The sequence below is a fragment of the Anopheles coustani genome, chromosome X (genome assembly GCF_943734705.1).
Source record: "Anopheles coustani chromosome X, idAnoCousDA_361_x.2, whole genome shotgun sequence".
Classification (NCBI taxonomy): Eukaryota; Metazoa; Arthropoda; class Insecta; order Diptera; family Culicidae; genus Anopheles; species Anopheles coustani.
In genome coordinates, this window is record NC_071290.1 from 14,462,146 (window position 1) to 14,604,953 (window position 142,808).

General features: G+C 46.8%; 7 protein-coding genes across 13 annotated transcripts; 5 read left to right on the plus strand and 2 right to left on the minus strand.

Moving 5' to 3' along the window:
- Positions 1-2,571: 2,571 nt before the first annotated feature.
- On the plus strand, positions 2,572-17,593 carry LOC131269280 (cyclic AMP response element-binding protein B). Of its 4 annotated transcripts, XM_058271628.1 has the most exons (8): positions 2,572-2,678; positions 3,618-4,137; positions 9,094-9,168; positions 9,240-10,483; positions 10,565-10,708; positions 11,654-11,822; positions 13,362-13,460; positions 15,703-17,593. In XM_058271628.1, the coding sequence occupies exons 4-8, from the start codon at positions 10,067-10,069 to the stop codon at positions 15,933-15,935; spliced, it is 1,062 nt and encodes a 353-aa protein (XP_058127611.1). In that variant the 5' UTR covers positions 2,572-2,678; positions 3,618-4,137; positions 9,094-9,168; positions 9,240-10,066; the 3' UTR covers positions 15,936-17,593. The 4 variants fall into 4 exon arrangements, with proteins under 4 accessions (XP_058127611.1, XP_058127612.1, XP_058127613.1 ...); XM_058271629.1 differs by lacking the exon at positions 13,362-13,460; XM_058271630.1 differs by lacking the exon at positions 13,362-13,460 and having other exon boundaries at positions 15,721-17,593.
- Positions 17,594-20,344: 2,751 nt separating this feature from the next.
- On the minus strand, positions 20,345-36,501 carry LOC131269326 (cAMP-specific 3',5'-cyclic phosphodiesterase, isoforms N/G-like). The gene is given in 10 exon segments (XM_058271677.1): positions 20,345-24,237; positions 25,040-25,763; positions 25,834-25,948; positions 26,063-26,327; positions 26,388-26,728; positions 26,797-26,890; positions 26,964-27,363; positions 27,451-27,951; positions 34,948-36,345; positions 36,494-36,501. Coding segments are annotated over 10 exon segments (3,918 nt in total). The 3' UTR covers positions 20,345-24,165.
- A 9,067-nt stretch (positions 36,502-45,568) lies between these two features.
- LOC131269666 (thymosin beta) lies at positions 45,569-58,432 on the minus strand. Of its 2 annotated transcripts, none has more exons than XM_058272148.1 (4): positions 58,332-58,432; positions 58,038-58,133; positions 49,632-50,030; positions 45,569-48,022 (listed from the first exon to the last, which is right to left on the minus strand). In XM_058272148.1, exons 3-4 carry the CDS (start codon positions 49,885-49,887, stop codon positions 47,883-47,885), a joined length of 396 nt encoding a protein of 131 aa, XP_058128131.1. In that variant the 5' UTR covers positions 49,888-50,030; positions 58,038-58,133; positions 58,332-58,432; the 3' UTR covers positions 45,569-47,882. The 2 variants fall into 2 exon arrangements, with proteins under 2 accessions (XP_058128131.1, XP_058128132.1); XM_058272149.1 differs by having other exon boundaries at positions 58,038-58,128; positions 58,332-58,408.
- A 3,219-nt stretch (positions 58,433-61,651) lies between these two features.
- Positions 61,652-78,619, plus strand: LOC131268612 (serine/threonine-protein kinase S6KL). Of its 3 annotated transcripts, XM_058270837.1 has the most exons (11): positions 61,652-61,796; positions 61,925-62,052; positions 62,973-63,297; positions 63,422-63,657; positions 63,741-63,984; positions 64,056-64,179; positions 64,998-65,096; positions 65,176-65,334; positions 69,617-69,705; positions 78,144-78,404; positions 78,485-78,619. In XM_058270837.1, exons 3-11 carry the CDS (start codon positions 63,085-63,087, stop codon positions 78,560-78,562), a joined length of 1,503 nt encoding a protein of 500 aa, XP_058126820.1. In that variant the 5' UTR covers positions 61,652-61,796; positions 61,925-62,052; positions 62,973-63,084; the 3' UTR covers positions 78,563-78,619. The 3 variants fall into 3 exon arrangements, with proteins under 3 accessions (XP_058126820.1, XP_058126819.1, XP_058126822.1); XM_058270836.1 differs by lacking the exon at positions 61,925-62,052; XM_058270839.1 differs by lacking the exons at positions 61,652-61,796; positions 61,925-62,052 and adding an exon at positions 62,205-62,261.
- LOC131268613 (autophagy-related protein 101) lies at positions 65,386-68,173 on the plus strand. The gene has a single exon (XM_058270840.1). It carries the CDS (start codon positions 65,834-65,836, stop codon positions 66,488-66,490), a length of 657 nt encoding a protein of 218 aa, XP_058126823.1. The 5' UTR covers positions 65,386-65,833; the 3' UTR covers positions 66,491-68,173.
- Positions 78,620-81,679: 3,060 nt separating the features above from the next.
- On the plus strand, positions 81,680-88,806 carry LOC131269198 (uncharacterized). The gene is made up of 10 exons (XM_058271535.1): positions 81,680-82,323; positions 82,407-82,456; positions 82,544-82,994; positions 83,724-84,567; positions 84,636-84,770; positions 84,842-85,617; positions 86,104-86,163; positions 86,240-86,823; positions 88,171-88,495; positions 88,597-88,806. The coding sequence occupies exons 1-10, from the start codon at positions 82,282-82,284 to the stop codon at positions 88,765-88,767; spliced, it is 3,438 nt and encodes a 1,145-aa protein (XP_058127518.1). The 5' UTR covers positions 81,680-82,281; the 3' UTR covers positions 88,768-88,806.
- A 43,052-nt stretch (positions 88,807-131,858) lies between these two features.
- LOC131269327 (uncharacterized) lies at positions 131,859-141,708 on the plus strand. The gene is given in 10 exon segments (XM_058271678.1): positions 131,859-132,266; positions 135,184-135,286; positions 135,289-136,261; positions 136,500-136,967; positions 137,278-137,364; positions 139,096-139,284; positions 139,405-139,590; positions 139,663-140,759; positions 140,874-141,030; positions 141,443-141,708. Coding segments are annotated over 10 exon segments (3,732 nt in total). The 3' UTR covers positions 141,507-141,708.
- The last annotated feature ends 1,100 nt before the right edge of the window (positions 141,709-142,808 follow it).

The following is a 142,808-nucleotide window of genomic DNA, read 5'->3' on the forward strand; positions in this document are numbered from 1 at the left end:
GAACAAACATCGTATAAACGTCTCGATAAAGATTCGATAAGTATCTTCCTTATTTGCCCTAACCGGAGTAGATGATGCTTAAAACCTCGCCCTTCCTCGGCGGGACCCCCATGCGACTCTGTTTTAATTGGCTGAAATGGAGCGCAACCGACGATTGAATTTCGAAACCATATGGAAACAACATTGCGAACATTGCCAGGGATCGGGTGGAACCGGTATCCAAGCAGCTACAGCAGAACACGGCCACATTCTGCTGCTCGCGTCTGAGAGAGCGCGAAGGGCGACCGAAATGCTATAATATTGTTTAAAAATAACACAAACATTACGTCATGCTCTGTTGTGGATCGCTAATCAAGTGACCAATAGCGGTGATGTTTTCTTGTTTGACCCGCCGTGGTATGTGTGCTTGGCGTACAGGTGTGCACGGTCACAATGCTGTTCGCTCATCGGTAGTACCATGCGAGTAAGAAAAAATGTGTGCTTGTACTCCAGCTCCTACCATCACGTTCGCACGTGGGCCACATTTGTTGGCCCCCAAGAAAATAAAATAATCTTCATTGAATCTGTTTTATTTTATTTTTCTTGCATTTTAATTCAACTGATGAAAACATATTACCTTCCGCAGCATTCTTCCATTTAAATCCCCAAACCGAGAAGGATGACACATCCGCCGCTGAAATTCCCCACGCTGCACAGTGGGAAAAGGAGGCGCCCACAAGGCCTTCCCCTAAAATAAAATGATCATCTCGCACAACGTGCGCTTTCCTGAAAACCATCCCTCCACAAGCCAAGTGGGAAAACACGCTTGTTTTGTTTATTTTTATTTATTGGTTTTTCTCTTCAACCTAGACCGACCTCCGCCCATAGTGCAAGGTTGTGATAAGCTAAGTCTTGCACTGTCGATGGAGAGCGTACAGCGGTCGGTGGGGCCACCACTGCCTCCGTTGTGGCAAGCGCGCTTCCAGAAGATTCCGACCGAGCCGCGATACATCAACATCGCGTCCCTCAATCCCCAAACCCCATCCGGCCACCCACCGTTCCGAGTGCCGTCCCCATGCAACAGGCCGAAAACCGCAGGACGTGTATGAACACACCGATGATTAAAGGAACGTCTGATGTGTCTTGGAGGAGGAGAAGGAGGAGGGATAGAAACAGAAGAGGGAGAAGAAAAAGCATAATAACAATAAGCAGAAAAGAAAACAGCAAACCCGCTGCCAAGAAAACGCGGCCCGGAAAGCGAATGATCGGTACCGCTGGTGACGTAAGCCGTCGCCGGAGCTTTCACAGGCTTTCGCGGAAGGCACAGATGAAAATAAAGGATGACGTGATCCGCGGTATGCAACGCATGTGTTAATTTGTGCCTCAGACCCGACGCCGGGACCACAGTGTCGGATGGGATGTTTGAAACCATTTGGTAAAGCGATGGTGCGTCTTTGGGTGGCATCGGTTTGTTTGCTCCCATGTTCGACTTGTTGCAGATGTTTGCAGTCTTTGGGCGAGAACGACGCTGGTCACCGCATGTATGCGTTCCAGGGGGGGGTGAGCGGGGAGGGAATTTTGCTGAGGACGCGCATAAGTTGAGGGCGAAGGCTACAAAGGCAGGGATTGTTGAAGCGTTTTGCTAGCATGAAACACTGCTTTTTGCTGCATAAAACACAGCCACCACCGTCGGACGGGTGACTGGAAAGGTCGCTGGTGACGTCATCGGTGATTACGTTTAAACCACCATCCCAACACCACCACCACCACCACTGCCGTCATCGGTGCGGCTGCGTCACCGGGCTTCTCTATATGTTGATTGCCATTTTTTCATCGTCGTCGTCGACGACGATTTCTCAACCTTCGGAACGCGGCGTCGCGCTGCTGCTTCGCGAGCAATCGAAAACGTAGGCATTTTTCACCCCCGGGGTACGTAACGCCCTACTACGTACGCATATGTATGCCTACAGCGTCATGCGGTGCGAGAACCAATGGTAGGTGCCAAACCGGGAGGCGCTGCGTTTCCAGCGTTCCATCGTAAAACCCGTAGCGGGGCTTCCGTGCCAAACAACCGAGGGGTGTGCCGATTGGGCACCGCTGGAGAAAAGCCATGGCATGGCGCATCCGATCGCTGAAGCATTGCGGTGTCCCCCAGCGCTGCTGATGCTGCTGCTGCTGCTTGTAATGCTGCTGCTGCTGCTGCTGGTGATGTAAACGGTATCGATGGGACGTAGATGTACGCGTCAGCTTCGTATGCCGTATCTCGCGCCCGTGATTCCCATCGTGCGCACTCGCTCGCACTAGACAAGCCTGCCAGGGAATGTGCTGGCCACGGGTTTGCTTGCGGGTACGGAGCGAACGTGACGGAAGGTCGTGCGCTGCTGAGTCAAAATGCTGAGCCATCGAGAACACCGAACGCGGTGCGGGTAGAGCGAAACCGGTGGTTGTCTCGGTCGCACGCACGGTACCTGAGCCGACCAGCGGACCGTTCGGCGAGCGAAACGTCTCACTCGTGCGCTTGCTCGGCGCCATAGGCTCGCCGCGATGACGTTCGAGCGTACTGTCAAAAACAACGCCACTGTAGTTCCGTTTCGGTGTTCGCAACGAATATGACGAATTCTCCGGTTTCCTGCAAGCGTGAACCGTCGTCGTCGTCGTCGTCGTCGTCCGTCGTCAGCGTTGCCTGCAGCGTCGCCGTCGTAAGCATTCTCCCCGCAGCTCCTGTTGCTGTGTGTGTTTTATTGTTTTTTTTTGTGCTGCTGCTCCTCTCCTCGCTGCATTATTTGTATTATTATTGCAGCTGTTGGTGTGGTGGCGCCCGTCCCGTGGTACTAAAATCGCCGCGCACACTGCTTTTTTCCTTCCATTCCTGCCCTTTTTTTTATCAGTGCCCTTTCCCACCACAAACAGTGACCCTGTCCGTTCCGCACACTCCACACCCTTGTGTGGCACATACGAACGTACACACACACACATACACACGCGCAAACACTTGGTCGCACACGTACACGTACACACACACACATACAACCGTCCCGATTAAGTGCGCGCTCGCTCGCCACCCACCCAGCCATTTTGCCATTTGTGTGCGTGAACACGTGAAATCCCGCCCAACCACACCAAACTCGCGCGACCTGTCAGAGTTTGTGGTGGATTTTCGTTAACAGTTTGCTTTCGTTCAGGACACCTCCGAGAGGATCCCAAAACGGATCCCCACCCCGGTGCTGCCTTCCTACCTTCCTTCCGTTCCAGTCGTTCGCGTTCGGATGGGCTTTTCCTGTGTCGGTGAGGTTGTTGTCGTGCTTTGCACATCCTTGCCTGCTATGCGTCGGTCCAGCGGGAGGTCCTTTTGGGCTCCTTTTGGGTTGGAAATCAGTTCCGGCCTCGTGTGCGTGTGTGTGTGTGTGTAGTTCCGTCATGTGTTTATGTACCCTTTCGATGGTTCGATTTGTTGGCCCTGTGTCCTGAAGCCAAACAAAAGGACAACGTTGCTTACGAGCACGTGCAAATGTGTCCGTAACAAACAATTACCATTTGAATACCGCCGGAATCAACTACACTGGTGGAACATCAAATGAATTCTTTAACCTTATTCTCCTAGTTTATTTATCTCTTCTTTTTGTTGTTGTAATCCTCAGGTAGCGCACCGAGATCGCATCATCGTGTCGTGAAGTGAAGAATCGGTGAGAGCGAGCCGATAGGTGAGACAGTGACACGGCTCTAGTAGTTGGCAGTGAGGTGCTTACGCTTGCGTGCCCTTCGCAGGACGAACTGTGCACAACGATCCTTGACGTGAAGGTGGTGGTGGTGGTGTTGGTGCGTGACTATCGAAGCGATTAACGCACGCTAGCCGCGTGCAGTGCTAGGTGAATAGGTGTGCTCAATAAAAGGCGGGATTCAATGTCAGCCCCGTAAGCAGGACTTCCATCTATGAAGGATTGATCGAAAACAGCACGGGCAGAAGGGAAGCAACACAAAACACAGACCGTAACCAAGCGTGGTGCAGCTCGACATTCCGATGGCATGAGCCCGGAATCGCCTCCTGCAGTGAGTGTCCTGTGAGTGAGGTTGGTGCTGTTTATCGTGACCCAGTGAGCCTAAAACTTTGTGCTCACTGTATATCCCCGTGTTCCGTGTCAGCGATTTGTCTTTTCCTCGGTGAGTGTGTGTATGTGCATGTGTGTATGCGTGTGTGGCAATATTGTCGAAAATACACGCTCATGTTTATTAAATATACAACCATTTGATAAGATAGCAATGTTATCTGGCAGCAAGAAAAAAAAGGGTGGAACGTCGTGCGGCGAATGGCACAAAAAGGGTCCTCTTGTTTAAACAACTTTTGGCGACCACCGGGTGTCTTCGGACAGCAGAAAAGTCCATCCTGGCTGGACAGAGATACCTTCGAGGCGACTACAATCTACCGTTCAATCAGCCATCAAAGCCGTAATCAGCTAATCAAACACGCTATGTCAAACAATGTCCATCAACGAACGGAATCTAGAAGGGCACCCAACGTTTACTTCTAGCACCGAAAAATGCACATATATCACCATTCCATTGCCTCGTCCACGCAAAGGCGGAAAGGAGAATGAATGCGCTAGAATCGGGCGGTCTTCGTCTAGAACCGAAGCCTCGAAGGAACTTCCGTTAAAAATCATCCCCCACGGTCGACACGTAGCCAGATTCTCACCCCCCGGAGGCGGCTGTGTAGTGGTGTTGGATTGGACATTCCTTCCCAGTGAGATAAGGTTCCCTTAGTGGAGATAGAGACGAGATATGTATCCTCCGTGATTTCTCACGCAGTGCCGCTCAGCTCGCTCTGGTCCTTTTCTTGGTTCCTCACTATACATTGGCAGGACTTTTGGATCAACTTTCACCAGTCGGGTGTATCATTTGCTGCTTCAAACCATGGATCCCTGGGTTTATCATCTTCCAGGAAACCCCTTCAAGCACGGAGTGGAAATTGTCAATCCTATCTTTTTTCTATTTACACCAAACGTACCCCGTAACCCTCCCTAGGGAACAATCGGGAAATGTCAAATGGCTTTCGTTTGTATTTTGTTTGTAAACAAAACGTTAGGCAATAACAAAAAAACGTGTAGCTGCTTGCTGATTATAAGTCGATAAACTTTAATACAAACTAGTTTGGGTACATGGTGTTATGGTGTGTTCGCTAAAAAAAGTGCACCATACCATAAAATGTCCACTTAATTTGAGAGTAAACAAAAAAGTTATAAGAGGCTGTTGGTTTTTGCCTTCTTTTAACTAGTGTGGCATGTTGTGATAAGCAGGCACGTTGAAAATGAATTATGGTTGCACAATTAAGTGTCATACGCTCATAAGAACAAAGTGCATTACTCCTATTGACTGGTGAAAATTTTCCTGTCTTGTACCAAATACCAATTATACGCATGCCTTCCATATCGGCATATTCAAAATTTGGCGATGTAGAAACTAAAAAGAAAAATAGATTCCCAACTAGTAAAATAGTGAAACTATTATTCATCAAACATAATTTCGAGTAAATTTTAACACACTGAGTATGAGTTATGAGTATGTTTCGTGAGGACTACAAAAATGTATAGCGGATTCACTTAAACATTGTGCACTGAGTTTTTAATAATCATCAAAAAATGAACCTTTTAGTTGAAGTTAAACAATACAAGCATAGGTGAAATAGAATCATCTAAATTTGAAAGGTGTTACTGAGCAAATAGTGATGTTGCATGCCAGTTTACTGTGCTACCAGAAAAGCACAGTTGTGATGCTATCCACTTTATTTCAATGAAACGCGTGCGGCTTTCGAAACCCAAGATGCACGCCGCTGCGGTGGACCTATTTTTATTTGAGATCATCACTCCGTGAAGTTCAAGTAACATATTGCGAAGAAGAAAGGAAAAGTATGAATCATTTGAAAACAGACGGATACACACCAACACTTTCAGCTCCTGGCGCATACCGTTGCCGACTTTGTTTTCTTTGGCCGCCCTGGCTACCCTTTTCGGACATTATCCTGGCAGGCTGTAACTGGTGTCGGTTTGAAAGGGATGTTTCCATTGCACCTGAGTCATTCGGTTAAAAATCACCGCGTTTGGTCCAGCGATGGAAGTAAAAGTAAAACAAAAATCCCAAATGGTAACCGTGAGCTGATGAGATTGTCTTGTTTCCAAACCTGCTCTCACTGCTCATACAACTCATGACTCATCACGGTACCAGCACGGGGATTTCGTGCGTGTGTATGTGTGCACCGTGCCCTTGTCAGCTGGTCGGGGCGTGTGTGTGTGTACGAAATTCCACCATCACCGCGCACGGTGACGGAAGGCGGCCGTTGTTGTCGGTATTGGTTCGCTTCGCCCCGCTCGGGCAACTTTTCGAGCCACCACACCATGGGTTCCGGTTGAGGAGGAACGGAGGGCGGAAAAGGGCGAGCGCGGGAAGGTCCGCGCGCACGAGAAAAGCAAAATCTATTTTTCCGCGGTTGATGACGGTCGCAAGCGACCGCTAACTACGTAATAAGTGACTCCCGCGAAACGAAATTTACGAACCACGTATTTTAACGATCATGACCATGCGCTAAGTGGTGCTTCTTCTTTCGTCGGTGCGTTGGTTTTCTTCTTTTCCCCTCTCCTCTGACCTGTGTTACAACTAGATTTTTTTCTTCTTGGTTTCATTGGCATTTTCGTCGGTCGAAGTGCGTTTAGCTGAGTCTTAGTTGTGCCTGACTCGGAAAGGAAACATTTCGCGCTACAATTTCGCTTACCATAGCCAGCTTGGATGTTGTTAGCGAAGATGAAAACCTCTGCCAGGTCTGCTTGTACAGGAAACAGTTTTCTCCTCTCCATATGTCAGCGCAAATGTATCCTGCAATGTAGCTTGTTTTTGGAACTTAAGCTCAATCTGCCAACGTCTGGTTGAAAGGTTGCCCACGGTGTAATGTACTACATCGCACCATCAACGCCATTAGGCGCACCCATAGGGGAGGCTAGCCTACCGTGTGACGTTTCTTTCTGCCCGAGCTGGACTGGATTTTTCAAGGTTATCATCGGCAGGCTCTAACGGGGCGCCTCCGACATACGACGTACTCACAGCCGTACCGCGGATGTTCTCGCGGGTAGCGAGATGAGAGCCGACCAGGGCGCCGACGGCACCATATAGCCAAACCCCCCGTGTAACGCGTACTGCAATGCCAAATCATCTCACTTTCTCACTGGGATGGATTGTATTGTTTCTCCAACACCCAGCAGCAACCCACGTGTGGTGAGCATGGTGTAAATAACGTTGCGCCTCACAGTGGCTCGCATCGTGGACAAGCTTGCCAAGAACAATATGTGAATAATGTAGAACTATAAAGTCGTACCTGGAGCGAACTGTTTAATCCAAACCCTCTAGGGAGCTGTTCGGTTCGATTTGTAATTTTATTATAATTTGCTCGTCTTGCTGCATACTTAAGGATTGATCGTAAATAGGGAATATTTACTTGATGCGGGAGTGAATGAGATTTAAATATTATTTACAAATCTAGACTGCATGGAGTTCCAGGTTTAACTGGACGCTCCATACAGTATCGAATCCCTGGATTGGTTGGGAATTGACAGTCATTCGATCTGGGATCGCACAATTACCTTTTTAAAGCGCCCACTCTCTTCAATTCCCATCAGTGGTATAATACTTCGGATGTTCCTTTCTTCGTACTACTGAAATGAAATAATTCAGAGTCACGTTATTAATTTTAATTTTTTTTCTCAGCAATCAATCAAGCAGAAACATAACTTAAAAGACCTAATCTGATTCTGGTAGCCGATACTGTTGGTCACCCTATTCTGGCAGGGGTGGCTTCAATTTGCGATTGGCTTGTACCTCGATAAAGGGCCCGCATCCAGGAGTAATAGCTCACAGATATGGCCACATGTTTTACTCTCAGGACGAGAGTACCCACCGATAATCCAACCGAATACTCTGAGTTGAATATGGTTCATGGCTCTACAGCTTCCAATCGGGTTTCAGCTAGTGTTATGCCTTATGAATCTTTAATCTTTCACCTAAGATTTAAAACATTGCTGAATATCTCATTAAAAGATTAATGAACCTCGAAAACGAAGCAAAGAATTTGAATCGGAATTGCACAACTCTAGTTTCAGCGTATGCATGCATTCTTTGCTTTCATAGCAGCCAGCACATCCAAATGAAACTCCATCGTTTTATCACCAAAAGATAATACACGTTGCTGCACCATTTTTGATCTCTTTAGTTTTTCACGGGGATATCGGGAAGACAGATTAAACGGATGCCAAATGTGGTTAACTCAAATCGTTTTCCCCATGGAAGCGAAGGAGTATGGTTTATGGTGGTTTTTGCCATGGTAACCGTAATCCTCACCTTAGTACAATACCGCCCGATGCATCAGTCGTAGAGCTGTGCTGTCTTTTCCAAGTAAGGAAATAAAGGTGTTCATTCGGCGCTTACGAAACAAAATTTAATTACACCAGATATCCACTGTGATTTAACAAAACACATCTTTCACACTGGGATTAAATCTTGCACGTGTAGTCAAACCTGCTGTTCACCTATATTATAGGTGAGGTGCAATGTTTCTTTATTAGAAGGATTTTTTTTTCATTTCAATTTTCAAAAAAAGTTACCAATATGAGCCACTGTGCCGCCCGGTTCTAGCAAGATGTGTACTGTGCACAGAGAAATGCTCTGGTGTAGGTGAGAGCTCGAGCTACTGCTTAACGTCCGCGTGAGCTGCGCTCAAGGTCAGGCCCTCCGGTTTCCCCAGCGTCGGCGTGTGTACACAAGAGGCGGAAAATGCCGAGGGAAAGTTTGGGAAAAGCGAGCTGATCCTGACCTTCCCACTGGGCGTTCGGTTTTCTCGATAGTTTTTTTTTATTATGGTTTTCGCTAAGCAGTAAGACCTTGTCCAAGCGCATTGGAAAAGTGTCTTTTCTTATATGGCACCTGTAGCATTTGTGGGAGTAACAAGGCTGCAGGTTTATGTTTTGATGAGTTCATGAGTTTAATGTACTTGCTCCTTGCTGCTTTGACAATCATATTAATTCGTTTCCTTTTCTTTCTTTCATGTTGCCGGTTGCTGATCGTGATGATGATGATAAGGTGTAGCTGGTGCGGCAACCTCAACGACTGGAAAGGGAGCCACACTCCCCTACCAAGGAATTCGTAGCTTAAACCGTAAGCAATACAATCGTACTTTGCCCGAGAAATGGCGCCATTAACACCCGTCTTTGGTCGTATCTTTCCAGATTCGATTGCATCGCCACTCGTCGAACCAGGTGACCAGGGAATGCGCAGACTAGCGAGCAGGCCGGGCAGCACACGGAATGGAAAGCATTCCACCAACCGTCCACGCCAGATGCGCCAGTGTGCGGTGCTGCTGTAGCTGTGCCCGGGGGTAACGCGTATGCCATAGAGAGGACGGAACATCGCTGGACCGGGTTGGCCAGTTGACTGTTATTTTCTTTTCGTTTTTTAACCTCTTCCGTTTTTGGTCCGGTTACCTTTGTTTTTGTGTTTTTGTGTTTTTTTTTTTTGACTTGTGATGTGCCTGACGAGCCACCCTCACTTGCTTCCGTCCGCAGACGATCCGATTTGAAACAAATTTGCCTTAACACCGGGCTCAGTCCCGCTGATTGTGCCCCCTTCCCCTGGCCAGTGGAAGTGAGATGCGGGGGCATGTTGGCTCATAGTGCGTGGTAACCAATCGAGTAGTGGACGAATTATCGGTCCTTCCAGTAGAAGGTGAGAGAAAAAAACGAACAATTACAAACGTGATACAAGACTGTCTACATCAAAGGTTTTGGACAAGGAGTGCGTAAAAGTGCGTGGAAAATCATAAACGCGAGTGTGAGTGTGTGTAGTGGTTTTATTTTTTCTTGCGTTGGCGAACCGCGAAAGTAGTAGGAGAGGCTTTTCGCGAGCAAGCCCCCAAAAAAATACGATAGACTCATTCTCCATTCGTTACTTCAAAGTCGAAGGTGACCAGTTTAAAAACTATCGAAACACAAACGAAACAAACACGAAACGGCAACGAGGACGCCGCTCCAGCGCAGCCGCTACGGATAGGCGGAGTATGGACAGTAGTATGGTCGAGGAGAACGGTTCCTCGGCGATAGGCGATCCGCTAGGTGGTGCTGGTGGTGGTGGTGGTGGTACCGGTCCATCGGCTGGTGGTGAGGCGACCGGCGGCAGTGCTGGACGCGGCCCAGCTACGGGAGCGACGCAGCTGAACGAAAACAGCGGCACCTCCAGCAACGGTAACGGTAGCGGTGGTGCAGCGGTGGCGGCACCGACAGCAGGAGCAGCAGCCGGTGGTGGTGGAGGCGGTGGAGGTGGATCCGGTGGCACCGGATCGGCAGTGACAGCGCTGGGCGCACTTACCGGAGCAGCCGGTACGGCCCACTCCGAAGCGGTCCTAGTATCCGCGGCAACGGCTGGGGCGGGACCAAACATTGTTCAACTCATACCGGCATCGCAAACGGCCGGACAGGTTTGTTCTCGTGTCGTATGGCATCCTATCTGTGTACTTTGTTTTGCTAACGGTTCCCAATTTTCCGTCTGTTTCCCGTAGGCTCAATCCGTTATACAGCAGAACCAGCAGTCAGTTATACAAACGGCGGCTGGCAACGTGCCCATCACGCGGGGCGTCCTATTAGTCTGCAACAAACCGAACTCGGTGATTCACACGACGACGGGCAACTTGCAAACGATACACGTAAGTGTGGTCAGGTTACGCTGGACGCTGGCTAACCGGTTTACTAAGAGTGGCCAAGATAACATATATCCCACCGATTTCTTCTACCATACTAATAAGCAATGCAATACGAAAGCGGCAAACACAATTGTTGGAAATGTTATTGATGTGCAATTTCTTGCAATGTCATGCAAAGCATAGTTTAGGAATAGCATTTGGAGTGAGGATGTTTGGGTTTGCTTTTCCTCCGGCTGTCCGGAAACGTATGTTTACTTTAAATTTAGGTCTTGAAGCTGTTTAAAAAACTTTAGTTACCATGTAAAAGTAGCTACGGTTGTTTACATCTTACATGTACAGGTTCATGATTCCAAGTTTTTACAATTTTACATTACAAACCTAAAGAAAGTCGTATGGATTTGATCTGCGTATGGACGCTATAAAAATGTATAATGATGTATTTTTTAGATTCATTATATTTGAACACGGTTTTGCTGAATTGAAAAATCAAACTTGTTTAACAAACATGCACTAGTTCTAATGTGAGATACAAACCTAATGTTTCTGAACCTGAAATTACAACAATTTCCATAAATAACGTACGTGGATACCATGGGGATTAAGCAACTCTTTACGGAATACTTTCCTATATTGTAGCGCCTGTATATGCAATGAGTAATTGTTGTTTTTTGTAAATCTAGTTTTAATGAAAAGCGCGAAGTCATATGACTTCTCAATATTGCTTGACTTGTCACAAAACATACTGCATACTGCATTCTTCAACATGCTTCTCGAATTGAAGGCTGGCATTTGTTTGGTTTGCCTCTTATTGCAAAGAGTTGGTAACGAATGTTTATTTTTCGACCACGTCAAATTCCACAAATCCATGTTGTAACGATAACTTAAAATATTGATCGGAATACTAATGGTTTGTTTTCCTTTTTCGTGCACCGCAAATCGGGACTGCAGATCAAACCAGAACCGCACATCGGAACCGGATCCAGCGGTATCATGACCGACACGAACAGTGATGACACACTCTCGGACGAGGAGGCGTCCCCGAAGAAGCGGAGAGACCTGCTGACCAGGCGACCATCCTATCGTAAGATATTAAGCGATCTCGGCGGAGCGGAAATCGGTACGTTTCGTGCTCGTCTTTGTTCCACTCTCCGGGCGCGGGTGTGTTTGTGTTCTTCTGAGCCCCGACTCCGTTCACCTCACCGCGCACCAGTCCATATCCATCATCCTGTGTGTGTGTGTGAGAGTGTGTGTACCTGCGCGCTCGTCCTGTCATTTCACCTCGCCCTAGACTTTCTCTAGCCGCCACACTGTTCTTTCCATTTTTGAAATGCCCATACGTTTCCAGCGCCCACAATCGGCGCCCGACTGAAGCAACACGATCGATCACCACCGATTACTAAACCTCAAACACCCTTCCTCTCGTTACTCACACCAACTTCCCATCACTAGCCATCGGCTGTGCCCTGGCATATCTTACTAACACGGACCTCCGGTACGAATCACCACGTAGTCACTGTTAACATCTCATCCTATTTCAATGCAACGCTTCGGGAAGCGAAAAATGAAACTGTTGGTCTCTAGCCACACGCAGAAAACAATGTATATTCGTTTAAACATACGTCGATGGCCTCGACTCCTTGTATACTTCTTTACAACAGTCTGCCACTTCCTCAAAGTGTCGTTTAAATGAAATATTTTTTGTTATCGATTAATCTCGTATTCCATACTATTATTATTAATACTATTTTGTTCCTTTCGTCAAAACTACCTAAGTCCTGTAAGTTTGTTCCGCCTTTAGCAATGGCGATTTCGTATTTTGGTTCGTGCCTTGAGTAGTTTTTGATCTGTGACCTTTAACCATTGCATGCCTTTCTAGTAACTTACTTGGTTGTTCCAATTAGATACTTATTTTTCCATAGCCGTAGCTCGTAGTAGATTGGTTTTGAAAGTCGAACCTTTGCGGTATTCATTTCGATTTATTAGCAGTAGTAGATTCAATAGAAAATAATCTTCCTTATTGCATAACGGCAGAGTTGCATATTAGCGTCGTGCAGAGGTATTTTGACTGTTTTCCGTTTCCGGTCGTAGCAGTGTTGCAAGTATTGTGCCCTGCTGTAATCAATCACCTCATTCGAAAAACGCCTCGCCTCGAAGGACAACTCCAGCAGGCGATCGAAGCGTCGAAGTCATACTAAACCATCCCCTTCAGCATCATACTTTAGAAAATCAGCTAGGGTTCATAAAAATGGAACCATCGGTACGGATACAAGACATTGCCAAGTACAGTAACCGCACGGGGACGCGCGCATCCTCACCAAGGAGTGGACCATTATCCAGCACATCCTAACCTGCGCACCACCAACCGAAATCTGTGCAAGCAATTGCATCGTACGACATGCAGCACACATCGGTTCACATCTCATCCGGCATCTTTGATTTTTTTTCTTCTCCCGTTTTGTTTGTTTTTTTGGTATGCCCCCGGACGATCCTGAAATGCCTAAAAACCATCCCGCCTTGAAACACATCCCGTTACAATAATTGCCTGAAATTTCTATTACCACAAACTGCGATCCGCTACTACTACCACTACTACTTCTACTGCCCCAAACAACAACAACAACTACAACAACATCAACAACGACAACTACAACCACAGCCAACAACCCGAGCGATGGTCCCGGACTGCATACGATAACGACCCCCGGCGGCGGGGTCGTCCAATATTCCCAGCCCCAGGAGGGCATATACGTACCTCGTAAGTATGATGCCATAGCGTTAATTCGCCGACCCTCTGTTCCGCTTTTCCCCAACGTCAAACACACCCCTTTCCTTGCCACCACTCCTCGACCGAGTTTTGTCAGTCGTTGTTTTTTTTTCGGGCCAGTGCTTTAAGCCGGCACGGCCTCCGACCTCCCGAACCTGTTTGTGTTTGGTAGTTTGTCATCTTGTTAATAAAACGTTCTTGGTGTGCATCTGACGTTCCAGCTTTGACGATTACACATGGTACTGTACCGTATTTTAGCGAATTAGTTTCTATCAGTAACTTAGTGTGTAGCGCCTGTTGATAATTTATCTTAGCTATTACTACACTTTTACTTTAGACACGTCCGATTGGAAGGACGCTGAATGCACTTTATTACGTTAATCAAGCACTAGAATACAAAGGCGGATAATTTAAGTGGATAACATTTTCTTTTATGAATATTTCGAAAACAGGTGAATAATTTTTCAAACAAAAATTAGGCATTAGTTGGAATCCAAAACTCTCTACTCGTACGCCATAGATCGGCAAGTTTAACATATAATTTTCAAAACGCTATGACTTCATCCTTTTGATTAATTTAATAATTGAACATATTTATTTCTACGATTTTTCAGGTCTTTAAATAGACGTTGTTTCGTACACCAATTGGCATTACTATTTGTTTTTTGTTTTTACTACAACTCTGAATCACCCGCTGCTCGGAGTATAGGAAAAAAATATCGCACCGAATATAAGGTTTACCTTTATCCTCGAACTTAAAACCACAAACCGCGTAACGGAATAGACAAGCAGTACATAAAATGGAAAAGAACCCAACTAAACTGTTAAAGTTTAAAGATACATAACTTTAAGGACAAACTGTGGTTTTATTTTCCTTCGAAAAATATTATGTTATAATTTTTGCAACTTGTTTTTGCATACTTTTTGTCACAAGCATTATGTTATTTCGCAAGTTATTTATATTTTTTATATTCATTTGATTTGATATGACGAACGTTTTGGACTCAGTGCGTTATTTAAGTTAAAAAAAAATACGCTACTAAAAAAAATGAACACTAAATGCTAAAAGTAAGACAAGAAGTGTACGAAACAGCAGTCATTTAAAGGTTTGACAAATCTCCAAACAAGTCGATGTTTTAATGGTTCGAAAATGATCAGCCAAATTATGGTTCAAAGTAGTGTGTTCTAGTGCTAAGTGCAAGGTATTGCAATGTTTGTTTCTTCTTTGCACCGTTCAAACGATGTCCTTAGTTTACAAGTTGTTCGTATCAACTGAACAGTTTATAGTTTTCCTGTTGCAGTAGTTAGAGTTCTTTTGATAGTTCGTTTCCGAGGAATAAAAGAGCGAGGCAAACCTTGCTCTTCGATGTGGGCTTAAAACGTCCCAAAGCAGGATCAGTGATGGTGGCCCTACTACCTTCTGCTCCCCGACACACTCTCCCCAACCAACGGTCCTGCTTTAACACAGCGGAACTCATAGTCTGCTCCACGAGTTGTTTTTACTAGATGTTACGTATAATGCTGAGTTTGTTTTCTTTTCTTTTCTTTCTTTTTATTGTATTTTTTCTTTCTTTGAACCTTGTTTTTCCTTTAAACCATTCTGCATCTTCTACCTCCCGCCTCATGCACTTTTGTTATGGTGTCTACGCGCTTCTTCAAACCCTTCCCCGACTAATCGTACGCCCCTAACACACACGACACACTATCTACAAACACTGCACCCACCTTCTCGCCCCTTCCCCAACACTTCTACTTGGTGGTGACTTCGTCTCGTGCGGAAACCTTGTTGTTGCAAACATCCGCTGGGCTACACACTGGAACACAACTCGCGCCATCCATACCACAAACACGATGTGTCAATGTTGCTACCGCGCTCCACATCATCCGATCTGTCCGAAACCGCTCCACCGACGACCGCAATCGTACTGTTTCGTTTTCTATACATGCATATCATATACTCCGGTCCTTAACCTCCGATCCTTTCTCTCCTCGCAAAACTAATCCCCAACCGAATCTCATCGTCTTTCGGTTGCGTTTTCGTTTGTTGCATTTCCGTAAATCCGGCAAACAATCGAACGTCGTAACCATTGGGCGTGGTGAATGCGGTTTCCATCTGCACCTCATTCCGTTCTCGCGCTGCTTCTCCCCTCCCCCCCCCTTAACCTCCCCGTCCCCGTATCGCAATGCGCGATTTCGTGCTACCTCCGCTCGGCTCGGTTGTTGTCCTGAGAAGATATTTTTCCCAACACAGTCATGGGAGGTAACGTGCAGCTGGAGGACCAGTCCCGCAAGCGCGAGATGCGGTTGCAGAAGAACCGGGAGGCGGCCCGCGAGTGTCGGCGCAAGAAGAAGGAGTACATCAAGTGCCTAGAGAACCGGGTGGCTGTGCTGGAGAACCAGAACAAGGCCCTGATCGAGGAGCTGAAGTCGCTGAAGGAGCTGTACTGCCAGCAGAAGAGCGACTGAGCGGCGTCCGGCGGTACAGGGCGCCACCATGGCTAGCAGCAGCAGCAGCGGCAGCAGTAGCATTACCAGTAGTGAGGGCACCAGGCGCACCATCGGCTTAGATGGTACCGCGCCGGTGTCGGAGGTGCAAGGACATGGCGTTTCAACAGCGGCAGAGGAAAGGAAACCAAACCGGAGAAGCATGGGCGGTAGAATCGGTGGCGGGGCGTCGACGTTGAGTGAGCGGAACATACCCAGCGGAACCATCTCTTCCATTGACCATGGGACGGGACACGCCATGCGTCCTCCCGTGCCCGCCATACTTCGATACTAGTCAGTTCTGCAGCGACCAGCGAGAGTCTAAGTGACGGAACTCAGAGCCGACATCAAGTAGCGCGCGCAATGATCATGATTTTCGGATGGACCGTTTGCGGATAGGTTGGCTTCACAACAACACAACGACGACCCCTCCGGCATTTGCCAAAAGCCACATTAGTACAACGTCCAACACTTGAGATGTACAGTTGAGATACCCTCGATATAGTAGTACCGACGCTGCCCCCGAACTCTGCGGCGGTGCGGAATGGAATTGAGCGAACTGCTTTCCCAATTCTGGAACCATTTTGATTGACCTAATCACAGCACATATATACACACACACATGTCGATGTTTGTTCCGTTTCATTCGTCTCGGGCGGGGGATCAAAACGGATCATTTTCATCCTCCACAACCCGCGCCAGCGCGTAGGAAGAGAAGCGACGGTCGACGAAAGGCCCGAAAGGAATGGTACAGTTTTCACTCATTGTTGTGTCGTGCTCGTTGTTGTTAAAGAAGAAAAAAAAAGCAAAAACAAAACCCCGGATCTTCCTCTCGGTTGGGATCCACCCCCTGTTTTGCGACGTGTTTTTATATGTCCGATGTTTTATGTGTACATAGGTGATAAATCAAATGTTAAAAACAAAATGATAAACAAACAAACAAACAAAGCACCTGCGTGTGGTGGTGGTTTCGAGCTCGTCCAACCAGGATATGGCGAGTTATTGAAATTAAAGCGTCATTTAAGTTGTAGTTAAGCAGGAAAAAGGAGAATGAAAAACATACAAACAAAATCTTGAATTAACGAGGGAGGAAAATGATTCAACCATTCGGACAAGGTGAAGACTTTTACGTACAATTACCAATGACAGCTCCGCGAGCATGTTTCTTATCCGGTTTGCGTTCGAGCTGTGGTTTAACGCTGTTTGTTGGAAAAAGAAAACAAGGAAGGTCAATCGCTACTGCACGATGTACGCGCGTACTGCCGAGCTAATATTGTATATCGAGGGCTTATTTAATTACGTATTTTAGCGTACCACATCCAGAAGATGTTGCTTACCACTATGCTTACAAAGATCACTATGTTAATTTTTTACATTATAGTCTAGCTCTATATGATTACGACGATAAATTACTGTTCTTGTTAGTTTAGCCTCATGTCTAACGTTTATGGCGAGAGTTTTCTTTCCGTTCTTAATTTCTTATCTTTACCCGGTTCGCCCGAACAATCGTCCTGTGGGAAGGCAGTGTGCAGTGCGAGTAAAATTAGCTTACAAAAAAAAAAAAACAAAAAACAAACAAAGGGAACGAGGCAAAACAAGGTGTACAGCTTCACGTGGTTTTTGATATCAAACACTTTACCTTCTACACTTTCGTAGATCCTGGATTGTTGCCTTACGTTGTTTGCATTTTGGGTTTTCACCGAACGCATGTTGTGGAGGGAGGTCCCTTGGCGCTTTAGGGATCGTTTGACGCTAGTTTCTTGCGCCCTCTGCGTGAGACGATTTCGGCATTATTTAGGTAACGTTCTCTTGCATATAGAAAAGTATGGATTCGTTATTACCGTTGCGCCGGACGCGCACAGAGAAGGCACCTCATTACTTCGTTCATTGTACCAGGAACATGGGGCATAGCTCCACAGTGTGTACTGTGCGAGTGTGTGTGTGTCCTGAGTGTACCTCTCTACGCAATAAAGCACACTAACGCCGGCACTAATCCGAGGCCACAAGTGCGTACATTTTATCAGCAGCACCAGAACGTAAACGCTCGAGAATGGATGTATAGGAAAGTTTTCTACCGGAAGCGCCGTACTAGGAGAAAACCCGTGAGCACGTGTGAGAAGCAAAACGGAAAACAAACAAAAACAAAATCAAAAACTAAGCCCGTCAAGCGAGGTGGCGAGATATGAGGGTTAAGGTCCTTACGAATTGTAACGATAGAAACACTGCACCACGGGGAGAGTTGGTGGTGGGGGGGGGGGGGGTTCACATGGGTACCGGAAGCAGATAAAACCGCCCCATAGTACCCAATCCACCCCGCCTCCCACCCGTTCCTTTGTTGAATGGTAACTGGAAGGGTGTGTAAAACGTGTATAAAGTTAAGCAAAAGTTGTGTAACGACCGACGACGACCGACGCAAGAGCGGCGTTTGCCGTCTTGTTTGTTTGAGCTTAGGTGTCTCGTTGGCGAATCGCTGGCCGTGTAGCTGGAGCAGGAATATATTAGTAGGCCAAGGTCACGCGAATGTCCTCGTTCGGTGTGGTGGTAGTTTGCTCCATGCAGTTACCCTAGTATGTAACGAATGAAACGAAAATAATAAAAAAGAAGCAGCGATTTGATGGACAGCATAGCCATGGAAGCGGGATGAGCACACGAGGGCGAAGGAGTTGTTGTTTGATGGCAAGGTTAGGATCCCTCCCCCCAAAAAAGAGCCCCACTGTCAGTTTCTTCTTATTAATCTGCATGTGGTGTATGCAATCTTTGTTATCTTCTGTGTGTTTGTGTGTGGATGTGTGAAGTGTGTGTGTGCGTGCGTGCGTGTGTGTGCGCGTGTGTGTGTGGGTGTTTGTGCATCGTCCTTGAAGTAATGAAGGCGCACACCGTTTGTCTCAATCCTTTGCAAAGATGTAACGATAGTATCGTGGCGGTTACTTTAGACAGCCGATCCGATTTAGGGGTGTTTGAGTAGTCGAAGCCGACGTCGGACGATATTTGATTGGAGATGTATATTTATTTGCTATTGGCTGAGCAAGCAACCACAGACAACGGCACACAACAGCACATCTGCTGCGAACCCGGGCCCGGGCAGCACGAGTGTCGGAAGCAAGAGAATCAAACCAACCAACACTACTACAAGTACTGGCAAGCGCCCTATATTGTCACAGAGTTTTTTTGAACGCTTGGCGATGAACATGTCATATAATGTTTTCAGTGTTTCTGATATGTAGAAAAAATAAAAGAAAGGGATAAAAAGTACCACTTAAACAATAAAGAATAAACCAACTAACGAACGAACAGAGAAAACCCTATTTTGAAACGTTGGTAGCAGGTGACGGTTTAGAAATCAACTAAACTTCTAGCGCAGCGGTTCCGGCGATGGCCCCTTACCGCTGTGAGAAGCTAAAAGCGTCGTAGTAAACGGAGTCAAGAGGAGGTGTGCGTAATGCGTTTTTACACCATGTTTTAGCGAGGAATGCAAAAATCGAACCACAGCCCGTAAAGGGCGGAGATGAATGGGAAAACCAAAACAAAAACAAACTGAAACTCCCGCAACCACGCAACGGGCAAGGGGAGGACGAAGAAAATTAAACACAATTTGTACATCAGTTAATCTTGGTGTGGTGTCCACTTGGTGGGCGGTTCAAGTAAAAGATGCAAACATTAACAAACACAAAACTACCGTTTGGCGTCCTCCACAACACTTTTTAAGGTGGAAAACTGTACGTTTGCGATGGACGAGAAGTTAAGATATGAAAGCAAAAGAAGAAAAAAACCACGAGCTGAAAAATAGGGCACCACCCCCCCAGTAAAAGGAAAAATTGCTAGAGGAAATCGAGTCGGCGGAGGGGGGGGGCGATTGGAACTCGAAGCCCAGGAGTGCGTAAGCTGAAAATCACGAATTACCTTTATCTTTATTGCAGAAGCTAAAGTCTGGAATAAATAACGAAAGAAGCATTCAAATGTACTTACGCGTGTGTGGTTTTCACTAAATCCAGCGACCGGTCCGAAACCGTTGACCCGATTGTGTCAACGGATAGTGCTTTAAATCGTACATTTCTCAATGTAATTATTTGTTTCGTGTTGTCTTAATCGACTCGGCTTTAAAAGTAGATAAAAGGTACAACCTTTGACTTCTCGAAGAATGCTACGCTTGATTTACGCACATATTTTCTCATTTCATTGTGGTTTGTTTGATGTTTTACACAGAGTTTTTTTCTCATTTTAATAGAAATTCATGCTCTGTTCCATTTTTGACAGCGAAATGTTTCATGCACCTCCACTCGACGGTGCGAAATCATAAGCCGTTGGTGTGGTTGTGTTTTGTTTTCACCTGATCTTTATTTAGCTCAATTATGTAGTTTTATAGATCTCTCGTCGCGCTGTCCGCAGAGTAATGTTTCGATTTCATTTCTTCATGGATTATTTTATGCTCAGCACAACTTCTATTTCCTTTGTTATGGTGTCGTGTTTTTTTTTTCTTCATGTTTCAGCTAATGCTTCTTTTTCTTTCTTTCTTTTTTTTGGGGGATTCCTCCGCCAATCTCCATGTATATTCTTTGGTTCTTCGCGCGAAGATGACAGAAAAGGACTTGCAAACGGTAGGGCCGTGGCTCCAATACCAGGGATATACAGTGGAGTTAAGCGCGAATTGTTCAAAGGTCCTCGTTCGTTTAGTTTTTTTTTCTGTTTGCCTTTTTCGTTCTTATTAGGTTTACCCGGCCGTGCCTAAACGTTGTATTTCGCCTTGCGTGGCAATTCCAGTGTTCAACTGTGAGTATACGCGCGAGTTGGAAGGTGAGCCCCTCGGTCAAACTTCCGGCGATTTGCGATTTCGAGTTGGGTGGTTTTAGTTTGTCAAGTTCGAAGGGAAGGATAATGTGCATGAAACAGAGGAGGCCGAGACAGGGATGTAGTAGGTGCGGAGAGGATATTTGTCTTTCACATGTGTGTATGTGTGTATGTGTGTGTGTTTGTGTGTGTTTATGTGTTCGTGTACGTATGGTTCTGAGCTTTCGCTAACTCCCGGTTATTAGGACCTGCCTGATGGTGGGAGATCTTATAAATATTTTTATTTGAATAATTAACTTCTATGAATTTTCTTTTTTCACCATTCGCACACTCTCGGTTGTTTTCTCTCTCTTTCTCTCTCTCTCTCTCTCTCTCTATCTTTCTCTTCTCAGCAGCCTTCCCTCTGGGCCGTACTTAGATGTATTGATATTGTTTCCTTTTCTCTCACTCGGTCGCCTTTTCCAGCCGCGATTTGCGCTCCAACAAGTATACATTTACCCAACATCAGCTTCCAGTATTCCCTTTTTGCTTTATTGCCTCTCAACGTTCAGTGCAGCGAAAAGGACTTTTCTTCCGCTCTTGTGCTATGCTACTATTATGCAATGTTTGTATGTTTCTTTTTTTCGTCTTCCTCTTTTTTATGTTAGTCTCGATAATTGTTTCAATTTTCTTTTTCCATAGCATGTATATTTGTATATATATATATATATATAATATGTATATATATCGCCACAACCTCTGCTGCTCCATGTTGCTAGCTCTTTGTTTCTATGAGTGAGTGGGTAGATATGCCTTTAACAGCTTCTCATATATCCTTTTGTGTGTCAGGGTGTGTGTATGTGTGTGTAAGTGTGTATATATACATAAAAAAACACAAAACAAAACTCCGGCGTGTAACCTAGTCGCTTTCGGTAATACTTTGAATAACATGCTTAACTGAACCACCACTTTAACACAAACAACGGGTGATACAAACTGCTTTTTTTTATGCCTCTTTTCCATCTTGTGTTTTCTTGTTTCCGGTTTCGTAACGGTTTTCCCTCATCTTCTTCTTCTTCGCCTTCTCCTTCCACGTCTTAAAAAAACATAATTACACAAATCACAAATCTGGCGGTCGTCAGAAACGCGCCCTAGAAGGAAAGGTTTTCCTCTTCAAAATAGTATATTTTACATTTCCCTATTCTCTGCGTTCGTCTGCGTGTTTGCCTTCATTTTCCTTCACTGTGAATGTGTGGGGGGAAGGGGGAAGAAAGGATTTTGTATCAATCACGCTCTTTCCCAGCCCTGTTTCATTTCGTTTTTCCCAGCGACCGATTGTTTTAGCATAAGATTTTCCTTTTATTGTAGTGTTTCGTCTTAACGCGCCACTATTCCTCGTTTTCTCGTTATCGAAGCCTGTTTGTTTAAATGTTCTTTTTTTTATGTGTAGTATTCCGTTCTACCCAACTAACGTCCTGCATTGTCCCACTCTAGGGTCTATGATACAATGCTTCGCGCTAGACAACAATTGTGTTAGATATTTTCACCACACCGGACTTTTGGATTTACATTTATGTTTGGTATGGGGGGGTTTTCCCCACCCTCCCGTTCAGTGTTCGCTCCAATTTCACTAAGTATAGCTGCTCGCATGCATGTCGGAAGAATCGTAAGACAACCAACATTGATTTCCTGGAACTAGATGCAGATGTTTTGTTCTATACACATGTACCTATATACTATAGTCGACTCTGTGTAGAAGCGCTCGAACCTGCATGATTTGCGTCGTACTCAAGTAATATCCTGCGTCGGTACATAATCGGCTAGGGCTTGTTTGTTATTATTACTATTATTTTACTTTATTTACTTATTTGTTTTTTTGGTTTGTTTTGTATTTTGTTGTTTGTTTTATGGCTTTAGTTTCAGCTATGTTCTTTCCAGAAGAAGCAGCATGTTGTCGATTCTATTAAATATTTCTATTGACACAAATATAATGACCACTGTGTATAGCTTTGTCTGCTATCTGCCTGTTCCTACAGAATGTTCCTCAACGCCTAGTCTCAGCTAATGTGTTTGCTGCAGCTATCCACTTCCAAGTTAAATATCTCTGTTCCTCTGGCACAGTTCTGCTCTGTATGTTCCTGTTATTTGTTGGTTTTGTTTACTTGCTTTAACAAGTGAGGGTATTATAATTGGGAGCGCGGAAACGATACACTTCTCGACACTGCCCCATACAAAAGGTAAACAACACTTTGAAAAAAGCGAAAAAATGGCTGGCCGTCTCGACGATCCAAAACGACGCCACCTACGTGTCGAGACGATGCGCGGAAACGAAACGACGCGGCTAGCCATTTTTTCGCTTTTTTCAAAGGTGTTGTTTACCTTTTGTATGGGACCGCGACGAGAAATCTGACAGTTCGTATCGTTTCCGCGCTCCCAATTAAAATACCCTCAAAGGTTTACTAGAGTACGGTTTAACACCCATAGGAGCCTTCTTCTTTCCCGCAGAAGAAGGCTGTTTTGTATAACGATCTGTCAATTGCTCTTAGCCGCCGTACCCCGCGTCCTGTGTGCATCCGAATCTTTCCGTCGCGCTTTCTCCTTCGTCCGTACTCCATCATCGCCGCAGGGCCCACGCACTCAAGGTAAGCGTGTTGAAGGATTCAAAACCCAACGTTGTAATGTCCGAGTGGACGACAACCGCACATGCTCTTACCGTCCGGACTTCGCTCGCGTCTTACCAGCACATCTCCTTTTCCTTTTTTTTTTTTTGGTTTTTGGACGTTAACGTTCTTCTATCCAGCAGAAGACATCTTGAACTACATTAGTGATCTGTGATAGTGTATATGTGGATGTGTTTTTGTGTTTGTGTAGGTGTGTGTGTTTCCCTTTTTCTTTTCTTCTAAAGTAACTATAGTGCCTTGGTAACGGTAGTCGACCCTTCAAGGGCGCTGAGCATCACGGAGCTTCCTTCGGTTGTACTGTTTCTTTTACATGCCCTTGGCATTGTTTTGGTGGTGTTTCCGTCACCATCCTCATCTGTCACAGCTGCTGGGCCTCCAGTGCCAGCTCGATAGACCGTGGTCAGTACGACGGCAGGAGAAAAAAACCCTGTAACCAATAAGGGAGAGGGGGGGACCGATGCTGCACAGTTGGGAGTTTGGGGTTCGAGTACTACGAGGTATCGGAAAGCTAATCCTTAATCGAATAACAACAACGTAACGTAAAGTCGACAGCGCAGGGCCTCCTCTATTAGTTTGTCTGTCGAGTATCCCTGTACACTCTCCTCAGCCGTACCGCGAGCCGTCTGCCCGGCTGCAAGGATCGGACGAAGCGGCTGAGATGTTCAAGGTTGCATTCCATTCCTGGTGCATAAATTCGTATCGTTTTCGCTACGCAACAAACCATCAGGTGTGTGTGTGTGTGTTTTGTGTATGTGTAGGTGTGCTTGTTACTGAAGCTCCTGCTCCGAACCGGCGTTGTCGAATTCCATCTCGTCTTCATCGTTCTCTGCTAATGTCATCTGTGTAATCGAAAAGAGAATAAGAAAGTGAGTAATTGAAGTCAGTGAGTTGTACAGACCTTATCTAACTAGAGTTTAACATACATTGATAGTTAGCTTTGCACCTAGGTTGTGCCTTATGAATCTCCTGGCGAGATTAGTTCCTTCATTAGAGATTCAGCCGAATTGAATCAGGAATGTTTAAAGATTCGAATCACGAATCTCCAGATATCAAGCTCTAACTCAAAGATTCAGATTCATTTAATCTATGTAAGTGTAGTTCAACTTCATAAATCTGAATTAGAGTAAGGATCTTTGGATCAGATTCATTTCTGTGAATCTTTAACGAAATAATCTTTGAGGATTCATGATTCGTTGGGGATTCATAAACTGATGAATTCACGAAGATACCTATGTCGCCATGCTCCGAAGGTTTGCTCGCATTATAAATGACTAGGTTTAAGTTGTTTGTAGCATTTTGTATGAGATTTTGACAAATCGCGTCGAAGCAGGATTTATGATTCGCAGAAGATTCATTAACCTCTAAGGAATTATGAATCTCGTAAGATTAATGAATCCGGATGAATGCCGCAAAATTCATGAATATTTTAGACAAACATTCAAATGAATTTGGATTTGTCGAGAGATTTATTCTGATTCAGGAATCTGAATCTGTTTTACACAACTCTAATCGGAATCTGAATAACCGATACAATGTGCACACATTTAACCTGCCCTCTCGACTCTCTACCGGTTTGTACCTGACGTCCAGAGGATGTGAGCCGTGCTAATCTCTACGACATGACGGTGTCGGTGAACTCACCTGAAAGCGTAACCTTGCGGCGAGTGCCTGCGGATCGATAGGCATTGGTTCCTGCTCGGTCCTGACGTTGGCCTGTCCGCCGTCACCGTCGTCACCGCTGTTAGCGGCATCACCACTGTCCCCGCTTCCTCCCTGGTTGCCCGAGTGGGCCGCCGGTGCGTCTCCCGGTTCCGGGTCGGATTTTTCCTGCGATGGCGGCGACGGTGGTGGTATGAGCGCCTGGTAGTACGCCCGGTTCTCCTCCAGCCGGTCCAGAATGTCCTGCGCGTCCGGACGCACCAGCTCCGCCCAGGCCTCCCACAGCGGGTGCACGATGTAGTCGATGAAGCCGACCTGCGAGCTCTCGACGGTTGCGGAGCGGCGGTCGCACATCGGCGACACGTCCATGCCGGCCGCCCGCTCCCGGTCGCCCTGGCGGAAGAACTCCTCCATCAGGCGGCGCACCCAGCGCCGGTAGAGCGGCAGTGGCTTGGTGGGGTTGCTCAGGTCCGCACAGTGCACCAGGTTCTGCAGCACCTGGATGCGGTCGGTGTAGCTGTCCAGCAGGCGCAGCAGCACGCCGCCGCCACTGCCGCGCGACTCCGTCGGGCCCTGGTTGCCCGAGATGGCCACCTTCTTCGTCTCGACCATCGTCTTCAGGTCCGCCAGTAGCGTCATGTGCTTGGACATGTCGGTCGACAGCACCATGTCGATCACCATCTTGCGGAACGTGGCGCGCTGCTTCCTACGAGCAACCACAAAAGCGGGGGTTTAGGATTTTGGGGGGAAAGCAACCCTAGTTCCGGTCTACTTACTTCGGCAGGTTACGTAGGATGTTGCAGTCATCGTTCTGCATGAGCTTGAAGGCAACCGCCAGATGGTGATTCTCCAATACTGATTCATCGTTATACATAAGGGCCAGCTCGGAGCCTACGAGAGGAGGGTGAGAGACGAATAAGAATATACCAGGAAGGTGTATCTCCACCAAACACCCAAATCTCTGCCTCCGGACTGGACATAGAGGACTAAGACGCAAATACTCACTAGAGTTGATGAGAAACTGGTTCGTCAAGCCGGGATGGTCGACGTCGTGGATGCAGGCCGCAACGAGGGCGGCGCACACCTCCAGCGGTGTAAACACACCATCCAGCGCAGGACTGTGCAGCAGCGCGTGGGTGCTCTGCGTGACGTCGGCCGCGTGCAGCGAGTTGTGGAACGGGTTGTCGGCCACGTAGTGGTCCTCGACCGTGCTGACGAACGCCAGCAGCACCGTCGGTGGTATGGTGAGTGTGCGCGGTATGTTGCGATCCTAATCATCAAGGTACTCAGGTTAGTAGAGGTCGTAAGGCAATCCGCAGATCGAACCTACCTGAAACACCGTGTAGGCCACTGCGGTAAGCGGACGATTGCCGCTGAGCGTGCCGATGCGGAAGATGTCCACGCCCCACTGGTCCACCTGGCTGAGCAGGGCGCCCAGCTCGGCCTCGTCGGCCGCCGTTGCCGTCGGTACGCCGTACGGGGGCAGCCGCTCGGCCAGACTGCTCGCCCCAACGCCTCCGGCGGCCGCGCCCGAGAACGAGTTCGTGTGCTGCAGCGGGCGCTTGAAGCCGCTGATCTCCGACATCCGGCCGGCGACCCCTGCCTGGCGCCCAATCAAGGCACTTCCCATCGACATCGGGGCGGACGGCACATCCGGCTCCTGTTGCTTATCTGCAACAATCGAGGTGATAACGATAAGATTATGCCAGTGTTGTTCGCTTCCCGTGGTTCGAACCTACCTAAGAACGTTGTGCAGATGTACTCGCTGATCTGGTTGCCCGACTTGCTCGATTCGCTTAGATGTGACAGCTCCTTGTTTAGCAGTCGCTTGAACTGCAAACACACACACAGAAAACAAACCGCTTAGTGAGACCCTTGGATTAGGTAAGGAGTGAGCTGCGTGTACCTTTAGCGAGGCCATATCGGAGACGCTGCGGTGCGTCTGAACCGTTTCCAGCTGCTCCAGCGACCACTCGAGCTCGTCTATCGTCTCCGAGGTGAGCTGCCGCAGGTCGCTCTCTGCCTCCGTCTGATCCTCGCCGCCATTGCTGCAAAAAAAGGATCGTCCAACAAACAGTCCAGTGAAGGTATCTGTCTCCTGAGCTGACCGCACGGGAACTTACCCATCGGATGAGGTGCGTGGCGGTTGGTCGCTCTCAGCCTCAGCTGAATCTGGCAGCGCGGACGAGAGGGCGTACAGGTTGGCCCGCACCGTCCGCAGGCTGGCGAGAATTTGGGCGAACGGGGTGACGATCAGATCGTCGTGGTGTCCTCCCGAGCCTCCACCGCCCGATCCACTCATGACCCTATGGTAAGTGTAATAGGTGGACACACCGTGAGACGTCACTAGTGGAACAAGTGTGTGTGTGTGTGTGTGTTTGTGCTGGACTTACGTGGTTCGCTCGGTGCTGGTAGCTGTCACCATGGTGGTGGCGGACCCGATCACCGTGGTCGCACCGCTGGACGGAGACGAAGTAATCGACGTCTGGACGACGGACGGTTCCTCCAGCGTCGGTTCCTTCAGCTGCAACGAGCTGTCGCGTCCCATGTGCGCCCCGGAACCGCCGGACGCCCCAGTGTTGGTGTTAGCTCCCCCGCTGCCAGCACCGCTCGCTGCACTGGCGGCGTTCGAGGACGAGGCTCCGGATGTACAGCGCGCCGCCAGCAGCGACACCGACGACACCTTCGGCGAAATCTCGAAGTCCGAGTCCGAGCGGTACAGGAAAGACTCGCGCCGTTGGGGCAGGGCGGCGGACAGGAGCGATCCCGGACCGCCGGGACCACCATCGCCGGACGGCAGGAGCAGGGGCGAGCGGCGATTCGTGAACCCGCCCGCCACGCTCATCACCCCACTTGCCGGTCCACTGCCCGATCCGTCCGCATTGTCCATGAAGCTTCGGAGCGTAGGAGAAGAGCGAAGGAACGTTTATGTAACGCACGTAACATATCCCTTGCTTGCCCTCAAGAACCACAACCCACAAGAACTAACAAACAAGCATAACATCTCGGGTCAGGGAACATGCCCCGTATGCGCGACGGGTGTTTGTGTATGAGCGCGTTCCACCCAGTGAACCCGTCCCCCGATGCGAACCAAAGTTTATTTTAATAGATTTCGCTGTCGGATGCCCCCACTAGCCCCCCCCTCCTCCTCTTCCCTTCCCAAGAGTCATGGACGCCAAGGGCCGCGCGGGCTGGATTCATTCATTTATTTATATATATATACATGCATCATAGGACTCAGGCGCAGTACGTATGTGGCAGGGTGCAAAACAATGGCCGCAACCCGTCGCACAACGTATCAATTACCGAACGCGACGGAACGACGCAATAGGCGCCGCAGCCGCAGTGAGCGCAAACAAACATCGCCCCAGCGTCGACAACCGTCGGCGTGTGTCGACGACTGGCGATCCGCGACTCAGAAGATGCGGCAGGCCAATTCTGTTCTGTTTTTGGCGGCACGGAATACTTCAAAGATTTCAATTGTTGTCGTTCACCGGCCAGCAGCCGAGGAGCTTGAGCGCTCTTACATACCGTGGCTATATGGCTGATGATGATGATGCTGATGATTATTATTATGCCTGGTATTTGATGTAACTCGCTTGCTAAGAAGTTCTCAACTTCCCAGAATACCCAAAGGGGGTCGTCTAGTGTTGTGCCGTAAGTTTTTGACTTCTTCTCTGTAACTTCCAACCTCGAAACTTCAAAAGAAACCCTACGTCAGACGTTAGTACGGTTGGAGGTTCCTCAAAGTTTTGTTTCAAAAGTGTCGCGCAATCATATACCGCAAAGCGGGACGGTCGGCGACGACACAGTTATTCTTGCGCTTGCCATTTGGACGTAGTCCTCGCTGCAAGCGCGATACAGCTGTGCACAGAAACTGGGCAGCGTCCCCCCTTCCCTCCCTAGAAATAGCCTCAAGTTTTGACGAACAGTGCTAGAGGAACGCCCAGCAAGCGAACTATAATGATGCGAAACCTGTACGAAGGTAATTACGCTCGTTCCGAGCCGCACTCGAGTTTGCTCAAGCGGTCCAGACCGTGTTTAGGACGCTCGCTCGTTCGCTCGCCTGCTAGATTGCCTCGATAGAGAGCGGGCCACCGGATGCGGGCGTTTGATTGCCGGTTGTGCCCCGTAGCCGTAGCTTCCATTAAATGGCAATCAGCGTATCAATGAATTTTTCGACGCCGAACGAGGTTCCCGCCGGCACACGAAATTTGAAAATTAACTGGCACCGGCCCGACCGGCAATCGGTGTAGATGGGAATCGGTGTGAAGCGGAGACGCGTTCTACACAGTGTATAAGGCATCAGCTCGGCAGCTATTCTCGCCGAGCTGCGCTGGCTGTTTGATGGTTTTCACTCAACACAACTGTGCCCTCCCGTCCCTCCCACGGGCTGAGTGTGGCAACACTCCACACCCTGCCTTGGTCCCTGCCCCTCGCTCCCTCATCCCGGGTAGTAATTCTCACAGTTTAAACCGCTGATGGCCGGTAGGAACATGTCCAAGGAGCATAGCCGGCCCGGACCGGATCGACGACGATGTCGCCGCAATCATTCTTGACGCGCGCGCTGATGAGCTAAATTGCGCCACGCACGGTTGGTGCTGCTGATGACGCTGGTGTAGCTGCTGCTGCTGCTGCACCTGCTCCTCGAGCGTGGCGACACTGTCGCCGATAAAGCTGCATTCGTTGCGTGCTCTTGACATTGCGTTGCTCGCCGCCGTCGTGATGGACGACGAGGTCGACGACGCGCTGTAGTGCACCTGTTGGCGATGGTTCTGCTGAATGCGGATGGTGCGATATTCGCCACACTGTGGCCGGGCGGGCGGTTGAGAGCTGGGCTCCATGGGAGCTATCGGGATAGGCTGCTGTTGTACGTGGACGAGCTGCACCTTCGCTTCAGCTGGCTCGCACTAAGGGTCTCCAGGATCGATTCCTAGTGGTCCCCGAGAAGTACGGGCACATTTGTTAACAAACACGCACGTACACAAAACACACACACACACACACACACACACACACACACTTCTGAAATCTACGGACGAAACGAGTCCCGATATATCCCCGTCCCCCGGGGGAAAAAGGTTTGTTCTCTGCGACACTCTGCTTCTTAGTCCACTGTTGACTGAACTTTTCAGGAGAAGGCTGCTGCTTATGATAGGAGTACTCGACCGCTTTCCTGTGTACTATGGCGTATTGTTTCAGTGGCCAGCTAGCTCCTGATCTCTGGCACGACCTCAACGGCGGTCCTCTCTCGTCCGGCCGACGGACGGAACTCACGGCTCCCGTGATTACCGACCGGGGATGAACCGAACCAAAGAACCAGCGGGCGGTTCTGAACAAAAACCAAACCCGCGTCCATGTCTGTGTGCTTCGGTCGTTGTTGGTGTTCATGTCGCAAGCATCGGCGGTGCACAGCGGGACACGCGTGGCGTAGTTCTATCGAGTCCCGCGATCCTGCTCACATCCGCCCATCGCCACCTCCCCCATGTCTATGCTCCCCTCCCTCCCGGCTAGCCGGTGGTACCTTACGGATATACAGCTCCCCGCCTCAACTCGAGGCGAGCGCAACTACACACAGCGCAGCCAACACAACAGCTATATTTAGAAAAATTTTCGACTAACTAGCTGACGGAGTGTGCGTTCCCCCTGGTACCATCTTACCAACGACCCTATCCTGCTAGCCGGGCCCTGCGTGTAGCGACCACCGCTCCTGGGTGCGCTCCCGTCTGCGACATCCAGTCCGAGTATTCCGAGCAGTGTTTCGGATCGGTGTGTCACCATTCTACAGCATCCCATGCAGTATTGCTTCTTCATCGTGTATCTCTCTCTCTCTCTCCCTCTCTCAGCCTATTGGTTTACCCATGCGTCACTTAAGCTAATCGTAACCACGGACCCGGGACCAACGAGGGGTTCCAAAACGGTAAGACACATTCCACATCGGTCCATTTTTAAACGATCGCAAGTCATCAAACAAACGCGCGGCTTGCCGTCGGGACTATCTTCACGATCGTCCTGCCAGCCCCGGAGTTCCCTTTCCCCGCTCTCCACTACACAGCTGTGCTGTTCATATATCTGGCACGGGTTTCATCGGTACCATCTGTTTTCGTCTGCGCTCGTCACGCTTCCGGCGAGTTTGTAAACTCGTTGGACCTGCCAGCTTGTTATAGGACATTTTCGTAAACAGCAAAACTATTCCCACGTACGGATCAGGTATAAACCTCGTATGATACGAGCACGATCGTGTCGTTCGAGCTTCTGGCGAGTGGTTCATTGATTGCAGACGCCGTTTTCGGGGAGCTACCATGTGCAGGTAGTTTATGATGCTAACTAACGCTGATCGCAATGCACTGGTACCGCTGCTCATGATGATGATGCTGATGATGATGATGATGATGATGATGATGATGATGATGATGATGATGACGTACGTGCGTTGGAAGATTCTTCGAACGTGGAATTGATTAGCATAGTGTCCTCGTTGCTCGTCACCGCCACCGAAATGAGCTAAACATCGTGTCGTTTTGTGTGCACACGACACGCCAAACATACCAATGCAGTGGCTTGGCCGTGGATCCTCGGCGCTTGTTGCCTCCATTGCCGGCTCCACCAGCCCCTCCGCCTCCTCCACTGCTGAAGAAATATTTGTTACGAAACATGACACCAGGATGCCGTGCCGATGCTCAGCACGCAGAAGTACTCAGAAGTACTCAGTCCACTGCTACTTTGCGGTTATTTCAACGAACTTTTAAAGTCTTGCGCAATCTGATTTGGAGATAGACTCGAATGCTTCTCCATTAAGGACCATAGGTCCTGTGTCTATCCTCTTCCACACTTGACACCTGCTCCAAACTAGCTGTACATCGCACACACTTTTTTTTCGTTATCTTGGCACAAATTTTATTTCGAACGCACAGTTAGTCACAGAACTCCCGAAGCATTCGCCGCTGCGGCCAATTTGATGGACGATCAGGAATAGACTTTTGATTGCTGGCTAACAACGTCTCCTGGTTTGGGTACGGTCACTTTCTTTTTCACAAACGTTCCAACTGGATGTAGAATCTCACAAACACATGTGTACACTTTTTGCTGGGCATGTTGGTATTCTTCGGTTTTTTCTTATAGGATGGTACCGCAGAACGACACCTTTGGGGGTGGGAAAATATGGGTTTGCACGTCGACACTCTGATGTTCTCGGTTGAGAGCGGGATGATATCGGAAATTCTGTGTAGCCATCCGATTGGGTCCCGACCAACCAGACCCGCTGGTGTTGATGTCGAACTTCAAACGAGCCTCGCGTTGAAGCCTGACGCGAGTCGCCCCTCAGAGACGCACAAGATCCTGGTGCTCTAGCGCTCCGTGCGCACGGCTACAGCGTGGCGAGCCTGCGGCGTCTCCATCGTAATCGGAGCGTCTGAGCGCGGGACTGAGGCCTCCGCCAGCTCGGACCCGAAATCATCTAGAGCAGCTGCCAGCGACAAACAAGGCGTTGCTCCGGCCCCGCTCCAACTCCCCCCGGCACGCGGGAGTCCCACGGAAACGTAAGTGTCCAATTAAAACAGATCACCCGCGCTCGCACACGCCATCCAGCCGCCCGGTTAGGTTGTTTTGCGGGTGGGAAGCCCAGCGCCAGAACGAACACAAAAGGGTTCCCGAACTACTAATCGATAGCACCGCCGTCCCCCCCGTCCCCCGCCGTTGCCTGTTCCGGCGGCGACGCGGCGGCCTGTCCCGGGTTTCAGCTTTTTTTTTTCTTTCTGTTTTGTCGAATCCGAAAACTTCATCGACGCATCATCGATGATTGCGACGATTGTAATTCGCGCGCGCGGAACGTGTGTTTGTTGTGTTGCCTGAGAGCGTGAGCGCGCCCTCGCCATTGAAACCCAATGGCCGGCCAGCTGCTGCTAGCAGCTTCCCGCCTTTTGTTTCCCACGTGACGTCACCGAAATCCGTTCTGCTGGAAAAATGCTAAAACGCTCCGGCGGCTCTGGCGCAGGGGAGTGCCTTTTGTTTCGTGCGAGCACACGACCGAGCCCCGAACGTGCCAATTAGAGTCGCCCGAGATGCACCGAACGCTGTACTCACATGTGTACACGCTGTGTTTGAGAACGTTATCATTATCCACCGGCTGGAGGGTACTGCGGTTCAATCGTTCGCTTCCAAAACAGCGAAGCATTACCTCGCACACAGCGACGCCTCGCACTGCCTTTCACTAGCATTTCTTTTTTGCAAAACTTCTCTACTTATTAGATCGATGATTTAATTCCTTCTCCAATGCCTTGGATGCCTCAAAGCAGAGTGATTCGCGTCTTGCAGGCTATCTAGAAATGACGTCCCGTTTTACAATGATTTTGAAAATCTAATTCCTCCCCTGAATAATCTCTGGTCACTGATCCACCAAACGACTCTTCAGTTTAATCAACGCTCAAAACACGGGAACAGCATCCCTCAATTTACGATGCGAAACTCGCACGTACGGTAGGGTGGGGTAATATGCACCTCGAAAAGGGAAAAGGGCAAAATATTTCACAGGTTATCGGTGAGGGGTATCTGATGAGGAAAAATACCAAAACCAAATATTTTACTACCCAATTGATCCTTCAGCCAACATTTTGAAGTGCTCTATATTTCACGCGCCATTTTGAATTGTAGGGAAATATAGGTAAAGTAATACGGGCATAAAAAATATTTGATTGTTTTTGACTATCTCCAGAGAAGGTGGACCGTTTCAACAAATTTAGTAAAATTCGTTTACAAAACCTATTCTACACCCTTTTTGTTGCAATGAATCATTCATCGTATGACTCAATATAGGATGTCGACAGTTGAGCCTTTGTGAGCTTAGGATTGGCTTAATTTTAGAAAGTTAAAAAATTATTAAAAAGTTGGACAACCTAGAATGTTAAACCGTACACTTATACAGGTACAGGTGCATGCTACCCCACGCAAGCCGGTGCATATTACCCGAGGTTGAGCATGCTTTAGTTGCATCTTGACAATCAAACTGCAAAGATCATGAATCCATTTCATTTGAGTTCTTTTTAAAATAACATCTAGAGATGCTTCGAGCACCGGGGGTTACCACCTTGACGGCGTGGGTTCGAATCCCAATCGAGACCGGACGCTTCCCTGTATTTCATTGCAACATTCCAGTGATCCAACCAGGTTGGTTAAGCATCGAAATACTGCAACGACTGTCATTTTCAGCTGAAGCGTCAAAGGTTATTTCATTGCGGTGAAATATTGCATTCGACTTCTAACTTCATATAAAAACAAGCCGCGTGCATTTTGCCCCATGTTCCCCTAATTCGCATGGCAAAAAAAGATCTCCATTTCGAGCGTCGGTACAAGCTATATCAAAGGTGGAAACAAACTTCGTTGTAGCTGTATACGGTCAAAGAAACAATGGTAACATCTTACTAGTACTACTATAAAGGTTAGTGTTGTGCTTATGAATCTTTTGGCGAGATACATTCGTTTGAATCTTTCACCTAAGATTCATCCGGATGGATTCATGAATCTTTCGGGAATCGAATCTTCAAACCTTCATGAATCTTTCGAAACCTTAGTGAATGTTCATGAATCTTTCATGGATCGGTCATGAATCTGTTGTTCATCATCTTTGCAACGATACTTATCAAAATTGGTATTGCGCAGATGGTTCAAGTGATGCTGATGAACTTCCTCGTTCGATTGCTGTCAAACATCGGCTTTGTTTACTCGCGCGGTTAAGTGGCCTGCGAGTCACTATGCCATTTTGACAGCTGCCCGTTTCATCTACCCGAGTGGTGTTTGTATCTTAGTTCACCGATCGTGATTGGGGACGATCTTGTAGCGGTTCGATCTTGAGATTGTTGTGTGTGGAGCGGGGGGAGGGGGATTTGTTTACTTACCGAACGTTAGCTAGTGTATGCCGCCGGTTCCGGTGGTACTTGGGGTGGGCTGGCGGGGGTGGCTGAGGGTGGTGCTGTTTGCCACTGGCCGCCTGCTGGAGGTACTTGCCCGAACCGGGGGTCGTGGCCAGTGGCGTCAGTGGCACGGTGAGGGTCGCTTCGTCCGCACTATAAACGTCATCATGCTCCTCGTCGTCCTCGTCCTCCTCCTCTTCCTCCTCCTCGTCATCGTCGTCCACCTCCTCCTCCCTGCCCTCGCCGGTGAGCGTCCTGGAGGGGCGGCTATCCTCCTCGTCCTCCTCCTTCACCTCGCCACCGCTACCTCCGGACACCGTCCCGTAGCTGCCGTTCCGCTTCCTCTCCTCGCGGATGTGCGGCAACGATTGGGGATGTTGCTGCGCGGACCCTCCCCGGTGTCTCCCCGCTCGCCCCCGTCCCCCGAGCTGGTGACGTGCTGGCGGTCGACCACCGCTGGCCGCTCCAGCCCCCGCGTCGACGCCACCGACTACCAGCGGTACGCTGACCCGCTGCTGCTCGCTCCCGACCTCCAGCTCCTCTACGTCATCGCCCTCGTCGTCTTCCTCCTGCTTGGCGAGGGCAGCCTGCAGCCTCCGCCCTCCAGTGCCTGCCACCCTCTGGTGCTGCTCCTGCTGCTGTTGCTGTTGCTGCTGCTGCTGCTGGCCATCAGGCGTCACTGCCAGCGCCATGGCCACCGTGCGGCTCGCTCCCACTCCTCCTCCAGTGGCGTTCGACTTCCCGCGTTCCGCCAGCAACTCGCCTCCACTCCTACCACCGCCGCCGCCGCTACCGGCGCCGCCGCCACCGACGCCGTCGCCCCGGTTCCGGCCGCGGCCGACGCCGGCGCGCTCGTCCACCTCCCCCCGCGGCCCCCGGCTGCCGGTGAGTTCCTTCGCCTGTCCCTCCCGGCCGTCGCTGCCGCTCGCCCCACTACCACTACTGCGCGCGCTCCGTCCTCCTCCACCGCCCCCTCCGCCGCTGCTGCCGCTGGTTCCTCCGTCGCCTCGACACGGCAAACAGCAGCGGAACAGTCTGGCGCTGGCTTTGCGGCCGGGACTCGCTTTTCCGGCCGGCTGGCTCGGGCGCCGCTCGCTCGCTAGCGCGCGCGGCTCGTGGCGGGCAAGCAGCAGCTGCTTGCACTCCTCCTGCCCCGTCGCACCCTCCACCACCTTCCGCTCCTCCTCGTCCTCCTCTTCCCCTTCGTCGTCGTGGCGGCCTTGCGCGTCGAGAATGGCTACGTGCCCGTGGCGAACCGTGCGAACCGGACCACCGACGCCTAGGTCCAACGAATTGCTAGCGTGGATCGAGACCGATGTGCGCACCACACATGTGTGACCGGACCTCTTCGGCAGAGATGAGCGAGCAGCGACGCGGCGACAGCTGAAAGAAGGAAGAAAACAAACGTTCAACACACACCGTTCGAAACCAATACTCCGAGATTTAAAATGGTAAGCATTCAAGGCTGGATCTAATGCAGCTGTACTGGTGTATGTTCTCGCAGATTCAACAGCCCCATTTTGTCTCTAACCCACTCATTATTGAAATAGCGCATCAGCTTTTGTCCCTAAGGCGACCATTATTGTCGCTAGCGCAGTCAGTTTTGCTTCATAGGCATCTATTTTGGTTGTCTCAGATTTCAGTTTTGTTTTCCTATCTCAAATTATAGTTCTTTATCATGAACACTGTTGTTAATATATTAATCATGTTACAAGTGGCTTACGGAAATAAAATAATTGTTTAACTTTTACTTTAACTAGCATTTCTGACTAGTTTTAAAACACAGATAAACAGTACCAGGTAGTGAAAGTCCAACTCCTGATCATCATCCTTTACTCTAGAGCAGATAACAACACGAAGGTTAACAGAAGACTTTTTCCGCTTTTCCTCTTTACTTACTTAAGTGGAAGAACGATAAGTGAAAATGTTTGAACATATTTCAGACTATACAAAAAGTAGTTTGCTACCTATTTAATAACAAATGGCAGTTTGTACGCTACCAAATAGTAAAACAATTATTTCCTTGTGATTTATAACAAAAAAAAAACTTGTTGTAATCGCGTCCGAATATTTGTTTTCGAATGAAATGTTTCGAAATATGCCTAAATAAAAACACGGTCTAATTTGTAAGCATCCAACTTCGGTTGCCTACCACTGTATTAATATTAGTTAAACCTTAGAGCTTAATTATCTAGGAGGCAAAATTATATGCGCTAGCGACAAATGCTAGGTTGCGCTGTGCCAAAAGCAGATGCCATAGATGACAAAAATTGACGGATGGTGCTATAAAGTATTATCAAAAGTTTCTTTGAGGTAGAGTTTGCGAAACAGCTAGTACAATAATTAAGGCACCCCTACAGTTGCCACAGGACCAACAACTTGTCTCAATAAGAGAGGCGAAATTCAGTGCACCTAAACCGGCGCCCAACAACGCGGTGGAAGCGAGTTTCGGGGCACTAGGACATGCGAGAGTGTCCTTAATTCCAGTGGTGAAAAGGGTTACTTCACGGCACGGATTGCTCTTGGAGCGGCAAAATAAATAGCTTTAATCACGACGTTAATGCACGGCCATGCACCCATGCCGTGCAGAAGACTCCGACGATGTGAAGAAGACTCAGCCGCAGAAGACCTCAGAAAAGCGAGCGAGCGAAAAAATGGAACAACAAAACTGAGGAGCAAAACCGAAAGAACGAACACCGGCAAGGATGGCGGGATGGGAAAATCCCCAGCATGCAACACTGGTTGCACGGATCGTGCTCGCTTCACTGATTCACTTCTGACTGATATTGCCGAGGACAGATGCCATTACATTGAAAGCGTTGGAGCGGGGCTGAGGAGCGGGGGGAGCATGTGGTTGCCACAGAGGTGGTCCAATGGCAGATGGCTATAAACACGAGAGTGAGCGGAGGGAAAAAATGAACGAAACGTCCTAACTGTTGCGCTCTATAGGGGGGAACGCTGGTGGTTGATGAGCTCGATAGTATCGGAGATAGGTAGGAGGTTGAGACAGAGTGTCATCTCGGTTGCGGTGGGAGGCAGCGTTATTCGAGGCAACTAGGACGAGGTCGTGCAGGACAGAGGCAGACACTAGCGGTACGCCGGAAGAGGAAGCGAGTCGTTTGCCTTATCCCAAACGTGCCAAGAGTGTGACTCCTGTATGCGCGACGGTAGCAACAGGGGTTCGATCCTTTAACGGTAGCCAGTGTCAGCAATCTGCTGGACCCGCCACCTCGCACCTGATGCTATCACTTACGTAACGAAATTCCGTCTCGCGACTACGCGATAGGCCCCCCCAGTCGCGGGATATAGTCCCGGTATCCCGAAGGGCGAACAGGGCCAATCCCAAATCACACCGGACACCGGACACGTACGCTGCACGCACAGGCACTGATCACCACCACCTGAGATCACGCTCCGTCGCTCTGCTGAATCCTTTCCCGCTGGAATGTCGGACACGCAATGAGACGGTGCTGTGAGTTTCCCGGCCTCCCGAGCCCTGTCATAATAGTTCATCGGCTCAGCCGCCGATCCGATCCAGGCAGAGAGGGTCTGCTCGGGAGCAGGCGCAGGGGAGGGGAGGGGAAATGGCGAACGGTGAAAAGGTTATAAAAGTTGGGAAGATTCTGAAGGACGTCACTGCTTTTCCTTCGTGGGAACACGGTGGATTTCCCGAGAATGCAGGGGTGAGGGGGAGGGGTGTCACGGGAGGAACCGGAGGAAAACCGATGCGTTTGCGCGTGGACGGTGTACCACACGGTGTGTGCGTCTACTCCTCCGTTTCCTGTCCCGCTCGCTCTCCAGTGACACCTTCAAAATTTAGTCCGCTTTCTCTCTCTCTCTCTCTCTCTCTATCTCTATCTCTTAGACACACACACAGACACACACACACACGAACACACTCTCGCTCGCCTAGATGTTGTTATCGCTTTCCTTCTTCTGCGAACGGTAGTTTCTCCGACCGTACCTGCACCTGGCAGCTCGAGAGGGCAATAGAGGAAGGGGGGGAGGGGGGTGGGGGTTCCTTTTTTCCCTGGGACCGTGTCATGTCGCAACACCTTCGGAAGCCCCTAGCAGGGAAAATCCCGGCGTTGCCGCTTTGTTGCTGCCCTTTTTCCGAGTAACCAAACCCTGAGTCAGTTTCCAAGAACCTCCGGAGCCTGCAATCTCTGGCTTGCACTGGTGACGGTGACCCGTTACACCATTTGTTGTGCGCTAGCAGACGAAAGTTTGCCATCGGCAGGGCTTCCCAGGTGCAGCTGCTGCCAGTGTGTAACCACCGCACCAGGGAGGATCAAAAGTAATTCATGGCCAGCAACAATGGACGGGTTCCTGAGGGGGAATGTCGGTGACGGTTGTTGCGTAAACCACCAAACACCACCAACTTTGCTACGGGCTCTTCCATCTCTCCCTTCGAGGGTTGGCTCATCTGAAAACTTTTGCCTCGAAAACTTCGCGTGGCAGATTCGTTGCCGCGCGAAAGTCCAAAAGTCATCCAGAGACACGCGCAAAACTTTGTCGCCTATCCATCCAGCCAGTGTGTTCAGTGCTAACAGCTAGAGCGCCCCTACATGGACCTTCGCGAAGCGCGGCTCTTTTCGGTATCCTGTGTGGCACGTGGGCTCGTCCAAGGTACATCGTTATCGCGGAGAATCTCCTCCGAATTTCGAGACGCACGCTCGCTCTCTATCTCTCGCTGGTCGGAGGACTCTCCATGCTCAAACCGTGCCCATAGTCGCACACCTATCTTAGGCTGTTGCGAGCTATTCGCACCGTAGTACGTCTGACCAGCGAGTCACGTTCACGTGAAACCACGGCGGAAAGCGAAATCCGTAGTCCACCGAGCTCTCGAGCCAGGAGCGAGACCTCTCCAAGACTCCGGACGTACGCCAGTACATACCCATACCCCCGCCCCGCTAGCCAGCCATCGCGCCAGTGTGCCAATCGTTACGCAGTATCCTTTATTGCCATGAGCATGCAAAACCCCAACAAGGGTTACGTCCACCAGGCATTTGTTACTGTGACCTATTCGGTAACCTCGGGGCCAAAGTTCGTTCTAACAGTTTTGTCCTCGGTTTCAGCACACCACCCCCCCCAGGTCCACTTTCCCTGTTAGGGTCGCGTGCAATACAATGGACGGTGAGGGTGGGGTGTTGTGCTTGGTTCGTCTGTTATATGACACGCCAGCAAATTTGAGGGTTCAACCAGGTTCCTCCTTGATGTCTTGGAATTGTTGGTGGCTTTGCGAACGGGGTTTTCTGTTTGTTTCTTGTCTGGAAGAGGCTAAGGCTGTTGGGAAGCGACTCCCGGTTTCGGTATATCCAAGAGTACACACGGAGTTCAAAGGGTGCCTTCACAGCCATACCCCCGTCAGTATCTAGCTCTTTTCAACTCTACCCAACAGCCTCAGTTCAATCCCTTCCACACGTTCCGAAATGATTTGCATTCAGCAATTCGACACCCCTTAGTGGGAGTCGACCGGGGTCTGCCTACCTGCTCCCAGCGAGGCGGTGTGTGTAGCAGCACACGGTACGCCGAACGGGAATCGGAGCTGACGCTGATTTACACCTTGCTGCTGCCGTTGTTGGCCGTTCCGATTTGCATTGTTTGGGATTTGATTGCTTCGTGACGTAGTAGTAGTCTCTCCCGCTTCTTTCTCTCGCTCTCGCGCGCACTCTGCGTTCTCCCCACCCCCCCCCCAGGTCTACCTCTGGTGCTGGAGTGTGCGAGAGATTCCGGAGTTCGCTGCCTCTGCTAGAGTGGAGTGGCACCGCCGGTATGGTTGGATGGGTGTATGGTGTTGGAGGCTCGATCTTGTGAGCCGTTTGAAAGATGAATGACGGGGTGCTGGAGGGTCCTCCCAAATATATATGCACACAACACAAACACACACACACACACACACACACACACACACACACACACACGTCTCCAGTGAAACACTAACCTTGCCGAAGCGCCAAATGTCCTTTGGGAGAGAGCCGCCCGCTTGTCTAGCCCGCCCGTTCCGCAACTGCTCCGGTATGTGAGGGTCCGGACCTGGAGCGCCGCACCGGATCCAATCGGAGGAGGAGGTTCCGCAGGATCGCCAACTCAAGATCGTCAGCTCGGAAGCCGATTAGAGCCGATCGACAAACCGTTCCCGTCCCCGAGCCCCTACCCTCCGCCGCTGGATGGTTTGCACCCTCCCACACACACACACACACACACACTCCTTGCGTCTCCTCGGAGGAGGACCACTCTTCAGGTTGGGGTTCCGTTTTTTTTTTTTTGCGGATTGTTTCGGCCGGTTACCTGCTGAAGGTGAAGGTCTCTTCTTTTTTGTGGTGCTTCTTGATTGAGTATGGTGTGGGTGCCCGTCGCCTTTGTGTCACTGTTGGATCGCCCCGCTCGGTTGGCTCGGATCAGGTTGGATGCAGCGGTTCCGTTTCCTGCCCGCCCCGGAGCCCTTGTTGCTTTCTTTTCTTTTCTCTTCTGCGCGTTGTTTTTCTTTCGAGTTGAGATTTCGGTGTGGACCAGCCAAACCTAGCACACTCTGGCACCAAAAAAAAAAAAAAACACAAAAAAACACCGCACCGCACCACACCACACACAAACTGTTTACGCTTCCAGATAGGGTTTCGCCGATAGGGGGCGGCGGATGATGGCGGTGGTTGGTTTTCGTCCGGAAAAACACACTGGAACGGTGGTTCTTCTACCCGTGGTGGCCAGAACACCCTTGCCCACCCTTGTGGGGTGTGGGGGGACGGGGACGGGGTACGCGCCCTTCGGAGGGTAGGCTAGTGTCAGGCCGTCCAGGCCGATTGTTTGCTCCCGCGGGTTGCTCGGACCCGTACACCACAGCCGTGACGTGAAGCGCGTACACCTCAACAACCAGCACAAAGTCGAGCTCGAATGGAACGGATGGAAAATTTGTTGCTTCTTCGGTCGGGTGGAAAACGGGGCGCCTGCGCACTCGCCACCGAAATCGGGGCCTCGCTCGTTCCTCGTGTAGGTGTGTAGGTGTGTGTGTGTGTGGGGCGATTTTTTCCTCTCTCTCTCTCACTCTCTCTCCCGTCACTTGCTTTTCCGCTTGCCAGCCTTTTATCCTCCCCCCCCACCGCTCTCGTTATTTCCTTCGCTTCCGTTTGGTCAACCGAACGGTGTGGGTGGCCTCCGGTGGCGGAAATGACAGATATGGCGGGGGGGGAGGGAAGAGGAGAGGGAGGCGAACTGTGTGACACTCTGGAGTAAACGGGGTGTCCAAAAGGAGGGAGGAGGCAGAACTGGGAGTCCCCCCCCCCCCCCGCGCAACCCCCGTTCTAACTGGATCCGTTTCGGGTGGCCTATCCTACTTCCCTTCCCCCCTCCCTCCCCTCCCCGTCTTCACGCACCAGAAGTCCGCCGTGTCTCATCGGAGACAGTTCGTATTCCATTTTATAATTGATTTCACCTGCGTTTCAGCCGAAAGGGTGGGGAGCGGAGGGGACTGTGTGCGAGATGTATCCGGCAAGCGTGGGTGGGGAGGGAGGGAGAACGGGGAAAGGTCCTTGAGGCCTGCGAATGCGTGCGTACGAAGCGTGTAATCGGCTTCGATTTGTAAATCCCACCTCAAACGCAGGAGGAAAGCACCCGGGAAGAAACGGGTGGGATGGGGGGGGGGGGGGAGGGGAGGGCAGAGTCGCTTTCATTTCCAATGTCCAAACCACGGGTATGTGTGTCTCTATCTCCCCGTGTGTGTCTGTCGGTATGTGACCAAATAACCGAAAATCCCCCAAAAATAGAATCCCACCGCAACGGCGTCCTCTCCCCTTCCTCCTCCTCCTCCACCGTCCTTCCAAACCATGTTTCGTTCCAGGCCATCGGCACCCATCAAACCCCTCCGGCGGCACGGGGAGACGTTTATATTTAAATAGACAGATGAAAAACGAGCGTTATGAGTTACGTTACCCGAAACGATGAAGCGACCGGGTTTAGCAAACGAGCTCCGTTTAAGAATTTTAATCAACCGAAATGGTGCGCAAATGAGCGCCAAATCGCCTGCGGGGGGGGGGGGGGGGGGGGGGGAATCGAACGATGTCCACCGTCACCGAACCGAACCAGGTCCGGTCGGAAAGGCGGGGGGGGGGGGGGGGGACGATGTGTTCTGGTGACACCCGACCAAAAACCTGTTGGTCCATTTCGTTTCACAGCTCTGGTGGATGGGGAGAAGGGGGAGGGGAGGGGAGGGGATGGTGCCTTGCTTTGGCGGGAAACCGACCGACCGACCGATCCGTTCTTCGGGGTACTTTCCACTTGCTGCCGGTTAATTTTCCTGGCATCGATCCAATCAGTCCGCAGCCTCCTCGTCTTGTCTTCCGCAGGTGTCGTGCGAGAGGGGGGAAGGGAGCTAAGGGGGGTAATTGTTACCATTTTCCGTCTTTTCCACCCAAAGGCCAATAAATCCGTTTCCAAATTTTTCCAGTAACCTCCCAACGAGAAATTTTTGCGTTATTTTGGCGTAAAAGAATTCTCTTTACACTTGACACTTTGACAGCAGTCAAATGTCATTTTTCTCAGGAGCACTTCCGGGAAAACTTGTATGCAACTTGCACGCAAGTTTTCCCGGATGTTTTGTCTGGGGCACTTCCGGGAAAAATCTAATTTTTTCAGGATTTTTCCGGAATAAAAACCTGAAAACGATGGTGATATCATTGTATTTAAAAATGCTAAAATATAATTTCAAAAAATATATTTTCGGATAATTTAATTCGTTTTACTTACCTACTTCCCATATATTTTCGGATTGAAGTCGATTTTTCGAGCGAAAAAATTCAATTTCCCTCAAAATTTTCGCAAGTTGCATGCAATTTTCACGAAAATTACACCGTAAAAAACACGAACAAAAATTTGCGGTTTTTTTGGCTAAATTGTATGCAAGTTACACGAATTTTTTCCGATTTTTTTAAAACTTGCATGTTAGGTTTTTCAAATTTTTAAACAAAAATCTTCGGTTTTCTTTACAAACTTGCATGGAAAGGACACGCAATTTTTCCGATTTTTTTAAAACTTCTATGCACGCTTAATACAAGTACTTGCATGGAAGACTTGTGTCCGTGACTTTCCATACAAGTGTCCAAGACTTGTGTCCGAGACTTGTATCCGAGACTTCCCAAGGAGAACCGTGCTGCACTTTCCTACCAAAACGTACATGCCTACCAAAAAAACACCGTGTTTTCGGCACAATCGCCGTCCGAAACGTCATGTGCCTTCGATTGTCAACATTTGTTTGGTTTGTAATGAAATCGAAGCAACTTGTTCGGGAACGCGAGTTAAGAATAACGCTTGCGCGGGTTTTTGGGTGTCGGAATCGGAGTGAAGTTTATTGAACAATGTTTTAAACATCATGGAACATGGTAGGAAAAGGGCAGGAAAGGAAACAGGAAGAGACGATGACCCTGTCGAGGCACCCAAACTGCAACGCAGCGTTAATAGTTGGTCGGTGGTGGTTGGACATCGCGGCGATCATCGGTTGTTACGATGTAAAGAGAATTGTTTTACACTTCTTTTCAGAAGTCGGTTTTCACCTAGACTGCATATTAAATCTGCTGCAAAAGAAGGGGTAAAGGAATTCTCAAAAGAAGAGCGGGCAGTTGTTGAAGAGAATTCTTTTACGCCAAAATAACGCCAAAATTTCTCGTTGGAGTGTCAAACGGGAGCACCGAGAAGCTCAACTGTCAACTCAAATCGTACGATCGGTGATTTGACATCCAGATGGCGCTAGTTGTACGAAGCTCCATGCGGTATGCTTTTGAAAACAACATTTAACAACACTTCTGCGTCCGGTACTCTTCCGTTTTTCAACTTCCGTTCTTTCACCCGCCACCAAATGAATAATTCCGCTTTTTGTTTTTGTTTACAGAATGTTTATTTCATCAGTAAGGTAGAAGTGATAGTTTTTAGCAGTAGTACATATATTTGCGCCGTTTTTTGCCGCTTCCGCGTCGTTTGCAAAAGGGGGGTTTTGTTGTTCTCGTTTTTCCTTGTGGGGTGTTTTAGAATTTTCGCGCGCGCATACACATCGACAAACCCGCAGCGGGACATACACACACACACACACACACACACATATGGGGTGAGGGGAAAGCGCTAGTTTGTTTTTCCACGCGCGCCGTTCGCAAACCAAAAAAAAGCTGAGTGTGTGTGTATCTGAGGGGTAGGTGTCGGCTTGTTTTTCCTCACTTTTCGTTACGAAATACTAGCACATAATAATACTTTCCAAAATTTATATAAAAAAAAAACACAAAAAAACAAAAAAAAACAGTACACACGCACACTTTTACTGTGTCATGGGCAAAGCGCAAATCTAGCGGAAGAAAGTGTTTTGGGAAACGATTGAATCTGCTCTCGGGCGTTTTTGACGAAGCGGTAAGATACCGGAAACACACAACTCCGATAGCAAACAACCGTTTGGTATGCCTCGCACTGAACAATATAGGCAAACCGAAAAGCTAACTAAATAAACCCTACTTTTCCCTACGAACCTCTGTGTAGTAAACGCACGCTAGTAGTTCTTTGGAAAGTCGCCAAAAAAAAACGGAGGGGAAACAAAACAATACATAATGCCAAAAAGAAAATACTAACATCAAAATACTGCAATAGTTTACATTATCATCATCATTGTGATTGAGAGAGCGAAGTAAAGGAGAAAACAAAATTACTACCTACAAAACCTACTTCATCTTTGCTCGAGAATGGAAACGTGATGTTAAGTAGAGAGAGGAGAAAAAAAAAAAGCATTCGTCTCTAAATGCGGAATGCCGAAGGTTCTATTCCCGGGGTGTATCGGGAAGGAACAACAAAGCAGGGGAAAACGCAAAAGGGTGGTTCGCGCGCAAAAACATAAATGAATAGCCACAAAGGAGGCTGCTGCTTGAGAGAGGCCCAACCGTATTTTTGTATCGCTTTTCTATAAAATGCCCTTCTTGTTCTCAGTCTACTACCTTAAATAGTTTCGTGTTCCTTCGGTTACTATTTCTCTCCCTTCCTTATTAAATGCACACGGACGCAACACCCCGTCCCTACTGAGGACGGCATTATCCGTTTTCAACGCCTTTCTGTGTTTGTTTCAATCGCGTTTACGCTTCCGCTACCTTCTCAACCTACAACGGATTTTTCGATGGACTGGCGGTTTTCCACATTCTGTTTTTCCTTTTTTCTTTTTAATCTTTGCTCCCTACATAAGTAGCTGTTTTGACCGATAGTCTTTTGAAGACGATGTTCGTTCTTGTGTCCTGTATTCGTGGTATATGTATATGCATCTCTCTCTTCATCTCTCTCGCAAGCTGTGAGCTTCTTCCCTAGTAATTGCGGCGATTGGACAATGCGGATTTGTGTGTGGGGGGTGGGCGGCGGGTGGTGCTGGTGCCTCTGGCCCCCAAAAAACCCCCCTCTTCCGCACCAACCACACATTCGTTTGATTTTCATCATTGTTTTTCATTTTTAGGCGATCTGTGATAAAATTATTCCATTTTTGTATCCCTTATTATTTGATAATGTTTCTCATATCCTCATTTTAAAATTCGCTCGCCAATCCTACCTCTCCGGTTTTTCCACCGTTCCACGATCAAAATGCATGTTCACGTACTCTCGTTTCCTGATCTATCTTCCTTTTGTTTTTTTAGTACGAGGAGAAGTAGTATAGCTTTATCACTCCTTACATATTAATATCTGCTTCGTTGAAGAAAATTGCATAGTATCAAACATCCCTGCCCTCTCACTCTACCTTCCCAGTTGCTCGCCCGCCTTCCTCCTCCGGCCCATTCGGTTTTGCTCATTCGCTTTCTTATTATGTTATGCGGTAGAAAATATATGCTGGTTGTTCCTTAGTTCACTACTTCTTTTCTTGTTGCCATGGTTCGTTTCGTAATGTGTGCTCCTTTGTTTCGCATTACCTCTGCTTGCTCTACAAAGCAATCAAAACAGTCTTTTTTTCTTCATTTTAATTCGTGTAAACGTGCTCAATAATAACTCGTCGGCTCGAAATCGCCTCCCGAACGCGCCATGGCTCCCTCCTCCCTTTCTCGAGTGGAAGTGAAATTTAGGAATTTTTGGCCCTTTATAAGTTTATGCCACCGATTTCACCGGGTAAGCCACAACATTATATCGTACATCGCCGAACTTTCGCCGCGATATATTTTAGGTAAAGTTTAAGATAAAAAAAAACAGTGTTTGCAAGGCGTTCAACCTTTGAGGTCTTCGCGGTACATGGTCTTGGCAGGTTTTCGCTAGATGAGGAAAGAAAATGGAAGTTGAGTTTTGATTTCTTACAATCCGTACCGATAGGATAAGTCTATATACGTTGCTTCTTCCTGCACGTGTGTTTCACAACTGGTTATTCGATTACGGCTAGCATAACACCGTTGAATGAGCTTTTTTGAAGTGATGTTCGGTTTGAAGTAGTGATGGACCCTCCTTCTTCTATTCTGCTACCTTCAGTACCGGTCGCGCTTGTGCTTTTGCGACCGTCCACAACCTTTTCATTCAACACATACGTTTTAGTCTTTTTCGATTCGATAAAAAAATTGGTAAAGATTGGTTTTCAATGTTACACACCGCAAGTGTTTGATTACTCTCGTTTTTTTCTTTGTATCGGTTGTTGTTCGGCAACCAAGGAACCGCGATTTCGGGATTGACTTCTGCTTCTCGGCCATCATCTTTCGCTACTGCTGCTGCTGCTGCTTCTGCTGCTGGTTATAATTTTATTTTCCTGTTTTGCTGCTGGTGCTTTGGCTGTGGCGCTGCCCAGCCCCCGTTCCTCTTCCTACCGCCACCACTGGTGTGTTGTTGTGGCCGCCTTACACGGTTGGAGCTTCGGCCAAGCGTTGGCAAAGCTCCGGAACGAGACGCGGGCCTGGTGGGGCGTGCTGCTGTGTGGAGGGGTTTTTTTGGCGTGCGGGAAAACTTTAGGCGCGCTTCTCCTCCGCGATGATTTCGGCCGTCGGGAGCGGATTCTTCTCGAGCGTCTCGGCGTGCTTCAGGCGCGACGTGTCGAACGACTCGATGCCCTCAATGAAGCGCTGCACACCCTTTTCCGCTTGGATCGCTGGAAGAAAACGAAGAGCGAGCATGAAAACAACACGCGGGAAAGGTGAAAATCTATCGGTATCGTAAGCAAACGAACCGGTACGAAACGTCGGTGCTACAAGAACGTGTATGGAAAAAGAAGCGGTTAGCGCGAGCTGAAATTCGCAACCGAATTTTCCCTCTCCCCCCATCCCCTAACGAACGTCCCGAGGGGAACCATACCGGAAGATACGAGAAGGAGTAGTGTGCGTGTTCATAACTCAAAGAAAAAAAGAAAGAAAGAAAGAAAGAAGGAAAAACGGCCGAGAAGCGTACAGGAACAGGTGCCGGTGAGGTTTGCGATCGGTTTGCGAAAAATGCGAAGAAGACAAACACCAATCGAAGCTTGCACTGCACGGTGGCAATGACCGCACCGGTTGTCTAGCTTCATCAAATTTCAACATCTTAGCGAGCGTCAGCGAAGTGAAACCAATGCGAGAATTAGTTCGCAGTGAGCAGGAGGGAACGTAACCAAAATAAAATATTCATCTACTTCTAAAACGCGCCACGTGTTTCCTCAATACTAACTATTTTTTGACTGTATCAAACATTACAGGAAGCGGTAGAGCATGTGCTATAACTTTTACAACCCGGTCCTGGAGGGCACAATATTCATTCCATGCAGCTTCCAATAAAGAATTGAAACATATGAAGGTTCCAATTTAGTCATCCAATTTGCACGCTCTCTTAAATTTTAAAACGTACCTCATCCGACCATCAAACAAAACTATGTTTTTATGACATTATAATTTTTAATGCCCAGTCAGTCTTGTTTTGAAATAGCACGGAAAGCAAGATAAGTATATGCTTGGAGTTAGTACAGCATACTGTAAACAAGAAATTTTATTCCTTATAGGCAAATGTGTTTTTTGCTAGAATCATCTGCAAGCTTAATTATTTGACTTTCGATAAAATTGTTTGTTTTACAAGGTTGAAGCGTGTTTCGATGCTGCTTTAATATCGCACGAGGTGTTAATAGAGGTAAGATCCATAGACGAGCCAGCTCTCTTTGTTGACATAGTTCAAGGTCCAAAGACCCGGGACGGGGTTGTCCGGCATATTTTTCCTAACTCGTCAAACATCTGCCCCGGGTGGATCAATCAACGACTCGGCGAACAACGAAGATACATTCTGCTGGTGCACGTGGATCGGCAGCTAAGCAGATGTAGATAAGAAACGTTCGCATACCCGAAGGTGAGGGATCGTGCATATTGCTCTTACTATCAGCATACAGCAAGAGTTCATGTCGACCATCGAGTAGTGTGCATTCCGTGCCGCAGCACTGCGGGATCTTCAATAGCAACACGTCCCATGATGATGGGTCTTAATCAGCGCGCTCTGCAACAACTCATTGGCATTGGAGCACGTCTGCGTCGCGAACGAGATGAGCAACGTTAGTTCGAAGCAGAACGAAGAAGCAACACTGTGTGTTGTCGCAGCAGCGCAGCAGCAGCATTCCATTCCGGTGACGCTTTGCGCCTGAAATATAGCCTCCCTCTCCCCGCTTTTTTTCCCAGTGTCACATCGTGACGTGCCTTGCACGCCCTCCCCTCTCCAACCCTTTAGGTTGCGAGCTTCCCCCTCATTACCTTCCTGGTCCGGTAGCGGGTTCTTCTCCTTGGTCTCGGCGTGCTTCAGGCGGGACGCGTCGAATCCCTCGATGCCCTCGATGACGCTGCGCTGCGCCTTCTCGCACTTGACGTCGGCGGCGGTCGGCAGCACGTTCTTCTCCTGTGTGTCCGCCTTCGCCAGCGTTTCCGGGCGGAACGACTCGAGCTCGCTCTTGAAGTCGGCTCCGACGCGCGGGTACGAGGCGGGTGCGGCTTCCTGTCCGGCGGATTCCATCGTGTTTTGCTTGGTTGGCTGGGTACGAGAGGTTGGTGGTATATGCGTTTTTTTTTTGCGAAACACGCGTGGAAGAGCTCGGTTTGGCTACAGGTCTTTCGTCTCTCGTTCGCTGGATAACCCCACGACGCTATTTGGTGTCTCTGTTGGATTTTAGGGGAATAAAGCGAAAGAAGGGGAAAAAAGGAAACAAAACTGTTATTAGAGATCTTTGTGGCTGGCTGACGGTGCGATATACATGTTTGGATGTTTGCTTCCTTTCGTAACCTCGAAAGGGACGCGGACACAAAAAAGGCAGCAAAGAGGCAAGGCGAACAACTTGACAGCCCTAACGAACGCGCGCAGCAATGGCAAAGTGCGCACAATGCTCTAATACTAGGCAATCGGTCTCCAAAAAGGCAAAGCCATCACATTTTACATTCCCCAAGACCGGTTTTCTCCAAAACTGCCACTCCGAGGGCTCTCGGTGCTGCTGTTAGAGGGTACCATACTTCAAAAACGCTGCCCAGGACCCCTAGCAGTTCCCTCGACGATGTTGGTCAAGGTCCATCCGACCATCGCTTTCTCCTCCCATCACGCGTCCTCTCCACCGTCGTCATTGCACAGTGGCGTCGTGGACGTTACCGTCGTGCAGTGCGCGCCAATTGAGGGAAGAAATAAAACGTTAAGTATCAGCGCGATCAGCACCAACTGCTGAAGCAACGCACATATATGGCAAGTGGCGGGACCACTGTTGTGTCCGATGGACCGGACGGACGGACAAACGACGTCAAGCTTTTGTAGTGGGGTCCATAATAGTGATGTGCGTACTGAGTAAGAATGAGGGAGTGAGCAGAACTCTTATTATTGAATCTATAGATTTAATTCCCAACGGACGGTTTTTATATCGAAATCACAAAGTAGTGAATAAGTTAAGTAAAAAAGTTAATAGTTGCCACAGCGATTCTAATTCAAACTTAAGAGTGGTTAAAGAGTTTAAATCGGCACAGGATCGAATCCCAATCAAGGCTTCAAAAATCCCAAACTGCGGTTTGAATTTCAACCAGAGTCTTGGACCCATAAGAGTAATTTAAAGAGTAAAAACTACCTAGCCTAGTAAGAAAGTATGTTCATGATGTCTTTGGCAAAAAAAAAAAGTATCAAAATGTATTTGTACTCATTCATCACGCATTTTCCGTTGATATACATTGTTTTAGTACACCTGGTTAGGATTCGAATTCCTGATAGGGATTCCAATCCCTGTTTGGGGTTTCGATTTTTTATTACGGATTCAGATCTCTATGGCGACTAGTACCTCTTGTACTCACTCTTGAAATTCGAATCGCGATGGCGACTTGCAATTGTTTTACACACCGATTCATTCGTTTGGGATGTGAATCCCTGCTAAAAATTCGTGCCCCTGTTACGTGTAACTGAAAGGTTGGAATCATCGCGATGACTGTTCAGTGTGATTCAAATCTCGAAAAAGAGTTGTTATTCTCATCACTAGTCCATAGCACAGTCGTATTCGTTGCGCCCAAACATCGCCATCGGTGCGCCGCAGCAGTGTCGCATTTAATTGCAATCTGGTGACGAACAGCGTGTGTGTGTGTATTCGGATTCGTCTGGGACATGGTGGAGAATGTGGTTAGGTGATTCACCCAGCCCTTGTCCTCCGTTCCACCGTGGTCGTCGTCGTTGTCCGATGGACATGCTGGCAACACACCGCTGCTTTTCACTGATTTATGCCATTTATGGACATCTCCAACCTCTAGGTTGTTTTCGAACCGTCTCCCCAAACCCCCCCTCCTGCCCCCGTCTCCTCTCACTCGATCATTCTCTCTCTCGATCCTCGTCCTCCTCCAGGTGGTCTTGCCTTTTGCGGCGCACGCACATATGTACGTGAAATTGAGGCTTGTCCCCTCCGCGAGGCCTTGCGTCGCGTTTTCGAGGGACGCCACTCGTCGTCGCGCTCGTTTGCCCATTCCGGGAAACTGGGGCCTTCACAGTCCTGCCCGCCGCACCGACACCGATCTCTGCGGCGCTTGTCCGCGGCTCGGCGGCGGCTCGATTCGGCAAAAGGTGTATCCGCGAGAAACGGGTCGAAAAGACCGGAGGGTTTTGCTCGCGTGTGTGCACGACGGTGTGGCCGTTTCGTTTTGTACACTCCCACACGGGGATTGTGTGACCCCACGGGGAGGGGACAAGCGACGGGGACGAGAACGACAGACTGTGTGAATGGGGTGTCCTTTTTGGAAGGCGAAGTTTGGGCACACGGGAGAGAGTCCCAACAGCAGCAAGCGCGGGAGACCTTTAGCCTTTCAATTCCCAAAACCGTGAACTTTCGCTAGAGACACACAAGAAGATCGACCTCACACCGAAATGGTCGGGTACATCACACACACACACAACGAAAAGAGAACGGGCTATCAAAATACCTTACCATAATGGACGGAAGAGGACTCTTGGCGATGGTTTTCTCGCTCGATGCGTGAAGCGAGCTTCGAGAAAGAGATCTGAACGTGTCATTGGGATGCGATCAAACGATGACACACATTACACGAGATAAAAACCCGACGTTTGCCCAATCAGTTACATCAGAGCAGCATCCCCAAGGTATCCTAAACAGTAGTGACCCTAAAACGACCGGGTGGTTGTTAGTCTCGCTCTAAGACCTGGCGCAACGTTTAAGGCGACGGTATTTTACCAGATTTCCATTCGAGTACCACATGCCGACCGGACCCATCTAAGGCTGGGCAGTCAACATGGTGTCGTTCACGGACAACCGGTGTACAAGTCACAGACCCCGGGAGATGGAGCTAACGGGCCGCGTTGGATCAACAACACGCACATTGGATGCGTTAAGCCGTTCGCCAAAGCGGCGATCCATGAAGAACGCTTCGGCTCTATATGTCGGAGAAAAGGCAGCCAATTTTATTGCACAAAACCGACGACGACGACGACGATGACCCCATTTTTTTCTGCCTGTGTGTTTGGTCGACCGAAGGCGCCAGGAGGCACCACCTTTTATCATCACCACGGGTGAGAGAGGGGGGACAGGGCAGGTGCAGTGCAACCCGGAGAATACCGGTTATTTTTGTGGGCTCCGCCCGCGCCCTTCCCGTCTGCAAGCATATCTCTCCCCCGCGCGCGTCCACAAACCAGTGCGGAAGAGAAACGAAAGAAAGAAAGCGGAGCCCTCAGCACCCCAATCGCGGGTTCTAATTTATGACCAATTACCGGGACCTTCGCCTTCTTCCTTCCGATCGATTGCATTTTCGCTGCCTTTTTTAAAAAACGTTGGTAATTAGGCATGGCGATTGACTGTGGCGCTGTGGATGCTTCATTGTTAACTGATTTTGTGTGTGCTTGTGTCCCTTTTACAATGGATTCTTCTCACATTTTCTAAACCCATCGCTTTCAATTGATTCTTTTTAGCGTTATACGACTCACTACGGCGATAGGGGAGATATCGAATCTGGATTCAAACCGGTGCTGACGCGGTGACACAGAATGTCCTGTGAAATATGCATATGCCTTTACCCGCTCCACCAAACGGCACTACTTCGTACTCGATGGCGTATGATCGATTTGATGATCTCTCGAGATTGTGATTGGCCCGGTTCGCTTTGAAGAAGTTTTGCCTTATTCTGTTTCCCTTCTTCACGTCGCCACGCAACAGGGAACGAACAACCGAAGCACAAGAAGCAACTGGAACCTCGGTACAGCGAGTACAAGTAGCCGTTAAAAATGGGCATTGCTAATGAAGCCCGAATCTTGATCGCGGTGCGCACACGAAGAGAACCGACCGGTGTATAGCTGAAAAATTAATGCAACACTGTACACCAGGCGAGTCCAGCGGGCAGAGAATGTCCATCATCATCATCATCATCGGAGCATCCGAAAAAAAAATGGGAAGAAGAACCAGGGGGTGTTGCCCGGGAGAGGGTGGGAATGGCGAAAAACGGAAAATTAATCCGAATAATAATCGGTAAGCACGCTTGAAAGAGCTGAGAAGAGAGAGAGAGAGAGGGAGAGAGGCCCAACTATCACTGTACATATAAAAATATATAAAAATAAATATATATATACACCTTTACACATCGATCGTGTTCCTTTTTGCTGCACTCTTTCCCTACCCCCACCCTTTGCCGCCACAAGCAACCGTTTTCCATCTTTTCCTCTAGGTTTTTATTGCCTACGTCTATCTCTCAGCTTCCCCTTTCGCGTCGGGCGAATCGTGATGCGAAACGGACCAGAACAGCGCGAACCAACAGCGAAAGGCTTTTTGGACGAGATGGACACGCCGGGGGGGCAGGGACGAGTTGCTGCTAGCCGAGTGTCCACCCTCCCTCCCTCCCTTGCTGCATCCATTAAAACCCCTTTTGCGAACCCTGGGATGTTGCGGGATTCCAACAACAGCCGCGCGTCCGGTCAACGTGTGGTTCCTTACTTTCTTCTCTCCCATATTCGTGGGCGCCCAATGCGTTCCACCCCCCCCCCCCCTCCCACTGCTGGAGAAGTCACATCCGAAAAACGGCGGCCCGCGTGACTCATCAGCAGGAAAAGGGCATCGACGCATTGAATAACAATCCTAGGGCTCGAAAACGTGATTTGTGTGCCTTGCTGCTGCCTCCACCGGGAAAGAAAGCAAGCAAGAAAGGGCAGCAAACGTAAAAAAAAGACCCCCGTTACATGTGGCGCAACCGTATAGGCCCGAGTAATCAACACACGCAGCTTGGAAAAAGAAAATCGTAAAGCGGACAAGAAAACACAGTGGATAAAAAAATATGCTGACGGGGAACTGTACCATATAAGAAGGGAGGAAGAAAAAAAACGCACAACATTGGGCCGCAAAAGAACACAAACATGCTTCGCCTGTTCGCATGACCGAACCCTTGCTTCTTATCGTCGCATACACCACCCCATTCACCGCTCCCTCCCTCGCATGGCCACAAAATAGTTCAAACGAACGAAGCAACGTTGGAAGCGGTCCCTTTATGTTACATGATGTTTTTAATTTTTATATTATTAATTGTTATTTTAATTTACAAAATTAACTATGTGCCGCCACCGGTGGTGGGGGAGTTGTGAACGTAAGGTTCGCGGGTGTTGCCAACGAGAACCAATTTCATTTTCTCATTTGCAAGATAAGGGAAAAGAAAAGAACGTCCCGTTTGGCGTTCTCTTATAACCCAAGCGGGGATGTTGAAAGCATATATTTCATTTGAAAAAAAAAAAACACAAAAAATACTCGGCCGACTATTTGGACTGGAACTTATATTGACCAAACATGCACGGCCCGTGAATCAATCATCCGGAAAGGAAAACAAACTGAAACCGACTTGAAATGGGGACGGATGTATGCGGGGCTTGCCTCGCCGATCGACAAAATATATGCCCTCGCGAAACGAACTTCCAAACCCTCGTCGGCTCGTGGGCGCGGTTCAAAAAAACACACCTTCCGATAATTTCGCTTGTTCCGTTTGGCGGATGGCGGTGGAATCAACTGGCTAACCGACCCCGAGAACACGTCATCCCCGTTTCGCAGTTCAGCCTGATAACAACCTCCCTTTTCGCTGTGCAATGATAGGGCGCAGTGATTCGAAAATGCAGCTGATGATCGTGTTCCATCATTTTACTTCGTGGTGGAAAGGGGAATAAAACAAAGTGTCCCAACCACTGGAATAGAACAGAGAAAAGTGTGTTTTAAATAAGTAATGTTGTTCTTTTTTTTTGTCGCCGAGCGCAAGGCCTTCAACATCACATAGTCTCGCCCGTTTCCGGTGCGGGAAGATCACGTCGTTCGCGGTTGCCTCTTGCAATCCGATTCCGCCGAAGCGGCCGGAGGGCACAGGTGCATCCGAGACAAGGAAGACACACGGGATATTGCTCGCTGCGTGAGTGTGTATGTGTCGCCTTCCTGTACTCCAAGATGGTCTTGTGTTTTCGGCACGGGGGGGTGGAGATGGGAGATGGGGGTGTCGATTTTGCCGTCTCGAGTTCCACAAGCTCGGTGCAGTATGTATCTCTGCTGCGGTTTGTTCGTGCATCGTACTTTGCCTTTTCCTTTTCATCTTAGCTCGTTCTCATTCTCACTCGCTCACACACACGCTTACCTTCTCTCTTTGCGACCAACGCCCTAAAATGGCTTGAAGGAAACACATGTGTTATAAGAAGGACCTACATTAGTCACAACCATACTGGACACTGGAGTGAAGTGTGTTTCGACGACAGTGGGACGAACGAAACCCAAAATGCCAGTAAGAACGGGGTGATGATATTTTTCCTTGTTTTCTTCGCAATCGGACATGGAACCATGTGTGCAAACGGATGTTGTGTTTCCATGGCCGTTCGCCATTATTTTTGTTTGCTTTGCTGAACCATATGGGGCGGCTCCGGCAAAAGGGTTTTCCCTCTTTCGATGTGGCAACGATATATGCAACTTGTAGCCAAACGCGTCCCGAACGGTGGAAAACCCTATAGAACCGGGGGCGGCTAGGGCTTGGTGTGTTGTATGTTCGTGCAAACTGAAACACATGCATCCCGAGCTGCATGCAGGAGGAGACATCGAGACACATGCCCGGTTTCCGGGCAATGCCTTTGGCGGAGGTTAAAAGGAAAAAGAGAGGAAACATAAACCCACCACTACTTGCCAGTGCAAGTGTGGAAATGGAAATCTGGACATTCCACGAACTGTATGCACTGTGTATGCTATTGCGTAGTGGTGAGACCGTGGTGGTTGCAAATGAAAATGTCGAGTTGCTTGACTTCGGGAAAAGCGCATTTGCCCAAGAAGAGTGCAGGGAGTGCAGGGAGTGCAGGGAGTGCAGGGAGTGCAGGGAGTGCAGGGAGTGCAATGCGCGCGCGCTTGCGTGTGTGTGGGAGTGTATGTGATGCACGGAAGCACCAGTTGCAAGCCCACCAACTCGCCGGAAGGACCGGGAGACACAATGCGATTGTCCTCTGGTTCAAAATCAATAAACGCAATCCACTTTCACTCGCCATTGATCGTTTCAGGGCGGGAGGGGGGTTTTGGCAAGCAGACTAGCTTGAATTTGATGTGAATGGATTTTCATCGGGTGGCGCACAACATTCGCAGCGAAACGGTTGGTTCGTCTTGTTATTTGTTTAATTGTCAGAAAGCACAAAATGAAGCACAAAGAGGGCCCCTCTTCCAATATGACTCACTCCAGCCCCGACCAAGAAACGGGCACACAAACACACATGTGGCGGAAAGAAAGGGGCGGGAGGGACAATGAGGCCAGTTGATGAGTCACCCTATATGCACTCCAGCACCAAAATTACACCCCACCCAGTGCTGGGGAAAGTTAGGGTGGAAAAGTAGGCAATGAAGAAAGACGATCCTCGCAAAAAAGACACCGACACACACAAACATAAAATCATACTTATGTGGCGCGCGGTGATGGGCGAAGGGGCGGAGGGCAAGTAGAACATAAAAAAGTAGAATAAAGAGAAAAGAGAGTAGTTACATTTTGTTCTTCTTTTGCCATCGTTCATGCTTTTCACGATTTTTTCCATAAATTTTACATCGTTTTCGCTCCGCTACGCCCGGAATGCATGGACGGCGTGTGGGTGCCGGCCATTGCCGGAATAAACCAAGGGTCTCCCCCCTGCACCCTCATTTCTTTCCCCATTCCGGAATAGGATGGTTTTCCATCGTTCTGCCGGAGAACACGCCATTGCGTTATTTATCCTTCCTTTGTGTGTTGCCGGCATATGCGCAAACTCTCCGATCAAATTCGCACATCTGCACGCGCAAATAAAAAAGCCGGCTCGCCGGTTTGGAAAAAAGCGGAAACTAAAGGAAGATAGTAAAAAAAAATAACAATGGAACACTCCAGGTTGCGTTGGCGTGTCCGGCAGACTTTTTCTTGGCCCGCGGGCGATGTTCAAGTAAAGAGTACTGCTTTAGCTCCACACAGCAAAGCTACAAAAATGGATCGTTCCATGCACATGAAACTTCAACTGAAGCACCAAAGAAACCGGCGAAATTAAATGAGTACTTATTTGCTTCCCCCTCGAAGCAAGATGTCTCCAAACGGTGAACAAGTGGAGATCCAAAAGAAAGATAAAAAACATACTAATCCATCCAACGTACTGGTATACAAGTGAAAATGATAAAAATTGAGAAAGTATAATTTGCTTACATGGTAACTTCGAGTTCCGGGCTGGCGAAACTAAAAAAGGATGCGTCGCTTGATGAAGGGTTCTTTTAACGTTTATATCACAAATGCTTCACTGCACTGGGGAACACAGAGTAGATTAAAAAAATGGATTGAATAATTGACAAGAAAAAAAAAGATGCACTTTCTAAAGGGAAAATAGACTGATCGAATGTGGCTGGTTAATTTGAACTGAGACTGAGAACACTGACTCGAAAGCAAGCTCTATCTACCGGGGGAAAACACTTAACGATTTGTTGAGAAGACAAATGCACTAACGGGTGTGGAAAAGCTAGGTTTTCGGTTGAATGTTGGCTGGCTCTTCTGCTGTTGCTGCTGCTGCTGCTGCTCGCCGTACTAGTCCGGATGGAAGCACAATTGCAAATGGTAAGCTGACGAAGCCGGCCGTTGAATACATAGCAGCGGGCGAGGACACCAATACCGGCGCAGAGCCATTGGTTCTTACACTGCAGGGCACGCATCCCTTTGGCGGCCGCTAGGCTGCGGTGTGCGTGCAAACGGTCCGCTCGACGGCGCGTGCTGGTGTACGTATGACCCCTAGTCGTTGGGTAACGTTTTCAGACGTGGATCGAATGGCTGGACAAACATGGCGACCGCCGAGCGACTTCGAGCATAAATTTACGTTGCTGGAGTGCTACCGGTGCGCTTGTTTCATTTTTTCCTTCCTCCTTTGGGCCCTCCCGATGTGTCACGGCTGGGTCCGATTGATGGCAATTTAGGGCATCGCGCCGAGCGCGGCGAGGCCAACGTTTTTTGATCATGCATCGAACTGGATGTGGATGGAGGTTTCGTTTTCGCCACCGGTGAATGCATCCGCCAAAAACCAGTGCATCGATTGACGGAGAAAAATTTGGTTTCTGCCCAAATGCATCTACGGGACTGTACGCCTTCAAGGACGCAGGATGGTATGTATTTAGAATTTATTTTTTCAGCAACTTGCTTGAAGCATATCGGCTAGCATTACGGAAACAAATCTACACCATCTTTTCGGCTGGGAAGAATAGGAAAAACCTTCCATTTGCGCCGAAGTTTCCATTCCGGGAGCCGAATAGAGTATTCCACGGTCCATGTGGTCGCACACACTGTGGGCACCGAAGGGGCAATGGAATTATTAGAATTGCAATAAAACGCCTTTTGCTCATTGCCTTCAAATTACGAGCCATATCCATCCGGTCGAGGTAGCGCTGCCCAAAAACCAAAAAGAACAGAAAAGCCCCGTTCGTTCGGGCGCCGATGGAGGTAAAAAACCACGGACAATAAAAAAAAAAGAGCGCCCAGGGCTGGTGGACGCAGGAGTTGTTAAAACTATCGATGCCTTTTCGACGGAAAATAGATACAACATACAGGCCGAGGCACAGGCGCGCAGGGCAGGTTACCTTTCGCTTTCTTCTTATTCTCAGCCATTGGTCAGCTTTCTTGCTGGACCCGGCAGTGCAGACTTTCTTTCCCCCCCGTAAAATTCTAAGCTCGCCTTGAGCGATGCATTCATGCGAAACGCGATATGGACGAAGGAACTACGGTGCGTTGCGAGTGGTTGAGCTTATTTGAGTCAGTTTTCGGGGGGGTTGTTTTCGTTTCCAATTCTTCTGCTTCAATTCTGGTGGCATTAATGATGCTTATCGGCAATACACTTTGCTATGCGCTACAACTAAACTAACCGTTAGAACGAAACATTTAGCACCATTATGTCCCTATTTTTCTATAGAAACTTACTTGTCCTCGTTCAACTTGTTAAAAGTTAAGAAAGAGTTGCCCAAAATAGGGAAGAACTTATAATTGCACCTCAAAGGCATTGATAATGCGATGTGCTTTAGGATAGTTCGTTCTGTTGCTCTTTTATAGCCGCTACATTGACTCATTGGCCCGACTAGCAGCTGCATTAGGAATAATATTTTGTCCATAAAAAGAAGAAAGGTCAATGCAATCATGCTCGGCACATTTTCCCACATGGTCAGCGTTCGCTATTGGTGAATAGTTTAGCAAGACTTGCTATCGGCAACTTGCGGTCTAGATGGCGATATGTCAAACATTTATCCAACGTTTAATCCAACAGAATCAATAACACCAAATATTGGCATCCTATTTGGGGAAAAAAAGGAAAATATCTAACTGTCCTTTACGACAAAATTAGAATTCGCAAACATTTCTAAGCAGCTAAAAGAGTTCGTTTTGCTTAATGCATATTTCGTAATATGCTGTTTTAGTTTGTTTTGCTGTGATAATACGAGAATTCGAAGGTAGTGCAGATTTGGTAACGGCCACAGCTCCACTGCGTCTGTAACGGCTTAAATAATGCCCATCGAGTTATCATTGTAAAATTTAATCAAAAAGGTTGCTTTAAAACTACTCATTCTTTTCAATGTAGTTTTCCGAATAATTAAATGTTCAATGATTTTTGTTACACCAGGTTTGTAGTTTCTTCCTATTGAATTGCACAACAACAGAATAAACACGTGCCAAGTAGAAATATGTAAAATAGATAATATATACTCACGGAGTGGCTCATATACTTATGCAGTATTTCTGATAAGAAATAAAAATTATACATTGAACATTGATGTATGGTGAAGGTTCTTTACTCATTTTTACTTTGTTTCCATCGTTTCTTAAAGTTATACCCAATATTAATTTCGAATTAAAAGCTCAACAAACAAACAGCTTGACAGATTCATGAATCTTTAGAGAATCGGAAAGATTAATAAAAATTTGCTAAATCGTCAATGTCTAAAGAATTGAATATTGCAAGATTCATGAATGCTCGTCGATGTCAAATTTGCACGCTATGTGCTATGAAGGTATTTAATGCTCGAGAGGACTCAAATCATGATGTTCTAATTCTTATAAACTTTTCATAACTTACAACATACTATTATGCAGATGTTTGATTTACACAGTTACCTATGTATGTTATGCCTAGTTATTTTATGTTAATTATGATATGGTAAGTTTCGCGATTGTTAATAGTTGGTAGACCACATGGTGAAGAGGGCTTTTTCTGTTTAACAAAATTTACGTACACCGTTCACACGTCGGCATAATTTTGTTTTAGTCCGTGCCAATATGCATATTGGCGACGTAGATATATTTTTTGGTGGCATGATTTTGTATTTCGTGCGCGAGAAAAGCAACACTGGTGTCTCAAGGACAAAGTAGAAAATCATACCGCCGACGAAGAAATTTGCGAGGTCAATTCCGATGATTTGCTCATGTAGACGGTGTGTAGCTTTTAGAAGAGTTGTTGAAAGTATACGTAATATTCAAGAAAGAAAATATAGCAGTAAAAGCTACCAGAAAACGGTGATCATTGCTCGGTGCAGGATGTTTGAGTGTTTCAATGTTTTGCATTGTTGCCCGGAAGCTGGTGGGCTTTGCATTGAGCATGTGTCTGTTTCCACGTGATGTGCGTAGGGAACTAGAGCTCGTGTGTCAGTGACATGAAAAGCGGGGCCCGTACGCGTTCGGGCAGTGTTCGAGCAGTTTCGGCAGGCGCGCTGGTCAGGTAATCGAGTAGTTTCGTACCCGACTATCCGACAGCCGTTTCGGACTGTGTGGCCTATAGCCTAGAGCTGGTTGGTTGTCAGACGGGTATGTGGTCGCGTGTAATAACATAAAGGCAGCGCTAGCCCAGGAAGGACCACCGAGAATACCCGCGGCCACCTGTCCGGATAGGTCTGACGGACCGTGCGTTGAAAGTGCATCGTGGTGTGGTGTCGTTTTTAAAAGGTAGCCGATTAAATGTGCCATCAATCAAATGCAGAAAACGATGAGATTAACGGCGAATAACAAAGCGCGCTAGAAAAGGAAATAAGGAGAAAAAAAACAACACGCTGCCCATATCTATTTTGATCCAGGTGTCACAGACCGTTTCCCGTAGTTTGGTAGGGTAATGCTGTTCGATGCTGAATGGTAAACAGTATAAATACGACTTAAATCAGCCAAAACGGACAAAGGTGCGGTTGGCTCGTGCCGTGAATCCTTGGTGAGTTGCGATAACCTTCACCTTTTTTGTGTTCTCCGCCTCATCGCAGATTGGTTTCAGGGGTTAGATATTGTTGTTACGATCGACAGTGACAGTGTACTTTCGGTGCTGCTTTCTGTTCCTTCGCCTAGGCGCGCACGTTGTGTGTGTGCTTGTAGGTGTGTGTGAGCTCGTGCGTGGTACACAATAGATATCTCGAGACGTTATCCGTAATGTTTAAAAAAATGCTCTTACTAAGTCCTAGAATACCGAGCGAAATATCCTAACCGCACCATGCTGTTGTAAAACGCGTTAAATTCACGTGAAATGATAAACTTTTCCATACATTGACATGGGATTTGCCAGTAAGCTTTTTCTCGCACAGTGTGATTATGACAGTAAAGGGAAAGGTGCCTGTCTCATAAACGGCCAGTAAATGTTAATGTTTTATGGCTTGTGATTGAAATAACTACCCGTTATCGGCAGCATGTTTCAGCCATAGGCTTGCATCAGCATTTAAGGCTGATAATGTTGCAAAACTACCCATTTAAGAAGAAATCCGTCACAGTACCGTGTCTGATGGCGTTGTAGCCCCGTACGTGTGTAGGTTAGCACCTCCCCGGGGGTAACGTTTTGCAAAATACGCTGTGAAATGTGTGTTGGTGCGCTCGAGCTAGTTGATGACTTTTTTTTTTGGGTTGTAAAAATCGGCTGACAAACAAACAGTAGGCGAATGGGAATATAAACATTATACTTTCTCGGGTCAGCACTTTATTTGCGAATGAAATGCTTTCAATGAAACAAAGATGGCTTAGATGAGAGGGATAAATGGAAAGAAAGCTTCAACAACCCTAGCACTACAATCAAACTTCCTTTATCTGCCGTTTGGCATTGAGTGTTACGAATTTCACAATCAATCCGTCAATTATACCACCGTACAGGAAACCATCAGGATTATCCCTATCGGTCAATGAGATAAAGCAGGTGCGAGTGCTTTCTCCTCCAGCCCAGGCGGACCACCCCAGCTAGGGAAGTAGCGACGGTCGGGCCTGTATGGGCAACGTGGGCATCCGGTCAACGGGGCCTGCGACAAGCTGCGACCGCAACGACGACACTGTAACACCAGCACCACCGGAGTCGCACGGTACGAACCGGACCTCGGAATGCGATAGAGCCGACCACACAGGGAGGGATACGGTATCGGCATCGGAACAACACCCCGACCAGGCAGGGCAGACGGCAAAGAGAAAGGCTGTGACGTTCCAGGTACGGTGTTAATGTTCCCTCTGCTTTTCATTTTATTGCTCAATTTCACGGGGATGCTGCTGAGGGTTGGTTTATTTTAATGGTTTACAATCGGCTTAACATGTCAATGTTGTTCACCTTTTAGCTGCCCCCATCAGCTGACGACGCGCACGTGAGTTGGCTCCGGTTGCGGTACCATGAGGCAGTAGCCCGTCTTGCTCGCACCGAGTGGCTTCGACGCACCGTACCGGTTCTGGCCAATGCACTGCACGCTGCCGGTGAGGTCACACCGTCCAACCGAACGTGCAGCGAGCGAGGAGAACGCTCCCGTCGAAGGGCCCCGTACCGGGTGCGCCCATTGGCACGTATTTCCCGTCGCCGGTACGCTGGATCCTCCGAACTTTTCTCCTTTTGCTATTTGTGTTTCTTGTTAACGCGTCTGTCTGGTGTCGTTTTACTTTCAGCTGGCACCAGAAGACGCTGGTCAGTGAAACGCAGCTTCTTAAAACCAGCTGGCCGGTACGACAGACGGAACAGCTCTTTCTACCCGCCTTTCCGGTGGACGAACGGCGTGACCGTCGCTACGGAAACCGCGTGCACGTGGCGAACGGTGCGTTCGGGCGTGTGTTTCAAGTTTGCGAAAGTGCGGCCGCGGAGCAGACCACCCGTCCGTCGCAGTATGCACTAAAGGTGTATCGCAAGTCGGATGTATGTAGCACATGATTTTATTCAGCTCGTTTTGTGTAAGCGATTGTTAAGACGTTTTTTTTTGGTTTTAGATTGTTTTCTCCGACGCGGTACAACAGCTCGTAGATGAGGTGAACATACAGACGATCTGCGGTCATCATCCTTTCATTGTGCGCTGCGTTGATTTCTGGCAAAGTCGAACGCACATTTTTCTACGTAAGTCGGGTGGAGCTCGATTCATGAGCAATCTTTTTCTATCCCTATTGCTTTTCCATATTAGATCGGAAAACTGTCAAATCATCTATTTCGAAACATGTTCAAACAAACGTGCTACACACAACCAAAAGACCTAAGTATGATTTTGTAAATAACACCTTTTTAAAGCTTTAAAATAACTTCCGATTAATCTGGATTAACTATAAACTAATTCGATTCACGAGCAATCTGTTTCCACCCTTACTGCTTCTTGATATTAGATCGAAAAGCTACCAAATTATAGGTTTTGAATCTTGTTGCAAATGTCTTTAAACAAACATTATGTTTTTGCAACAGGTGTGACTCTCAACAAAAAAAGTTTATTATGATGTTATTAAATGGCATCTTTTCAAAACTTTAAAATAACTTTTTCGGAATAGAATGTGCTAGCTGGAAAATGTGTATGAAAATCTCATTTTGTATTGTTTTTTTAGGCAATATGAATATACATTTTGATAATTACTTGTATCGTTCAAAAATGGCGTACACATATAAAAAATTGAAACAGATACAGATACTGCTTATACTTTAAGTCTTAGAGTAATCTTACAAAGTCCATATTCATATTTGCCTCTTCATAAAATTTTATACCCGTGATATGTCAGAACTTCTTCAGGACAAAATCAATCATCATATCCATATTTGCCTCTTCATAAAGTTTTATACTCATGATATGTCAGAACTTCTTCAGGACAAAATCAAAGGAGAGAAAAAGAGAAACAAAAATAAGTTACGATTGCAACACTTAACTTTGTTTTTCCTTTGATTTTTGCTTACAGTTTCCAATTATTACGGCAATGGAGAGTTATTTCAGCGGCTGAAAATATTTTGTTCCGAGCTCAGTCGGCTGTATGTAGCAGAGTTGGCGCTAGCGATCGGTAAGAGGCGTGCTTTGCCATTCACAGAGGTGGTAAGGAGACTAATATACAGTTTCTAAACACACCTAATTTATCGTAGATTTTCTCCACAACGCTGGTATTATCTACCGCGACCTAAAGCCGGAAAATATACTGCTCGACGACGACTATCACATCAAGCTGATCGACTTTGGGCTGAGCAAGTGGCTTCGCATCGGCAGCCGCACTTCGACGCTCTGCGGCACTGTACAGTACATGGGTAAAGGAGGCTCCCCCAAAAATACGACGGCATAAGGCTATCGTCATAGGCTTAGGCATTTTTGCTATTATCACCACCACCACCACCACCACCACCACCAACGTCGGTGCACAAAGTTCTACAATCCGTCGTTTTCTTGTGTTGTGTACCGCTAGCGAACCGGCAAATACCCCGAGCCGGTTGTCATTCAATAATTAATTTCGACGTTCCGATTGCTTGGTGCACTGTTGAACGACGTTTTCGAACGTCTTTAAATCGAATCGTCTTCATTTCGTCGTGTAGATAAGGTGCTGCAACGAATTCGCAGAGTTGTTTTTTTGTGTTTGAACGGCATGTTCGAATGTCGACAAAGGCAAGCATTTTGGTTTAAAAGCTATTGCCTAGCATTTCTTGGAACTTGTTGCAAAAATCAAGGTAAAGATAATTTTTGAGTTGATTTCGCATTTTGCTAAATCGACCTGGTGGTGATTGACGGAAGGCATTGGGCCACGATTGCACCATGAACGCGCGCTCGCAGACGTTCGACCTGCGCATGGAGGGTCGCCAGGTGGATGAGGCGGTGTCGAGCATCTTCCACACGATCCTGTTCCACCGCAGCTTGGGCAAGTTTATGTACACCGGCGAGGCGATGTACTCGATCGGTACGATCGGCTACCGGGATGTGGACTGCGACTTCATCGACTTTACGTACGTTTGCTGCATGTCGCCGCTGCTCGAGCAGAAGCTGCGGCACGAGATCGGCAACTTCAGCCGGCAGCTGCGCAGCAACGACAGCGGCGGCACCGGCCAGATCAGCCTGGAGTTTTTCCAGCGCAAGAAAACGCGCTGGCCGTTCCAGACCGACTGCATCCCGTGGGAGGTGTGGACGATACGGCTCGAGCTGATGACGCTCACGAACGAGGACGATCGGCTGGTGTGCCGGGAGCGCGTCAGCGACATGCTCACCGACAAGATCTTCTGCATCACCGAGATCATGAACCGGCACGACTACGTGCCAAAGATACCGAACCAGGCCGAGCTGGATATGGTGTTCGACACGAGCTACCCGGACGTGCAGCCGTACCTGTTTCAGTTCAAATTCAGCACCGCCGGTCCGACCGCGACGTCCGTTAGCAGCACCATGAAGAAGTTGATAAAGGAAACGCTCTCGTTGTGACTAACACGCCGACGCTCTCTCGTCCGGCGGCGGCGATTCGTCCCTCGAACTGTCTCCATCGAACGATCGCTCGCGGGCCTTCCGATCGCGCCACCGTCGCAAACGCTATCCGTGCGTTCGACGTTCCGAAGCAGAGGCTAAGCGTAGCTACGGCCTTGGCGTTGCTTTGCTAGACGCTGCATGTACCACAAACTTCGACAACAACCATAGCATAGCGCTAGCCACACATAGCGAACTTCTTGAACGGCGCTATGTAAAGTGATTCAGAAAGTGATACATTGTCGAACATAACTGTTACAACACAAATGGCAGGACTGCCCCGTGGGAGAGCTAGTTGTTCGTGTCCGCCTGCCGACTGTCTTACTCAGCTGGCAGATTTTCTTTTTTTATTTCTGAGCAAAACAAAACCATAATACTGATACGTTTAGCAAGCGGACTCAATCAAGCGACTCACTTTTTCGTTACTGCTTTTGTCGGCCTTACATTACGGTTTTATCTTAAGCACACTTAAGTACGAAGGCTTTGTCTAGGAATACTAAGTAGAAACCACAACTTTACAACAACCAACACGAACCATAGGTGAGACTAGATGTTAAATGTTTATCCAAAGATTTTTTCAATCACTTCATCCAGCCCTTGAAGGTGCAGCGTTAAACGTGAACCGAAAAGAAGGGAAAGGGTGAGATGAAAAAAGATTAGTAAAGCGCGATGATGAACAGAGGGTGAACGCTAAACACACTCTTTCTCACAAATCAGTGGGTACTGCCCCGGGTTTACAATATTGGTAGCTTTAGTGTTGAAAACAAAAGAAAACAAAAAACACAAAAAAAACAACATAAAAAAACGAACTCACAGTCAGGCCAAGGCAAATTTAGTCCCATTAGGCATTATTTTAGTTCTAGTAAGTGTATCTGTATATGTTGGCCGTGTTCGGCAGCAGCATTATTCGGCTTCATGTCGTCCCACCTGCAAGCATACATAAAAAAAAAAAACATATTAACCATACAGTAACAAGATGCCCCGTATCTGTAGAAATTTAAGGAAACAAGGATGTGAAACCCGAAGCTAAAGGCTCCCCACCCCCTCCATATGGGGAAGAGCCGGGAATGCTTTCGAAAGCAAACGAATGCCCCAACTCCAAATCCCAAACGCTACGGCTTAATGGATCACGACGCAACACAATGCCCCATTTTTACGTTGTACTACGTCTGCTTTTTTAAGCAAAGCATCTTATATCAATCAAATTAGCTTTAGATGTTTTTTTTTTAGTTTTAATTGTTTCAATCTCGGTGAATTTACTGTTAATAGTTTGCTTGGGTGTTAGTATACGCAGAAAAGATCATAAAACATAAAGGAAATACGTTTTCCGGTCGAATTAACCAAGAGCTGTATAACATTGAAGTAACAAACGTACCCGACTACTTTATCGTCGTCGGGCAGGCTGTATCCACACTATCTGTAAAAAAAAGTAATGATGTAAATAGTTCGTAAGTAGTACTGCACATTCTGTAGGCAATGAGGAGGGAGGGTACAGGTGAGCAGCCCCTTTGCTCTGCCCATCGGAAGTGAGTTGAATTGCGAAAGGTCCTCAATGTGAAGACGGCCCCCTTAATAGAAATAATCGTTGACAAAGGAAATAAAAGTGATGCCTCAACACATGATGATGAAACTGGAAACCTTAAACCCGACGTCACGTTTTCTTTCTCCAATGCCACGCGTTGTTGCTTCAAGTCACTGCAAAGGGCGCACCACGTAGATTGGGAGTGTTAGGATTTTGGTTATCCTTGAGGCACCGTTTTACGACAAATGGTCATAGTAAACAGATGTCGTGGGAGTATGCGTTAACCAATGGAACGTTCTGCGCGCCAAACGCGGATTATTAGTGCAACTCATCCAGTGTGTTTGTGGGCTGTGTATATAGAATAGTTACGCGTTTGAAAGGAATGAAAAAGATCGCACCGTGCAAACACTTGGAAATGTGCCGTGTTATATTAGTTTCTTTCCGGACGATGGAGATCTTACAAATTTGTTATGGTTCACTTATTAAAAGTCAGCGGGTTTCATCGACTAACTATAAACTAGGGAGACGAGTTACAACATTACGGAAAAAGTGTATGTGAATGCAAACGAGACCACAGCACATCTAGTTCCAATTTATTCTACGCATAAACCATCACTAGACAATAAGCAAGCTTCTGAAAAGGATAAGCGGTTTGATTCAGTGTGCATCTGTGGAAAAGAAAAACAGCCATCCGTAGGGCTTACGTTGATTCCAATACATCTAATGTTACTAGCATCATGAAAGCATTCAATTCGAGGCTTGTAGACACATGAAATGTTCCACATGTTTTTTTGTTTGTTATTTGAATTTATGTTTATTGCTTTAGCCTAGGGCACGCTGTTGAATATTCAGATTGACTTTACCATTTAGTTTTTATTGCTACAGACAAGTGATATAGTGATGATTTGCTTTTATCGGAAATTGCGGAACATCTTATTTGGTTTTTGTATTGTTGGTCAGTCAAACAATTGGATAACAAAGCAATAGGTTAGCTTACACAGCGGTGGTGGGGATTGTTTCTAACCACAGTTTAAACATGCGATCCACTAGGGCTAAGAAGACTGTGAACGGGTGGAAATATGATATGCACCTAAAGAAACCGGATCATCGCTTGCAACTCCATGCAAGCAAACTGATATACAGGAAACAAAGAAAAGAGAAATATGCGAAACTGAAAACGATTCCCGCCTGTGTAGGTTTAATGAAACCCTGCCGAATAGTCCCCGTCCGGTCCTTGACTTTCTCGTGTGGCACGTCGGTAGTAAATGTTCCGAACATTCACCTCCCACCTTGGTGGGGACTTTGCCCGACATCGGTGGGTGGATGGTGCACCGTTCTATTCTCACTCCGTATTATCCCGTCGGTGCGGATCAGTTACTACTCTGGCCTGACGACTTTTCTGTTTTCAGGTAAGTAACTGCCAGTACTTGTTGATTTCTAATTCTTTTCATTATGTTTGTTTCTTTCGTTTTACCCCAACCCTCCCACTATTGCGGCACATTTGGCGACGGACGGGTCGCATCCTGTTTACTGATCCCCCCCCTCCTCCCCTGGTGGCAAACCAGCGCCGGAAATAATACGCGGTGAACCGTACGGGCATGCGGTCGACTGGTGGGCGCTGGGCGTACTGGCGTGCCGGATGTTCACCGGGCAGGTAAGCTGTGTTTCCACTGGACGTTGGAGAATAAACTCCAAAAATAACCTAATCCTATATTTTGCCTATATTGAACTTTATAATTTCCATATTTAACACCAGGTCGTTCGGGTGATTTAAAATTTTTGCAACGTTCCCTTGCCACAGCATTTGTTCTGACAGATGTTTGTAAGTTTTACAAACAGTTTCACAAGTTATCTGGCCGTATTTATGTGGTCTATCAATATTAAAGCCGAACTTTATTTCGCACCGTTTTTTAGGAAATATTCGTCTTAAATGCTACTGGTCCATCCACTGAAAAGTTGCGAAACTGATTGTAATACCATCCCAAACTGGAAAAAGCTTGGTAACCGACGATGTTAGTGGTAGGAACGAAAAACAAGGCTGGCCGCTGTTATGCCGTTCGCCGGAATATCTCGGAACGAAAACATTTATTGGAAACCATTCTGGGTGTATTCGAAAACAGGGGGAGGAGGGGGGGAGAGATACCGGCTTTCCGGTCAGTCCGTCTGTTAAACCGATAAAAGATCTTCGCCTATCGGAGTTCGTTCGTTACACCGAGCCGCGTGCAGAAGCTCGCGGTTCGCACAGATTTAAGTGGGTCGTTTCTAGCCACTCCCAAAATGATACGCCTTCGTCCAACGAACTATTGGCTCTCCACCCGGTTGGACGCACCGTCGGCTGCTACCGGTTCCGGGGTGGATGAAACGGGCGTGACGTTTTCCACGGCTGGGGCGGCACTGTTGGGGGAGGTTTCCACGCTGGTCGTGCTTTCCGGGGCGGGGGCGGCGGAGGTGGTGGTGGTGGCGTTATCCACAGCTTGTACCGCGGCCGAAGAGGATGTTTCAACAGCAACAGCAGGGGCAGCGGTGGTGGCCGGGCTTTCCACAGCGGGGGCAGCGGCGGTGGTGACGGCGGGGCTCTCAACAGCAGGAGCCGCGGTGGTAGTGGGATTTTCCACGAGGGGCACGGCGGTGGTAACGGGGCTATCTGCAGCAGGAGCAACGGTGGTTACGGGATTCTCAACTGCAAGGGCAGCCGTGGTGGTAGGGTTTTCCAAGGCCGGGGCAGCGGTCGTGGTGGGATTATCCAGGGCAGGGGCGGCCGGGGTAGAGGTGCTCTCTACCACTGGAGCAGCGGCGGTGGATGAGGCTTCCAAGGCAGGCGCAGCGCTGCTCGCGGGGCTCTCCGAAGCAGGGGCTACGGTGGTAGTGGTGGGGTTTTCCACAGCAAGGCCAACGGTCACGGCTGCAGTTGCATTTTCCAGTGCAGGAGCCACCGTGGTGGCGTTGCTCTCACTATCGTCTTCCTCCTCCTCCTCCTGCGGGGCCGCCTGTTCCTGAGCCTGTTCTTCGGTGTCGCGCGAAACATCCGACTCCGAATCCGTCGTGTTGGCCGACTCCGGCTCGGCAGCGGTCACGTCCAGCATCAGACCCGTTCCGGCTGGCAACGATGGCCTCATAGTGCCGAGCTCCATAACGGGCCCTTCCTGCGGCATCGGTTTTGCCCGACAGGTTTCTATTACCACCAGCGTCGCGAGTAATAACTGTAACATCTTCATGTTTGAGCAAAGGCTGCAATAGCAGATGGGAAAACAATGGATGTTTAGATGTAACTTGAACCGGAGAAATGTCAAAAAAGATCCCGTGACAATGGGAGAGTGATAATTGCAATGAACCATTCGGGACGTTTTGCTTCAATTAAAACGTGAAATGAAACCGTATTATTTCTTCGCTGGCGCTTAAAGCCACACACACACACACGCACACAAGCAAATTTGCGAATTATCAAACGTTTAGTTTAATTTTTAACACACGCCGTACAAAATACTAAGCACACGGTAGGAATGAACTTTCTATAAAGGCGTTCGAGTACGGCATTCCTGGGACACATTTGATTGAAACGGGACAAAAGCCAACCGACACAGATGGACAGATCCTAATTGATAAAAAAAAAAGTGGAACAAATCTCTTCTCTGCCCGGAAGGCGGACGGGAATCGCGACTCTCGGCGACAAACAGTGTGGAGGTTCTATTGGCATTTTTCGACACACGCAAACACAATGCACACACCATGAACACTGTTTTGTGGTTGATCGTTGATCGAGCCTGGCCGTTTGGTGGTGTGGTTGCTGGACGTGGAGTGCTGGAGTTGCGCACCAACTCCTGGAAACAATCGGGAATGCTATCACGCGGGATGCTGCTACCATCTATTGCTTACCTTGTATTAACTTTTTTCACTGTCTGGGTTTTCGCTGGTGGCTCTCCGCGGTTTTGCAGCTCTTTTCGGCTCGATCGCTCGCGGACGTATTGAGTTCCAGCCAGCTGGCCACCACCGTATTTATACCTTTTCTCCGCCCGATCGGGACGGGCCGCGAGCGAGACGGCTAGCGGTTGCGCGCGTACAGAAGTGTGCAGCGGGTCGGCGGGGTTTTCGGTACCGGTCGGTGCGGTGCAGACCAAATTAGCGCCGAGTGCAGCTTTCGTGAATGGGCTTCGCGGTGAGAAGGGCAAAGGACTAAACCGAATGAATTAGGAGTGTTCTGTGATGTGTGTGTGTTCCGGGCGGCGTTCGAAATGCTGGATGTGGGTTCAATGGTTTCAGGCGGGTGTGAAAAGTGAAAACTCCAGCGAGTTTGTTCCGTACGCACTTAAGCTACCCGCAGTTGCGTCGTCCTTTCCGGGGCAATTTGTGACAATGGAATCTCACTACCTAGGGAGAGCCAGCCTGCTTTGTCTAGGTTCCGTCCGGGTTGATGGCACCCTCACTTCCTTGATTTTGGTCTCGGTGTGCGTTTTCTAACCTAACCTCCTTTTTTTTCTTCTTGCGATAGGGAAACGTTGGATCTCGATAAGGCTTTCAAGGATGGGAAATGTGTTGATTTGAAGGAAAACTATCGCCGGATGAACATTTCCCAACCGAGAGGGAGTGATGTTTTTTTCCCACTCAACCGACCGATCAGTGACCGGCAATCTCCATCGGGATTAAATTGAGCGCCAGGAGTATTTACCGTGCGCAAACGCTCGATGGAATTTTCCCACCCATCAAACAAGCAAACAACCAACATTTGTCCACCGAATGACGAGCCGTTGTCCAGCGTGGGTGTTTGGTCGTCAAATAAGGGAAGGTGTCCGGGAATAGATTGTTGAGACAACCGCGCCTTATTATTGTTAGATTGGCCTTATCGGTGGCATTCCGGGTTTCTCTTCGGGTAGCGAAGGCGCACAGCAACGCAACCGAAATCGCCACCGAAGGTCGACCGAGCACGGACGAGATCGGACAAGATGCTGCTGCTGAAGATGCGAGCAGCACGCAAGCAACAACCATACACACACACACACACACACACACACACACACACGCGTGCCGCTCGTGAGCTCGTCTTTATCTTCGATCTCTGGCAGGCCTTCGGATCGCGGGCTAATATTGTTGCATTATTAGCTTCATGCTGCGGTACGCGAACCGCCGCCTGTGTGTCGCTCGGTGGAAGAGGTTAAACGGGAGGTTGCCCACCACCGCACGATTAGCTCGCGCTGGTTGTGTGGGATTGTGTGGCTCGTTTGTAATGTTTTTTTTTTCTCTTTTCCCTCTTTTCCATCTCAAATAATTTGTTCGATTGCGTACCGCCGTATCTTGCTTCCCCGCCCAGGGCCGATGCACCGCCCCTCCTCCCAGCTGCATTAGAAGTCCGAAGGTCTTCACACTGTTAGGAAAAACGAGCGCGAGCGCGCGCGCGCGATCGAAAAAAGGGCGCAAATCGTGAAATATCGAATGGTCGTGGCTCACGCGGTGGTCAAACACGTGTCAATGGTGATTATTACGGGCACATCATGGGCTTCTGAGGGGTTGTTTTATTTAATTCTTTCTTGCCTCCTTTCTTGTCATTGTCGTCCCCGCTGATGGGTAAATAATTATTCCTTCCTCCCTCCTCCGATTGCATTTGGTTGGCGCAGGAGGGCTATCCTAAGATGAGGCGGTGTTACGCAAGCCGCCAAGAAGCCGCCGTTCGCCATAGCTCGGTCTGACCGAGCTGGGCACCTTCGGCTCTGAAGGAATTTTCCAACCAAACCTAACTCAAGCTATTGCTTAGATTATTTGTATCTATACAATGCTCAAGTTCCACCCGAATTCATCGGGGGTTTGCGTTGTTGCGACCAAATTCCGTTTGTGTATCCGGAACTCCTGGAAGAGACTACTCCCGGGTGAGTAATGTGAGATCTATTTGCTTTGTGCTTTTGAAACTAGCTAGTATTTAACGCCTAATGAAATCTACACCTCCATCTAGTGATTTTTGAGGAGGAACAACGACCAATTCACCCGGTGAGGAATTAGAGTACCAGTATCGTTCCAGATCACGAGCTGACCAGTGCCTGCATCGTCAATTCCCTGGCATAGACCTCATTTGAGCTAATTGATGATGGCATTTTATCACCGGGACTTGGATGGCGCTTGTCGCTGCTGCTGCCCGAGAGTTGCCCCGCCGACGAAATCCAAGCCCAGGATGGCCTGGAACTCGGCGGAACTGCACCGCCAGTGTCCGCCGTTGGCCCGGATGTAGCCACGGCGTCGAACGGCAATTGACGAACGATGCGGGGCCGTACAGCGCTCCGTGTCTACCCGTGTGTGTGTGTGGAAGGGGGTAGGAGAGAAAAGGCACACACGGACACGGAATTGAATTTAATAATAATAAAAATTTCCGGTCGTTATTGAATTATTTTGCGTCGTTGGAGTACGGGCCCCGGCCGGGCGATGCCGGTGTCTAGTGCCTATATGTGCATTCTTCGGCGCTCGTTTTCGTTTGATGCCTGCGATGCTGGGGGTGGAGAGTGGCTAGCGTGGCAACGGGGGATGTGTGTCTGGTCAGTGACCAACCCCAGTCCCCCGAAAGAGGATCCGGAGCGGGTGCGTTTAGGGCTGGTTGTTGTGTGTGGCAGTTCCTGCCGTATGCCGCTTGGCCCCGTGCAAACCCTCCTCTTTTTCTCCGTTTCGCTCTCCGTCGGTCAAGAATGTAAGCCGAGGTTCGAGATCGCGCGTCTTCTTTGCCACTCGTCTATGACCTTCTCTCGTGACGGACACGCACGCACGTACCGAAGCACGTCGCTTCCGGAAGCTGGCAGCTGTAATTACCCACCGAGAGCCCCCGCTCCCCCCGTTCGGAAACCCGGGTGACCTTGGCCAAGCGGTACTCTTCGGAACCGTTCCGCCGAGAGGTAGGTGTGGGCTTCGGGAGGGGGGGGGGGGGGGGGGGTTGGGTTGGTGGATAGGGTCAAGAAAAGGCTTTTAAAGATGAAAAGGGGAGAACGCAAACGGCCACAATTACGGCGATTTCCCATCACCGATCCGGGTCTTGCATGTGATTTTCCACTCATCAGCATCGCTGCACCATCATCATCTCCTATCCACATCTCGCCCTGCACAAGAGTGCTCATTGATCGATCGGTTGATCATTCCCAGCCCCCCGACCCGCCCGAGCGGGAAATTAATCACCATCCTCTTCGCACCCCGATCGAAATCTTTGCCCCGGATGAATCATGCAAAACCGGCATCAAATCGGCGCTCATCAGCTGGCGGTTCAACACTCGTCGCTCCCTTCGACTTTGGCCCCGTTCTGTCTGCATGTGAATACAGATGCATATATATTAGATTAGCCAGGGCGTCAGGGCCGGGCCCTCATCGAGCAGCAGAAGTTTCGTTCAACTTTGGAGCAAAAGTTGCGGCACCTCCCGAATATAGGGGAAGTCGAAGCAATACGCACCTTCTAAATGTCAGTTTTTATTGAAATTGTAACAGCATTTCTTTTATCACGAAATCAAAATCAAAACCACTGTTGAAACATCCAATGGTTACTAAAGCAAACCTTAACAAGGTTTTATTTTATAACTCACACTTTGCAGCAAATGATTAAGCATGTTAACCCAAACAGGGGGAGGAGAGACTTGAGTATTCATTTTACTTTCTAATGGGACTATTTTTTGTATCATTTTCTCTTTTTATGGTTTTAAATGTTTGCAAATTACTTTTAGTATTTTTCGTAATTTTATTGGATGAATTTGGGGATCAGTTAGATGGCAATACTTGTGTTTTTCAATGTGTTCAATAACCAAGTACCAGTGGTTTTGCAGCGCACTGTATACCAACATATTCTTGTTGTTCATTAGCCAACGAAAAACACAGACATCTTTTTTAAACCACATGAATAACTTCAACCGTGGATCAAATATTTTTAGAAGTAATTCAGACAAACTATAGTAAAGCCTATTATACAAAATAGATTGCAAAGCGTATGGACAAATTTGTTGTGAACTTTAAAGGGACCTGGGAAGAATTTGATCGTACACACTTTTAAAAAAACTGGTTTACAGTGCACGAAAGCGCATTCAGCAGATTCTGAAAGTCATTGGAGGACACATTAAAGTTAAAAACACGTTTATTATAATTTATCGTTTTGTTTACTTTAGAAAAACTAAAGAAGTCATTTCATCTTGTCACTATATTTGTCGATACATACTTTTATCTTTTTTCATTAAATGTTAAACTGTTTGTTTTCTGTCTGATTCGTTAGTGTCATATGCGATATCAACAATATGCGAAAAATAATCACAATCGTCGAGGTGACCACTTAATCACGTCGGTCACTGTAAGTTGTAAACTTCAAAAGTTGACAAAACACACAAACGAACGAGCTTTAGTTAGTTAATTATGCATTATTGTGTCCGACATGGCAAGAGACACGAGCAAATGCGAGTGCATGTTGGCCCCCTCCGGTCCGTAGCGCCCCAGCTTCCCCCTACAGAGATGAGATTTCCCGATGCTCAATGAAGGCTTTGTTAAACTGCTGCTCAATGAACTCGCGCCCGCCAGCAGCTCGCGTAAGTGGCTGATACCGTGGCCTCCCGGGGAGGACGAATCCATCGAACCCGGGTGTTAGGGCATTCGTTTCGCTTCCCTCCTCCTTCCCCACCGCCTCGCCACATGATGCACCCTTCCACTCCCTGTCGCACCGCGTGACGTACGCTCATGGAGACGTGTCGTGTTCGATGTGTGTTTGTACCGTTTCATAATTCTCGTTCAAGTGCATTCGTTCCCCCTGAAGAGCGTCGGTGGTGTGTTGCACTTCGTTGCCGTTCGCTCTTGCTGCAGCAGCCCGCCGCCAAAGGTCAGCGCTTGCCATGGGCTTGCCCTCACGATGGCCCCCCGCTCGGGAGCGGCTCGTTAGGCGGCAGGATTTATGTGACCGAACGGATTTATGCTGGCTTGCAACGACGCCGACGACGGCTATGCTGCCTGCATCGCGCTCGAGCTGTGGATGGAACGGTTCGAGCGATTGCTAACACGCTCCGCGCTCTTCCGCGCCAAGTCAAGTCATGATTTTGGCCCCAATTTGATGAAGAGTTTAAGGTGCGGAGAGATCGCCGACTGACCACTTCGGCGATTGCGGTTCCTCCTTGCATCTTTGAGGCCAATATTTTTCCTAATAATTTTCAATGCTCTAACAGCATATGAAGTAAAGTAAAAAACACGAGTTTTTTGTTGGCGGGAGTGGCCAAATTGTTACTCAAAACAAGAGTACGCTAAATTGCTGCTTCACTTTAAATACAATTCTTTATCATTACCTCTTCAATTTTATAATTTTAGAGTGGTAAACTTTCCATAAACAATGATGTAGACCAGGGGTCGGCATACATTTCCTTAAAAAAGGCCAAATGATTAGAAAGATACCGAAAGCGCAGGGTCGGGATACCTTAAATGATGAGTTAATATGTCAAAGTAATATTTAACCCTTTTGAATAGAGTATCAGCTTTTAAATAGTAAACTTTTATTAAAAAAAATGGTGTAAGATGAAATATAAGAAATTTCGAAAACGATCAAAAATCAACGAAATGTAGTATGATTCATTTAGTTGAATTTGGATCGTTTTTAGCAAATGTATTTTGGTTCGTTGTAGTGTTAATTAATTTGTTTGCAACCGATTCTCTACTCAAATTATTTCAAAGAGTTTGGTTTGGAATATATCGCATATGACTACAATAATGCGATAAAAAACTTTCATCTAACTGATATCGAGCAATGCGTTTTTGATATATCATGTTAGACGTTGCCATTCATTTGAAAAAGCTGCACACCTTTTTCTTTATAAAAATCATTATTCCTTCTAAAACGAGGTACGTGTTTAAACGAAACGAATTAATAGAATAAAAATTTACGCACATTATTGGATAAGGTGTATGTACTGCTTTTGGCTGTCAGATAAATGTTGTGATTCGCCATAAGAAACCCTAATTTTTGTAGTGTTTTGATGCATCATACCCTTTCATAGTTTTTACAAATACTGCGTCACTCTGAGCCTGTTTGAATAGTTGAACAAAGTTTCGTCTTTATGATTTCCAGACAGTGTTGTGGTCAGCTTCTCACTCGCTTTACTTCCGTCTTCTTTGCAGTATCCTTTTGACAATCTGTCGCGGTACTTGTTGGAACGTCCCGGTGACGGAGCAGCCCAAGAATCGGCGACTACCTCAACGGAGCGACCAGAGCCCGCTTGGATACTACCGGAAGCCGTCGAGCGACTTCCGCCAGCCGAGCGGGATCTGCTTCAGCGGCTGCTGCAACCAGCGCCAGAGAAGCGACTCCGGTCGCTGCTGCAGCTGCAGCGTATCGCCATATACCAGCACTACCGCTGGGATGACGTGCGCAACTTTAAGGTAGGAACATTAAAACCATCCTACCGGAAGCCTGTTTAATCGATTGCTTTTCGTTTCTTCCCTCACCTTCCTGTTTGTAGATGAAGCCGCAGTCGTACATGCAACAGAGCTGTGGAGAATACGAGACGATGCAGGAGATGTTTCCGGAGTTCCAATGAGACACACCGGCCATCAGTATCGACGCGTGTATAGAGAAGTGAAATAAACCGATTTGCAAGCAGAAAGCGAACGATGGTGTTGATGTTTGTTGTCGTTGGCGGTGAAAGATGTACCGAGCCGGTTCCTCCGGAGCAGTCCGGAGCAAGTGCGCCTATTGCGAAGACACAAGATGACGCGTGCGCATTCACCTGGTTGGACTTCGGTCCGGAGGCTGCGCAATATGGAGCCGGCAGCGCCGTAACACAACGCATTGCTTCTCGCGAGCGCGGATATTATTGAGGCTACAGGTTTAATTGTCTCTCGAGTGCGCGCCGTGCAGAAGTTGAAGGTGATGGTGCCGTCTCTCGATGCGCTGCGTTGTGCTATGATCGTCGATGCGCGATTACGCTCGAGAGGCGCGTGCGTCGAAGAAGGACGTCGCTCGAGTGCTCGAGAGGTCGCTTTCTTACGACGCCGTCTGGCGGATTGCAGTACCCGCCGTTGTGTTGTGTGTTGGCCCGTGCCCAATTCAAGTGTGAACGGAAGCAATTTGGCGCGAGTTTCCTCCGGTGGTTTGGTTTTGTTGTTTGAGGTTGAGCACGATTGCTGAGCTTTGGGTTTTTGGCGGTCATGGGCGCACTCGAAAGAATGCCACGATGGAAATTTGGCAATCCAACTTCCGCGTCTCGAGCTCACCGGCTGGCCTTTCGCTGAAGGCAGCGACAGTCCGCCGAGCGGTCTTGGTATTTTTTCAAACTTGCCGATACATTTGATCGAGCTTTTTTTTTGGGGGCAGAATTTTCTTCATCAACTCATTCGGAGCCATCAGAACCGAACGTCAATAATGGGAAGCTGTCTCCAAATATATTGCGCCTAGTTTCTATAGCCACACGTTTATGGTGAAGCTTGTAAACTTGGGGGATAAAACTTCATTTCTCTTGATAAAACGTTTAAATTAGATTTATTTAAGAATAGAATTCAAATCTTAATTGACAACTTGCAACAAACAGTCCATAATTAATCCAAATTCATGAAGTGTCTATTCGACTCTAAGTCTATAATAGTCTTAGTGACTATTTAGTATAGCCGCACTTATGGTGTTTATTGGATACATGTCAAAATATTCATTTTTCTGAAGACTTTCTGTATTTTAATAATCAATGGCTCATCTAGCAATGCTCGATAACCTGGAAAATCCTTTTAGGCATACATCCAACCAAGTTCTTTAAAATCTCTCTCTACTCCCATCCTTAAACTGCCACTTTAAGATCAGTAGTACTATTTTACTGCTTTTTGTTGGCGTAGATTCCGCCGAACAATGATTCCCCAGATGTTTTCCACTGGATTTTGATCCAGTCATAAGAGGTATAAATTCAACTCTTTTCCGAAGCACTTGATGAATATCTGTTTGATTAGTACTTATTTATTTCATTTTTATTTTATTGTTGTTTCCTTAAGCTTTCGGAAGGAATTCTTACACGATTTCAGGCATAATATACTCTGTTTTGATATATTAGACACGCCAATGAAGATATTCTATTACCTCATTTTGTTTTAAATAGCTTGTTTTAGCTTAAAAGAGCGGCGATGGACCAGGCTTTCGCCTTTATATTTCCTTCAACGTATCTTCTAGACTAGTCTAGAGCCATTTGTGTGTTTTGTTGAAAAATAGATTTGTTTTCATAAGTTCTTTACCATTTCAATGTGTGTCTTTAATTGTATGTTTGCACCTTTAGTTTGAAACCTTTTCGATATGTATGATATAAGTGTGTAATGGAGAGATTTTCAAACGTTTCTTAAGGTTCTCACTACTTAGCAGAAATGGAAAGTTGCATCCGAAAGCTTTTTGTGCGAGCAAGTGTCGGTCGGTCTCTTGTATGCCAGTCTTGTTACCCGTTAAGCTTTTCCGATTTCCTTTTTCGGTCCTATGCTCCGGGAAAAGGGATTTTAGGCAAGTGGTATCATATTTCCGTTGGCCTTGATTGACCAATTTCGATAAATTGCATATGTTGTCCATCGTTTGTCTTGTTTGGATGTGTTTTTCCCTTTGTTTTCGATTTTTTTTACGGTTGTTTGTTCCGTAAATTAAGGGAAAACAAGGTTTCGTTCTCTAGAATCATTTAGATTAGTTGTCCAGGTAAACATTTATGCCACAAAATCTTTCTGATACGGTACAGGGTATAGATGTAACTCCTTGCCACTCTCTTCTCACACACACACACTCTCTCTTTCTCGTTTATTTGCCCCCAAAGTTCCACTGGATTCCGTTCCTCTCTCGCGGATTTGCCCGGAAAATCATCCCTCCGCCTCCGGTAGTTTCCCCCCCTCCCCTACTTCCCTTTCTCTTTAACGTCAGGAAAGCTGTCAAATACTGTTTGATTGATGTCTGGCGTCTTTTCGGCCCAGGGAAATTTGTTTACGTTTTTTTCTGCCTCACAGCTTCTGTCTGTTTTTTTCTCTTCTCCCTCTTCTTCGCCACCTCCGACGCAGTCGCGAGAACAAAAAAAAAAGCTGAAAAGGGGGAAGAAAAACCCCGTCACCCAACGCGGGTGGGAAAACCCTTCACCAACACCGACGCGTGCGGGTGTGTGGAACGTAAATAAATCCCACAAGTGTCGCTCGTGGGTTTAGGCTGTACCGAGGGTCGCGTCTCTGCCAGCTCTCTGGCGTTACGAGGCTGGACGCTTCCTTAGTGCATTTTCCCGAGTCGTTGTCTTTTTTCGCATAAGCAAAGCAAAGTGGTGGTGTGGTGAGGCCATTTTAATGGCGCCCAAAGAAAATTGTTGACGCTCCTGGTGCGGAGGTAGGCAGCTCGAACGAATCGATCTGCTGCGTGCAGTTTCATGCGTTTTCCATGCTGCTGCAATGGCCGAGCTGAGGCTTGCATCCTTCGTTTTCCTGTGTGCTGTCTGTGCGCGCGCGCGCACGTGTGTGTGAGTGAGGGAAAACTGACAGAAACGGACGGCGGCCGTGCCGCGAGTGGTAGTGCGAGAGGCATGGCAGTCTCAACAGGGTGGTAGCAGCAGCAGCAGCAGCAGCAGCGTTTTGGCAGTGCACCAGAGTGCAGTGGCTCTTTCCCCCGTTCGGTGCCACATCCCCAGTGGAAAAATTTGCATACTTTCCATTTTCCGCCACGCACGGGCACAGGGGGGGAAGGTCCGGACGTCGCGTCCTGGTGGGGTGGAAAATCGCTCCGCCTCGCGCAACACCGTGTCTCCACCGTGACAGCCGTTTTTCTTTGTTCTGGTAGTGGGACGCCAACAAGACTCCAGTCCGCGCAGTCCGGAGTGCCAAAACACCTGCCAGCTTCAGAGCTTCGTCCATCAAGCAGGTGCGATCCCGTAAGGTGAACTCCATTAGACCCCCGTTTTCGGCGACGAACAGAGGGTCCAGCTCATATCCCGTTCCTGGATCCCGCGAACCCGATTAGTATTGATTTTGGCGAACGTCAGACGACCGGAGCAGCGAATAAAATAAGAGAAAGAAAAAAAAAACACACACACAGTGCGAGATGCGTCCCAGCTTCAGCAGGCGTCAGTGAGAAGTCCCTTTTGCCAGTGGGTGGGCAAACAGTGACAGTGTGTGACAAGGACGGAAAGAAAGAATGGATGCTGCGAAAGGCACTCGGTGTCCGTGCGGGGGGGTGTGAGTGAAGACAGAACGGCGTTTTGGAGTACCTTCGTATGAGTTCGGTAGCGAGACGAGGGAGCGGGGAATCAACCAAACCGGAGCGGAGACGATGGCAGGCCAGGACTCGTACGGCTTCGTTGGGACGTGGGAGGTAAGAGCGTTTGCCATGCGGATTCCTCGAACGTCAACATGCAGCCTACGACTCACCAACAACGCGCTACCTCTTTGTTTCAGATACTGGAGTCGCATCTCGACGGCACCGGGGAGAAGCTAGGTCTCGAAGGGTAAGGCTAGACCTCCATATGGCTACGGATTGTTTGTGCGTGAGTGCGTGTGTGTAAGTATGTGTTTTTTTTCCTCCAACTCCACAGCATCAAGTTCCGCCTGGACGAGATGGGAGATATCATATGGTACAACGATCTGATCAACACGAACAGCCGGAATGGTGGTGGTGGTAGCGGTGGTGGTGAACCGGACGGTCAGCACCGGTGGAGCTCGGCGCTGGACGGGTCCGCCTTCTGCCCGATCAACGACTCGGCGGCGGTACTGTTCAGCTGCGAGACGTTCGAGATCGTGGAGCTGTCGTCGAACGGGCCCGGGCTCATCTTTGGCGCGTACACCGGCCACAGCATCGAGTTCCGGACGAACCTGTACAACCCGGGCGAGCGGATGTCGCTGCGGTGCGACGGCTGGTGCGAGCTGCTCTGCCAGCGGGTGAAGGACGACCAGTCCGTCGGCCAGGAGGAACCGTTCACCCTCATATCCGTGCTCGACGACGGCAACTTCTGTGATGTGACTCTCAAGAGTTGTGATAACATGATCGTAAGTTCCCTCAGACGTCCTCCTCGTCTGATTCAAGAGACGTAGAATTAAGTCTCTTACACATGTTCACCATTCTGGCATCTTCTGAACATATTCTGCGTACAGTGATAGCGCGAGGATAAACCATACCGGAACTCCTGAGTTCGTATCTAGAGTCCGCAACCTCGCGGTATTTCTTCTCCTCGGTTGATAGGTTTCAGTAGTTCTCATTTAGAGGCAAGTCCCTCTAGCTCTTCTATGAAGTTATCTCATAGCTTCAACGAAAGGCGGAACTCTTTGTCCGTGACACAATTCTAATACAGTCCAAACCTGACCTTGCTTAAGTAGTACCAGTTTAAGCATCAGAACTCCGGTTTATCGAAACTAACTGACGCGGCAAAGTCAAAAGTGTAGCTCTATTTGTCTGATACCTCAATGAAAGACAAAATTATTTGCTCGTGACACAATTCTATTCCTCTCAAAAGCTGAACGTGCTAATGAAGAACCATTCTAAGTCTTAGAACTTTGGTTTATCGGATCTAACTGACGCCGCAAAGCCAAAAGTGTAGCTCTATTTCTCTGACACTTCAATGATAGGAAGAACTCTTTGTCCGTGACACAATTCTATTCCTCTCGAAAGCTGATCGTGCTCAAGAAGAACTATTTGAAGTCTCAGAACTCTAGTTTATCGGATCTAAATGAGGCTCTGATATCGCTTATTCATATCTTCCTCCTCGTTTGACGTTCCAGTACAATGTTCACTCGCCGATACTGCGTCTGAATGGGTTCGACTGTAGTAGTATGACAGCCGCCTCGACCTACCAGCATCTGGCCAGTCGTTTTGAGTGTGCGGAGCAGGCGCAGGCACTCGCCGCCGCCCATCCGCCACTGATGAAGATGTCGTCGGTGCCGTGTGCCCGGACTGCGCGCACTAACAGCAGCGCCGCCAGCCCGTCCCGTGCGTCCGTGCTCGGCCTTGCGCCCACGTTCAGCGTCAGCGCGAGCGCCACCCCGAGCATGCACGCGACCGGTGGCGGCTCGATGACGATCCTCAATCCCAACTTCCTGCTGCCGCCGACGCTCGAGCCGTACAACCTGTCGCCGAAGCAGCTGACCCACATATCCAACTCCTTCAACTGTTTGGCACCGAGCGCCGGGGGAGGAGACGGTAGCGGCAGCGCTGGATCAATCTTCCTGGACGTACCGAAGCGTCACCAGCAGGCATCCTGCTCCGACTCGAATCTGAACGTCGACCGGAACGTGTTCTACTTTCCGGACGCGGTGCCAGTTTGCCGGGGCGTCAAGTTTAAGCCGCCACCGTCATCGCCGTTTCGGGCACGGAGCCCGTCGCCATTTCCGATAACGTCGTTGGAAACGCCACCCTCGTCACCGCTCACTCCACTGTCGGTGCTGGGCAACATTCCCTCGAAGCTGCTGGCGACGATCCTCCACTGGCTGTACTGCGAGTGTCTGCCGGAGCAGCTCGACGAGGACTCATGCATACAGCTGATAAACATGTGCGAAAGCACGACACCGCTGAGCCGCATGATCGAACCGTGCAAGAACTACCTGAGGAACATCCAGCTCAAGAAGTGTAAGTGCTGGTATCATGCTACCCTTGCCTGTTGCCACTAGTTCATCCCCTCACATTGCTCCCATTAGTTGTCATCGACATCATCAACGATCTGCACGACAGTCTGAACCACCTGATCCAGATGGTGAATCCGGGTACCATTTCCCACAGTCCCTGCGTCCTCTGCCAGGTGTTCAAGGAGGGCGTTAAAGAGTGTCTCACTGGTGAGTATTGCTACCTATTACCGAGTGGCATAAGAGATTTGACCTACTGGTTTTGGATATCCTCACCGCAGCGATCGTAAAGCTGCTGCAGTTCTGTAACATCTTCACCAAGGACGCGACGACCTTCACGCGGCAACAGCGACACGAAATCATCAAGTACGTACGCACCCGCATGCCGATCTATCTGTCGCAGGTGCACCAGCTGCTGCAGAACGTCAACCTGGTGCTGGGCAGTCTCACGCAGGAGGACCGCAACGACCTGGTGTCTTACCTGGTGCCGGAAATAACGGGCGCACTGGAAGTCCTCAGTGCGGCCGTGTCCGAGATTAAACTGTCGCTCGAGAAGGTGTGCAAGGATTTGAAGAGCTCACAGCAGCAGCAACAGCAGCTTTCGGACGGCGGAGCCCAATGTCGGCCACCACCATCCGGAGGTCGAATTGGTGGTGGTGGTGGTGGTGGTCGCACTGGCCAACAGGGAACTCGGTCGGCGGAGCGTACGGCTGCGAGCAGGGCGCGTACGCGTAGTGCCGCCACCGACCAGACCCGCCTCGGTCAGAGCTCTTCCGAGTCCGACCTGAAGTTCTTCCTGTACATGTACGAGGTGAAAAAGATGCGCGACATCTATGGGCGGGTGACGAGCACGCTCGAGGTGCTGCTGCACAAGAAGAGCACGTTCAACGAGATGAACCTGCTGGACCAGCATCAAACGGTGCGGCGCAACCTGGAGCAGCTGGCGGTGGAAGTACCGGCCGCCATCGGGCAGCTCGAGGAGCTGTGCGACACGATCGACGAGAAGATCGGCTGGAAGGAGTTTAAGTTTTGCTTCAAGTTTCTCACCAGCCAAGTGGTAATGTCTCCAAAACCCGGAACAGGAGCTAGCTTGAATGCGTATATAGATTCGGTAACGTGAGTCAATCCAGTGTGAGTGAGGTGTAGTGGAGAGTCAATTCTTTCATTTACCCAGGATGGATTTGTTCACTTAGAATGATTTAGCTCACTTAGATCCATTGGCTCACTTAGAATGGTTTGACTCACAGGACTGATTTGACTCACTGAGAGCGATGTGCCTCATTTAGAATGGTTTGACTCACAGGACTGATTTGACTCACTGAGAGCGATGTGCCTCATTTAGAATGGTTTGACTCACAGGACTGATTTGACTCACTGAGAGCGATGTGCCTCATTTAGAATGGTTTGACTCACAGGACTGATTTGACTCAGAGTGCAACAGTTAAAGAGTTAACCTACCCCTCACCAACTCTTGATTAGTTTGCACTTTACTTGTTGGAAGGAGTTACTCTAAAAACTGAGCGCCTATTTTCCGCTTTCACAGAATGGTATTGTCTCGAAGCTGTTGGAGCATAAATCTGCCTTAAACGATGCGATGCTATACGTGAGTTGTGGCGGCTGGAGGTATTCCCGTAGCTCGTACCTAACCAACCGTGCCCTGGTTCCTATTTCTCTCGCAGATCTCCAACCTGGTGCAGAAGGAACAGTTCACCGGTGCGCTGGTCGAGCTGGGCTTGCTCGATAAGCGCAGCGTGGAACCGGCAATACTGCACGAGTGCGCCAAGAGACGCTGCACGGTTCGGTCGAGCGGCCAGCGGCAGCTGGAGTACGCGACGGTCAAGGTGAACCTGGTGCAGAACCTCTGCGAGCCACCGACGGCATCGCACAGCAGCCTCTCGAAGAACGCGCTCAAGCTGCTCCACTCGGGCCAGCTGGCGGACATGGAGTTCGAGGTGATAGTGTCGCTGGCGGACCATCAGAACGAGAACGTCGCCTCCACGTTCGACTTCAGCCCGGACGATAGTCTGCCGCTGAACGGGGCTGGTGGTCAGTCCGGGTCGGGTGGTCGCACTGGCCGCGCGATCCTGGCGGACAACAGCAACACGGCGGTCGAAATGGACGTCGGCGGCAGCGGCACGAGAAGCACCGGCATCGTCAAGGGCTCGCAGTCGCACTGCTTTAAGGCGCACCGTGTGATAGTGGCAGCCCGGTGTGACTGGTTCAAGAAGGCGCTCATATCCGGCATGCAGGAGGATATTAATCGGTACGTACGATGGTGTTACGCGTCAAACTCCCAACCAACTCTAATACTCCTCTGGCACAAACAACACGAGTAGTTGATAAGCTTGGCCTAACGCACTTTGAAGACTATCCGTGGAGACCTTATGTTTGGAAAAGTTATCTCGTGGCTCGGTTAGTCCTATACTATAATATGCTTGGTGTCCAAATGAGTACCCTGAATTGTCACGATCAAAAGTAAGGCAACTCGTACATGCCTGTTCGATCCTATAAGGGTCTCCCACCAAGCCAGCTTCTAGGTCTTACTTCGTTCGAGATAACGATCAGCCTATTAGTAATAAACAAAACGGCTCCAAAACCCGGAACAGGTTCTGATCAACTCCAGACATTTTTGGAGCCAGCTCCGGAGCTGTTGGAGCGCCCCGTAGCATCATTCACTAGTACCTATGTTCTGGATAAATGTGACGGCTGATTGGCTACTGATGGGCTACGATCCCCTGCTTGGGAGTCTTTGATATTTCAACACTTTCGCTGGCCGATTTGACTCCCAGAAGAGTTGAGTTTTATGAAGCATTAGGCAAGATTTACTCATTTGAATCTTTAAAAAAAAAATTCATTCTGATTAATTTTTAAATCTTCATTCAAAGATCACTGAATCTCAAGATTCGTTCAGATCCATTAATCGGAATCTCAATAACCCAACTCTAGTTTCCAATCTTTTTCTTTCACTCATTTTCTAGGAGTTTTCCTTTCCTATTCTAACCATGAATTTATTGAGCAGCCTGGCCCCATTTCAGCTATCTCGCCAATCTGCTTGTGTTTATTATAGCTAAGATTATATTATAGGGGTTCCTGGGGTAATACGCTCCCCTTAAGGAAAATTATTGAATTTACAATTAAGTGATTGTTGATTTTATAAATTTGTTTGGTTCATTAAGGTTAAACCTAACAACCTGTTAGGGAATGTTTGCCTTTTTTTGCTAAAACAAAGGTAAATCTCTGATTTCAGTAAACAGAATTAAGCTGGCCATGTATAAAACCAACGATTTTTGCACAATTTATTCCTTCGCGGAATGGTTAGTGGTTTCATTAACCCCTTCATAGGCGGATGGAATTTGTACTGCTTTGCCTTTTGCTTTTGTTTCTACTTTCGTACGTTTCGTTTCAAACACGTTCTGGTGTGTTTGTGAACTTTTATTCACATATTTGACCCTAAACGATGCGATTGAACCAAATTGCTAATCCCAATAACAAATAATACATGAGCCACCGCTAGTTTGCGTTAGTTGCTAAGCTGTATTGCATATAGCCTAAGAGATCCATTAGTAAAATCAATTAGGTAATCAACTAACACGGCTTCCAATCTTTGCAGCAAGATCATCATCTACGACACCTCGCCTGTGATATTCCGGCGGCTGCTGCTGTACTTGTACGGCGCCCCGGTCGACAAGTCGGTCGGCGTCGACCAGCTGTGCGAGCTGATGCTGCTGGCCGACCGCTACTCGGTCGACAATCTGAAGGCGATCTGCGAGGAAACGCTGGTCGCCTCGATCGACAGCGACTCGGTCATCTGCCTGTACGGCATCTCGGATCGGTTCAACGCGGGCACGCTCAAGGCCCGCTGCCTGTCGTACCTTTCGCAGCACAACGAGCTGACGCAGCGCGACATCTTCCAGGAGCTTCCGTTGTATCTGCAGGTACACGCGCGCGCGAGAGAGATAGAGCAAGACCGAATCCAAAACAAACCTTCACGCCGCTCAACGTCGTTTGCGTTTTTTTTCCTTTTTCTATTCTGCAGAACGAAGTGCAAGAGCTGATCCGCTGGTGTGGCCGGGCTCCGGAGCCATGGTGCGATCGGCTGGAGCGCTCCCGGTCGGAGCGGACGCGCCACTGCCTGAAGAGCCCCTCCAAGGCATCGAAGTCGTCGTCGTCATCGAGGTCGCGCAAATCCTCCCCGTCGTTCATGTGACCGTGATCGCGCAGACGATACGGTGCGGCGGCGGCTGTGGTGCCCTCTGGGGTCGGCAACCCCAGCGCGGCCGCATGAACCGAACAAACCATTACATTTACAACCAGCTGGACAAGGGATTAACTTTAAGTATTTTATTGTTACCGTAGGTAGAGATTAAAATTTTGCGCGAACGGACTGCAATCGGTAGCTATTCACAATATTTTTCGAACGGAAGTGTACACACACACAAAGACACACACACACACACAGCGAACTGGGAGAGCGTTAGTGATTATCCTTCAGGAGTTCTTCTTTGTTTGTTTTTCCTATTCCAAGCCAACATTGGCAGACTTCTTCTTCTTCTTCTTCTTGGCGTAACGACCTCTTGGTCATGCCTGCCCGTTAAGGGCTTACGAGACTTGTTTCCCTGTTGTACGTGGATAGTCAGTCCTCTCGTACAGGGGAGGGTCCGGTCTCGGTTGGGATTCGAACCCTTGCCGTCGAGGTGCTGAGCCTCGGCGCTCATGGGCCGATTTTCTAACCGGCGCTACCGCTCGGCTGTCGCGGACCCCTGGCAGACTGCTCGAACGAAATACTAAGCTACACTCTTTTTACAAATCTTAGTGTAATTGTGTAATTCACCTCCAATCCCCTACATTCCACTTACCACTATCGAGATGCATCAATGGAAACTGATATCCGGCTAAAAAGCTGACGTCTGCAGATCGTAGCACCACGCAACACACACGCGCGCTTTAACACTAGTTGTACCAGCGCATCAGTTTGTTCCAAATCTGGTTTCCAACGCATTGATTTATCGAAAAAAAAAACTAAACAAAAAAGCTCTTGTCTATTTAGGTCAACGTGTGCATTTTGCAAATTTTTGAAAAGTCGTTTGAAAGATACATTTGTACTCTTTCATATGATGTTTCCATTGTGGCTTTTCTCACCGCGCTAACTCGGTGTAAAGAGAAAAAGATCGTGTGTTTTTCACTTCCGAAGGAAAACCGATAGCTTAGAATAAAAACAGTACACTAAACTTCCATTTCGAACTTTTTTGCACGTAAAATGACGCGTAAATGTCCCAAATGTTGTCTGAAAATAAAAACTATCTTGATTAGACACAAAGTTAAGAAAGGCCCAAAAATACTTGCGTCAAATTGACAAACGTGGTATGATTAGGCATGTACTTTTGCTTGGTGTAATTAGTGTTAAAGGCACTTTGAGCAGAGTACGGAGTTAGTAAAACATAAGGTAAACTTTAGAACACCTTTGCATTCCGTTTATCAAACGAGATTGTGGTCGGTTTCGGCTGTTCTAGGGCAAAGGGCATTGTATAGATTAAACTTGAACTGATACGTTAAGTGAACAGACAGCCAGCCGACAGTCCAGGATCCTTCTTAAAAACTGTTTGTTTGTGGGATCATGTCTGTTTGTCGTGCGTTTGTGTGTGTGTGTGTGTGTACGTTTTCCAGCCATTCTGAGGCCCTGAAAGTCGATTGGTGGGGTAAGGGTAAGGTTTGTTCGACGATTTACTTCGACCTTTTGTTGCTCGCCGTAGCGCCCTATTTCCTTCGCGTTGTAGCCGTGGAAATTTGGTTCCGGCAGTACCGATTGTACCGATCGATCGATCAGATGCTAAAGATTCATTGACGAGATAATTCTGTACCGAATAATAAAATGTTTTCCAATACTGTACGTTGCGTGTTCACTGTGATTGACATCGTAGGCATTTTTCTATGTTGAGCGCGGAGTTTTAAAAAACCAAAAAGGCAAAGGGTGGCTTAGCGAAAAAGAATTGCCGACCCCCGAGATTTGTCGATTCCGTTTGTATTGAACTTCCAAAATATACGTGTCATATACACCCACAGCGTTTCTGGCGTTTCGTATCATTGCTCCAGCAATCTCGGTCCGGTTATTATGATGAGTGATGAGATTAACAATTCTTTTTACCAAAGATTTAATACTAAATATGACTATAATTTATGATTAATCATTAATATTGATAACAACTTTTTACAACTAATGAAAGGTAATGATAGCCGTGGCAGTTCACGTGTCAAAGATTTGAATCAGAGTGAGCAATGATGATTCACTCTTTTATAATTTAAAACGTATAAAATGATTTAATTGTCGTCGAGGAGATTTGAATCTTTAACAGGGATTCGAATCCCAAAAAGAAAGAATGAGTGAGTAAAAGAGTTGCTAGTCATCCTAGAGATTCTTATCCCAAGTAGAGATTCGAATCCCAAATAAGGATTCCTAAATAAGGATTCGAATCTCAAGAGTGAGTAAAAGAGTTGCTAGTCGCCATAGAGAGTTGAAACCGTATTTGGGATTCGAATCACAAATAGGGATTCGAACCACAAATTGTATGTGTATTCATATATAGTTCGTATATTAAACCCCAGTTTGGGATTCGAATCCCAGTTTAAGATTCGAATCTCAATGGCGACTAGCAACTCTTTTACTCACTCTTGGGATTCGAAACCTTATTCGGGATTTAAATCACTACTTGGGATTCAAATCTTCACTTGGGATTCGAATCTCTATGACAACTAGCTACTCTTTTACTCACTCATTCACTCTTTTAGGATTCGAATCCCTGTAACAAAAACTATTCATTAGGATTTAAATCAATCATTCATTAGTAAGATTCAACTCAATCATTCATTCTTACTCAGTGCGCACATCACTAACAGATGCTGTAAAAGTTTCAAACAAACACAAACCCATCGAGAAGCAGAACCCCGGTCAGCGAACCATCGATTAAACAGATGGAGACGCAAGCAATGGTGCGCTACAGCCAACCTCAACAACGATCTGACTTAAGGGTTGCCAAATAGAGGCAACTAGAGTTCGCCGATGTGGTGGAGAACATGCCAGAATAGAGCAAAAACCTATATAACGCTGTCCAAGCGATGGAACGTCTGGGTGGAACTAGGCGCCTCCATCGTAGTCGCATGTAAACGACACTCTTTGCAGCTGAGTGTAACCCTTTTGGAAGATGCTTTAGCGTAAGCAAGGGTTTCCCCGGGGTAGGTGAGGGAAAATTGCGGGACAGTCGGACGAAACACTCCATTGGGAACCTAAAAACATTCACGATCACGTTGCATCGGAAAAGCAAGACGCGTAGGTCCAAAAAAGAGATGGGAGAGCTCGGGAGAGTCTGAGATCTTGGAGATGGAAATGTGCATACGGAGCTGATAAACTTTTTGGTCTTGGGCACGGGATGTGGAGGAGTGCGCGAAGTGAGATGCACCTAGCGGATTGAAATCCATCCAGAGAAGCCCGTTATCTTGATCTTGGTTGCGCTCTCGTGACCGGTTTTATCTAACACAGCTCCGAATGCGAGATAACGCTGGGGGGTGGCGAGCATCTTCCACGAGATAAAAGTGTTGTTGTTGTTGGCGAGCGGACTGACTGCGCATGGGCGTAACCTACTTGTTCCCGGTTCGGAGGTAGATAGTGTGGAGCTCGGGCTGAGGGGGAGTTAGGGCATGCCAAAACCGGACCTATGGCTGTGGTAGACTTGACGTTTATGGTGCTGGAGTTGAGGTGCCGTCTGACACGAACGGAACGCCACTCCACACGGGTGATGTCTTAAATTCCCCAATATTTCTGATGAACTCCCTGGTGAGATGTACCAGACGGTGGTTTTGGGGAAAAACCTGTGCCAAGCGTAAGGACTTGTGCTTGGAGGGGCACATCCGATGGCCGTATACCTATTCGTGGCCAGCCGTCGCTGGAATCCACTTAGGTATCCTACCCAGGCCTACTCAGAACAGACATACCAGACCCTGCATAGGTAGGGGTGGCCCTTTTTAAGGGTTTTTTTTTGTGCTCAGAACTCGCCGCTCGGAAGACGGGACCTTCGCTCCCTTCTTGGGTGAGAGTCCACTCTCTCTCTCTCTCTCTCTCCCTCTCTCGCTCTCTTCCGGCCAACCGCAGATACTGGAAGATGAAGACACACACCGTTTCGCTCGCGTGAGAGTGACTGTCAAAAGGAATGAAAAATAAGACAGAGCAGCGGACACACACAGACACACACAGCGGCGTGCCGTTGCGCACACGAAGCACGAAGACACACAGGCACGGCCACAGCCGCACACGGTCGGCTGTCGGTGTAGAGAAGGGCCGCGCACTCGAAAAGGGCCAAGCCAAGGCAGCGGAAGCCAGTCAACCAAACCAAAACCAGTCAGTCAGTCAGCCAGCCAGCCAGCCAGCTAGGCCAGTCCAGCAGTGCAAACCCGCGCCAGTCGGTCGGTCCACACTCCCGGGAGGGTTGACAACGCGTACCGCGGGTGTTCTCCCCAAACAGCAAAAAAAAAAACCCCCCCAGTCGCGACTTCCAGCTCCAGAGCTCGGGACGTTTACATAATCCGCGATCCGTCGGTTTCCGTGCGCTTCGGTGCGCCGCGGGTTAGTGTTTGTCAGACGGGGTGCGGGGGTGGGGGAGGGGAAGAGGAGCCTCATTGTTGTTGTTGTTGTTGTTGTTGTTGTTGTTGTTGTTGTGGTCGTTATTTGTGCGTGTTTCTCCCCTTCCAAAAACGCGTGTGGTGTTCCGTTTCCGGCGATTTCCTCAAAAACAGCATTCAGTGTCCAACACAAGCAGAAGGGGGGGCAGGCAAGGACAAGGCTCGTTTTGCGGACATTGTGTACGTGTGTGTGTATGTGTGTGTGCCCATCCATCGGTGCATCCGGACGACGTTTCCGCAACCAACCTCCGAACTTTGTGTACGGGAATGTGAGCTGCTGCACCAACCTCAATCTCTCCCTGTGTGCGTGTGCGTGTGTATGTGTACCCTATGTATGTGAGCATCCAGCTCGCCCTGTGCGCACAATGACAAAATGGTGAGGGAGCTGGCCTGCCTTATTGTTTCTAGGAAACCTCTCTCTCTCTCTCTCTTTCCTTCTCTCTAACACACACTCTTCGCTTTACGATGGTAACCAAGGGGGGCTCCAAGGGGGGGGGGGGGGGGGGGGGTGAATCCTTGCGGAATGCCCGGTACCCGGAACGGTACCGGAACGATGGGGCCAGATGATGACGCACGCATGTGTGTATGCGTTTTTTTTTTTTGCGTGCGGCGCGTTTGGAGAAAAGTATGTTCGGAAAATCTACCAACCGGAGAGAGGGGGGGGGGGCGGGTTTTCGCATTTCTTACACGACGAAGACGGACGGGGGTGGGGGGTTGTTGTTTGCGTAAGCGCGTGGTCTTCCCTCCCCCTCCTTCCTCCTGTCCACCCTGCCTTCAGTGACGTCCCACAGTTTGGTGGAAATGACGGTCGGACGACGGAAAAGCTGCAGCTTCTCAAACCCCCGGTTTTGGAAAACCCATCGAACACAACCAACGGGGGGGGGAGCTTGCCTCGTTCGAGCTGGGTACGAAGTTTTTCCCGGCTAGAATAACCATAAGAATCCTCCTCCGAAGGAAATCCGGTGGTCAAAGCGAACGATGCGACCAACTTTGGAACAACCACCCTTTCTACGGCGAATCGGACCAGCTTCTTCTTCCTCCTTCTTTTGTTTTCAAGGAAAACGGTTCCGTTGGAAGGCTTTTCTCCCCGTTGGAAAAACCCAGCGCCATCTGTGTCGCTCGACAGTTCGCTGCAATCTCGGCGCGGGTTCCGGTTTTTCCTCGCTGTCAAGGAGCACAGGTTTCGAGCCGATCAAAGATTAACCATTAAGCAGCATTTCCCTCCACCCCCCCCCCCTCCCATCCCTGCCTTGTTTGTTCAAACCCCCTTTGCGAGCCGCTTTCCTCGCCATAAAACATGCAATTCGATCCAACAAGCTGCTCCTTCGCTCTTTGCGTGCTCGTGGTGCACGTATTTATTCATGTCCAGATCGATGCGGCCACTCTCGGGCCCGCACGTCAAGGACGAACCCCGTTTGCCATTTGGAAAATCTGTCTACAACGTTTTTCGTCCCCTCCCTCCCTCCCTCGTGGGTTTTCTTCCCTGCCTTACTGTCCCCAACAAAACAAAACAAGAAAAATAAAAGGGGAGGAAATATGTTATGAAATAAGAAACAGAATGGGATGACTTAGGGGGGACAGGAAACGGAGAAAGAGAAAGAGAGAGAGGGAGAGAAACTGAGATAGAAAGTGTTCAATGGGAGAGGTTCCGTGAAGGCGAAAGAGGATCCGCCTGCGGCTCGGGGGCGATCTTATAGGTCATGTAAGATTGCAAGCAGGTAATTCGGGAATCGGTGCATGTGAAAAAAATATATGTGTGTTTGAGTTTGTGTGTGTGTATGTGTGTGTTTGTCATGTGCAAATGGCGTGCAGCGTTCGTCTTTTCAATCATCCGATCAACCCTCGACGCGATGGAGGCGCATGGTGCCTCTCGCAAACCCTCCGCCACACACTCGCGCACGCACACACACACACACACGCAACTTCAATCAACCATTTTTCGAAACGTCAAAAAATAAGAAAGCAACAGCAACAACAAAAAAAACATACCTTCGATGCGCCTTCACGATAAGTGACTTCTCCTTGACGCTGGGGATATATACCGTATGCGTCATAATGTTGTAAGCACCATTTAGCAATAACAAAATTTTCAAAATATTCTCAACAATTATAAGATGACTTGATGTGAGTTTGAATTTGAGTTTTAAGATGTTTTCGTCTTAGGAAATTCAACATCAATTCTTACATCGTTCAACCCGTAGCTCCCGAAAGCGGTTGGTAATTATATGAGGATGTTTTTTTTCGAGTCCTTGACTTCATCCCACAATCTGGCTTTATGATCCTCCTTCTCGTAAAGGGATTGACATTGAGTTCCTTTCCCATTTTCCTCATCGAACGAACTAAATTCCGTTTTCGATTTTCTTTTCTACTGATGCGATAACCATTAGAGTCCAAACTGACCACGGATGCCCAGTAGATACATTGGTACGAGTTAAAGATTAAGCGAATGCAAAGAAAGTCAAGGATCTGTATGCCCAGGTCAAACAGGAACCATACAAAGTTTCGATCTACATAACGGAATGTTTCAAGGGGTAAACAGAAAGTTTCATTGACACAGGGGATGGTTGAAGACGCATCGGGGACTTTGCAACCACCCTGGGGAATGTTTCAGACAGCTAGGGGACTCGTGCAAACCCACCGGGGAACTTTGCAATCGATTAAGGGAGTAGCTCATCGTTTTTGTAAGTCAATGATCTTCCAATCGTTAGTAAGACATTTGAAAAGCGTTTTTAAGCGTTATTTTCAACTGAAATACTAAAACATTTTCTTATTGTTTACCCTTTTTATTGGGGGATGTTATGGTATTTGTGCAAACAAAAGATCCGTAGTAGCAATCATGAAATGCCACACTGATGGGTAGCATTCGATGCAAGGTTCTCCATGTTTACCGTACCGAATCCGTTACTTGACAAACGAGTGTAAACAAATGGATGTAAAAACCGAAGATACCAATTTTAATTGAATTAATAGATGAGTAAAAATACACAGTAATTATATTTTCTTGTGTGAACGTACCGGTGCGGATCAAAGTAAACAAATTACAACAAATGAGGGCTTTTGTGAGAACTTTTACCCTATGTGTACGTGGATCGTCATTCCTCTCGTAAAGGCATCTGAATTTTACTGTTGACATAAAGATGCTATCCGCTCTTGTAATAACGCAAAGTTTTACCAAATTAGAGTAATGAACATCACTTGTTGCAACTAACTGAGCAAAAAGTAAACAAACAAATCTCATATTTGACATAAAAATATCAGTCGAAAGCAAATCGTAGCCTGGTGCCGATTTTCTGACAGCAATAGTTCTGTCAAACGCGATTTGACAATATCCTCAAAAATCTAAAGACAGTAATACTGGTCAACTAACCGGTTGCAAAGCTCCCTGGTGGGTTTGTACGATTCCCCTAGCTGTCTGACGTATTCCCCTATATGATTGCAATCTTCTCTCTTCCGGTTGAAAATATTCCCTATGCTTAAAAACAAAAGAAACAAGCTTGCAAGCAACAACCAGTCCATTACACAATCTTTAATCATCTCTTTGAGAGATGTAAGTTAATTTTCTAGTAGCTGTCATCCTGTGAAGGAAAATCTCTACGCATATAAATATTGTTATCACAATAAAGCTTCAATTTCCTTAAAAAAAGAAATCCTCTATGTTTTAAAATGTTATAGATAGAAAACCTCTGTGTTAGTACGATGGTGCAAACATCATTACGCGCACGGTAGAAAGGATGTTTCGAATTTCTTGAGACAAAAATTATGGAAAGAGAGCGACCATATCCGGTGAGACCGGCAGAGAGAGAGAGAGAGAGAGAGAGAGAGAGAGAGCTGGGAGAGAGAGAGAGAGATGAGAAGTGGTAGATGGCGAGAGAGCGCAGTATCCAGGATACAGCCGATGATGGGAAAAGATGAGAAACTGACAGAGAGTGAAAGAAAATTGCAAAGCAAATGCAGCGGGAACAGGGGGCAGGTGGGAGGAAAGAGCCAGACAGAGGGGTGGAGATAGGTGAAGGGGTAGTGGTGTGGAGGTTAGAGCCTTGGTTTGACATTGGAGTCCTATGTCGAGGCGACGTCCCGAGCTAGCTGAAATGAAACCAGATTCGAAAGGACCTCAGGACCTTTCTCGAGCCCACGTTCACTCATAAAGAAGGGAAGAGACCTGGGAGCCTGATTACCGGACGAATTGCTTAACGCTTGGTCCAACCGAGGGATGTTTACATTTCCGGTCTCTCCGGACGTTTCCAGCAGTTCGTCCTGGACGCGCTGACCTTGGCCATTATCCTTTCGCCCTTTCCCACTGCTAACTGCCTCACCGCACTCGGCGCTCGGAGCCTTCATCAGTCCCGGCACCAGTGTGGCCATTTTGTGGCCGCCGGAAAACTTGTGCAAGTGATAAAACCGGAAACTAATAACATAACGCCAAGGCGAGCGCAAGCGAACCGGAAAAGTGGCCACCCCGCGAGCCCGGGGGAAAACTTTCAAGTTCATCCGACCGCATTGTCATCCATTGCCATTTCGAGTTCGATCACACACACCCACACACACACACACGCAGCACTCGCACGCATTTAATCGAACTAAACAGAACTATAAAACAATTGCAAACCGAGCGAGATGTCGAATGAAGTGGAAAGCGGAAGATAAACATAAAGTAGAATAAAATAATAAAAGCAAGCGAAACGGAACGGACCGGGGGGAGCTATATAATGAGCTGGCTGTCGGGAAAATGCTCCAATGTGTGTGTGTGTATGTGCCCGACTATCGATGCGGAAAATCTTTCAAAGTTCTAATGAGCGTTTCGTCGTCGAGCGTCGTCGAGCGTTCAGACCGGGTTGCCTAGGACCGTCTAATCCTGGCGAACAGCAAACACACTCACACACACACAGTTCAATCGAGTGACAAGAGCTCACTTTTCAAATTAGTTTTGAGCTTGAAGGCCCCCTCAAACCGCCAACCGGGCGGTTTTGAATTGAACCATCCAATCGTTGCACCGGAAACGGAACGAAAGTCCGTTCGTTTTCGGTTTTGCGAAATGTTTTCCACACGTTTTTCCCCCCGCCCCCAAACCTCCCTTCTCGATGCATCAAACCACAGCACATATAGCAATCGAAAGATGCTCCGAATCCGTAGGCGATCGCACCGAGTTTTGCAATATTGATTCGTCGAAGTAGCGGTTCCCGGTCGGTTTCCCCGAGCGACTCGCTTTTCCATTTTGCCAACTGGCCAACCGGAAAAATTGGCCAAAAATATACCGCCGATCGGGGGAGAGAGAGAGAGAGAGAGAGAGAGGGGAAAGGTAAATGGGAATAAGATGGGTAGATGATTGCGACCGAGCAGTGGAAAACGATAAACATCCATTAGCTGGGCAGGCGGAGAGTGCGCTCGGAAAAGCTGGTTCATTAGCAGGCAGCAGGCGGCATTGATTGATTCATTGCATGTTTGCCCGGTTTGGGTACCGACTAACGAGTCGGAAATCGACAAGCTGTTGCGCTTTTCATAAACACATCCACACCTCTCCCCACCATCGCGCGGCAGGTGCATCAAAGGTGTTGGTGGTGAAAACGGGTTTTTTTTTTATCGCACCAAGAATCGTCTAAGGCAGGGGTCGGCATACATTTCCCAAAAAAAAGGGCCAGAGACGATGAAAAAGATACCGAAAGCGCGGGCCGGATACCTTAAATGGTGATTTAATAGTTTCAAAGTAATACTTAACCATTTTAAAGTTACATTTAAAAGTGGTTTACGATAAAATATAAGACATTTAATCACTAAACTTTTTAAAACATGTTGATACTTCTTTTAGCTGAATTTTGATCGTTTTTAGCCAATACATTTTGGTTCGTTGTAGCTTTAATTTATTTGTTTGTTTACGTTTCATTATTTGTTTATTGAGTTTTAAATTATTATTATAAACTAATTTGTGTTAATTAATTGTTTTAGCTCAACTTAAATTATTTCAAAGTTTTTTTTATTTTGGCTTACTCTCAGTAGTGAAAATAACTGAACTACGAGAAGTTTTCAAAGTTGTGCGTCTTATTTTATATTGGTATCGGTATAAACACTGTATTTGTTGATTGTAGTTTTTTAGGATGCAAAGTAACGTTTGCATCAAAAATCAAGGGACACATTTTGATAAGTTACATCTTTGAAGTACTTTACAAAAAATATTCCGAAACATTAGCCATAGATCGTAACTTTTTTTGAATTCAAAGTAAACGAGTTTTTGGTGCCGGATTGTAGATAAAACTTATGAGATTAGATTGGATACAATAGAAAAAGTCTATTAAAAAGTATAGGTGGAACTCACTTGATATTGAACACCTCGCCAAACACTTGTTATTGTCATTTTTGGGGGAAAAAAAAGAAAACTGGCCTCATGACAACAAACCAACCCGATAAAAGTTGAAATGGGTTTTTGTATGAAGCACTAAAGTTTTATTACTGCCTGAATAAAATCAGTTGGCGGGCCAGACTTTGCCGACCCCTGGCCGACCCCACACGCACATGTGGCATTACAACCGAAGTGCGCGTCTACTAAGCGGCTACGCGCTTTGCCCGACCTCGCTTTGATCTGTCACCACGGAGCTGTCAAAAGTAAGAACGATTGTTGAAGGCGAGCAAATGCCACCTAATGGTGGAACATCACCCAGGAAGGATTAGTTGGTGCATCTTCTGCCCATTGTGAACCTATCGGTACATCTTCGAGGAAAAGAATCTTAACGCGTACATGAAGCAGTTTGTTTAGGAATGAATGTGCTTTACAGGAGGGTGGGTGGACTAGTTCTTTTTCAAAGTACACACGTTGCCAACATCACGTCAAGAGCAGTTGATGTTGTGTCTAAGGTATCAAGTTTTGAAACAGCGGATCAGCTTTTGTTTCTAACGCATCTGAATTTGTCTCTAACTCATTTGCTTTTATCTCTTATCGAAAACGTGAAAATGTTTTTTGATACGGACAAAATGCAAATCAGGAGGCAAAACCAAATGGAAACGAGACAAACTCAGATGCGTTAGAGACAGAAGTTGAGTACAGAAAAAGATAGGCGGTAACGACTGTGGTTTTTCTGTGTGCGCTTTTAATTGCTTCATACTTTCATTTGCCACCAATCAAATTGTTCTCTGTATTGTTGTACAGTTTTGATAATTTCGTTTAAAATTGAATTGAGATTAACATTTGTTAACATTCTCATTTTTGTGTACACGTTTTATCAGCGAACAATCTATTTTTCATTGACGTTATTCAGGTGAGGACATTCCCGATCCCTCTATTACGAAGTAGATGTTTTTAGCGTTTCATACGCTTTGTTTGATTGTGCAAGCTAATTGAAATCGATGTATTTTCAGTTTTGGATACATATAATAAACAAAAAATTAACAAATCAAATCACAATCGTTGCTGGTTGTTCAACTTGGTTTGATTTGATTCGTTTTTGGTGGTTTTTCTCGGTTTGAAAATAGAGCAAAACTTATCACCAATTGTTGAAAGTGTTTCCACGGAGTAATTTTCACAAATGCAGCCGGAAATACCACAACAATGTGCTGCACTTTTGCCTGAGTGTTGGGCACTTTCGTATATTGGTGGTTTTGGTGCCAATCGAAGCTGGTGAGTTCCGGAAAATGGTGCATGCCCTCGGCCATTTCATTTTCCCATCACTGCTACTGTGACATAACAACATTTTCAGACAAAAGTGAGATCGTTAGTAATTAGTTTGAAGCATTTAGCAGTTGTTATTTAAACCTTTTGATGAATTTCTAATTTTCCAGTCAGTTTAATATGAATTTATGAGGTTTCTAAGGGTGTAATCTAGTTTTGAAACTCATCTGCGGTCCACTAAATATTTAAACTTTAAATTCTGTCCATAAACTAGAGCAAGTGAAGCAAAGGAACGAAGAAGCAATAAAACTTTGTTGGAAACTTACCACTTTTATTCCTAAGGCAGTAGGAATAAACAACTTTATTGATCAATCAAGCGAGTAGAGCCGCTGTGATAAAAATCGTGTTTTGAAATAGATCGTTTGAAAAGTATGTGTGGAGGAACTGGACTATTTCAAAACGAAGGATTTACTGAGGGTTCTTGTTCAAATTGCCGTGTTTGTTTTGGTTGGTATTCTAAAGAACAGCATGCAAGAAGTGTGGTAACTAGATGATTTAGTAACCATGAACAGTATAAAACTTATTTTGATTGGTTCAGTAACGTGTATTTACAAGGAAACGATGATTGTTAAACATATATAAAGACTTTTGGTGTTTGATTTGGAGATGTAACATGCCAAAGAAAGAGTAATAATGTTAACCCTTTGCGCTCGAGAGCGTTTTCGCCTAAGCCCACCAGCAACTCGTGGGGAATTTGACCAAATTTCGGCGGATTTAACGGTGCGCGGACTGAGCCGCCGCGGTGGGCCCCGATCCCGCAACGGGGCCTGAATCTTCAAGGTTTCCCTTCATATTTAAACAAAAATTATATAGACTTCATCATTTTTTTTAAAAGATCGACAAGTACTCAATTGTAACCGGCCAATTACGGATATGTTTACTGCATCTTATAACAATTTTTGCCAAAAACCATGACGAAATAATCGAAGGATGGTGCGGTATATAATCAGAGTTGAATAGTATCAATTGTAAAAAAGCAAACATTTGCATAAAACCCACAGAATTTTGGAATATGTCAAGCATAGGCAGTTTCAATGCAAGCAATGCGTTTTTGACATGTCCTTTTAGATGTTGCCATACATTTGAAAAAGCTGCAAATAGCGTAGAAAAAGTTTACAGTTATGTAGTTTATTCATGAATTAATCGTAAATATAAAAATGTCACTTTGAACGATGAAGCGCGTGGATCAAGAACTGCAAATTGAGTAAGACTTGATCGGCTCACCAGCTTCAACCGGCTTGGCGCCGTAGCAGCGCCGCTCGAGTTGGTGCTACGCTACTGTTGGGCGCCGTATCGGCGCCGCTCGAGTGGAAAGGGTTAAAAAAGAATGTAAACTGTCGGGAATAAAAGAAACGAAGATTCAAATCGTAATAAAAAGGAAGCTAAGCTACCGAAGCAGATGATTCATCAATTGAAGTTACACCCCTTATAGTCCAGGCCACTCTTAGCGTGGGAGGAAAACAAAAACCCTTATCCAGTCATTCTTATTTTCCCGGTTTTTCCAAAGTCAACCAAGCCGGGCGAAGGAACCGTGATTGAGCTTGTAAGCACTATAGTTTCTTCGTTGTTTACGTAACCTGCTCTAACGCGCGAACTACAGCCATCCCGCGGGTCGGTTAAGTGCCATTTGGTTCTCGACCACCCTAATCCTCCCACTCACCTCCGTTTCCTCCACCCTCAGTTGACGGGGGTGGGTTGGTGGATTTGTTTACGCGAGCCAAGCGAAAACCTCGTGTGGAAATCGCGTTTGCGCGCCCAGTATAGCTCATGCCAACATGTCAGCATACCGTGCTATGTGTGTGTATGTGTGTGTGTGAGTCTTTTATTTCGCTAGCATTGGCAAACAAATCGAATGATGGTCGGAAAATCATCAGCAAAGAATTTCTCATCGCGTTCTGTTTTTTTTTTCGACACATCTCATCCACCCCTTGGCGGGGGTAGGGGGGGGGGGGCTCGGAAAAACACGCGTTTTCTTTTGTACACACTTATGCTGTTTGTCGTGCCGTGCCGGTGCGCTCTCGGAAAAGCGTCTTATTTTTGCCGTGAATACACGTTGATTTGCATCCTTTGCCGCGCTTTTCCTGCGCAAGGGAATGTTTTGTTTTTCTTTTCAAGTTTTTTGTTTTATTTTTCCAACCACTTCTGGCAATACGGTCCGTAGTCTCAATAATTTTCAAATCATGAACGGATCGTAAACAAAGGATTACTGTGTAGTTAACGGGTAAAAAAATGAAATACACAAAAACTATATAAAGGTTTCTTGTAAATAGCTAACGTCGCTGTTAAAAGCGATTGATTTCAAAATGGCGGCTATGCTGCATTTGTGCAATGACGCTTTTTTGTTCAAGGTCAGGTGGCCAAACAAACGATTTCAGTTGTGTTGAAGTTACAGCAGCCTGTTTTCTACGCGTTAGAATTATTGCAAGAGGTTTGGTAGAAGGTTATCAAATAAACAAATAAATAAAGTTAAAAAATAACAGTTTAAAATAACATTTGATAAGGGACACACATTTTGTGAAGTTAAAAGACTAATTTATCAGTGGGAACATTTATTCGACAAAGGAGAAATCAACATCTTTCTTTAAAAATTGTTATTTTCATCATACACCAAATAGATGTTTGGTTTCAATTTTCCAGAGTGGAATCAACAAGAAAATTTTTGTTGATTTAATAGCATGGCAAAATCACAAGATTTATTTCTACACATAACTTTGACAAACTGCTGCTTAGTTTTCCATGTTTCAACTAGGCTAGAGTCTAAATCAATTAGCTGAATACAATTTCGGCTGTTGTTGTTTGAAATGGCAATTAAGGTAAATTACAATAAAATACTTTTTAGACAAAATGAAAATTAAATTGGAATAAGAAGTAAGTGAACGATTTCGATCAAATATTTTGTGTAAATGCCGTTTTGAAACATTTTGGTTATCCAATAAAAAAAAAGCTTCTAAAACCTGGAGTTTATTTCAACAAATTGGTTCGTACTTTAAACAAAATAAAAAGTAGAACACGAAGGTTCTATTTTTATACGAGCTAAAATCCAGGGCCCAAGTTTGGTAAAACCGGTTGGAAATGTGTAGTCTCTTTTTATTAAATGCGAACCACAAAAAGATGGATTACCAGACGAACATTTGCAAATGATTCCGCAAGTTCGAGTGCAAAGGACGCTTTTTCCGTGCAAATGTTTTGTGATTTTGCGTTTTAGATTCCGCTTTTTTCAACATGCTTGCCATCTTCACCTGACATGTTTCAATCACGAGGCCCATAAAATGCATCGGGATTTGTAGTGTGATGGAGAGGGGTGGTTGAAGGGAGGGGGGAGGGGGGGGGGGTTGTTTGCACACAAAAAAAGCACCTAGCAGGAAGAGAGGAAGAAGTAAAGCAAAATAGAAAAAGACTCGCCAATGCTAACAATAATCGGCTCCGCATCTCGGAAGGAAAACCATGAATAGCGCAGGCGAAGAGCCGGGGGGGGGGAAAGGGGGATGGAAGGTTGAAGATGTTTGCCGAGGGGAAGTAGGGGCGGGGGTGTGGCGTTCATTTTCTCGAAGCTCGAAGCGTCGGGGCGAATAATTATCACCATCGGTTTGGTGGAGCGAGAGAGAAATAGAGAAGAGAAGAACTGGAGACGGTGGTAGTTGTTACTTCGGCAACATGATGTTAGTTTTCCACCCCCTTTTTCCTCTATTTTTTTCTCTCCGGGAGTTAGTTTCTTTTTTGTTTTGTTTTTTTTTCTCGTGTTTTTTTTCCTTCTCGTTTCGTTTGTTTGTGCGTCCATTGCGTTGTGCGATGTTTTGAAAATCGGTAACGAGTGTGTGTGAGTGTGTGAGAGAGAGAGACAGATATAAAGAAAAAGAGGGAGAGAGTGTGTGTTAGAAGGTGTTAAGAACCAGCGACCATCACACAGGCGTCGTGTGCTGGATGGAAAGCAATTTTCCCTTCCGTGTCGTGTGTTGGTTGTTTGGAACGGAAAACTGTGTTGCATGTTGTGCAGCCTGCATGCAGTGAGTGATCGCGAAACGGAACGAGATACCCAAGAACGGTGTGCGTGTGTGTGTGTGTATATGTTCCCGATTTGCATCGGACCGAGCAGATAACGAGAGCTTCGCTTTTTGTTCCGATCCCGGGCGTCTGCGTGGCGAAATGCAATGAAGGGGGTGGAGGGGGGAGGTGTTAGTGTGGTGCGATGCGCGCAAGTGCACCTTAGCGAACTCTGTAAATCTCTGCGGACCACCACTCCCCATCCTCCACCCCCCCCGGCTAGTCCCGTCTCCTTCAGCGGGAAGGCGAATCCTGACGGTTTCGAAAAGCGGAAGCGACCACCACTACAAGCAAAAGGAGAGGGGGCCGGGCGTCCAGGGGGCGAAACAACAATGCGCCCGACTCCGGCGCACGACGACAGCTATCAACACACACTCGGCACACGGGGGCGTCGGACCAACACCAGCACGGCTCCGGATGCTTCAAAACGCGGCGCATCGAGCGGGAAAAGTGTCATTCCAGTGCAGTGTGCCGTGCGGTGTATACAGTTGCAGTGCTAGTTGCAGTCGCTGGTTGCAGAGCTATTGGTCGGTTCCCTTTTGGTGCCTTAGGGCCCGGGAGGAGACCCGAATCCCCCGCCCATTTACGCTTTTCGACCACATTTTCCCTTTACACTGTTTTACGTTGCGATTTTACCCTAAGTGAAACTGCCTGAGTTGCGCCTAGGCGTTGTAAGTGCATAGGGCACACATACAGTCTCCCCCCGAAATGGCCACCCACCTGCATCAATCAAACAAACCCGCTGCGGCTTCGGGAAAGCCTTAAACCCGCAACAATCAATTTTGTGCAGCACTTCAACAAACACCACAACAGTTCTTCTCCATTTTCCCGCTCGATCGCGATCGCTTTTCCGAGTGTCTGCCCCCGTTTGACACCCTAAGTGCCCTAACAGCCACTTCGATTTCCTTCTACTTTCTTCCACGGTGTTTAGCGTTTTTTTGTTTTTTTGAAAAGGAAAAGTTTGAAAAAGAAATTAATCACCATCGCTCAGCAACAGAAAATTGAAAGGAAAAACCCTCAATTCCAAACCCAACAAACGTCCCCTTAACCCCTCCCCCCCATCTCATCCTTCTCACGCAAGCAACGAAGAACGCTCGATCGTTGTGTTGTTTGGTTTGGCGGGAAAACAAGGCTCCCGAACTCCGTTTTCCTCGCGAAAACAAAACTCCCAACCTTTTTTCCCTACCCCGAAGAGTGGTTGCCTGCGCCAGCCTTGCTAGGTAGTGTGCCCGTGTAGGTGTGTACCGGTGGATGGTGTAGAGACGACGACGTTCAGGACGGGCGGCGATATGCAGTACGCTTGAATAAGTCGGTAAGTAAGATTGCAATGTTTTCCGCGAGTTTTCCCTCATTCGCACGATCCGTTGCGATTTTTTTTTCCCACGAGTTCCAGTAATTTTTTCCCAAACCGGAACCGAAAACTCAAATCGCTTGCCGATGATAATATCCTCGGATAGGGTGATATTGTTTTCCTTTCAAAAAAGGATATGTTTTGTATAATTACCTTAAGTTTGATCGGGTTTCGTCATCTACCTGGTTGAAAATCTGCAAAGGAAAAACCAACAACTAGAATTATTTATCACATAAACAAGTATTATTTAATTTTACTGCAAGTATATTTGGTATACTCTGATATTGCTCCATAATTCCTAATTTTCAAAATTAAAGCTTTGGTAGAATATGTTTTCATTTGCATTCAAATCATTCTCCTAAAATTGAGCAGAGAATTTAATTATTGAATGTCCAGTTTAAATACATAAACGACCATGAAAAATCAAAATATCACAAGCTAATTTACTTCATAGAAAAGATCGTAATAATAGAAAAGATTTGAATTTGTTTAAAGAAGCAATTGAATGAAGAAGTAGTAGAGTAGTTTCCAATGCTTGCTCCGTTTTTGAATTTGATTCCATAATGAAAAGGAAGAATTTAAAGATTGTTGAGTTTCTAAAGCTGTATTTACAAAACGTTGCAAATAAGTGAAATGTGAATGGCGTGTCACATTATATTGTTGATGGATTTTAAATAGAAATAATTGAAAATCCTCTTCTTTATATTTCCCATATCATTTAACAGTTGCTATTAGATATTTAACGTAGCTAGAAAAAACATCGAAAAATATATAGAATTTATACCTATCGAATAACATAAAGACCATGCAAACATGTGGGAAGCATTATAAAAAAACGCCCAACTTTGGGCATTAGAAAGCAAACAAACAGTTTACTTTTACATTATATAAGAACAGTTTACTTCAACAGTTTATAAGAAAATGTTTACTCTTACTTTTACATCTCGACTTATCGACTCAATTGTATTACACAAAAGTAGAAAAGATACATTAGATTTTATTGGTAGATAGTGCTTATATTAAATATCACTGTCAGAACCAGAACGATTTTTGATAATGATAATGAATCAAACAAATTTGGTAAATAACGAACGAAGCCAATCACATTGGATGTATTTTATTTAAACGGCGAAATAATTTTCTTGAATGAAAAAAAAAAACCAACAAGCTAAACCATAAGATGGTCATAAAATATCAAATATTTTATACTACCAGTTAAAACTTGAATTTTTTGCTGTCTTGTTTTGATGATATTTTACAAACTCTTCGTTCAATTTGACGCGAAGTTGGAAAACATTTATTTTCACATAAAAGCACTTTGTCCTTTTTCGAGCAGTTGCCTAAACAAATGTATAGATAACTTTCTTTCAGAGCTTTGAAACAAAATTTCTCCTTTTTCAATCAAATAGTTTTAATTTCTGTTTGCTTTCCTGATATTTTTAAAAAATATTTAATAGTTAATGGTTTCAAATTTAAAAGTATTCCGATTCTTCTGATTTTCTTTGCCCGAGGATGGTCATTTTCAATTCTGTAGAAAATGTTGCTTTTCCCCATTAACTTCAGTTGTTCTTTCGTCAGAAGCCAAATGTTTTCATTTCCCTTAACCTGAAACATATAAGCTAATAAATTATAATAAAACTGGTCCTATTTGCTCGTACCGTGTAAAATAATTAGTTATCTATCCTGAAATGAGAACGTTAATGGAATGTCTCCTCAACTTGTACGACGCGCGTGGAAGAACGCTTTCATAGGGAGGCTTTTCCGTTCTTTCCGGGAGGCCACCCCAATCAATAGCCTTTCCGGCGAGCGGCACTTTGCCGATGATGCCATTAGAGCGGTCCATGTTTGCTTCCCGGACATCTCCGATCAATGAGGCGTCGTGGTGCGGGAAGCGAAACAAATTAAAAGGCTACAATGAAGTCGAGGGGTGTGTGCCGAGGGGCTGTGTCGGGAGCACAACATCCGTTTCCTCCTGGCGGTAAAAGCAACCCGCCGGCCAGCGAGTCGCGCCCGTACCCGCGACAGCTTGTCGGATGACAAGCCCCGAAAGAATCTGTCACCGTCGCCGCAAAGATGGCCACCGACGGGTGTGGGGGTTGGGGGAAAAAATGGTGCCAACATCTCGCACCTCATTGTTCACGGTGGTGTACGGTCTACGCCACGCGCCGTTTGTTCGATTTTCGCGTTTTGCACCGAAAGAGCTAAGGCGTAGTATAGGAGACGAACCTGTCTCGAGCGAGTCGCGCGGGTTTTTGGGAAAAAATGGCCGGAAAACCACCCCCTGTCCGGTCACGTTTCCCTCAGCACTTCATTCTCTACCGACACTTTTGGTGTGTCACTTTTGGGGGAAAAAAAAAAACCCATGAGTTGCAGAGGAGATAATGGATGTTCGCCATCGCCATACGAGGATCGGGTTTCCCCAAAACCGGGACGTGGAAGCGCTCTAGCGTTCTATGCTCTCCCTATTTACCAGCTAGCACCGAACCGAAGAGTTCAATGTCAGCGTTGTTATTTTTTCTGGGTTTTATTTTGTTTTTTGCAAGACCCTATAACCAAGGACACTGTTCGTCGCATTGTAACTGAGGCGGAGGAGGGGAAAAGGATGGTAGGGAAAATGGACCGCACGTGTCACTCTCTATCTCTCTCTCTGTATGAGTGTTGCGGTGCACAATAGCGCATAACGTCCATCATCCGTCGTCCATTTGAGCCGGGAAATCAGAGAGGAGACACAATCCTGGAGGCCGAGCGTTGTCAGCAGAGGCTGCCTCGGGTGCCAGGGTTTCGTCCTGTTCCCAAATTTCTGCCAGAAAACACCAAAACACCCGAATTGACCGCAAAGACCAGTTCTTGGTAGTTTACCAACGAGAAGCTAGAAGATAAATTTGAAACAACACCGTTGACGTCCAATAGTTGGGTACTCTGGAGACCAGATTTAAAATAATATAACTTAAAATGGTATAAACATTATTTGTTAATGCAAAAACGTCAGAAACAATTTCGAAATGAAACCGATGTGTCCGACTAGGAACAAATGATTGTTCGGGCATAAATTGAAGAGGTTAAAACTCAAAAGGAAAATTTTCTCCTGGAAATGGTTTAGTATTTGCACTGGGAAAACTGATCTTTGTTGAGTGAATAGATATAAGAATGGAGTATGAAATGGTTTCGAAACTAATTGATGTTTAACCAATGTTGCAAGAATTACATTCGTTCTAAAATGTTTTAATAGTATTTGTAACAGGTATAATATTCTTCAGACAATGTTTTAAAGTATTCGTTTGATAAATTATTTTTTATATTAGCTGAATCATATCTCAATTAACAATCTTAAATGAATCAATAAATCAATAAGTTAATCATGCATCTCAATTAACAAATTCACATAAACAATTTGTTAAAACGTTGAGCAATTTTTTTTATGTTTTCAAATAACACAACTAGCCTAAAATAACGTTAAGAGCCACGTCACCCATTTTGCGGGTGACAGCATCGCTTCTCTTTTCTAATGTTGATTCTTTTCTTCCTCTATTCCTGTTTTGCTATTACGATGCCTTATTTTTGCTTCCTGTCAGCAATGCCCTTTTCTTCCCTGCATGCCTCTTGTTTATAGATTTGTTTTTAAATGCGTAGTTTTTGTAATTTCATTTTATGTTTTCCGTACGTGTGGACAAAATAAAATAAATAAAATAATTAAAGTTAAATCAATCCTCATCAGATACATAACAGTTTTAGCTTGTTCATAAATTGCATAAAACAATCATCAAATTTATTCAAAAGAATTGATAGTTTTTATTTTATTTATTTTATTTATTCAAAAGCATTGATAGGTAACGTGTTAACGTTGAGTAATTAGTTATTAAACATTTCTGACCCATAAATAAATGAAAATACAAAATAAAAACTAGCAAAACAAAACAAGTTCTTTGGGAAGCTAAGTCATTACTTGGCCTTCGAAAACTGTCGGGTTATTAAATGTTATAAACAAATTTTATTAAAAAAGATTGTACTGAAACAGTATGTAAAAACGCTTGTCGGTCAACGTGTCCTATTAAAAACTGCTCAACTTTCATGGAAAACGCTTGTCAGTCAACGTTTTAAAAGCAAACGCTAACGAACTGCAAGCTCTTGGATACGATTTGATGAGTGCAGATTTCATTTTTAGTACATTTTTAGCACAATGAAGTTACGTGCCGGGTCGGGATGCGTTGCTAGAGCGCTTGGTTCAATCGCTTTCCCAACGCCGTTTCGGTTTTTCTTTATCCACTCCGTTACGACGCAATATCTCCAATTGCGCCGTAGACGCTTCCTGCTTTGGTGCTGGTTTTCGAACAGCGCGTTCAAGAAATCAGCCCACATTTACTGCCAGGAAAGCTCTCTGCATCTTGCTATTTTATCGCATTACGATGCAGTTGAATAGGTTTGTTTGTTCTTTTTATATTTTCTCTCCTCAGCATCGGGTGTTCGATTTGATGCGCAGAAAGGAGGGATGGGCTGGATGAGTTGCATCGCAAAACGCCATAAATAGTTCGCCCCATCTCGACAAAGGCGAAGGCGGAGGGCTTCTGAAGGATTTCGGATCAAAAATGGCTTCCTTCGTCCTCTCAGCAGATCCTCCGCCTTTGCTTCGGTCCTTCAGCTGCACTCGAAAGAGCGATGAGCTGCCTCTAGTGGTCTGTTTTTATTAGCTCCCGGGCCGGTTGACGAGCGATTTTAATGCTGCACATTTGCATGGCACCTCGTTTATGGTACCTTCTTGCGAACCGATCGTTCCCTCGTGGCTCGTCAAGAAACGGCTGCAACCGGAGCGTATCGAATCGAAGCCACAAACCGCTTCCGGTTGCGCCTCATTACCCGCCGCAATTTCGATTCGCTTCGGTTTAACGTGCGTGTTTTAAAACGTCACCATGGATTGCCTTGCCTCGTCAACATAAAGAACCTTATCGTTGGAAACACCTTGGTCACAATCAACTTAGCAGGTCTAGAAGTAAAGAATGAAGAGGAAAAATGAACTTTTAACGCTTGACAGGATTAGAATTGAGCTATCCTAACCCTAGCGCGTTCTGTTCTTAATTGATTTGGTGCAAAATCTCACATTTTTGGGTGCTTGATGATTAAGTATTACGTGCAAAATTTATAAAAAAATTCAGAATATCAGAGATTATTATAATTAATATAACATTGCGAGTAGGCGGTTCTGAAAAATTTGCTGCTTGATCTTGCGTTGAGAAGAAATAAAGGTGGTTTTAGTTGTATCTTCAATTTCAACGCATAAAATGAGCCTGATACTGATTACAAGTGGGTAGCATCTCGCATATAACACGTATTATTAGCTAAAAAGTAGGTACCTAGAACATCTAAACATGTAAGCGATGCTATACGAAGGATTTACTTGATCTGCACAGATTTATATTTTTTTTGGCACCGTTCATTTGTTTTCCCTTTTGATATTTACAATTTATTGTTCTAAGACTATTTCTACTTCTTGTTCATCTGACTCTTGTTCTCTTGTTTTGGATCATACTTGCTCTTTGATGTCTTTGACAGTTAACTCATATTATGTTATTATTAAATATAAAAGCAAACTGAATGAAGCAAACCAGCCGACAGTTCTTTTAACACGTTCAACGCCGATTGCTTTTAGAACATCATTTTTGATGAAATTTGGTTTGTAAAACAAATACTGCGATTTGTTTTTAATGCGAGACCAAGCTTTCCTAAGGATAAATTTGTACTTTTACCATAACCTCAGTTTTGTTTAAATTTGGTAGTAAAATTTATGAAACCTACGTATGAAAGACCTTTCCAAAAAAATATATGTTTGTCATTGCTGTTGTCTGCTACGATATAAGTCCAATATTAGGCCTGATGTTGGTTGCTACTGTCACCCGCAAAATGGCTGACAATGGCAGTCAATGTTTTGAACAATAACAAATTTCTAGATAACTGTTGGAATGTTTATCAAAAAGGTAATCAATATTTTCACCATTCTGTATGAACTATTAGAATGATTTCATCCTTCCTCGCAAAAAGGTGTACTAATAATTTAGTGTAATGTATTTATGTAACGTTATTAAGCTTCCGGAAAACAATTTGGAAGTTCGTTGAATTGTTTTTGAATGAAAAACTAACTTGTTTATTTTGAACCAGTTTAGAAACAATGAAACAACTAGCATAATTTCCTGTTAAAAACGCTGCACTCGCCTAAAATTGCAATCTACGAAACTGAAAACAAACAGTTGACTCTAACTCTTCTGCGGATAGCAGCGATTTGTTTACCTTCCGTGAAGTTGTATTGCACCGATCTGCGAGTGACTTTGGCGGAAACTTTGCGCACGAAACTTTCCCAAAAGCTTGTCCATATTTACGGCTCACCGTGAGACCGTGTCGACAAAATTTTCCGAACCCAAAAGTCGCGCTTTGGATACTCACTGCTTCGCTGGAAGATTGATTCGTGCGTGACGGTTCGATTGCGGGTCAAACACGTGGCACGCAACCGAAAGGTGGCGGGGGTTTTAAGCTCGTTTTCCTATGCAATTATTTGGGAAAACTGTAGCCTGTATGAGTAGAAAACTGTTCCGCTAATGATCAACTCGAACCCGGAGAGTTTCATAAAACTGAAAACCACAAACAATGCTGTTTTTAGACACAGAAACAGATTCGTTTTGTTCACTTGATCATTATGTGTGCTACCCATGTGCCTTTGTTAAGGAAAATGCAGCGGAAAATAATAATTTTCCATCTATGCTGCACCGTGGAGGCGAATGTAACATTATCGTTTTATCTGTGGTTTTATTAACAACAAAGTTGGCTGTTGCATGTTGTTGTATGTTTGGTTTTCGTTTAACCATTTCAAATTATCAACTGATCAAGTATCACCGATGCGTTGCCGACATTATCACGTTGTGCCTACGTATAGTGAATATAATAGAACCGCGTCGGAAAAATCCAGCATTCATTCTCACACCTTGCAAGCGGAAAATGCAGCGACGATGGTGGTGGTGTTGGGGTGGGCAGATGGAAAAGCTTGCGTTGTCCGTGGTTGCGGGATCCGCAGCAGCTTAATAATAGGCGCTTTTCCGCTCGTGTGGCGAATGTTGCTAATTATCAACTTTTAATGCGCAACTTTTTGCGCGTTCGAAAAAGAAAATGAAAATAAATAATAACCATGCATCAACGCGTACTAATGAGCACAGCAGCATACAGGGTGAGATTCTGATACTGCGGCCTATGTAATGTGAGAATACGAAAGCCGCTCGCCGACCGCTTTCCAGTCCAGTTTTCCACCGCAAATCCCACGCACGGAAAAGGAAATAGCATTTGTACCGTTCGACCTGCGTTGCGTTTTTCGATTCGGACGCATTTTCCTTCCAATTAGCCCAAGGGTGGTTTATATTTTACCGTTGTTATGTACCAACTTTGTGGAAAATGGTGTCCAAGCGTTCACATGTTGGCTGGAAAAATGGAAGAGTTGAACGCCGGACCACCACGCGAACACCAAAACTAGTTTTCCGTTCCTTCTCGAGTGGTTTCCACCGAATGCAAACGTGTTTCCTCGTTTTGAAAGCGGTTTTAGTTGTTGGTTTTTCTCACTTACGGTAGTTTTTCTGGTTTCAATTCGGGGAGTGGGCTTTCGGGGTTTTTATAAAGCACTTAGATGCGTGTTTCAATACTCTTCCTTCGGAAAAGTGAATCATTTCATGATGTTTCATGTGAAATAGGATGGAAGAAATAAAGCAGTAAATGCATTTCAAAACAAAACCAAACAAATTTACATCCATCAAGTCAGCCATTTTCTACATTTCCTTCAACTTTCCGAACAATTAAGATAGTAACTGCATTGACTGTTGCATCAATTTACCTTATTACACATGAAACATGCGGTTAAATCTAATTCATTTTAAAATAAGGACAACATTTTCAGGTATAAGTAGTCCTTTAGGTAAAACAACTGAAGCAGTGATAATTAAATTTAACTAAATTAGTTTAGCATTTGCATCAACTTCAAAAAATGATGCATATTTAAAAACATTTAAAGTATTGATTGGAAGCGACAAGAACTATGTGGGAATTTAAGCAACAACATTTTGATTTAGATTAACTGAAGAGGTTTTTAACTTGAGAACTCTGTGAAATTGCGGTATTATTTGATTATTATACATAAAATAAAAGGTTGAGCTGAATAAGGTATTTATAAAGAGTTAAATGAAATGTTCTCTATTCAATCAGCCTTTGACTCTGATACACGTATTGGGTGTTATCTTATCACTACTTCTCACTTTTACTATCAATTACTACTACTATTTGTACTACTCGTATTGATTACATCTCTTTAACTTACAATTACTACAATTAGTATATTAAAACAGTTTTGCTATTATTCACACTTCTACTAGGAAACGAAAATTAATACTTAACCAAAAGTAATAAGCCTCTTTCGACTTAAAAACTTACTGAACATTTAGAGAGATAAAACCTTTCACAGTACGCAAACCGAAGACGGTGAGAGTTTTTGAAACTAAGTTCTGAACCTTCTGTTGAGAAATTTTCCTGGCACCCTCACGATTTAATTGACGCTCCATCCATTGGAAAAACAGCTTGCCCCCGCGGGCAGGCAGGCGTCGATGTTTTTATGGTGATTGTTACGATTATGGTTATGATTATGATCGCACCACCCCCGTCGCCGTGAGGAAGGGGTGGGGGGGGGTAATGGAAAATTCGTACATTCATTGAGTGACGAAAAACACGCAACTGGTCCCGAAAATTGCATTCCCAGAACACCGCCATTGGCGAGGGTGGGTGAAACACCAGGCGCTTCCATCGAAAATGACCAGGCGCCTCCATCGAAAATGACCAGGCGCCTCCATTGCAGTACGCGAGGAATACGAAACACTCGCGTCAACATTCGAAATGGAGTTTGTGCATTTCGTTTCACTTTCGGCAGAACATCGCCATTCCGCAACAGCTTAGCTTTTGTTTACTTTAAAATTTTTAAACTTATCGTTAGTTTATATGCTAGCTTTTAGTGACGCACCACACTTTGACGATTGTTTTACCGTGTGTGAGGACTTGTGTGTGTGTATTCTACATTACGAACTTCTCACAATATTATTATATCCATCATCTTGCCAATGAATGCTTTCCAGCCCGTTGCGGTCACTCAGGGAAATTAAATCAAATCCAGAGCAATCATTTCCTTCCCCTCTCTGCCCTGCCCCCGACCGACTGTGGCAAATGTGTGTGTGTGGGCACACTGCACTTCGGTGCAACATTTAACTGGATCAATTCCGATGATTGGGAATTCCAAATGGCACCACGTGGGAACGGGAGACGGTGGATGCGGTGCTGCATTCGATGTATTAATTACCGACAGCACGGTTCCTTAAGCCGGGGCAAGCTTTTGTGTGTGTGTGTGTAAGTGTGTGTGTCAAGGCTTGGAATATTACTTTCGCGTTGCAAAACTGGGGCCCGAGCCAGCCTCGATGAGGTATATTTTTATCCCTAGAGCCCGTGGCATGAAGAGGTGTGACGAAGGGGAAAGAGAGGAGCGGTGTGGTAGGGGGGGGGGGGGGGGATGTTTCAATCGTCATCCCGTTTGCCAATTTTCCGATGGCGACGTCCGATGTACGCGGGTGTTTCGATGAGAAGCTTGCGTGCCGTTCGCATCATCGAACGGGTTGTGGATGCAATCTTATATCAGACGGTACGACGATGTGGTTGCAGGCTAGGGGATTGGCACTGGCAGGGGGGGGGGGGGGGGGGGGGGGGAGCGAGGTGGAAAGAAATATGAACTCTTCGCCAAACCAAACAGTGATGCCCACGTTCGCCAGGAAAGTGCTTTTCGTTCGCGGACGTGTTGTCGCCGCCATCTCCGTCCATGTTCTCAAGCCGGGGGATGAAGGTGGGCGAGAGTGAGCGAGAGAGAGAGAGAGAAAGAGAAAAAGAAGAAAAAAGAAAAGTTTTGTAGAACGTTGCTCGTGCGGAAGGATTCTTTTCCTTCCGATGATCGCGATGCGAATTGCAACGGTATCCTTCTCCAGGCTCCGTTTTTGCTGGAAAATTAGTGCGTGTGAGTGTATGTGTGAGAATGTGTGTGTTCGTGGATTGCGTCGCTTTTCTCTGTACCTTTTTTCTTTTTTTTCCATTTACTTTCCTTTCCATTCCACGCAGATGCATTTCTCCACGGCGCTCCATCGACGTCCCGTCGAGAGGTGTTTTGGTTTTTCCGTTCGCAAATGTGATGTTTGGACGCCGGACCATCACACCTGTTGCATTTTAGAGAGTGTCTATGAGCCTAAGAGCGCACGTTTGTTTGTGTTTGCTTTCGTTTTATTTAGTTTTTTTTTCCTTTTTTCAATAAGGTGGTAAAAACAAACCCCTTGTTATTAACAAGTGTTTTAATGTTCGTCTCTAAAAACAAAACTAGCGAAGATTTTAGAACGTTTCTTATACGTGTTACAAGTCTGTATCGTAGTAATCATGTATTATACTTGTGGGGATATACTCTTATTTTCATAGGTAGCTGATTTCTTAATAGATTTCCTAATACTTCAACGAGTTTTACTATTAAATGCACCAAGTATTTGTTTTTGTGTGATGCCTAATCATTGCTTAAACGTAAGTTGAATTTTTTTTTTATGTATAAGTTGAAACAAAAACAGCTACACCTCTCGCGGCTCTAGTTCGGGTTGAAATCAGACATTTTCAAGAAATAAAAGCTTCTACTGGCACGAAATAATCACTCATCTTGATTATGTCATTCTCGAACTTGATTTATGACATTTTGAAAACGTCATAATTGTACCACAGTTCTGATTTCAAAACGTCAGTTATTTATTGACCTAATATATAATTGCAAACCTCCTTATTACACCATTATTTCTTCTATGTAATGGTAAACTTTTTTTTCCGAGTAGATAGTTTTAAGCAACACACAAATAATAGTTAAGTATAAATAAAAAAATGATTTAATTTTTCATCAAACAAGTTCGATTGCTTAATTGTGGCATTTCTTTGAAAAGTTAGAAATTACTTGTTCCAGAATTTTATACATTTTCTCGTTATCCACCGTCTTATTTGTTTTCCGTCGAACATCAAACCTTCTTTCTTTTTAAATGCTTTAAAAAAATTCACTCAAGTGAAATTGCTCCCAATTTCTAGGGTTTATAACTCTGACAGTTAGTTCTTCAGTTTAAGCAACAAGTCAAAGCTCCGGTGTTTTAAAATCTGCTTACTTGCCAATAGTTTCATGCCAACAGTTAGTTCACTATTTGTTGCTTTATACTCAACACAAATGTTCTTTTGTTTTATTTTAGTTTTGTTTCGCGTTCGAGAATCAATTGGTACGAATTAAGATAAGAAAACAAACGTATTCTTAATTCTGCAAGAAACATACCGCGTGGGTAATTGAAAAGCATGCACGCACGGCTGTGATTTAAGCACACACACATACACACACACACCTTTGTTTGCAAAATTAGAGGAGAAGTGTGCTTCGGAGTGCTTTTTGTTTGTTGACGATGTGCTTCTGCTTCTGCGATTGTTTTTTTCTCCTATCGTTGTCGGTATGATTTGCGCATTTAGCGACAAACTCTTCCCTGTCGGACTGCACGTGCCCGGCCTTAGTTAGCCGTCGTTTTAGCGTGGTGTTGGTGTTGGTGGGAGGGGGGATGAAAAAAATGGTGACGGAAGAAAAAATCCATCCCGAACGTTCGCGCCATCGATCGAACAAGTGCGTGCAGTGGCGGCCGTTTCCGGTCGCCTTCCAATGCAATTATTAGAACTTCTCAAACCCCCGTCCAGACACCCCCTCCCCCCCCCCCCCCACAGCTCCTTTGGCACGACGGAGGGCCGTCCGAATCCTTGTGTGCGCTTTTCCACGAGGCGATCGGTATTGCGTTCCTATTTATTTTCACGCTCGAACGGCCACCGCTCAATCAATTACCTGGCGCGTCCCTCGCCAGCTCTGATTGGCTCGTTAGGATGGAGGAGCAAGTAAGGGAAACAAAGAGAGAGTGAGAGAAAGAAAAAGAAAAAAAAAAGAAAGTGCAACAGAAAGTCCTCTCCAAGCGCGGAACCATTCCGAAAATAACATCGGGGTGGTAATTTAGCAAATAAGCGTGAACAGCACACAACCCCCCGCCCCCGTTGCCATATCGATGGAGTCCATTAAGGCGGGGACGCTTTTCCGCCTGCTTGTTTTTCCTCCTCTAAGGCTGGGACTAGTTTACCTCACTCTCGTCCGACAATGAATCAATTTATTTTATACTTATATTCATACCCAGAAACAACAAACTCTCGATGATGATGATGATGATGATGATGGGATGCTTGGAACGGGATGAGAAGAGAGCTCAGCGGGAAAACACTAACAGCATTTAATTCGTTGCATTCAAGGGGAGCGGGGTCAAGGGGCGGGTGGGGTGGCAAGGGTATTTAATTTGCCATTTTAATGGTCTATAAAGTTGGTACGTTCCGTGGTTCAACCGAGACAAGGCTCGACCAGCAAACAGAAGCAGCGGAGGGAAAGAGGGAGCGATACACGTCATCATTGTTTTATCATGCCTGCGTCGGTCCATCTTCCTTGGGTTTAGAATAGGGGATGGAAATGCAACTAAAGGGTTGGTTCCTTATTGTGTGGCGGTTATCGGTGCAATCGCTCACTTCGCTTTGTCTAAGGTTTGTCTTCTGTTTTTTTTATTGTTGTTTTTGTTTATGAAATATGATAGGATAAGGAGTTGGCTTTAGCTAGAGGGACTTGTGTGTCCACTCTTTAGTGCCTTCGTTGGTATATTTTACAGCTTTCGGATTAAAATTACACCATTACGGTTGCTTGATCTCATTCCGCTTGAGACAATGTGAGTGTGTGTGTGTGTGTGAGTAAAGGATAAGACGTTATGACACGCAACCTCCTCTGCGGTGGACTACGTCATCCTTGTCCACTGCTTGCCTTCTGGTGGTGTTCGTTTCCCTCAACTCGTTCTCTTCAGCGTCGTGGACAAGAATTGTTCGAATGACATTTTCAAGGTCACTGTTTACGGGAATGAAAAAAGGCATTACTTCCTATGTGCAACTGCGCTGGAGTGCAACACCGTCGATGGGAAGCTGGTCGAATCCATCTCCCACGACCTGCAGTCCGCCATTAATCGGTACTAGCTTTTGATGCCGGCCATGAGCGGACGTAAGGATATACCAGCACCCGTCACCATCACCAGCATCGTTTGATGCTCGGAACGTAAACAAAAGCGTAAAGGTTTGATCCCAATTTGAACGGTCCCGGGACAAATGGCACAGTGTGCCCACCCGTTGCCATTCGGTGGACAATTGACGGTGCTCGATTTTGGGAAGCACCAACCCAAGTCAAGTGTTTGCGATAATCGAGTTTTCAAGACAAAGTTATTTTGACCAAACAACGGCAATCTTGGCCGGTAATTAAACGTCAAAATACAGAAACGTCATTCTCAAGTTTCTTTCCGCTAGACATTTCCTCCTCATTTTTGTATGAGCCTCCAAAACCTCCTCATTTTTGTATGAGCTGAGACAGGTTGACAAAAATTAGAAGCTTGAAAAAAACAAATCTGCTCGAAAAACTGCTCGAGAGCTCGAAAAATCTCATAATCCAGTATCAGCTGGCCTCGACCCTTACAAAAAATTAGGAGTTCTTCGCGTTGAGAGGTTTTGAAGGGAAAGCGTGGGTTGGCAATGCACCCTTTCGACATATTCCTTCCATTCGAAGCACGTTATCATGTTGTTTTTTTCAATCGATCGAGCACAAGGAAACTGTCAAATGGAATCAAATTTGTTGAGGAAGGAACGGTTGTTTTCATCCTTTCACTAATTCCGTCCCCGATTTTTGGACGGTCTGGAATTGATTTCATTATTGTTCTGCTTTAGAAAAGTCACTTCCACAAGTGACTGGACATCGTCACGATGTGGAATAATGAAGTGATAACGTCTGTTTAACATACACAATAACCCAGTTTTGGAGGGAAACAAATCACTAGTAAAAGAAACGACTGAATTCTACAAGCCTGTTTCAAACTGTCCAATAAAAACCTTTAAACCAGTAAGTCGGAAATCTACGAACCTGCAAAACGCTCCTCTTAGTCTTGTCAATATAGGTAAATCAGCTTTATATTTCATAATTTAAGTAATGCTAGCTGTAGGTATTTACATAGTCAAAACAAAGACAGTAAACTAAATCGAACCTCTAATGACGTTCTGGAATGAGGTGCAGTGAGTCAGAGGGGTGGTGAAAAATAACGCTTACACCTTAACAAGCTGACTGCCGTACTATGTTGGTACATTTGCTTAGAACAATCATATTTGATAAAATTTGGTTATAAAATTTATCAAAGAGGATACATTTTTGTAGTTACCATAGCCTTATGTTATATAGATCTTACTGCTATATTAGTGTAAAGGGCGGATGTTGATTGCTACTGTCAGCCACGTACCGGGTGACATGGCAAGCGACCTGTTAAACGGCTTTGAACAGTTTGGCTTCATTTGCCGATTAGTGTCGCCGGGTTTTTTTATATTTTCTAGGTCCACTTCTCAGTATTTAATAATTTTTAAAAGTTTATCCATGAACGCTAAGATTCTTCCAGAGAACTAACTCCACTTCAGAAGAGTTTGATTTGGCGAATAAGATGAACTTGTCATAGCCAATGGTCCACCGTTCGAACCATTGTGCGCGTCGGAGCGGGAAGTGATTGCATCATCGCATCATCGCGCCTGGATGCAGCTGATCCGTCAAAGTTTTTAATAAACCTCAAGCGGCACATATATCTTACGTCAGTTAATAACGTTGATGTAGCGGTAGTTTGATGAGCGCCGCTCAACGCCTTGACGAGGGAAGCGAGGACAATATTTTATATATTTAGATATAAAATGCCGTCGGATGCGATGCGTAGGAGCGTTTCTCGGAGGGATCGTTAACCGAAGCTAGTGAAGCACGCGCTTATCGAGTTGCATTGGGTTGTCGTTAGCGAGTCGGCAGGCAGGAGCTAGTTAACCGAGCACCGAGACGCTAGTTATTAGGCGCAGTGAAGCGAACGTTTATAGCCTCTCGTCATACAAAAGCAAAAGCACGGCCCGGAACACGGACGTACACACAGTGGCCTAATGGGAGCGTTGCCGCCTTGCTTCCACCTGACCGCACCGCACGTCTGCTGTCTTTGCTATCTTTAGAAAACCCCGGAGCAGACCCGGGTTTCTTTTTCCGAACTTCTTTCGATCGAGCGGTCCGATTGTCTGTTGGGGACACGTTCTGCCAGTGACAGGCGCACACCGACCGAACAGAATTACCCACCACCGTATAGCCGGTTGGGTTTGTTTTCCCAGAATTGCACCGAGCAAGTGCCAAAGGAGCTAACGGGTTTCTGGAACCCGATGGATCTTTCACACCTGCTCTCACCATGTGTGTGGTGTTCCAGGAAGTAATCATCGGACACCAGAAGCCGGCGATGATGTGTTGTTCGGGCAGTTTACCAGCTTCCCCCTCAAGCTCGTGCGAGCGGGCGGTGCAGCAACAGGTGCGGTAAATTCCTGGAGCTGCCCCGGGTACGCCGGTAAACCAGCTCAGCGGAAAATCGTTGCATAGCCATGGTGATGGAAACGCAACGCAAGAATCATCCGAACTCTCTGCGGGAATTACCACAGCCTCGAGTTATGCCACAGCCACACCGTCGTTTGCTTCACTTCCCGGAAAGCTGGCTACATTCCATTCCATTGCCCCGATTGGGTTGAACTTTGCCGCACTAATCTGAACATCTACCGGATGACTAGTTCTTGCTAACCTTTCTTTCATTAAGTTTTACGTTCTTCTGATTCAGGTTCATCTGGCAGGAAGATCTATTAATATTAAGCTCTAACACGCTGATTACCACACTGTTTTCGTACAGCTTTTTAGTTTAACACGTTGACTGTCAAATGTTTTAAGCACAATTTTTTAGCACAATCTTGTTGTGTGTATTACATTTATTAAACCAACGATTTTTGAAGCCTAGGCAAGGACTTAGCTCCCCAAAGAATTGATATTAAGTAATACTATAATCGTTGTGTTGCTTTTTCACTTTGTTATGGGACAAAATCTTTTTAGAACTAATGACAGCAGGCTATCAAAAATTATGGCTATGCCATTCAACGTATTTGTCAAAATTTAGTGGTAACATTTATCAAACCAACGGTTTTAGGAAACCAAGCAAAGACTCTGCTTACCAACGGATTTTTGTTTGTGATAACCATAGCTCACTTTTGCTTTAGTCCACTACTATTTCAGTGCAAAGGACTGATAAGTACTGCTGTTACCCCAATTTGAAACTTTCCACGAAACTCATATAGTATTGCACTAATTTAGCGGTAGGCTATAAGAAATGCAAAAGCATACGCTTATAAAAGTTTCGTCGTTATTTGTTTAAAACGTAGCCTACCAAGCGTGTTTAGCACACTGTTTTAGTACAAGCTTCTTTTTTTTAATAAAATTTGTTTGTATCATTTATTAAACATAGCTTAACTTATTTATTAAAGACTTAGCTTCCCAAAGAACTTGTTCTGAACATTACTAGAGTTTTTATGTTGCATTTTCATTTATTCATGGGTCAAAATCGTTTTAGAACTAATTGGTGCTGTCACCCGCTATACTACTTTAATGAAAATACTTGATGAGGATAGCTGTTGTCACCCACAGTATGAGTGACGAATCAGTCAACGTGTTAAAAATCATTGGACCTTCCTCCTTTTTCGCATTGTCTCACAACGGATAAAACTTTTCATTGTGTTCTAGTTTGTTTACCAAGTGTGCGTTTTTAGCGAAAGCTATAAAGTTAATTCACTCAATACTTACAATGACAGTTCGCTTGCGTGATTTAGCAAGTCTTACATTCTAGAGTCATTTTAAATTGGGAGACTTCTAAGCCCAATTGTTTCTTGTTCCATCTGGCAAACAAGACCGAACCGTCTCGTCTTCTAACATACAGTTTGTTGTCAACTCAACTTTCAAAAGCAGATACAAACAATACTGCGTTAAGATGTCTATCATAGGCCAGAACTGGAGGAGTTGCGATTATTTACCTCATACGCTAGGATTGAATACAAACGGACGTAAATAATTGTTTTGTCGAGCCTATTTAAGCTTACAAATCTTTCAATCTCCGAGTAGATGAACCTCATAGTTATTTGATTATTCTGAATGTAGTTTTCGATAGAGCAGTTAATTTTTGTTCAAAAAGAATCTATCTCCAAATAGAACCTGACACTTATGTAGAGCTAACCACCAGGAATATCCTTGTTCAAAGACCATGGCTCATTTTGGTAACGAACTGTATAACCATTTACCTTTTGCTCCTTTGTCCTGTAGAGTTTTGATCTGAACACAAACAAGCGTAACAGAAACCGCTATATATTATTTCCATATCAACTGGTTTCTATTATCAACGAATAAAGATCGATTTGCAGGTCGGGAAATCAGCTTTACAAACCGAAGCCTGAACAACGTTAGTGTTTCAAGTCCATGCTGAGACTATTATTCGATTTGTTTATTGTCTCTAATCTCCCAAAGGATTTCGAATCTCAAACGAAGCTCGTAGGATTTGGTTGTATCTTAAGAGGAAGAGCAAGCGAGTGTTGATGAAATATACCGCGATATACTACACTCGATATTCTGGTTGAGGGTCTAGCTGTCTGCAATCTGCCCATAACTGAGTAAATATGTAGCTGGCGTTGGCGAGTAGGTTTTGCGGACATTAATGTTTCATCGGAGCTGGTATCCGTCCAGGGTACAGGTCTTTCGTGAAAAGAATAGAACATTTTCATTACGTCAAGCAGGGGCGGAAAAACGTTGCCAAACACACACAAACACACACGGGGAAAGCAATCTCAGAGCGGCCAGGAAAACAAGGGAAAATGGGAAAAGACATATCACGCTCACGAATCTATCGATTGCTGCTATCCCTGTGCAGGCTGGTTGTTTGCAATTCGCTTCGCCTTCCAATTTGCTGCCCAACTGCCTCGCCCCTTCCCGCCCCTTCATCCACCACCACCCACCACCGTCAGTCAGCCGGTTCGGTTCGGTTTGGTGGAAAATGAATCCCGGCTTTGGCGAGCGTAATGGGACCATGAATATTTTACAACCATCCATTTTGTTTCCATTCCACGCTCCGCGTGTTTGGCGGTTCTGGCCTGAAAGAAAGTGGACCGAGGGTGAAAACCGAAAGACACACACACACATCCCGCTGTTTCATTACTTATTGTCTTGTATCAGCACGGCGGTTTGCTTCCTTCCCGAAAAGCGCTTCCGTTCTCGAGTGGGCTGAGTGGGGGGAGGGGAGGAATAGGCTTCTCGCCCCGGGGCACGGTGCATTCCAGCCCTTAACTCATTTTTCTCCGAAAGAAGCCGATTGGAGATACGCCCCTACTCACGGTGGGGATCTTTTTTTCGTTTCAACCCGCGAACGAAAGAAAACGGTAGCCAAAAAGCCAGTCAAAACCTTGAAGTCGCCTTTCTTCAAATGGAATTCACTACTCGAAAGCTGCTCGCTTACATTACCGATTTTATTTCCCTGGGTTTTCCGCAGGTTGGGTGTTTGGCGAGTGATTATATATTTCTGGCCGTTTGTAATGGACCACCTTTAGCTTTGCACTGGCTGAAAAAGAAGCAAAAGAGGTTTGCTCGTAGGTTCAACAATAGTGGGTTTAGATAACAAACAAACAAACAAACAAAATTACTCGACAGTGGTGAAGATACTTTAAAATGGTGATATGTGGGAGGAGATTACAATTAAAAATAAAAGATCAAAACGGTTTGAATGAAAAGCAAAGGCGGATCATAGAGTTAGCAAACTAAGGAACTGCTTGAGAATATACTTTTGAATGAAATAAAGAATGGGAAAATGCGCGAATGATCGAACTTATCTTGATTGTGCTTTTATGCATAAAAGGTACAGTGGTTTTTGGATGAAAATATGTGAATGATGCACAAACGTAAATTAAGAGATCAGTGCAAAAATTTCCAAGCATAACAAGTTAGTGGAACGATTTTCAATTGTCAATTTTAAGTGGAATAAAAAAAGGCAATACATAAAGAAAAAATATAAATTGCTTGTCAATTTGGTTCACAGAAAATGATATTGAGGGAAAATGATTCTCTCGAAAAGTTATTGATGGTTTCCTATGAAATAAAGCTGTGCAAATGAGGCTTTTGGCAATGATTTTTTTTCAATGCAATAACAAGAAGAAAAAATTGTAGACGCATGGAGGCGCCCAGTAGTTTGTACGAAAAATACGTTTTATATTAAAAACAAAAATCGAGGCCATTAATGGCGGGTTGTTTATGTGCACCTTATCTTATAAAAACTAGTTGGAAAATACTTTTGGCACACAAAACTAAACTATTCGTAGGATAACTTTTAACTGGTGACAATTTGCCGATAATACAAGAATATACAATAGATAACAATATACAACAAAAATTAATCAATTGTTCACCATCGTCATTTTGAAATAATAAGGTTTCAGAATAGAAAAGTGAGGCTGTCTCATAGCTTGAAATTGAGTTAGACCCATTGCTATATAATTTTAGTATTTGCAGAGGTGGATATACCTACGAGCGGACTGAGCAGCCTAACTGGTTTCTTACGATATTATTTTTCACTTATGGGCTTCACTTTTGGATATGGACAGCGAGCGAGATCAAATATATTTTTTCTAGTTTTGATTTTAGTTTGCTTTGCTATGGCATTATTAATTTCCTTCTTTAAAGCTTTTTCAGAATACATTTTCTTTTGCCTTGTTTCAGTGTAATCTTTCCGTTTCAAGTGCCTTTCTGCTCAATGCAATCCAAATTGATCAATGGAAATCGATTTCAAATGTGTTGTGCAAAGATGACAAATTAAAGTACCAATGAAAGCTACTTATTTTTTACAAAAAATGCACCCTTTTAACAAGAGAACAAATTTAAAAGTAAAATTATTTTGATTTCATATGGATTGAATATTAAACTATTCTATACCTTCCTTATACTTTTTCAAGTTAATTTCTGACGGTTAAATGAATCATCAATCATCATAGAAGCAAAATTAAAGAAGGGTGTTGTCTATCGATGGTCTATTTCGTGAGTATATTTAACGATAATTATCTTTCATTACGTCCGTTGGAAATGTGTTGGGAATTCATCAGATGAAGAATTGAAATATTACTCGAGTTTGAAATGTTTTAAAAGTACAACAAAATATCATTTTCAACTGATAATTGCGAAGGTTTGAAGGAAGAAAAAGACAATTTCATCAAAATCCCCTCAAAATAGATGTTTGTGAGGTTTTGTAAAGGCTTCGAAATCAACTAGCATGGTTGGTCTGGAAAACATTGTATCGGTTCTGATTCTGACAATGAGAAGCTATTAGAGTGTGCCGTTGTGTGTCCAACTCATTGACATTTTGCGCCCTTAGGCGTCCAGTTTTCCCGCAAGCCGCTAGGAATTTGATTAGCGCGTGCGAAGGAAATGCAATACCGCACATGGTGAAGTTGTGCATTTCGCCCTTTTGGGGCCTTTGGGCCATTGTTTTGGACCGCGTGGCCTTTCGCGTGGAAAATGATGGACGTGGGTGACGTCCGCAGTCGGCTCGGGAAACACACTGACGCCCACGAAATGGTTTGACCAGGAAACGTGCCCGGAGCCCGTTCGGATATGAGTTCAAGGCCTCCGAAACTCTGGCGATGACAAATCGGATCCATCACACGGTAAATGTAGCGAAACGTCCGTGTTGATTTTGACTGCAAACAAAGCGCTGCAACTGCAACTTTGTGTGCAACATCCTCCAACGCAGATCCCGCGAACCGGGGCGTCGAGCACTCTCCGGGCATTCCGGGCTGGCTAAAAATAAACTCCATCCGTTTCGCGTCGACCTCGGCATCGACAGGTACGACTTTCCCCTGCTCGGTGGAAAACATCAGTAGCGATCGTAATCAAATTAATCGGAGTTGCCCTTGACAGCGCCCAGAGTGGACCATCATTTGCTATATCCAATTCAATACTCATCCATCAGCTGCAGCCTTTTTCCCGAGCTGGCGCAGGACTGCACCGAAAGCCAATTATCTACCACGTTCGAAGCAGCGGAGAACCATTCCCGGGAGCCTGTTGCATGTCATTACGGTATGCCTCGGTTGTTCCGGCACATTAGGCTCGTATGGTTGAGCTTGATTGCGTTTTACTCGATGTTGAAACGCGATAAGAATTGTTTCCTTTTATTTCAACGTAATGCGAGGCTTCTAACCTTCCAATAAAACCTGTTTGTGGTTTGATTTGAGCACGGCTTTCAGCTCAATTCTACAGCTTTGACACACGTATTTCTTGTCAAGGGAAGGTCTTGTTTGTGCCTGACTATAAGAAAAGGGGGAAATTGAAAAGCCCTAGAGAAGAAACAGGTTGCCTACCTCAGAGATAAACATCCAAGGGAACACCTGCGAGAATTGATTCATATCAGTTTAATTGTTTATTTCGAGCTGTCAATGGTTTTCGATGAGTCCACTGTAGTTGCATTGTACAGCATCCAGTGTTTTGTTCTCGTGGAAAGCTACCAGAGGTAAACATCACTCATGGTAAACCAATTTCAAATGTGTTTACTTGTACAAATACCTTGATGCTTTCAATAAGTATTGCACAGCGGTACTTCTATAGAGAGGGTGGCGGGTTAAAAAAATTAGGCTTTTATTTGTTTCACATTGTCGTTACTCTATACGCAAGCTATTCGTAAACACAGATTTCAAACATTATCTTATGTTGTTCGTTCGTGACGTTCCGTCTATATATATATGACATTTATTCATATAAATATACTATGGAATTTTATGTTTTAGTGACGATTGATTTTTGCAAGGAAACATTTGGTAGACCAAAAGGCATTACCATTAATAACAAATAAAAAAAAGCTTCAAAGGGGTTTGACATGGAAGTGCACATGGGATAAATACGCACTTGTTTTTCGACAAAATGTGACAATTTATAAAAAAAATGAGCTTTTTCTTTTCCATACTGCAGGTAATTAAAAAACAGCTGGTGCTTCTGGCCGTCAGAATCAAACGGTATTACATACACCATGAAATAATAGTAATATGAAGTAAATAAACTAATGTTAGGCAGTAGAAATAAAGTGAGTAGTAAACAAACAAGTGAAATGTTGGGACTTATTTGTGCTTCCGGATACGAAATTGTGTCGAGCTGAAGGGAGGTTTTGTTTCAAAATACAAATCGACGATGATTAATACATTGTTTACATTTTGTATGGGGGTTTGACAGGTCGCATCGAGAAATTTGACAGATCACGTCGTTGTCTCATGATAACCACAATAGTTTGCTTGTGCGACTTGCATCCCGACCAGCGCCCATTGTGCATTGTTCAATGTACGTTCTGGCTAGGCAACAGGTGTTTATTAAACATCGACGTACGTTCCCATGTGTCGCTGCCCTCATTCACGATTACTCAGTGAGTGATCGCAGTCGCATTCATTTCATATATCGATCCGCACGGGGACTTTCCCGCAAACGTGCCGAGGTTCCGGCTTTTTCGCCGTCATCAATCAGCGTGCGTTTAAATTTCCCAAAGGCAGCGTAAACATAAACACCGACGCCGGGAAGGGGTGACCGGCCAAAATGGCGTGGCGATTGATCCGAGACGTTGCCTGGCGCTGTGTCGACAGTGACACGTCTGACGTCTTTGGCGGAAGAGCGCGCCCGAACGAAGTGACGTGCTCAACGTAAGTGGGTTGAACCTCGCGCTTCTCGTGCCATGTTTATACAGTGTCGCTGGCGATGGATGACGGCCCGGGCGGAACGGGAAGATCTGCAAATAAATGAAAACGGCCTAGCTCAGGGTGCGAATCAAAGTTGAAAAGATCCATAAATAAATATCGCCCAGGCATTGACAGAAATGCACTATGTCTGCACGTCAATGACAGAAATAGTGCCGAATTTGTGTCTAAAGTCCTTCGCCGTATTTCATAGTCAGTTCTAAATAAGCTTAGCAAGTGTTTACTCGAGGAAAGTGCGAAGGAGCAGGTGGTATAAAACTTGAACTAGAGAGAGGAATCTTCTTTTCCAATCATCTGACAGTTTAAACTTGATAAAACACTGACATCAAGTTTATTCCTTCACGGATAAACTGTGTTTCTGACAGTAATTTGTTTCTGAGTTCAATTGATCCTTTAATTCAGCTCAATCGAAAATCAGAAGGTATTCGGTAAAGGTGATACAAGATAAACCGACACATTTTTGACAGAACAGGGCAATTTTAAAACACATGAACTAAAAGAATACATTTATTATGTCCCCTATCCTATGTGATACATCGGATTTACAGGAAAATCACAAAGAACAAAACAGAGAAACAAAAAGATAAAACATAGCAAACCGAAAATAGTCAAAGACATGGTAGGAAAGTTTTTCTGGGTGTAGAATAATAGATACTGCAAAAACATAAAATAATAATAAAACCGTATAAGTATCTCTAATCAATAAATAACTGACTTAGTGCATTCTGCCCCATGATTTTAAATAACATGTGCAAAGAATTTTCTTAAAGCTAACAAATAGGTTTTACAAATAATTTAGATGTTTAGTTTCATTTTCGTATGTTTTGTTTATAGAAGAGTTTTGTCGCTTCACGGGTGTAAAAGACAAATTACTCTTATTTTGTAACTGGTAATAGTAATTAACCCTTCCACGACCAAGGGAAATATTTTTCCCATCTACAAAACTCGTTACTGTTTGTTCAACTATTATCAAAATGATACTTTTGAAACGAAACATCAAAGAAAACATTATGTCAAAGGCCTCAAATGTCTCTCTGAACGAATAATCAAAAATGAACTATTAAAATTAATTGCCCAAAAACCAAACCATTCGTGCGTTCAACCAACAACAAAAACTTTGTATTTGGCAAGTTGATGAATTTATTATTTTTTAATAGAAATGGCTAAGATCTTTTTCTTAGAATTTTTATCATGTAATTTGTAGTGGAAAGCAAACAAAAGAAATTCCGATATCATAATTATACTGGTAATTTAATTACTTTTATGGTTTATAGGGTAACATATTTCCCATGAAATTATAAAAAACCTACACATACTGCATGGTTTTTTTAGTTGATATTCTCTTATTTTACACCCCAAATAGCCAAAATATTTTGTTGTATTGACAATTTTAGGCTTGAATAGCTTACGGTCGTGAAAGGGTTAATATCCAATTGGATATACTCATTCTGTTAGAACCTCCACCTAAGAATTTAACTCACTTTATTTGATGACTTTTTGTTGGTTTATTCGGGTTCTAGGTTCAATTTTCTGGTTATCAAATGAGACTTTTTGTTTTAAACATAGATTTTTGCACCTGTCAGACGTTTTAAGTATTGAGCTTTGCATACCTTCAGGCGGAAATGTGAACCAGGAATAGAAAGACGAGGACCTTGGCCGGGACCTCATTTACCCTTTGATTGAAACCTTTTAAACAACATTGGTTAACTTGTTGAGTGCCTTTTTTAATGTGTTGTTTCCTTCTGTGTGTTTTTCTCCCTTTTTTTCGCCAACAGATACATGTGGGGGTGACATCGAGATGGGCCAGGGGCTCGTACCGTCAACTGCAGATCTCTTTCTGTTCTCCCGGTCGCAGCCCTCCCCGCTTCCGTGTCGTACTGACCTCGCCTGCCAGCGGTCGAAGCGGCGAGCGCGCACCAGCAGCGAGGGCAGCAACGTCGGCAGCCGGCGCCAGCGGCGGTCACCAGCGTCGGGGCGAGCGACCAAGAAGGCGGAAGGCAGCTACGGTGCTCCGGTGCGAACGCCTACCGCCCGTCGAGGCGGCAGCCCCACAGCCAACCTACCGCAACTACAACTACTACAGCTACAACTACTGACAGCAGCGCGTGCAGCTGCTCAGCACCAGCGCCGGTGGCGAACGCCACCACGTTTGACGTTTCCCTCCCGGCTACACGGTAGGATCGGCGGGTCGACGGGCACAGGGACGGGACTCACTCAACGCTGCCCTCCCGGTTTCAGATTTCTCCTCTAACGCACACACCATGGAGTTTGGCTAGGAACGTGATGCGGACTCTGACCAGCGCTTAGGTGACATCTCGTGTTTTTCGGAAGAGAGGAAGGCGCTCAAGGCGGCAAGATAAAGAAGAACTAACAAAACCAACCAACCAGCAGACACACGCAGACAAAGTACACCTTCCAATAGACACACAAACACATATACACACACAAACAAATACTCTTCAACGAAGCCAAACACTCCGTTTCAGCGACGAATTACAATCACACAATCAGATAGAACGTCCTTGCCGGAAGCCAGCAAACCACTTCGAATTCCCATCCGCTGCTTTTGACTTCCGCTGTCGACATTCCACTGTCGACATTCCCTATCCTCCAAACGATAGCCGTTGATTGGCCGTGTTCGGCCTCGGCGGCCCCCTCAGCAATAGCTGCGCAACAGCAACTGCCACAGCGAGCACCACCACTGTACCACTGAGAACAACAACACCACCAGAGGAACTCCCTCTTTAGGACCTCCTCGTTTTTGTGTCCGAGAGCGGGCGGCGTAATGACGATGGAACCGCCGGACGTCGTCCTGTCCCCGGAGCGTCCGGAGCCCAGTGCCAACGCCAGCGCCACCACGACCACGACAGCCCTGCTGCAGCTCCAACATCGACCGCACGCCCAGACCCCGCCGGCCGCGTTCCATCTGGCGGCGGCGGCGGCGGGGGGCGGTCAGGGCGCCGGTGGCCAGGGGGCGGGCGGTAGTCGGACCAGCGTCCTGCAGCCGGCCCAGCTGACCAGCATCGCCGTTCCGACGGCGCTCCTGGCCTCGACCGGCCAGCTGCAGGCCGCCGCTTCCAGCTCCACCTCGCACACTCCGGCGACGCTCGCGCCCTCCAGCGCATCCATGTCGAGCGTCACGCAGCCAACACCACCCATCGAGCGACTATCGCGGCCAATGGCCTTCGATAAGGTAAGGTGGCTCTGCCTATCAGTATTCTAATGATTCGATCCGCCAAGTAATATTTTAAGTTTTGTCGTGGTTCTAACGATATGTTTTACGTGGCACCAGTGGTGCAGCGGTAGCGCGATGAAACACCACGCCACAGGTGTGGGATCGAATCTCGAGACTGACACCCTCTGTCACCGATCTATAATATACCGTCTTTTGGTCTCAGTAACTCTCTTCGGAGAGAGGCCTTGTCTCACGACAACTCACGAGGTTGTTGTGCCTCATAAAAAAACGATAATGTTAGTGTAGCCATCATAGAGTCTCATCTCAAGAGTAAAACTTCTTAAATGCTGTGAAAAAACCTTTATAAAACCGTTTTAACACTCAAATCTAGAGTTGTGTAGTTCGGATTCAGATTCATGAGTTTGAATGATCCTTTGCATCGTTTTAGAGATTCATGAATCTTTTGTTTCATGAAAAGAGTTTGATTGATCCTTTGCATCGTTTTAGAGATTCATGAATGGTCATAGAACAGAAAACAGATGCGCATACACTGGCTAGAGAGACTCCTTTTTTTTGATCGCATGATCCACGCCAATTAAAGAATCATGAAGATTCGTGAAAGATCCTTGAAAGATTCATGAAGATTCATCAACGTTTGAAGACTCGAATATCAAAATCATGAATCAATCTGAACGAATCTCGGCTAAAGATCCATTAGGCACAACTTAGGGTATTTTCAAGATGCTATAACTCTTTCAGTTTTGAGGATATTTCAAATCTGTAAACGGCTGCTTTTAAGAATTTGTTGATCATATTTTAGCGTTTTGTTCTTTTTTAATGCACCTCTCCATCATTCCACTATCTCGGTGTAAAGCGAAAAAGAGTGAATTTGAGTTCTTTTCAACTATTAAATTTACCAAATGTATAATATAAACTAAAACAAGTGTGCTCTAGAGATCAAATACACAAAGCAACATTTCAAAAATAAAGTCGTATTTTTGCGATTACAAATGATGTTGTAAATTGTCCTCACGGATTGAAAGTAACCCCAAATTCAAAATAAAATTTCAATGATGAAATGTAATATTGTTCTTTGAAACATGCTGAAGCGCCACACAAATACGAAAACATTTGTAATGTTGTTTATGAGATTTCATTAATCAATTTGGTTGAATATTCCAAACCAAATCGAATAATTATGTGAGTAAGAATGGATTAACGGATTTGTTCACGATGTTAGGGTTGTTTTCTTCCTAAAAACGAAGATTCAAATTGTTGAACGAGGTGTTCCTTTTATATGATCGTTTCAGTTTATTTTTCGTTCTCTTGCACACCCCTGCTTATCGTGAAAATCTATGCTGAGGTAAAATTATCAGCAGTTGTTAGGTTTCATCTCTTCCACAAGCTGATTTCTCTAATTTACAGGTGATCACAATCCTCTTCTTTGGACGAAGCAAAAAGGATTGCGTTCGAACCCTTTTTCATCCATTTTACCAGCTTTACAAAAAAAGGGTTAAGTGCCAATCGATCCACACGGCGGCAAAAAAGATTTCCCAGTTAAGCTCGTAACGGTTACGCGTGCTATGAATATCCATCAATTTACGGACGTATTGCGCGACGTTGTGGCCCGTGTCCTGTTAAGGACATCGGTTTGGTCAACATGCGTTAGGGAAAAAGGCTGCCGATGCTCGACTCGAAAACTTTTTGCTCGGATCAAATTTTTGTGTGACAAAAATCGAAGCAAAAGAAATCAAATTTCGGTAATTCAAATTCAATTTCAACGTTCTGAATCCTGTATGGAATGAATGCATCTTCGAATGACGGATTCATGAATCTGTACTCTTGCTGGTTTAATTGTTTTTCGGAATTGGTTCTGTGGCCAAATGCAGTTGGAGGTTCGTGATTTTTTGGCGAACCATGAAGGCTTAAATGAATTAATTTCTAGAGATTCCATCGCTCTTCATCAAGTTTTTTTTTAATTTCTAGCAAAACTGGGATTGTCCTTCCATTCATTTGAACGCTTAGTGAACGTCAATCTACTGTTGACAGCTTCATAATTCCGGGGATGCTTGTCAATAATGGCGCAGCAAATGGTGACGAAAACTTCGCTTGCGCGTGCCAAACGACATACCGAGCATTCCGGCCTAATCATCCACATACATCCATACACACACACACACGCCTGGGAGATTGTGATTAATTGGATTTCCAACGGGTTCCATTTACGTGCAAATGTGCATCAATGAAACATGGACGTCGGCCGTCGAAAGCAAGCAGAACGTGTATTTGGTAGTGTGTGAGCAAATCATGGATTGGATTTTCTCCAATTTCTGACGGTTCTAGACATACTTCCAACCTCAACACGCTCTTCTACTCCTACCCACAAACATCGATTGGTATTTGCGTGAATTAAAATGCAAAGATACTGAGTGGTATTTTGTTTTGTCCTATTTTGTTGGATCGCAACTGAACCTGCCTGGAAAAGGTTGTTCTCGAAAGTCGGTGACAATAACATCATCTGCATGATTTAAACATGATTAATTCGATCGATGCAAAGCCAAGCGCCCGCAGGAGGAGTCGATGTGAGGATCTTGAAGGCTTCACTTTATTTCTCCTACATCGGCTGTGAGGCGCCAGTGTGCGTAGAAAGAAAACAATTTGTCAGTCGCCATATTCAGTCCAGCGTCAAGAAGGGAATATGCAAAAGGCAAATCCTGCATTGACACTTCATTATACGTGCATCACATTAATCATGTTTAATGAAGACAAAAGGCAAATGGAGTGTCGTACGGCTAGAACCGTCTCCTAATGCATTAAACAAGCACTCTGATCGGCGTTCGGCGTTGTTTAGACACGCAGAGTCGTGTTGGGATCCCGATTTAATCGCCGTAAATGATAACTTCTACTTCTTTTGTGTTGTGTCTTTCGTCCGTAGATGGAATCGTTGGTGCGAGAGATGCAAGACCCCGAAGCCGGCGTCCCAGTAAGAAGCCAGAAGCTGTTTCTAACATCTATCCCGTCTGCGTTCATGGGTAAGTACCCATGGCAATGGTGGGTTTCATCTGTGTTAATCGTTCCCGCCCTTGTTTGTCTCCCTCGTTAGGGTACGATCTGATCGAGTGGCTGATGGAGCGACTCAGTATCGAGGAGTCGGAGGCCCTGAACATCAGTAACCAGTTGTGCCAGCACGGTTACTTCTTCCCGGTGTCCGACTCGAAGACGCTGATGGTGAAGGACGACTCGTCGCTGTACCGCTTCCAGACGCCGTACTACTGGCCGTGGCAGCAGAAGGCACCCGACCAGATCGAGTACGCCATCTACCTGGCGAAGCGGTCGCTGCGCAACAAGCAGCGGCACGGCCTGGAGGACTACGAGACGGAGGCGCTGGCGAGCCTGCACAAGAACCTGAAGGGCAAGTGGGACTTCATCATGATGCAGGCGGAGGAGCAGGTGCGGCTGGCGAAGGAGCGCAAGAAGGGCGACAAGATCGTCGGGGACTCGCAGGAGCGCGCCTACTGGCGCGTCCACCGGCCACCACCCGGCCAGTTTACGCCGCTAGAGCCCTGCCCCATACCGTCCCGCGACCGGCAGGGCAAGCCGCGCAAGCGCACGGTCGAGGACTGGCAGCGGGAGGTGGACATCCTGAAGGCGTCGCTCGGGCGCAACCGGGTGAAGATGTCGCAGGCGTGCGAGAGCCTCGCGTCGTACTACGAGACGTTCAGTGAGTACGATCCGATGATGCAGCCGCCGCTGCCATCGAACCCGTGGGTCACCGAGGACGTGAGCTTCTGGCAGCTGAACAACCCGGTGGTGGAGGTGCCGACCGAGAAGCGCGTCAAGCGCTGGGGCATCTCCATCGAGGAGGTCGTCTCCGACCCGACCGGCCTGCAGGAGTTCACGCACTACCTGAAGAAGGAGTACTCGCACGAGAACATTCGCTTCTGGATGGCCGTCAACGATCTGAGACGTTCGTCGCACTCGCAGATACCGCGCAAGGTGAAGGAAATCTACGAGTAAGTGTCGACGACGCACCCCAAAACAGTGCCGCTCTATCAGAGTTGGGTAGCTCCGATTTAGATACGTAAATCTGAATTACTCTTTGTAATGAAATGTTTCAATAGGCGGAGGGAACATTTCCAAAGTGTAGGGAATATTTCCAATCGGTAGAGAGAACATTGCTATCATATAGGGGAATGTATCAGATAGCTTCAATGCTGAACCGGTCTCATTTGCGGTTTACTTTCTCCCTAGGGAGTTCCTGGAGCCGGGTGCGCCCTGCGAGATCAACATCGACGGCAAAACCATGGAGAAAGTCCAGCAAGGGCTGAAGAATCCGTCCCGCTTCGCGTTCGATTCGGCCGCGGAACACATCTACATGCTGCTGCTGAAGAAGGACTGCTACCCGCGGTTCGTGCGCTCGGAGCACTACAAGAGCCTGATGGCGAACGCGATCCAGCCGTCGCACAAGAAGCGCTTCTTCGGCTTCGGCGGCGGCGCGAAGAAGAAGGGCTCGACGTCGGCCGCGCCGAACCCGTCGCTGCTGACCCAGCTCTCCACCGGGCAGGGCGCGGGCGGCAACGTCAACAGCCTGTCCAAGCGGCGCGGTAGCGACCGCAGCCTGTCCGGTTCGGCGCACGAGCTGGCCATCTCCGGCGTGAAGGACTGTACCAAAGTGCCACATTCTCACAGCCAAAGCAACCTGAGCGACATTCCGTACAGGTGAGGGGAGGCGCGGGCCCTTGCCACGGGGAAGGGGGTTTGTCTGCTGCTCCACTCGACACACAAACACATACACGCGTACTCTTAAGCTCTGGCGGAAAAGGGGTCCACCATTGGAACCGGAAGTTCACCTCAACCCCTTACGGACATACACCATCCATAACGTACACTCTTTTCTCTTTCTCTCTTTCTCGCTCTCTTTTTCTCTGATGTTTGATTTCTTGTACACGGGTGTTCCACGCGTTTGTGTGTGTGTGTGTGTGTCTGATTGAATGTGTGCGTGTGTGTTTGCGTGAATGGTTCCTCACAGCGTATCGATCTACCGTGGTGATATGCCATCCGGGGTGTACGAGGGTACCTGCGCACCCGTCAGAGGCTGCGAGCGTGGCAGGAAACAGTAAGGAAAACCACATACACTCCCCCTCCAAACATTCACACACACACACTCACTTCTCTCCTGTTCGGTATCTGTATCTCTATCCCCAAGTCTCCTCTCCTATCCGGCTAGGGTCAAGACTTCTCTCAATCTCCTATACTCAATTCCTTACTGCTGTGAGCGAATCCTCTTGAAAAAACAGCAAACCTAAGCTTTGATATGAGTTCGACTCCATGCGCTTCAGACGAACGCATCTCGCGATCGTTTTCCATCGTCTCTGTATCCGCTTTTCCAACACTTTTGCCACCTTTGTACTGTGCCTTTCCTCACCCTGTTCTTCTGTGGTGTTTGCTGCTTTCGTTAGTATTATGCTTAGTCTACCGAGAAGCTCCCCCGTTAATCCCTACTCAACAATACCAGCTTTCTGTTGACACATTGACTCATCAATCAAAACAAGATCGGATAGAGTAACTTTGTAAGCTTCTACTACTCCCGGGGGAAGCCACTTACTTTCTTCTAGAACTAAATGTGTGTCAACTTCAAGCTCCACGTTAGGATGGTTTTGTTGTTTGTTGTGTCGTTCCTGTTTTCCTCTACTGTGATGCACCGTTACTGTTTGACAGCCCAGCAATGAAACAAGAAAACATCAACGGCGCAAACGGAACTACTTTGTAAATACATTTCTCTACTCATCTATCGACGATGTGTACGTTCTATCTTCACCTCATGGCTATCAAACAAAAACAAAACTAACAGAACATAGACTAAAGCTCTCGAAAAGAGAGACACCCTTTGGAATGAAATATAACTTGAATCTGCAGCGAATAACAACCTATCGGTTTGGATTTAGAGTTCTGAACCCGTTACTTTTCGGTAAACTCATCTATTCCAGTTCGGTTAGTTTTCTATGTTCGGTGTAAATATGTGTTGTACATATCGGAGACCGCGTTTCGTGACCCTTTCCACCTTCATTTCTCTGTTGGTCTCCCAAGTCAAAGTCGGTCATTGTGGATATCCTGGTACATGCGTGTTCATCCCACAAAGTAACGTGCGCACTCTTTACCATATGCTTTTTGTTACATACTGCTTCTTCTACCGCTCATCGAAGTACCCTACCAATCCAACGTATGTCGAGCGTTTGGTTTTTGTGTTGGTTTTTAAGTTATTTCCCCCGTCCTTCAATCCAAAAGCATCTCCTAGTCAGGTCCCATCAAGGGTTTGTACCTTCCGGCTTTGTTTGAGGATAATCCACATTTGTTTGATTTGTTTCTGAAGTTAGCAACGCAAAACCAACCCGACACTTAGTACATCACTGGTCATAACTGAATGTTTCCGTTACTCCTGTGAACTTGGTGTGCCCTCTTAGTATGTTCAAAGGTTCAAGCATCTGGATGTCCTCTAGTCTACCACACATTGTACTGGCTATCCTGGCTCCCTCAACCACCATCTCTCTATCTTTGTCCCTCTGTATCTTTCTCGGTGTGTGCGTGTGTGTGTGTGTGTGTGACTCTCTCTTTCTCTGTCTCAGCGTAGTTAAGCGATGTTTCGTTCCGTGTGGGTTGATGTAATGGTGTCTCCTCCTCAGTTAGTTACGTTGTGAAAAGTAATTGTGTTTCTTCTGCCACGGTGGCGAGCGATCTTTTCAACTTCCTTTCGACTCTCACTGTTCTCTATCTCTCTTTCTCTCTATCTCTCTTCCTGTGTGTGTTTCTATCTTTCTCTCTCTCCTCCTACTCGTTCCGGTAACTCCAGGGAGGTGGGTAAAGCCCTCGGAACGACCTTAGAGGTAACACTGGAGGGTGCCGTGTCGGGCGGTGGGACCGCCTGCTCGGTGTGTCCGTGGGAGACGGTGGTCCCGGACAAGCCCGGCACGGAGTCGTCCGTGTCGGTGTCCGTGTGCCCGTGGGACGACAGCGACATCAAACCGCCGGCGAAGACCGAGTAAGCAGTGGCTGGAAGAATGGTGGACGCGGCAGTCCGGATGAGAGCATTCGCACACTAACTGTGAGTTTTTGTTTGTCACTTTTTGTCCCTCTGATTGTTAAGCGCCAGCAACAGCAGCAGCAGCAAGTTGAAGCAGTTCAGTGAATCCACGCACGGCGCGACGGAAATCACGGAGGTGTCCGAGCGGATGAAGCGGTCGTGTGGACTGCGCCAAAACACGCTGGACAGCGACTTCCACAGCACCAAGCGGCTGGCTCCGGTGGTCACCGAGCAACGGAGGGCTTCCATGACGATGGCTCCGAGGTGCGATATCCTCCAGGTAGCTCGTGTGTGTACTCTCTCTCTAATCGTTACCTCTTTCGCTCCATTCCGCAGACTATCCGATCTGCAGTTCTGCCTGCGAGCCAACTCGGCGGGCGACGGCGCGACACCACCGGATACTGCCGGGCCACACCTGTCGTCGTCGTCGTCCGTGCGCGTATCGCAGGGATCGCTGTCGACGAGCTTCGAGGAGAAGGAGGAAGGATCCGAGCCTGCCGGGGGTCTGGTGCCGCCCTGCCCGGAGGCCACCATCGCTGAGGAGTGCCTCGGTGCGCCCGGAATGGTCGACGCACCAGGCGATCCGGCAAGCGAACGCCATCCGGAGCGGTACCGGCAGGCCTCGGAGGAGGAAGATTGGAAGCCGGTGGCGCTGGGAGGTGGGGGAAATCGCGACCAGGACCGCCCCCAGCGCGCACGGCCCCGAGCGTCTCAGCTCGCTACTGCATCGTCTATACAGAATACTACTATTACTACTACTACTACAACTACTACTACTACTATTACTTCTGCTAATAATACTACCGCTACTACTACTACCACTATTGAGCCTACTACCGCTTCTAGTTGTACCCATAATAGCCATAGTCTGTCGTACAGCGGTGGGGAAGATGGAGGCACCGCACAGGTGGCTGCATGTTCCGCCACCCACACAACCATGACGCCGAGCGGTTCCGGTGCGCCGGCCTCCGTAGCGGTTGTCGCGAGGCGCCCGCAGTACGACTCCGGATCGGCCGGCGGAACGCCGAGAATCAGTGTGATCTACGCCAACTCGCTCGAGCGCGACGAACCGAACGCTCCGGAGCCGGAGGAGTGGGAAGTGCGGGAGGGGCAGCAGACCGAGCCCGGGACGGCGGCCAGCGTAGCCACGCAAACGATGGACGTCGGGTCGGTCGGCGGCGGGCAGGCAGACATGTCGCCGCTCAACGAGGTGGAGGACGATCACTTCTTCTCGGAGTCGCTCCGGCCGCAGGAACCGTGCGAGTACGATCTCATCAGCGGCGATGGGCTGCTGCCGGGGTGTGTTGCGCCAGCACCAACACCGGCCCCGTCCATTGCACCGCTGGCCGAGGTCGAGATGGATCCGCCGGACGACGAGCCGGAGGATGGCGAGGAAGAGGTACCACCGCCGGAGCAGGAGGAGTCGACCGAGGTGCGCAAACCACAGCCGGCGGTGGAGGAGCAGCGGGAAGGGGAGGCGGAGGAGCATAGGCATGACCGGCCGTCGGATGCGGGGGAGCCGCCCGCCCTCGCCACTACCTCCTGCACGGCGGTCGTCTACATCGACGATCCGTTTCGGCGCCGGAAGCGCAAGGAGCGCACCAAGGATCGCCCGTCCGAGCTAGAACTGATACGCGCCCAGAAGAGCGAGGAGGAGAACAGCGAACGGAAGGGCGGTAACGCCGTCTGTCCCTGGGATGACGAGTAAGTGTGACACCTACGTGCTGATCCAATCACTCTACACGATTCAATCCGCTCCGATTGCTCCGAGTCACGCTTGGCGCGAGTAGTGTTTAGTCAACTTCTCCTGAATCCTGTCCTATACTTTAGAGCGTTAAAGCTGTTCGGCATCTGAATACATTTAGGCCTAGCTTTAGCTTAACACAGAAACATTTCGTATCTTATTTGAATGTAATGTTGTTCAAAACACAATAAGCCAAAATGTTGACAAACATTTTATATCCTGGTTGTCTTCAGAGATCTGATTTCCATCAGAATAATTATTCAGCTCGTCACATTGCATTTGATTTACACTCAAGATTTCTATCCCTCGATATTTATGACATATGACTGGAATCGCACGTACCTCAATATCTGTTCTTTCTCCCCGCGACAGAGACGAATCGGCTGCGGACGATGCACCGTACGTCAAGACGTACTCCACGCTCGGCTACCTGTAGGGCCTCCATTGGAGCCCCCGGGGAAGGCCCGACGGGAGGATCCAGCCGCGCAGCAACCATATCCAGATGTCACCCCGGAGTTCGTCAAGGAACAACGCTTTCGAGACACAACAGCAGCGGCAACGGGAAACGTGGCACGTTGTCACCACGCGGTGGACTGAGCCAAACTCACCGCAGGGCAGCGTCGTCGAGCCCTTGGTCGTATTCTGCTGCACCGTTGTGCCCTCAAAGAGGTGTTTCTGTAAAACTGGCGACAAGCGGTGGCTCTGCAGAACGCTCGTTCGGGAGATCCTTCTCAGTGGGGGGAGAAAGATGATTGCACTTCACTATTTAGGTTCACTTGTGTTGGTTTAATCGGTTGTCTTACAATTGGTTAAGGTCTTGTTTATCATTTTCTGAGCTTTTAGTACACAGCTTAAACGTAACTGATTCCCATCGGTCACGTCATTCGTGAACTCTTGTCTGCTTGATGGTGAGCCCCATGAAAAGGACGATTGTTTGCGGATGGCAACGATGGTTGGGATGAGAGCGAGGAGTTGGCCCGTAGGTTATGACAATGTTTGTGCGTGTGGCTGGCCTTACGTCTGAAGCGAGGCGAAGCGTATCGATTCCTGAGAGCCAGCAGAAATGGCGACGCGCGAGGACGGTCACGACAGACGGCACCACTGCTGGGAAACGAACGTCGATGCATACAAACCGTGTTGCCGAACGGGGAAGGAGGGAAGGTTAGGGAGAGGTGTAGGTCTGCCCTCTCCGCCTGGACTCTACAGACGGCCTGCTAGACCTTTGGAGCGTCGAGCCCATACACCATCAATGGCCGTTCTGTTGCGGGAGAAGATCACCCATCCACAGCTCAGGTCTGGAAGATTGGCGGAACCAACCTCCCGATACCGTTCTGAACTCCTCCAAGCTCAGAGCCCCAGGGGTTTTGGGGCTTGACAGCTGGAGCCGTGAGGCAGCCGGTGTCCGGAACCGAACACGGTTGGCCAGTCTTGTGTGGACTGTCCACGCCAGCGGGCCATTTCGATCGGCGGTGGAAAGCACTCGCGGGGCTGTTTGTGACAGTTGACAACACTGATCCTTAGTGGAGTGTGTGACTGACACCAGTATCAGTAGCACCAGGCAAGGCAGCAGCAGCAGCAGCAATAACCCTACCAAACAGTAACATCAGTCTTCCGAGCCGGGTGGTCGGTCGCTAGGTCGAAAAGGTAGGGGAAAGGGTGTCAGAACGTACGAAACGACACCGGCCACCCCGCGCCCGTGCCATTCCCCCACCCAACGCGGTCGGTTTGGCAGGAGTGC

Coding starts and splice junctions, on each gene's coding strand:
- LOC131269280 (XM_058271628.1), top strand. CDS start 10,067: ATGGACAGTAGTATGGTCGAGGAGAACGGTTCCTCGGCGATAGGCGAT. Junction 10,709..11,653: donor GCAACTTGCAAACGATACAC/GTAAGTGTGGTC, acceptor TCGGGACTGCAG/ATCAAACCAGAACCGCACAT. Junction 11,823..13,361: donor TCTCGGCGGAGCGGAAATCG/GTACGTTTCGTG, acceptor CTACAACCACAG/CCAACAACCCGAGCGATGGT.
- LOC131269666 (XM_058272148.1), bottom strand. CDS start 49,887: ATGGAATCCGCCGGACAGGAAGCCGCACCCGCCTCGTACCCGCGCGTC. Junction 48,023..49,631: donor CCCGCTACCGGACCAGGAAG/GTAATGAGGGGG, acceptor GTTTTCTTCCAG/CGATCCAAGCGGAAAAGGGT.
- LOC131268612 (XM_058270837.1), top strand. CDS start 63,085: ATGGGCAACGTGGGCATCCGGTCAACGGGGCCTGCGACAAGCTGCGAC. Junction 63,298..63,421: donor GAAAGGCTGTGACGTTCCAG/GTACGGTGTTAA, acceptor TTCACCTTTTAG/CTGCCCCCATCAGCTGACGA. Junction 64,180..64,997: donor TCGAACGCACATTTTTCTAC/GTAAGTCGGGTG, acceptor TTTTGCTTACAG/TTTCCAATTATTACGGCAAT.
- LOC131268613 (XM_058270840.1), top strand. CDS start 65,834: ATGAACGCGCGCTCGCAGACGTTCGACCTGCGCATGGAGGGTCGCCAG.
- LOC131269198 (XM_058271535.1), top strand. CDS start 82,282: ATGGCAGGCCAGGACTCGTACGGCTTCGTTGGGACGTGGGAG. Junction 84,771..84,841: donor CGTTAAAGAGTGTCTCACTG/GTGAGTATTGCT, acceptor TCCTCACCGCAG/CGATCGTAAAGCTGCTGCAG. Junction 88,496..88,596: donor AGCTTCCGTTGTATCTGCAG/GTACACGCGCGC, acceptor TCTATTCTGCAG/AACGAAGTGCAAGAGCTGAT.